Source organism: Rhipicephalus sanguineus, chromosome 3, assembly GCF_013339695.2.
Source record: "Rhipicephalus sanguineus isolate Rsan-2018 chromosome 3, BIME_Rsan_1.4, whole genome shotgun sequence".
NCBI lineage: Eukaryota > Metazoa > Arthropoda > Arachnida > Ixodida > Ixodidae > Rhipicephalus > Rhipicephalus sanguineus.
Window position 1 is genome coordinate 65,694,748 of NC_051178.1, and position 144,179 is coordinate 65,838,926.

At 46.7% G+C, this 144,179-nt stretch overlaps 1 protein-coding gene and 1 pseudogene across 2 annotated transcripts; one reads left to right on the forward strand and one right to left on the reverse strand.

Moving 5' to 3' along the window:
- Positions 1–2,345: 2,345 nt before the first annotated feature.
- On the reverse strand, positions 2,346–74,977 carry LOC119386696 (acidic mammalian chitinase). 2 transcript variants are annotated; one of them, XM_049413221.1, is made up of 10 exons: positions 74,839–74,977; positions 58,483–58,607; positions 54,593–54,869; positions 51,859–51,970; positions 38,227–38,339; positions 27,053–27,182; positions 24,745–24,915; positions 22,207–22,326; positions 14,371–14,464; positions 2,396–2,564 (listed from the first exon to the last, which is right to left on the reverse strand). In XM_049413221.1, the coding sequence occupies exons 2-9, from the start codon at positions 58,559–58,561 to the stop codon at positions 14,414–14,416; spliced, it is 1,053 nt and encodes a 350-aa protein (XP_049269178.1). In that variant the 5' UTR covers positions 58,562–58,607; positions 74,839–74,977; the 3' UTR covers positions 2,396–2,564; positions 14,371–14,413. The 2 variants fall into 2 exon arrangements, with proteins under 2 accessions (XP_037509915.1, XP_049269178.1); XM_037653987.2 differs by lacking the exon at positions 14,371–14,464 and having other exon boundaries at positions 2,346–2,564; positions 74,839–74,976.
- A 68,674-nt stretch (positions 74,978–143,651) lies between these two features.
- The window catches only part of LOC125757826 (uncharacterized), a 4,064-nt pseudogene continuing 3,536 nt past the window's right edge, over positions 143,652–144,179 (forward strand).

The window sequence follows — 144,179 nt, forward strand, 5'->3', positions numbered from 1 at the left end:
TGATGTTACACGGCACACGAAACCGCGGTTATGCCGCTAACCGCGGTTTTAAGAAACCGAGTTTGGCAACCTCGGTTAGGCAGATAACCGAGAAAATGGCGGCGCCCACCACCGATGAGTGCATGCCGGCGAGCGCGCGTGAAAAATGAACGAACTGGACGACACGGACCACGGAAAGCCTCATAAGGTTGTGGGAAAATCATTTGCGTGATCTGCGGAGCACGTCACGCGATGCAAAGGTGTGCGCGGCAATTATACGTTTGAAGAACATTATGCAAACAGAACGCCGCTCTGTTGATTAGTGCGTCAGTTTGTTCTACGCCAGATGGCGTTAGCCACCTTAACCGAGGATGCTTTCGCGCTGTGTAACATCGGCGAACCGTGGTTGGCGCTAACCGCGGTTCAACGCAGTCAACCGTGGTTGGTCGTAACCGCGCTTGCTTTGCCTCTGTAACATGGGTATAAGAGGACTGGTGACGCGCCGGAAATGGAAGCGAGAATTGTTTTTTTAACAGGAAAGTGTTTTATGCCCAGGTGCACCAAGATTTCACTGACACATTTCTGTTACGGATGTGTCATCGGTAAAATGAACACGAGCAGAAGATAGAAAAAAACGGAAGAAGCGTTTCATGGATTCGAATGACCCGGGAGTCGAACCCACGATATCTCGGTCCGCGACAATAGGTGCCGGGCTATCTACCAACTGCGCGACCGACGGAAATGTACGAGGTTTCACAAACGCACCTCATGTCTCTCACATCCCCCTCTCACAGTGCTTTTGGCTGGCGGGGGCTGGTGTCGCCGCCTAGGAGCAAGGTACTGCATTATGACACAGACGGGCGCAGACAGGGAGCGTTTAGGTAGTTGGAGCGCAACGGTGGTTTTGGTAGCATATTGTAGGAAACTCTATGGTCGGTGCATTGTAGCGCATGCCGCGGTGATACGGTTCGGTGGCGACGTAGTCACGTGTCTTGCATTTCGCGTCGTGTTAGTGTGTGATGACTTTTTGTCACTGCAGTGCAGCTTCTAACGGTATTTGTCTTCCGCCTACGGCTTCCAGTGCGATAGCATCGACTGATAAAACTTCTACAATAAGTGCCACAGAAAAGCAACGACGTCGGTGGGCGGTTGCCACGCATTGAGTGCTTTAGGGAAGCGAGGTACATATCAGCGGGAATCGGAACACTTCCCGCGTTCGCGACTGACGCAACGAACTCTGCTTCTCGCGTTCCTGAATATCTGTGTGGTATACGCATGGGCACAGGCGTATGTTACCTTGTTACTGAGGAGCACACACCTTGGCATTTCCCTCCTCAAATGACGACGCTTTGAAAGAGTGCACGTCAAGCAGAAGTGTTTATTATATGCCTGGCGATGACATTTTTGCGCAGGATTCACCATATAATGTATCGAGGCGTATGTTAAATACTTCTGCTACCGCAAAGGTTATGGACGTTACTCTTCGAGCTGGAGAAGTACCACTAGACGTCAACATGATTGCATGGACTTCAAATGGAGCTATAGCTGGCAAACACCAATAGACATTGTGCAAGTTCTCGTATATCAATGTACAATAAAGAAGCAACTACTTCCGTGAGGACATGATTTGCTTTCGTGTTACCGATTCTTCTGACGGAAGGATCAACCGTGTGTTTTAAGAATGGCTGAGGCTGTTTGGGCTGTGTAAAAAAGTAGGAGCCCATTTAGCGGCCCTTGAAGAGAAAAAAAGAGCCCGGCAGGCCACATAATGAGGGCAGTTAATCGATAATTAGTTAAAGCGACAGAATCGATACAAAGAGACAGGGAGTGTGGCCGAGGAATGGTTAGCTGGTGCGACAAAACCGAATGTTTTGCTGGTATAAAATGGAATCAGCTCGCACAGGATCGCATGGGTTGCAGATCACTGGGAGTGGTCTTCGTTCTGCAGTGGACACAAGATAAGTTGCAACGACGACGATGGCATTCCAAGCACCATTTCCTGAGTATTCGACAAATAATCGTTCTGTGTTTTTGAATATAGTGAGACCTTTTGTTTGATATGATTTGGCTTTGATAAGAACAAACTTGCGCACCTTTAATATGCTGGAGAGGCTTGTCAAACATTGGTAGAACCAACAGTGAGGAAAGACTTGATGCATTGTCGCTCCTGCAACGTTTCACTCAGCACTCAGTATTGCTCTTATACCGAACAAAGTGCAGACGGATAAAATGGCCGAATAATTATCGTAATTATGAACAGCTCCTGCAATGTTTAGCATATCCAATACAGAATAAAAAACGTGAATATCGACTCCTCTGCTGTTAGAGGAGTCACCATGCACAGCAGTGAATAACAACAAGACAGCTTCAAGAAGACACACCTTTATTTCACGTGCGCGAGCAGGTCTATATAGCGAAACCTCTCACTTTTCAGCTTTGTTAATATATTCACGTCTGCGATATCTGTGGCTATATATGGTCCTTTGGAGAGGAAACGTTATATTCGTACATTTTCCCGACCAGTCATCGAAGTTCAGGTTGTACGTCATCGTGCCTCCGTATCCATTGAGGAAGATCCATTCCGTCTGCGAAAGGAAATGAAAGTATTCTTGGAATAACATCCGCAACGTGCACTCAATCCAGGCGTGTGCATGAAAACATCAATGTGAAGACAGAGGTGAGCGAGTTTTTCTAATTCAGGAACATCATCAGTAAATTTCTCATATCTATACTGTGCAATATGAAGATACGCCGCCACTTACGATGAGAAAACGCTGTGTCTTAGCAGGGCACTATGGAGAGGAAAGCATGGGCGAACCATATTTGGTAGAACAGCATGTTCATGGTAATCCATTTCATGTTTGTCGCTATGTATACTTAGAGTATTATACTAAGAAGGAGCACTGTAACGTAGTCTGCATTGTAAGTAAGGCATGGGGCCTTGTAACTAACGTATTTCTAAAGCAAATAGTGTATTCTTCAAAATGCATAAAGGGTTTAAAAGCTACCTTGAACTTTGCAGTAGATGCTGCGAACATTACTATAAAAAGTAGATATCAAATAAAGACGAATTGTCGTGCATTTAGAAACATAAATACTGCTTTTTAAGTTCAGGCACAGTCTGCACAAGTGTTCAGTTAAACCTGATGCGCCGTAATCAAGAACTTTAATTTATATTAGTGCGCTTAGGCAGTGTAGCTAGCTTTCTGACGCAGTTCCAACGTAACTTATTTTTAAGCGATACGTGTGGAATATTTCAGTGAAACCAGCTGTAATGTTGAATTCTGCGCGCTTTGTGTTAGTGTCAGTATGTCAGGCAGCGGTCTTTATTGTTCTACTGTTTTTAGCTATCTTATCCGTCATACTAAATCTGGAAAAGGCTCAATTAATCATTCCTGAGCGCGCCACTCTGTATATAATCTACGTTATCCAATCTCACTTGATATTCACACTTTGCAAGCTTCACAAATCTCAGCAAAATTTTGAAAATTCCTGGTCCTTTGGCTGCATCAATACTTTCCCGCTTTCTTAAACCCATGAAACGTGTCAAACTAAATTTTCCAACGACATAACTTGCTGGTGCTTGAAGAGGTTATAGTTTAACCGCCAGGGGCACTTATCACGACAGGTGTTTGGGGAACTTTTATTTCAAAGCGTATAACATGTAGTGACACGCGTTTGCTTTCGCTATGTGTTGACTGCAGCGCCCTTCGGTAACATTCGTGACTTCTTTTTCTGCCACAACAACTTTACTATGCGCCGCACCGTAGAAACGACACTGTCATGACCACAGTGTGCGTCATCATTTATATGTTCGACTAGCTGAGCTACTTCTGAGCGAGTTGTTGTCCGAACCTCTCGCGCTAAATTAAAATACTGCGCCCTCAATGGCGCATCAAATAAAAAAAAAGATATTGCGAAACAGCAAGGTGTACTAAACCTTTTACATGCATCTAAAACAAATAATTTCTTCAAGTTCCATTGTGTTTGCACTTCAAAAAACTCAATTGTCGCGCAATATGATATGTATTATTTATCCTAATATTAACGCTCACGTCCTGCAAATATATTTTGCCCACTTGTAGTGGCCCAAGCTTGTGCAAAATGAAATAAAAAAACAAATTCCTGTAACGTTCTATGACTGGCTGTTGCCGAAGACTGCGCTAAAATGTATGATTCGTTGCTACGCGTGTATATGTTTATCGCCATATTATTTAGTGGTAGTTTCAACGCAGTCACATTTATGTGTATATTTTCTTGCGGTGGCTTTTCTTTTCTACTCACTTGCATTCCTCGCCTTTTTATTGCGATAGCAATTATATGGACAGTCTCGGCTGGATTTTGCCGTCGCCGTCGCCGTCATGCACCGTATATGTATAAGTATGTATATATATATAAAAGCCCCAAATAATTCAGAAAAATGCTTCCGAAGCGCGGAATTGAACGAGGGACCTCTTGTTCCGCAGCGAGTGGCGCTATCCACTACGCCACGAAACGCAGATCCTCCACGTAGCTAACGGCGAGCGTTATATACATACCCTTTACCGCTGGACGGACTCACAGACGGCAGGCGATAATAAGCTTTCTTCATTACCAGCGAGATGGCGCTAGCAGCGCGACGGGCGCATTTAAAAGTCGTCGTCGAGCTCGCTCGCTTCTTATATTTGCGCAGCGAGAACATTGCCCTTCCGTTGTCTGCTCGCGCGGTTTTCTCGCGGTGAGGGGAAGAGGAATGTTTCACGCTTTCACCGTGATGTCCGCGCTCATGTTACCGAGCGTACGAAAGTCACTCGAGCTGAAGGGACGCCGCTAAACGAACAAACAGAAGATGAGCGCGAACTATCAAGTGTCACAGCTCGACAGTTGAAGCACGTTATAGTTTCCTTCGCTGCTTCGGCCGCCTTTGCAACAGGAACGCTGTTCAAACTGAGAGTATCCATGGGCGAGCCTCACTTCGTATAGCATTAATTTCTTGCTATCGCATTCATTGCTTCGCCCTTGCGGCGAAACTGTGACTTTTTTTTTTAAATGGCGTATGAGTTCTTGTATATTTCCATTTTTGTTAAGCAGGTTACTTCATACAAAAAAAGGTTCTGCGGTGCCCATTCCGGTGTATTTACCGATATTTCAGAAGCTCTCCTTGTGCATGCAACCGCATTCCGTGAGTGTTACAACACTATCGAAATGTCTATCGCTTTCAACCCCCTATTCCCCAACCCCAGTGCAGGGTAGCATACCGGATACAAACTTCTGGCTAACCTCCCTGCTTTATTCTGCTCTTTCTCTCTCTACTTTCTTCCTACCAATACATCAGAGGTGCACAAATAAATTAATAGGTAAATAAATAAACAAATAAATATGGTAACTGCGTCGTTGTATGGTGCAAATTTCCATGATTGACACGAAGTTACGCATGACTCGGCGAATAAAAAACATCAGCTTATAAAATACGCAGTGCTCCACCTATGACCGACCGCGAGAACACGGCGTCCCAATACGCCCTGTATACGGTAAGTGCGCCTTGATTCCCACTGCGAACGGACAACCATAGTTTATTTTAAAGGGGAGGGAAGCACCTCCAGGTAGCGCTCGGCTTCAATAAGTACTAATCTCGAAATGTAGCTGTCCTTTCCTTCTAGACCCCCCCCCCTTCTTTCCTTCTAGCGTCCGTGTAATAGACCCTATTCTCCTCAACTTCGCCGAGAGTGCGATTTAGGTATCTCACCCGCACCTGCCGACGACCAGTGTTGCGCACAGGGTGCACGGTGCGTGGTAGGGGACGCACGCGCAGTACTCGAGCTATTTGGAGTGGCACGGAAGCACCCTGCGTTTCCTGAGGAGCCGGGAAAGCTGGGTGACCCAGGCGGGTGAGTAACTGTCTTCCTGTTGGGGTGAGATGGCGTAGTTTAACTAATTCCCTGGGCCTCGAGAACTTTATCGAGGGTATTGTACACTCCTAACGACAAAAGGCGCTGCGTAGACGTGTAGTTCGGAACCCCCAACGCGACTTTGATGGCTTTACGGATAAGCGTGTCCACTCATTCACGTTTTCCTTGCGTTTACCGGTGAAAGGGAAGGTGATAACTAAAGCGGCTTAGAATGCACGCGTCTACTAGTCAAAAAATATCCCGCTCCACAAGTCCCGAGCGTCGACTGCTTACCCGTCGGAGCATGGCGATGAACTGTTCCGTCTGGCGTGAGAGTAGAGGGATGGTGTGTCTAGCCCTGCCATTTGCTTGAACGTAGCGTCCAAGGATGCGCGCTCACTCTATCAGAGGAAAAGTGTCTCTCTGACGAGTGCTTTCATATGGGGTGGGGGATTCTTTCTGCGGCGGCGGAAGACAAGGAGCTCAGACTTGTTCGGGGCACAAGTGAGGCCGCCCCGTCGAACATAGTCTGACACGACCTCTACGGCTCGTTGAATGTGACCTTCAATGGCACCTTCAGAACCCCGGAACGTCCACAAAGTGATATCGTCGGCATAGATGGCATGATGCAGATACTCACCTTGATCAAGTTGTTTGGGGAGACCTGACATAGCAGTGTTAAAAAGTGCTAGCGAGATCACCGCTCTTTGAGGGGTACCTCTGCCCGGTAGTTGGATTATACTGGAGCGATGATAGCCTATAATATATGTTGTGGTGTGGTCGCAAAGAAAGACACGGACGTAGTTATAAACTCAAACGCCGCAGCGTGATTCTGCGAGGTTGCTGAAAATGAGGTCGTGCTAAAGATTGTCGAAGGCCGACTTAAGGTGCAGCGCAAGCAGAGCGTGGGTTTTGGCCCCTCGCAGCTGATCCTCACGTCGCGTCACTGCAGCTGATCCTCGCGTCACGTCACGATCAGATACCGCCCTAGTTCTGACCATAAACGACGCCAACTAGCGATCCGCCTGAGTTACTCAAATGACTCGGCGGGCAGCTTACGGGAAACCAATGTATTTGGATTCCGGGGGAAGTATGGTTGCAAAGCTGAAACTTAAAGGAAGTGACGGAAGGGCACCACCAGAAGTGGGGCCTGCGGCTTAATGCAAAGCTGTCAAGGCCTGGGGTGCAGCCTCACTGGCGACCACAGCCAGCAATGCACTCCCTCACCAGAGCAGGATTGGCCACCCTAGTGTAGCACTTGGCCACTACCTGCCACATGAATACACCAATTATCCCTCGGCCCTCAGTCCCCAGCGGCTGCGAAGCAACTGACCAAGGCGGCGGTCAAACCTGCGACGCAGCAGAGGGTGCTAAGAATCTCTGGGTCTGGACAAGCCGCCATTGGAACTTGGCAACGTATAACGCTAGAACTTTATCTAGTGAGGCGAGTCTAGCTGTACTGACATTATGAAACCGTTAAGCGCACAAAGACGGGAACAAGAAGACGACACACAGAGCGCTTTTTTTTATGCTGGCCAGCATTTGTAATAAAAAAAAGCGCTCTGTGTGTCGTCTTCTTGTTCCCGTCTTTGTGCGCTTAACGGTTTCATAATGTCAGTGTACCAACTAGTTCGGACCCAGCCTCTTACTCTAGCTGTACTATTCGAGGAATTAGAGGGTGTTAAATGGGATGTAATAGGGCTCAGTGAGGTTAGGAGGCCACAGGAGGCTTATACAGTGCTGAAGAACGGACAAGTCCTACGCTATCGTAGCTTAGCTGACAGAAGAGAACTAGGAGTGGGGTTCCTTATTCATAAACATATAGCTGGCAATATAGAGGAGTACTATAGCATTAATGAGAGGGTGATATGTATCGTAATTCAGTTTAATAAGAGATACAAGATGAAGGTGGTACAGGCATACGCGCCTACATCCAGCCATGATGATCAACTGATTGAATACTTGTACGCAGACGTATAATCAGCAATGAGTAAGGTAAAGACACAGTATACTGTACTGATGGGCGACTTTAATGCAAAGGTAGGCAAGTAGCAGGCTGGAGATCATGCAGTTGGGGAATATGGCATCGGCTCTAGAAATGCCAGAGGGGAGTTACTAGTAGAGTTCGCAGAACGCAACAATTTACGGATCCTGAATACCTTCTACAGAAAACGAGCTACTCGTAAGCGGACGTGGATGAGTCCTAATGGCGAAACTAAAAATGAAATACGCGCACACTTCATAATGTGTGTCCAGCCGGGCATTGTACAGGATGTGGAAGCAGTTAACAAGATCCGATGCAGTGATCATAGAATGGTAATATCTAGAATTCAACTAGACTTGAGGAAGGAACGGTAGAAACTGATACGCAAGAAGGCGATTAATGAACTAGCTGTGAGAGGGAAGTACAGGAATTCAGTTTCACTTCATAATAGCTACGCGGCATTAACCGAGGAAACCGACCCCATTCATTGCGTTGACGCAATGAATGATAATCTGACTAGTATCATTAAGGAGTGTGCAGTGGAAGTAGACAGGACACTGGTAAGGAATATCAAGAGACGAAAAACCTCATTAAGAAAGGTCAAGCCATGAAAGCCTCAAATGCAACAGACAAAATAGAGCTGGCGGAGCTTTCGAAGTCAATCAATAGGCGTAAAGTAGCCGACATAACAAAGTATAATATGGAGAGGATTGAGCATGCTCTAAAAAACGGAAGAAGCCTCAAAGCTATGAAGACAAAACTGTGCATAGGCAAAAATCAGATGTATGCATTAAGGGACAAGGAAGGCAAGGTCACAACCAATGGGGATAAGAATAATTGAGGTAGCGGAAGAGTTCTACAGAGATCTGTACAGCAGCCGAGACAGTCAGGGTGATAACGTAAGAAGCAGTAATAGCCCAGAGGAATCTGACATCCCACCAGTATTGACAGGAGAAATAAAGGAAGCCCTAAAGGGAATGCAAAGAGGCAAAGCCGCTGGTGAGGATCAGATAACATCAGACCTGTTGAAAGACGGTGGAGAGATTATGCTACAAAAACTGGCCACCCTGGATACGAAGTGTCTCTCGACGGGGAGGATACCATAATCTTGGAAGAATGCCAACATTATATTGATCCATAAGAAAGTTGACGTCAAGGACCTGAAACATTACAGGCCCATCAGCTTACTATCCGTTGTCTACAAACCATTTACAAAAGTAATTGCTAACAGAATTAGTAAGACATTAGAGTTCAATCAACCAAACAATCAGGCAGGATTTCGTACAGGCTTCTCAAGAATAGAACGTATTCATACTATCAATCAGGTGATAGAGGATTGCGCGGAATACAACCAACCCCTATACATAGCGTCCATAGATTACGAGAAGGCATTTGATTCGGTGGAGATATCAGAAGCATGCAGGCACTGCGGAATCAGGGCATCCACGAAGCCTATACAAACATAATAGAAGAAATATACAGCGGATCCACAGCCACTATAGTCCTCCATAAAAAAAGCGCCAGAATTCCAATAAAGAAGGGCGCACGGCAGGGAGATATGATCTCTCCAATGCTATTTAACGCGAGTTTACAGGAGGTTTTCAGGGCCCTAGATTGGGAAGAATTAGGAATAAGAGTTAATGGAGAGTATCCCAGTAACCTGCCATTCGCTGATGACATTGCATTGATGAGTAACGCGGGAGACGAATTACAGCTCATGATTACTGAACTGGATACGAAAAGTAGAAGAGTAGGTCTGAAAATTAATATGCATAAAACTAAAGTAATGTCCCAGGCAGCACGCCGCCATTACACCGATCTTGGCCCAACGTCGGCAAATGACGGCAGTAATATTGGACCCACGTCGGCAAATCACGCTCGCGCTACTTTCACCCGCATCAGCCCGACGTCGGCTAGCCGCCGTTGGGCCGATGCGGGCTTGCCGGCTTAGGGCCGACGTGGGCTAGCCAGCGTCGGTCCGAGACGGGCCTGCCGTTATTCAGCCGATGATGGCAAGCCGTCATTGGCCCTATGTATGCTAGCCGATGCTGGCGTGCTGTAGCTGCCGGCATGACCGTTTACACCCGTTATTATGTTTTAGCAGTGGTGGCTGACCGTGCGTTAAGTACGGTAGTACTGTACCGTCGTGGTCTGCACGTAGCTAACTTATATGGGGACACCGGCGGTAGTTGCTCGATGCGTAAAGTAACTTGATTAGGCAGGCTGATACACGTGTTATAAAGTAAAATGGCTGCGTGCCGACCACGGCAGTTCGGTATTACTGTGGTTACTGTAGTGTAAGTCAGCAGCGCTACAATAGACTATTCGTGGCCCAACGGCATTCATCGACTACCATCGGTGCCATATTGGAAAAATGCTTCCTAATTAGAACGACTGCTCCACTGATGTCTTAGTGTGCGATTAAGACCCATAATTCTGTCGAACCGTGCAGCGCCGAAAACGAAAGTCAATATTGTCTCCAACACAACTAAATTGATGAAAGGCCTGCTGCACCAACTACGCATGTGTCTGAAAAATTAAGGAGCAACACGTTTGCAACGTGATAAACACAAATTTATTCACAGATATGAACACACGCCAGCAGTTCCGGAATAATTATGCCATGAAGGAATATCTAAACATCTATAGATACTGTAGCCAACATCTAAAACGACCCCACAGCCATGGCAGTTCGGTATTACTGCGGTTACTGTAGTGTAAGTCAGCAGCGCTAAAATAGACTATTCGCAGCCCAACGGCATTCATCGACTACCATTGGTGCCATATTGGAAAAATGCTTCCTAATTAGAACGACTGCTCCACTGATGTCTTAGTGTGCGATTAAGACCCATAATTCTGTCGAACCGTGCAGCGCCGAGAACGAAAGTCAATATTGTCTCCAACACAACTAAATTGATGAAAGGCTTGCTGCACCAACTACGCATGCGTCTGAAAAATTAAGGAGCAACACGTTTGCAACGTGATAAACACAAATTTATTCAAAGATATGAACACACGCCAGCAGTTCCAGAATAATTATGCCATGAAGGAATATCTAAACATCTATAGATACTGTAGCCAACATCTAAAACGACCCCACAGCCACCGCATTCCTCAAGAAAAGCGGGACAATCCTAATCGAGAATGGGGTCAGGCGCGGAATCATAGGCGTGAGCAGGGTTCCCCTGCTCCCACGTTTGGTATGCGACATAGGCTTTCCCACGTTTGGTATGCGACAAATATCGCCGCGTCGCCATGCCTGGCGCAGTATGCCGTTACGCCAATGCTCGGTAAACGTATTCACCAAGCCCGCAAGATCTGGGTCATTGAGGTTTCGAAGTGTCGTGTGTCGGATGTCGTCAACCCGGCGGTGAATTCTTGCGGACCATCCCCAGGATATCAGGACATGTACATGTCGCGCCATCTCTCGGAGGCGGCCGGGCGTCTCACCGTAACAGAATAGGAAGCCCACAAAAAAACATTGCTAATCCCTCCGTCCATATGAATCGATATAGCACGAAAGTGAAACGTGTCTTCACAGGCGTAGTTGACTGCTTATTGTGCATTAATCCATGAGCGCTTGTACAATGTCTATTGGTGTTTGGCAGCTATAGCACCGCTTAACGTAGATGCACACACGTTGACGTCTAGTGGCACATCTGCACCGCGACGTCCAGCGCTCATGACCATGATTTAACCGTTGTAGTAGCTGAAGTTGTTAACAAATACCTCGACACACGATATCGTGAATGCCGCGCTAAGATGGCATCAACATGCTCATAATAAACACTGGAACTCGATATGCATTTCTCCAAAGCCTCGCTAATTGAGGAGGGACACGGCACAATGCGCGCTCCCTTGTAGTGAGCACCGTGCATACATTAGGAGCCGCCACAGTCGCGCGCTGCCTCCAGCGCCAAAGCAGCCACGGCAGCAGATTTGGCGGGATAAGGGAGCAGACGACGCAGGCGGCGGCAAGCCATTGCGCCGTGCTTTGGTGCTTCGCTTGAGGCGTTTTCCTTCCCGTTTACTTCCAAAAGACGTCAAACTGTTAGCAGCTATCAAAGCACTAGCGTTAGCGCGGGTGCTTCTTTTCGCCAGACCTCGTGTATCCTCAGGCGAACGCGGCAACATAAAATTCATGAGCTGGGGGAAGACAATGGAGGTGACGAGCGCGTTTCGCTCACTAAACAATCACAGCTTATCACCCTCGGCCTAACGCGGCAGCCTGAAACTGGCGATACCAGCAATTGCACTGTCACGGCCGCTGAATGAAAAAACGCTTTCCATCGAACGGCCATGGCACTGCATTCGCTGCGCCGACTTAGCCACTGCAGCCGAGTTCATCGTCGCGGCTCGTGTTTTGCTGCCATAGCACTGCAAAGCGTGTCAATTATTATTACGTTTGGATTCAGAGAGCTACGTGATATAGATAGTTTCTTCCGAGGAGCTAACCTGAAGAAGAGAAGGGACCTCCTCGATGCGGGCACGTTCACGGCGTTGTGGAAGAGGTGTTGCTCGGCAGATCAACAATCACATGCAAATGCACTCCCCAGAAAACAAAAAAATACCCTATCTATTCACAAAACTCACTTTTGTCGTCGAACAAGTGCGATCCACCGTTCACACCGATTCTGTTCATATTCTCTAAATAGAAACTGGTAAAAACGCGTGCCCGGATAGTTCCTGTAGGTGTTACTGCACCCAACAACGCAGCAATTATTCCGGAGTTCGCCATTCCTACGAACAGCGCAACCGACGCAAAACGAACTACCCGTGAAAATACCTCGTGCCGTCACAGCGGGAGCGTGGAGCAATCGCGGAGCGATGTTTTATGCTATATTATTCTTATCGTCCGCCACCTGCGGCTGACTAATCGCGTTCATAACGCGGGCGGACCGTCGCTCTGGTCCCTGGCCAAGCGCGAAAAGCACGAAAAGTATAGTCATCGTAAAAGGCGTCGTTCCTCGATTTCACCCCATTGCGAGCGCGTGAGAGCATGCCGCCAAATCTGCGCTTCTTGCCGCTAGGGACGCCTTCGCTGGGGCAACGGAGTTACGTCTGCACGGAGCCTATAGGGTGACATATGCCTGTGCTTATGCAAACATCACCACACTGTGCTTCAGCAACAGTGGAGGCAGAGATTCGTAGCTTGAGCCGCGAATGTGCTCCACGTCCCGCTGGCCCCTGTCTTGCACCACGAAGTCACGACAGGCGCTCGTCGATCTCGTTGCCTTTCTGCGGAGCTTATTGCAGCAGTTTTATTAGCCGGTGCTATCGCACTATAAGCAGTAGGCAGCGGAGAAACACCGTTGGTACATGTGGAAGCTGCGCTACTCCGGCAACGAGCCGTCACACGTCGACATGAAGCAAAATGCAAATAGCGTAACTGCGCTTTAGGCTACTCCTCGATTCAAGCTCGGCCAGCGCTCCTCGCTGGCATCTAGACGCTCTAACAGCGTCGTCACCAAATCGCTCTCTATAGGTGCCCATTAGTGTCATAACGCCATACTTCACTTCACCGCTCACAGATGGCGGCAACGCTCCACCCCACCCAGCCCCGTTACAGAGAGCACCATGCGAGCTTGTAGACAGCGGACAGTAAGCTTATAAGCCTGTAATTTTTCAGGTCCTTGACGTCCCCTTTCTTATGGATCAAGATGATGTTGGTATTATTCCAAGATTCTGGTATTCTCCCCGTCGAGAGACACCTATTTACAGCTATTTACAAAAGTAATTGCTAACAGAATTAATACGACATTAGAGTTCAATCAACCAAAGGACCAGGCAGGATTTCGTACAGGCTTTTAAAAATGGACCATATTCATACTATCAATCAGGTGATAGAGAATTGCGCGGAATACAAGCAACCCCTATACATAGCGTTCATAGATTACGAGAAGGCATTTGATTCGGTGGAGACATCAAAAGCATGCAGGCACTGCGGAATCAGGGCATCCACGAAGCCTATACAAACATAATAGAAGAAATCTACAGCGGATCCACAGCCACTATAGTCCTCCATAAAGAAAGCGACAAAATTCCAATAAAGAAGGGCGCATGGCAGGGAGACACGATCTCTCCAATGCTATTCAACGCGTGTTTACAGGAGGTTTTCAGGGCCCTAGATTGGGAAGAATTAGGGATAAGAGTTAATGGAGAGTATCCCAGTAACCTGCCATTCGCTGATGACATTGCATTGATGAGTAACGCGGGAGACGAATTACAGCTCATGATTACTGAACTGGATACAAAAAGTAGAAGAGTAGGTCTGAAAATTAATATGCATAAAACTAAAGTAATGTGGAACAATCTTGGCAGAGAACAGCGCTTTGCGATAGGGGGCGAGACACTGGAAGTTGTAAAGGAGTACGTCTACTTAGGACAGGTAGTATTCGCGGAGCCGAACCATGAGAGTGAAATAACTAGAATAAGGGTGGAGCGGGGCTCATTCGGCAAGCATTATCAAATCATGAATGGCAGTCTACCACTATCCCTCAAGAGGAAGGTATATAAAAGCTGCATCTTACCGGTACTTACCTACGGAGCAGAAAATCCTGGAGTCTTACAAAGAGGGATCAACTTAAATTGAGGACGACGCAGCGAGCGATGGAAAAAAATGGTAGGTGTAACCCTAAGAGACAGGAAGACAGCAGAGTGGGTCAGGGAACAAACGGGGGTTAAGGATATCATAGTTGAAATGAAGAAGAAGAAATTGATATGGGTCGCGGGCACGTTGCACGTCGGCAGGATAACCGGTGGTCATTAAGGGTAACTGACTGGATTCCAAATGATGGCAAACGCGTGAGGGGGAGACCGAAAATTATGTGGGTAGATGAGATTAAGAAGTTTGTAGGTATAATGTGGCGGCAGAAAGCACAGGACGGTTTGATTGGCGGAACATGGGAGAGGCCTTTGCCCTGCACTGGGCGTAGACAAGCTGATGATAATAAACGTGTTTGTGGAATCTATTGCATGTACCTCGGGGGCGTGCTCGAAAGAGCGCCGGGCGCCTGTCGCCGCTGACCGAGTGGTCGTGGGCTATGTTCCCAGCAACGCAACTTTTTCTTCTAGTTTTTTTTTCTCATCCGTTAGTGTGCATTTTACCAACGTCATGTCCGTGACGGACATACGTCAGTGAAGTCTTGGTGCACCCCGGCAGAGAACACTTTCATGTTAAAAAGTCATATCTGATGAGCGAAACGACTCGTTTTCAGATAGAAGAGAACCACTAGAACATTTTAAGCGTAATTTTAATAACGCGCCACAAAGCGCCTGCCTTCCGCGGCCATTTCAAGATTTACCACACAGCCTATGAGAGCTGCCTCAATTTCGACCCATTTTGTCCACTATGAGCTTCTATTGTAAAGGGCAGAGAAGGGGTTCCACAAACGACTCTCGGTTTTAGATTGCCTGAGAAGTGCTCTTTCACTTGATATGCAACTTTATTTTGTGGCTAAAGCCATGTAACTTCCTGGGTCGTTCTTGTCGGCCGTATTCTTGATGTTTCCAAGGCCCACATCTGCTCCTACATCTAATCGGGGTGTGTCGGAACAGCTCGCGGTTCTGGCAAAGTTTTTGAATACAATGCTCGGGAGAGTGTACAGGAGAGCGATACGAAAAGGGTGTTTCAATGCCTTAATGAGCCCGCCTCGCCACAAGTGCCTCAAATTTAGCTTCTGCAGTGGCATCTGGTCGCAGCTTTTTCAACTACTTGAATGTCCCCACTTGACCTTGAATAGTGCTTTCGGCGTCTAAAGCGTCAGACACATCCCTGACGTCCGGGTACGGATGGTAGTGGGGACTCGCTCCCGAAGGTATATTGGGGCCGAGGAGTTACGGAGTCGCCCTCTATCGGACGCGCCTCGGTTGCGTGCTAGGTAGGATGCCTACGGCGCGCTCCCCCATAGGTTTTGCTGTCGGCGCTCTACAAAATCACTTCGCGGAAGCCCTCCGATACTTTCGCAGGTACTTTCGAAACTAAATATGTCCTTTCCAGTGAAAAGAATAATTTTCGACGAACAGAAAGCACAAGATAGTTTACAGTCGCTGTATCTTTGCAGAAAACGGAGCGCACGCTTCACACGATCACCGCAATAGACTCCTAAGCCGGCTTCTTGCGTAAAAGATGTAGTCAGTCGCTGAGTGCAAATTGCGTGAAATTTTTCGCTAGAGAAAACTGCCTGTATAACCAAGCGCAGCATTACAGAAAGAAGCCTCAAGTCAGCGATCGCACGTGTTCGCGGCGTTTAATGGTGTTTCTGCATGTATGAGCGTCTGCATGTATGTCCTTACTCATGGGTTCGCTTTTGCTATGATTGCGTATTGGCACCGTGCTGTGAACTTTGGGTGCAAAATATGAGAATTTGTGAGTACAAAAGCAACTATTGTTACGCGGACGCTATCAGAGCAGTTCAAAACAATTTCGTTACAACTACGACTTCGGTGCGCCTATGGCACTTTGTGATGTGCCGTTCCGACGATTAAATGTTTTTTTTTCGGTATATATTCGTGTACGTTTCAATGTAATTTGACAAGTTGTCTCGCACTCCATATTGATCGGTGTTCTCAGGGAGCAAATGCCGCTGGTTCTGTTTCTTAATAGAGTGCATTTGTTTCGCTTGGTGCTCACCCAAAGTCTCAGCAAATGCGATGTCTTTTTAATCTGCTCCTTAAATATCATTCCGTTTGCATTTCAGTGAACTTGCTGCTCTCTGCCATCAACAAATTCATAGGCTAAAGCTGCACCACTTCGAGATTGCTGGTGGAAGGAGAAGCGGTCTACGAGGCCAAGCATGCAGTAGCATGCAACGCCAAGGAAAAGAAAGAAAACAGTAACATTCGCAGGACTTGTTCTGCAGACATCGGCTGTGCAAAAGGCCCCACATGTACTTTAAATAGCGATGACAGAAAGAGAAGTTATTGCAGCAAACAGCAGCTGGAAAGCAGGGTAACAACAACGCGTAAAGAGTAAAATGCAAAATTTTAATGCGCAGTATTATTTGGCGAGTGCCTCGGCAATTTTGGCAGCAGTGTTGTGTCTAATGTAAACAGCGCGGCATCTTTCCCACATAAAAATATAAGGCTTCAAGAAAATACATGGGGCTGAAGAGGCCCAACTTCAGTTTGAGAGTGGCACAAAAAAATTTGGACTTCTTAGCACATAGTGCTTGTGTCAGGAGAAAGCAAGCTTGACTGACACAAACACTGCCAACATAATGCCAACATAAATGCAGCAAACATCAGTCGCGGCATTTCATTCGCTCGCTATGTACATCCACCAGCAAACGTTGTGCAGCTTATGGAGGTGAAAGCCTTAAATGCCTCATCAAACGGGAATAGTGATCGTCGGCGCCGGCATCCCGCATCAGCGGCGTCAACACGATTGATGAAAAAAATAATCGTCACGTGATGACATCATCCGACGTCATCATGACTTCACAGATCGCCAGAATTTGTAACGTCATTATGAAATCATCATGACGTCACATAACGTGACGTCAAATGGTGACGCATTCACACGACATGGTCACTTTGTATTGCCTCCGTGATTGGTGGGTCGATCACGGATGCTGTGCAAAACAGCTTTAGGTGCAGAACGCTTTTGAAGGGGGGCAGAGGAGAATCAATACATCGACTGACAAGAAGAAGATGGCTTTCGCCTTCCAGTTATCTTTGGTAAGGGACCCTGTAAGTTTTTTAATTCAACGTATCTAAACGTTGACTTGTGTATCTGCAGCCGATTTTGTGGACGCTGAGCACGGGGCGACGATCAGGAGGTCGCATAGGAAAGTTCTGAGATGGTATCGCAGGTGGTAAAAAGCAGCGCCTTTTCCATGCTGCGGTATAAGCTTCATTAGTCGGCGAGAACGTGCGTGGGTCATCGTCTCAGTACGCGCTGTCTGCTAGTCAGAGAACATCGCAGCCCCGTCGCAGTAGCGAAAGTCTTCGTCGCGGAAGTGCTTATTGCACACACGACTTAGCCGATGGCTGCTTGCCGGTTCTTAGCTTCACAACCCAGGCTTCACGCAGTTTCTTGTCCCGCGGTTACCGGCGCAGGCTGACAATAGGCGCCGTTGCGCAAGTCCGGCACTGCGGCACCGAGCAGTAGAACACCATGTTCGTCGCCTTCGGAGGCAGCCACTTTTATTGCAATGGCTGCAGTTGTGTTCAAAATGCGAGAAAACCTCCGCATTTGAAGAGACCGCAACGCAGGTGGAACTTGTAACTCGTTTTCAAAGCACGCGGCAGCGCTCCACAAACAGACGACGCGGGCGCTGAGACCACGTGATCCTGCCAAGCACGTCACGCCCATGGTGGCGCCGGCGTTTCCAGTGGCGGGCCTCCCGCCCAATAGCGCGCCTTCAGTTCCTGCAGGAGTCGGTCGGTAGAGTGCCGAAATGAGTGGGTAAGGACATGGAACCACTTTTGTGTGTGCGTCTTCGTGCCCAGGAGTCTATAAGTGCATAGAGAATGATCCATGTCCTAGCAATACTCATGGTACCGGAGAGACTGTTACAGAATCCCCTCCAGTTCTTTCTCGTGAGAGTCTGGGCGTATTCCTCAGCTTCTCGCGTGATACGAGCAACCAGAAGTTTCAGTCTGCTATCCAGGCGCTGCCGCATCGAACGCTTCGTCTGTCTTCTTCTAGCGTCACACAAGTGGTACAGGTGCGGGTCGATGTCTGGATTGGTAGGCGTAGTGGTGATAGACCGTGTGGTGGCTTCGAGGATCGCCGTAAGGGCCGCGAGGCAGTCATCATTGCCGTCTACTCTGGACTGGCAGTTCGAAGTTGTCGAAATTTAGCCCAATTCGTTATACGAATTCTACGTTAAGGAGGCCCGAGATGCTGAGATGAATGATGGTTGCGACGATGTAGTGGTCGCTATCAAGACTCTCGTCTAAGAGCCCACTAGAGATGACCGTTCCAGTACCGCGAGTCATCGCGAGATTGGGACACATATGCCGCGAGACGCTGTTCCCAACGCGGGTCGGTTGCGCGGGCTCATAAAATAATGTGAAGCGCATATTACACATGCTGTCCCACAGTTTCGTTCCTTTTCCTGTGATCTTCAGATATCCCGAAACCGAGTGGCGGCGTTGAAGTCCCCGCAGACTAACAACTTATCCCCGAGCTTGCTAAATTCTGTAAAGATATAATGAAAATTTGGTGTATAGCACGAGAGAAACCGTAAATATTATGAATGAAGAGGCTGTCGCTGCGATTGATGTCCGTGATTACTTCTATAACTTGATAAGGGATGTCAGCGGCTACCGAATGTATGCACGCCGTTAAGCGGCTAGACATAACTGCTCCTATGAGACAAGAATCACTGCCGTACGCTTCGAATATTGTAAGGGAAGGGGTGCAGTTGGGCTCCTGAAGAAGCATGACGTCGTGAGCCGTTAGGGTTATGGCTATGTACTGCTGCAGGGGGCCCCGCTTGCGGCGGAACCCCCTACAGTTCTAATGCCAGACCACTAGATGATCCGAGTTAAGCGTCCCCATCTTCATTCCTGAGAGGAACAGGGCGTGCGCATGGGTGGGAACGCTTTGTGTTCGGTGCCAATGTCAGTGCAGGGGCAAACGCCTCGCGCATTTGCAGCTTGTTTCGCTCAGGTTGCTGCTGCATATAGGTGGATAGGGTGGAGCTCTGCTACTAATTAGGGTGTGGAATGGCAGCACTGTGTTGTTGGGCGTAGCCCTGAGCGCAGACACCACCTGATTGAGCATATCGCGGAATTCATGCCGGAGAGTAGCGCACGCGGCCTCTATTTCGCGTCGAAGTCCAGCATCCAGGGCACGCAGTTTGACCTCCATTTCCGCACGCAACGGATAAGCGCATTCGCGTCGGAATTCCGCCTCGTCTGTGGAGTTGACGCTAAGGTTGGGGACGGGGTGAGGGAGGAGGCCGAGAGCAGAAGAGGTCCCTTCGCCCAGCTTATCTCCAGATGTTCCGCCGGGCGTTGCTCGGCTCTTTGAATCTTGTTTGGCTGGTTGCAGACTTTCAAAGGGAGGGAAGGCTGTTTCGTCGCTAGTGGTCGCGAGGCTTCCGAAGTGGTCGCCCGCTTTACAGGCGGCGGTTGAGACCCCGTCCTTGGGTGGGTACGAGAGCGCGCCTTGCTTTGCGATCTCTGTCTAGACCGGGATCGTGATCTTGATGTCCTACCGGAGTGGGACCTGCTGCTTGCAACTCACCCTGAGATGACGGCGAGGGTGTGGGTTGATGTTCTATGTCTCGTTGTTGTTCTTGCTGAAGTGCCTTCCCCACTCGTTCCTTGTTCAGGGGAGGCCGGACGCGAGCTGGACAGCCCGTGTCTGGGGTGGGGAGATCACGTCCGCATAAATGGCACTTCGGCGTGCACGAATGCCCTGGTGTCGGGTTATCAACGCCGCATATCTCGCATGTGACTCAATTCGGTGTGAGGCATTTGTCGGAACGATGTCCCAACCAGAGGAAAATCGTGCAAGCTTGCTTACGGGGACTATGCGCGTAGCACAGGTAGTCGGCGCCGTAATAACGTATGTAATGGGCAACCTGCAGACTTTCGAAGGTAATGAGCGCCGTGCTCGTTTTACACATTATTCGAGCCTGTAGAACGGTGTGGCAAGGCATCGAGAGATGATCCATAAGTCCGGAGGCGCTCTTACCCTGGTCGACACCATAGGTACTGCCTTTACATCAACTGTCTGGAGCAGCAAAGTAAATGCACACAGGTTTGGTATGCTCGCCTAAGCGGAGGTGTTGGACACTCTAGAGACTCAAGCCGATGTGCTCATGTGGCGTGCTTACAACAGTGAAGTTATGTTCACGGCGCCGACGCAAAACTGGCCGGTCGAATTTAGCAGCAGGTAGGCTTGCGGCTGCTCCTATAGCCCGCGTCAGTGTGGGGCGGGTCCACTGGTCCAAGTGTACATCCCCTCCCCTCCTCCCAGTGGGCGTAGGGATGGCTCTGTAGTCGTGAAGACGCAGAGGCGGCGCCCGCAATGTCGTTGGCTTACGTTGAGTGGCCTTGCCTTGAAGTCTGCTCACCTTGAAGTCCGCCGCGGTGGTATAGCGGTTACGGTGCTCGGCTGCTGACCCGAAGGTCGCGGGTTCGATCCCGGCCGCGGCGGTCACATTTCGATGGAGGCGAAATGGTAGAGGCCCGTGTACTTAGATTTAGGTGCACGTTAAAGAACACCAGATGGTCGAAATTTCCGGAGCCCTCCACTACGGCGTCTCTCATAATCATATCGTGGTTTTGGGACGTTAAACCCCAGATATTATTATTATTATTATGCTCACCTTCATGCCTTGCTTCGGCTGAGAGACCAACAGGTCGGCTTGCGCGCATCTTTTCTTCTACACCAGCACCCAAGCAGAGCCCTCTTCGTTGGAGGGGGTCATTAAGTCATAATTGATAGGCGCAGATGGATTCATGTTCATAGCTGTTGCCACACTCATATTTACAGCACCCTCCTTAAATTTCTCTGGCGGATTGATTGCGTTTTCCATGGCGAAAAAGTGCGTGCCATCGGCGTGTATGAAGACAGGCGGTTAAATAATGACCAGGTGTGGAGGAAGAGGAAGAACAAGAAAGCGCGAAATAAATGCAAAAGAACAGGGAGCAGAGCCACGATGAAAGGATCACAGCGGGGTTAGGTGAGTGTGCGCGACGATCATCACTTGGTAAGGACGATATAAAGGGCAAATAACGTTGATTGTTTGATCGGTTTTCTAAAGTTCGGATTTCGCTCAGTCGATTGGCGAGAAGCCAGCTTCACTTTGACGACGACATCCGGCTTCTAGTCAACTCATGAGTAGAAGCAGAACTTGAAGTCCTAACAGAGTCGGGAGGCGTGCAAGATTCGTCCCGAAGTCTGCTGAGATGAATCCTGGCCACATCGATGATATTGCATATACGGCACGTGCATATCCAAAAAACGCCATCATAAGGAAAACGTAAGTGGTCGCCCAAATTGAACACGTGTGAGTGCGGTGAACAGACGAGGAATTTACCTTTTCCTGCCAACAAAACGTTTTTTATGAAAGCAGATCAGTGAAGATATTACAACATTGGAAAGTAGTGCACGATTACCGCACGGGATGAGACGTCAGACAATCGACATCGTAATCCTTTTTTAACTGTGTTTAAACATTCTGCACAGACGCAGCGATTCTATTGTCAATGATCACTTTCACTTCGACGGAAGAGGTTGTATCTAATATTACCATTCTTGGTGTGATGATCACTCAGAAACACATTAGTTTGAGTTCAGACCATCGCACCCTTGTTTCACTTGCGCAAGGAACTCTTATAAGGCACAAGAACAAGGAAGATTTAGGGCTGTTTGTAGCAGAGATGGCACCAGGCAGGAAAATGACAACTCACCTTTAATGCCACGCTATGGTGGTCATCATAGCTAACCCATAGCTTGCCTTTGTGCATGTATGGTACCATGGCCTTGTCATCGTACTCCTTTTGTGTGCCGTTTTTTAATAATGAGCACACCTGAAATGTTGGTGAGTCGCTGCCATAAATATAGTGCCTTGTGCTATATAATGGCTGCCGATAAAGTTATTTCGCCTTTTTGGGGGCTCCTATAATAAAGTTTCTGCGTCTCCGCTCCGTGTTTTTACACCTGGTTATATAATATGGCAATTGGAAATAAATGAATCGAAATTATTTGTTTTGTGTCACTAACATGACAAAAATGCTGAAAATAAAGTAAAAAAGCTTGTTTTCATTCCTTAACTTTTTTATAGTTTCGACAGCGTAAGTAATTCCCATATTTGAAATGCTGCACAACCGAATATATAACTAGTCTGTATTCTTACAGCGGTATAGACGGTTGAATTCACCGAAACGTGTCTTCCACTGTTTTTTGGATTGACCATCATTAGTGGGCATCACAAAACAATATTTTTTTAATACACTACGTGTTGTATGATTTTGAACCTATGGAATGATACTTTCAGGCCGAACGTTCGTGGTCTTGTTTTTCCTAAAACCACAACCTTATAAGCAGGAACACTCGTCATAAATAACGCAGAATAGTTCAGACAGAATAGTTTGGGCACACGTAGCCTATACGAACCCAATTTTCTGCTTTAAAAAGTATTTGACGCCAGTTAATTCAGACCCCTCAATCTCGGCCATGTACGTTTGCTGTTTTTTTTAAGAAGGGGTACCGATGGCACGGAAGCAGTGACCGAGGTGAAAAAATGACGGAGATAGAAGTATGGGATACACGGTTCTTAGAGCAGATGCAAGCACACAGCCACTCACAAAGCGGAAAGGCTGGATTAGATAAAAACAACGAACAAAACGAAAAACAAGCGCACAAAGCGTACGCCGTTTCTATAACTTCCATCATCATCATCCGCATCTTCTCTCCACTCTCTATACTACCACTCTCCCCTTTCCTACTGCTGAGTAGCAGGCCAGAACATTGATTCAGGCCGACCTCTCAGCTTTTCTGCCATAATAAAACTTTTCTCTCTCTCTCCTACATTTAAGTAACCCATGGCCTCATGAGTGTCTGGTCATCTTGAGCTTGCGTTGTCCGTTTGTATCAATGCAATTTATACGTTTTGCGTGTGGCTTTCCTCAACTTTGTCTTGATGCATCTGTGAAATAAAGGTTACACAAGTAATAGCCGTTGTGTGCGAGTTTACCCCTTTTCGTTTTTAATAATGAAACAAGGAGAACAACAATTATTCCCAAGTAGATTTCAAGTCCACTCCCGCCGCATCGGTAGTGTCTGTGCGAGGCCGTCAACTGGCGCCACCAGAAAGCGCATGCACATGCTGCGGAGGCACATGCTACGCAAGCAAAACAATCTAGGTGCGGATGTTGCCGAATGCTCGTTTACGAGATTGCCAATTTATTGGTTTAAACGACTGAGCCGCGTGTCTAGTCATAACAAAAACGCAGCGGGGTTTGCTCCTCTTTTGGTATGCCGCTCTTCTGGATATATTTTTTTCAGACGCTCTGTTTTTCAGAAGTCTCTTATTATTGGAAGGAGAGGTCAAACCGTAATTTGGATTATATTTCTTGATAAATCGAAAAAGCCTCGCATTGTCATTAAGATACAACTCTCGATTTCGGAGTCCAGAAAATTTGGCTAGCTCATATCGACTGAGCATGATATATTGTAATGCGATAAGTGTAGCCCTCGGTGCAGTACTCTTACTTCGTCTTGTGCTACGCCTACCTGCTACTGTCTATCATGCTTCGTCAGCTTCTATTCTCTGTTGCCTCACTGGTTCTGCGGCCATTACACTTTTCTGTAAGTTTATTATCTTTCATGTCAGCACCCTATCGATGAACGAATGGAGGGAAATTTTATTCGAGGGCCTTATTTCTTTGTTAGACGCAATCAATTGAATCCAACAAACAATTATGTCAAGAGAAAGCATAGGGGACCATAATCGTTGTCTTTAACTGTTGTCTAGTAATTATGACATAACTTGAAATAAATTCATGAATGAATTCATTTCGGTTTGCGACGTAATTACCACACTTAAATTAAAGACAACAATTACTGTTCTTGAGAAGCGTGTGAACTTGAGCTTGTTGGTACACATTCATAGAAAAAAACAGCGCGAAAACACGAGGACGAGACACATGAAACAGGACCAGCGCACCTTTTTTCCCATTTGCTTCAGCGCTGGTCCTGTTTCATCTGTCTCGTCCTCGTGTTTTCGCGCTGTTTTTTACTACAATTAATGTTCCCTGTGCTTTCTTTGACCTAATTGTCTGTTGCATTCGTTTGGTTGTTTCACCCTACAGATGGCCATTGGCAAAATGCGCATTCCTTAATTATTATTTGGATACCCCTCAATGCTTCACAATGCATCGCGCGCATACACTCAGGAACCGGTTTATTCATATTCCATAGGCCTTTTACTCACTCTCTATACTTACATCCGCAAAACTGACGTAGCCACCGTTGCGCATGTCTCGTCCTGTGGCAGGGGACCCGATCTGCCAGGAATCGGGGTTACGCAGCACCCACGAAAGACCAAAGGTTGGAATGCCCACCATGATCTTGGACTTAGGCAAGCCCATTTTCACCCAAAGTTGCGCGCTGAATTCCTGAGCAGGAATAGAGAGAAACGCGAGAAAATTTATTACCGGCATCAGCTCACCTGTTGGCAATTGTATAGAAACACTAAAAAGTGAAAAGATGGAATCAGATTATCAAACAATTTGGTACGGTCGCTGATCACTTATACGTTTGCGAATGCGTACCAGTTAGCAAATGCCGTGCGGTTTACGTAGTTTAGAGTGCTGTGATTACAAGGCTGCCGATTCAATGCAAGTAATAAAGAAAAGCCTGCTTGCTTATCAAGGTTTTCCACCACCACGGTAACCCGCAACTACTACCTTCTTCCCATTTGCTTCCTGTGAAATACCATTATTTATTTGCAATTTTAAATAGTTAGTTATCCAACAGTACTGATAATAACTGTTCGGCTTTAACATCCCAAAACCCCGATATGATTGTAAGAGACGCCGTACAGGATGGCTCCGGAAATTTTAACCATCTGGCGTTCTTTAATATGTACCTAGATATAAGTAGACGGACCTCAAGCATTTTCGCCTCCATCGCTAATGCGGCAGCCGCGGCCGGAATTCGATCCCGCGACCAGTAGGGCAGCAGTCGAGCACCATAACCCCTAGACAACCGGGGCGGGTGATCCAACACCGGAGGGTTATTCAACAAGTTCCCGTCAGACACTGTCCAATAGGCAGTTCACGAGGGAGCTCCAGGACCGCGCTCGTGGGCTTTCGGTCATAGTTCACATGTAGCACTATGTAGTGCGCCTCACGGTTTTCTGAGAGCACCGCAGCTGCCTGAAGATCTTAATGTTTCCGAGCTCTCATCCCATCAGCGAAGCATTCATCAGCCATACAGCTTACATCAAGCCGACGTGGTTACGCTGCTCGGCTGCTGACACAAAAGACGCGGGTTTGACGACAGTCGCAGCAATCGCGTTTAAATTCAGGCGATATGCTAGAGGCTCGCATACCCAGGTTTAGGTGCACGTTGAACAACCCTACGTGGTCGAAATTGACGGACCTCTTTACTAAATCGTCCCTCATAATCATATCATGGTTTTGCCGCAGAAAATCCCAGGAATTATTATTATTATTATTATTATTATTATTATTATTATTATTATTATTATTATTATTATTATTATTATTATTATTAATATTATTAGTAGTATTATTATTATGAATATTACATCAGGCCGACAGCCGTTGTGTGCATCATTTGGAGGGCCGCAATATGCCTAATATATTGGCCACTGGTCGGTTGGCCGGAGCGAGCGTTTGGTGAAACTGTGTTACATTGCTTGGGATCCGGCAGTTTTGTAGTGTTGTTTTGTTGAGCTGTGACTGAAGCTGCTGTGTTCCTTTTGTTCCTAAATATCATAAAATGTTTTATACCAGCACTACCAGAAACAATGAAATATATGGAACATTTTGGAAATGGAGCATTTTGTGTGTGTGTGTGTGTGTGTGTGTGTGTGTGTGTGTGTGTGTGTGTGTGTGTGTGTGAAAGTGAGGGGAGGGGGCAATTAGCTTGCAAAAAAGTTGCGCACATCGTTGTTTTACTTAAAGACTTTCTTGTCAGGAAAGATCTTCAGCTTAGCTCTAAAACCACCTTCGTGAGCAATTATCAACATCAGCTGCGCAGCGTGGCACAATTAAACTGTATTACTTAAAGGATAATTTAAAAGTGTTCATTTAGTAGTTTTCATTCCATTTCTTGTGAAATTCACATTGTTACCTCTTCCTAAGCACACGAACTCTTCTTCAACCATTTATTCTTAATACACCACCGTAAATTTTTGGTTAGATGAAAGCTAGAGCTTACCCTAAATGTTTGTGCAATTATTGCACATCTCTCACTGAGTGTCATCGTTATAGTTCTGCGGGCCGCCTTAACGCCCTATTGCAAGTTGGGAGCCGTATTGTTTTTTCTACACTCTCGGTGTCAGCATGATGTATGATGACGAATGTTGTGCTTGACATGATATCGTAGCTGACATGCCAGGGTAACCTATTCTTTGTGCCTCTAACTCGTAAGTGCAATATTCGGGTTAAACATGCCAATTGCTGTTTTGTACTAGGTTTCACGCTTTCGCATCGACATTAAAGCCCTTCTGAATGAAAAAATCTTGCCTCATTCAGAGCAGCTCAGCATAACTGAGGTACGTACCACGTTGAGCCTGCGAAAATACGGAAGTGCGGGAGACCTAGGATATAATGGGCTGTTGTGATTCACCCAGGGCTTGAGCCGGTGATACGTGTTAAATTCGTACGTCATCAGGTTCACGAAATCGGCCCACCTGCGCAAAAAGACATCAAAACAAAGGACGCGCGCACTCAATTGGCAGCTGTTGAATTAAAGGTAATATCATGATTGGTCCTACGAGCAAGAGCTAAACAGCGAAGCAGGCGTAATTTGTTAAGATATATCCGCATTTTTCTAAGAAGCATACATTACTCGGAGAGGCGATATCAAATACGCAGGGAAATAATTTTTGACGTTTTGGATACTGGCGTCCAAGCGAATGAAAGCCTAATGTCAACGCAACTAAAAATTTTTGCTTCGCAGAGGCACAGAAAAGCGCCAGGCCTGCGCGGAACACAAAGTTGGAGGAGCGACCGTCATAATGCTTTTCGTAAACTTTGTTAGGACGCCTACTGCAAGTACAGGCGCAAGGTAGCCTCTGTGCCATAAGCTGTCATTATTTTGCGTAAGTGGTGGAGGACACACCACGAGTATCTAAAGCATACGGTGGGCGCGCCACCGTATGGAACAGGGTCATGCAACTGCGATTGTTTCTGCAGGACACTCCTCTGTGGGCCACCGCCCCTTCGTCCGACTGCTTTGAGCATGCCGAGGTAGCCTGGATGTCTCATTCCAACCGACCATCACAACCGGAATACCTACCCATCCAGCCCGAAACCAGTCATCCTCCTGCCAACCCGCCCTTCCTCGACACGAGCGCATTTCTCGCCTGGCAACCAGACTGTACTATCAGCACGGCCGACACGCCCCAGCTGCCACTATTTAGTCCAGCATTGCGTCGCGGCCAATCAGGGCGCGCCACCGTATGGAACAAGGTCATGCAACTGCCATTTTTTCTGCAGGTCAGTTACCTTGCCAACGCAAGTTGTACTCGTTCTAATGATCCATTTTTAATTGCGGTGTCGTGCCCCCCCCCCTAAGTTGATTGCCAGTTGTCGCAATCTGCTATGCAAGCTGTTTTGCTATCGCTACCTTACGTTTCATATTGAATCACTTCTGCTTGTTCAAGCAGGCGACGCAGAATTGAACCCCGGTCCTGCATCCGGCTCTGCTACATCGCTCGAGTTAATTTCAAAAGCGCTATCTCGTTTAAAATTATCCCAAAGTACCATGCTCAACGAACTTTCACTAATCTGTTGTTCCCAAACTAACATTGAAGCTTCGTTGAGTACACTTTCTGCTCGAATTGAAATCCTAGAGAAAAGAGTTGATGAAGTTCAGTCACTGCACTCGCAACCTTCTTCTGGCGCAAGGGATTGTGTCGCTAATTTTGCTTCCCAATTAAACGTCCTCGCAGAAAAATGTGACGATGCAGAAATCCATCAAAGACGTTCTAACCTACTGTTCTTGGGAATTCCAGACGCAAAGAATGAAAGCGTGGCGCCAGTCTGAATTGCGTGTAACCTCATTCTTGTCAGAGAAGCTAGACATTTCGATTGCAGCGACTGATTTAGAACGCGCACAGAGATTAGGTGGGTTCCATGAACACAAAAATTGACCGATTATCGTTACGTTCACGCGGTTTAAAGATAAGACCGCTATCCTTCAAGCTGCTTGCAAACTTAAGGGCTCCTCTTTCGCTGTTCGAGAAGATTACTCTTCGCGCGTGCGCGCAACCCGTAAGAAGCTACACACGTTTGGTGTGCAAACGGGTTCTCAATTCAAGATCCGTTTTGACAAGCTTCTCATTGACGACAAGCAGTTCGTCTATGACGCGGATTCTGATTCTGTCATACAACTAACAAAGTAGACATCAACTCGTACCACTGGTCTTCCACTTTCCCATCGTACCCCTCCCAGGCACCCGCTGTCAAGAAGCCCAACGCTTCACAAGATGAGGGTAATGCTAACTAATGCTCGAAGTTTCTTGCCCAAAAAAGAAATGTTGGAATCAGTCATCACAGATGATGACACTGACCTTGTCATTATCACTGAATCATGGCTGAACTCGGATATTGAGGATGACGAGCTTTTGAACAACACGTTGTATACAGTTTTTAGGCGGGACAGGCTCGATCGTAAAGGCGATGGGGTCTTGGTTTTTGCTAAACGTTGTCTGATCTCTTCCCTCGTACCTGTTGTAAGCTAGCCCGAGATTCTCTGCCTCAAGATTTCGCTACCGGCAAGCACGAACATACTGATTGCTTGTTACCGTGCCCCTGATTCCGACATTTCAGTTACAAACGAAATTCATTCCGTCATATCCGATATAATATCCCGCTTTCCTCGTGCAAATCATGTGTTATGCGGCGACTTCAACATTCCGGATATTAATTGGGATAATTGCGTCGCATCGGCCCGCGCATCGAAAGATTTCCTTGAAGTCGTCTTCATGTACAGCTTAAGCCAAGTTGTTACCACACCTACTCGTGGTAGCAACATCCTCGATTTAGTTCTAACCACCGATAGTGAACAAATTAATTCCTTACAGTGTGTTCAAGGTGTTAGCGACCATAACATCTTGCTTCATACCATAACCATTGAGCTCCCTGACCGTCAGCCGTCAACCAAGTACATTCGAGATTATAACAAAGCAAAATTTTCCGAAAATAACAATCAGCTGGAATCTTTCTTCGAATACTTCCAGCGGTAAGCCTCTCTCCGTACAGTTGAGCAAAACTGGACGCTCTATAAGGGCAAACTTTTGACTCTTATTGATGCCTATGTTCCTCTCGTGCGCATTCGCGGAGATGCCGGGAGGCCCTGGTATACCAATAACCTCAGAAACCTATCTAGAAAAAAAGCGCATTTTTCGTGAACTCAAGCGAAGTAGCAATCCGCAAAAATGGGACAGATACTTTACGGTGCTGCATGAATACACCGGCTTACTGAGGCACTCTAAGCGTAACTATTTTCACCTGGACCTTCTGAGCATTCTGCGAGACAACCCCGCAAATTATGGAAGTCGTTGTCACCAAAACGCACCTCATGTCATAGTATAGCGCTTATTAAGTCTGACGGGTCATCTGTTCCAGGGGATGAGCATCCTGATGTCATGAACTCCTATTTTTGCTGAGCTTTCACTAATGAACCTATTGCCAATAATCCTACGTTGCCATCTCGTAATTTTTTGACAATATCGGAGGTAATTATAACTATTCAAGGGATCGCGAACTTAATCGACAACCTCAAACTTTCCAGTGCATCAGGCCCGGATGACATAACGGCTAAAGCCTTAAAGGGCACCAAATCGCAATCTAGCCGCTTTTTGCAAATGATTTTCACTCAGTCCGTTGCCTCTTCCACTATTCCGAATGACCGGAAAATCAGCCATGTTGTGCCCATACACAAATCTGGTAGCAGTTCCAATCCATGTAATTACCGCCCAATTCCTCTAACCTGCATGCCTTGTAAACTCCTAGAGCATATTCTCTATTCCAGCATCGCATCTCATCTAGACAAGCGCTCTTTTTTCTTTCCCAAGCGCTCTTTTTTCTTTCAAACAGGGCTACTCGTGTGAAACACAACTCTTTGAGTTTACCACAGACCTTCACCTTAACCATGATTCCCGTTTTCAAACTGAAGTTATCTATCTTGACTTCTCAAAGGCGTTCGATCGGGTCGCCCATCATCGTCTAACTTCAAAACTTGCTTGCCTCAACCTTGATACCCATGTACTATCCTGGATTGGGTGCTTTATCACGGACAGCTCACAACACACTGTCATCGATAACATTCAGCCACCAAGTAGGTCTGTCTTGTCAGGTGTACCACAAGGCTCAGTGCTCGGACCTCTCCTGTTCCTGATCTTTATAAATGACATCCCTGCCAACATTTCTTCATCCATTCGATTATTCGCTGATGACTGCGTCCTCTATCGGCGCATATCCTCCACCAATGACCAGCTTATCCTCCAGGAAGACTTAAATAAAATTGTAAATTGGTGTCCTGTCTGGCTTATGTCCCTCAACGTTTCCAAATGCAAGTACATGTGTGTTACCCGCAAGCACACAACCTTGAATTACCAGTACTCTCTCAAATCTTCGGCGCTCACCCAAGTCGACTGTTACCGTTACCTCGGAGTTACAATCACCGATCAACTCACATGGACTGCGCACATAAATAACCTTATAAACGGCTGCTCCAAATCGCTTGGCCTCCTCAAGCGATCACTCTTTCTATCCCCAATCCCTGTCCGCAAACTCGCTTACGAAACGTTCATTCGGACAAAACTTGAGTATGCCTCAGCGATTTGCAACCCTCACCAGACTTGTCTTATTGACTCACTCGTAGCAGTACAGAATCGCGCGGTACATTTTATTGCTTCAAACTATGACTAGCACACTAGTATCACTTTCATGAAATCTTCCCTCAGCATACCTAGTCTATCTCTTCGCCGTAAGATTTCACAACCTTCCCTTTTCCACAAACTGTATTATAAATTACCTCACCTCAGAGACACCATTTTCCTTCCGCCCAACCGCACCTCACACCGTCTGTTTAATAACCTCAGTGTTCAACGCTTACATGGTACCACTGAAGCATTCAACAAATCCTTCCTACCAACTGCTTTGAGCTATGGAAAGCGTTGCCCGAACAAATAGTAAATGAGCAAGACTCCAATAAATTTAGGCACATACTTTCATGTTTTCTCCACCCGTGATCTGCCACCATTACAGTGTTTTTTCATGTACTATTCTTTTTGTAACGGGATTTATACCACTTGTTCTGCCTATTGCACTGTCTTTGCTTCGCTTTTGAAATTGAAATCATGTATTTTGTATTTTGCAGAAATTTTTAAAATTTTTATTTATTTTCTAGCATTGCATAATAATGATCATGCTGTTATTGATGCTTTTGTCACCCCTTATGTGATAATGACCATGCTGTTATTGATGCTCTTGTGTCCCCCCCCCCCTTATGTAATACCCTGAAAAGGGCCTTTAAGGGTAAATAAATGATGATGAATACCCGCACCGTCAGTGTTCCGCTACAGAAATAATGTCTATGATCTCAATTGCAACTGGCCATAACAACCATACAAAGCTACAGCAATGGTTCCTTAGTGTCAATGTACAGACGTAAAAGCGTGCCACTAATACAGGCAGTCATTCAGCATTTAGAAAGCTCTTCTTTAAGTCCAAAGCCGTATTATTAGGGGCGAAGCTCCTTATGCCGTGGGCCTGTCCATCCTCCCTTTGTTTGTTTGTAGTAGACACCTCTCGTTCGTGAAGTGCTCACTAATAATAATAATAATAATATCTGGGGTTTTACGTCCCAAAACAACGATATGATTATGAGAGACGCCGAAGTGCTCACTAGATGGCGTTGGTGGCGCTCGCTGCATGGTAAGCGGCGTGAAGCATCACGGCGTGAAGCATCACGGAATCATAGAAGGGCAAAAAAGGACAAGCGACCGCAGGACGAAGTCAACGTAATATGGGAAATATATCTAGAGAAAAAATCCATTGTACAGAAATTGGTCGAGGCAAAAATTAAAGGCGAAAGTGAACGCTGGGTGACAGAGATTCACGAAAAAAAGGAAGCCGCACCTAGGATATTTTAGAGCCACATAAAGGCGCTAGGTAGGAAGTCTGTCACAACGCAACAACATATTCTCGATGAAGGAGGAAATCAATTGGAAGGGTACGAAGCGCTAGGTTACATTCGAAAGGTAACAGTCGATTCGTTTAAAAAGAGCGTCCAGGGGATTTCCCCGGTGAGTAAAAGTGTGGCGGAGAGAGCAACCGAGGAAGAGCTAGTGCTGGAGAATTTCAATTGGAAAAAGGCTGAAGGAAGAATTCCAAAGCGCACTGCCGCGGGTTTAGATGGGATTCCCGTTAGCCTCATTAACGAACTAGGAAATAGCGCTAAAGAAGCACTGCTGAAAGCTGTAGAAAAATGCTTAAAGGACAGGCAAATACCGGATAGTTGGCGAAAAGGTAGAATGAACTTAATCTATAAAGGCAAGGGAGAAAAGGATAACATTCGCTCGTATAGACCACTAACCATTACATCGGTACTATACAGGCTGGCGATGCAAGCAGTAAAAATGAAAATAGAAAAGTGGGCAGAACACAACTATATTTTGGGACAACTCGAGAATGGATTTCGAGTCGACAGGCGGGTGGACGATAACCTGTTTGTTCTCACTCAGTGTATGGAAATACCTAGAATAGAAAAAAGGCCCTTGTACGTGGCTTTTCTAGACATCACTGGGGCGTACGACAACGTTAATCAGGAAATTTTGTGGGATATATTGAAAGGAATGGGCATAGGCGACGACTGTATACAGCTTTTGAGGGAGATATACCGAGAAAATACAGTTTGCATAGAATGGGAAGGAATGAGTAGCAAAGAGAACGTTGAGATTAGGAAGGGGCTGAGACAGGAATGTCCTTTGTCCCCGCTGTTATTCATGCTGTACATGGTGAATATGGAAAAAGCGCTAGAAGGTAGCAACTTTGGTTTTAATCTGTCACACCAACAGGGCGGTGTGATGATTGAGCAGAAGCATCCAGGATTATTTTATGCTGACGATATTGTCTTATTTGCTGACAGTCGAGAGGATATACAGCAGCTGGCGGATATATGCGGAAGGGAAGGGGAAGCTCTAGGACTAGGATTTAGTGTAACAAAATGTGGATTGATGGTATTCAATGACCCTTGTGATCAGGCGGTGTCAATACAGGGCCAAGAAATACCGAGGGTGAGCGAATACAAGTACCTCGGAGTAAGGATAAATGAGGGTGACAGGTACATGGAGGTACAGGAAAAAGCCTCAGCAGCAAAAGGAAAGAGGAATGCTGCAATAATGAAGCACAGAGCATTGTGGGGATACAATAGGTACGAGGTGCTTCGAGGTCTGTGGAAAGGTGTAATGGCTCCGGGGCTTACTTTTGGGAACTCAGTGGTGTGCATGAGGGCAGAGGTGCAATCGGGAATGGATATAAATCAAATGACTGTGGGACGCCTCACGTTGGGTGCTCACGGGAAGACGACAAATGAGGCTGTAAAGGGCGATATGGGATGGGCAGGTTTTGAGGCGAGGGAGGCTCAGAGCAAAATAAGGTTCGAAGAAAGGCTAAGGAATATGAAGGAGATTAGATGGGCAGAGAAGGTGTTCCGTTACTTATATAGGAAGAGCGTGGACACACAGTGGAGAAGAAGAACTAGGAGGCTCACTAGTAAATATACGGCTGGTAGTGTAAGCAGTATGTCAACAAAGAGCGTTAAGCGAAAAGTCAGAGAGGCGGAGAGGATTAACTGGATGGCAGCTATGGAGAAAAAACCGGCTGTGAGTAACTACCGAAAGGGCAAAAATGAAATAAGGAGGGAGGCATTTTACGACAATTCAATGGGAAGCGCTTTACTGTTTGAAGCGAGATCGGGTTGCCTTAGAACGGGTAGTTATAAAGCGAGACTCAGTAAAGAAGAAGAACAATGCACGCGCTGTGGGGAAGATAAGGAAACGGCGGAGCATGTTCTGATTGAATGTGGAGACATCCACCCAGGTGTACGTTTGGGCACGAGCCTACATGACGCCTTGGGTTTTAGAGACAATGGAAAGCTGAACACACCCGCGATTGAAATAAGTAAGAGACGGTTAGAGTATTGGTGGCAGAAAACTATAGAGAAAGGACAAAAATAAATAATGGGAAAAAAATAAGGACATTCTGCCGTAAAGGGCACAGAACGGAGCTGAAAACTTAAGGGTTTTTTTTTCTTCTGGAGTAAAATAGTTTTAATTGAAGTAAAGACACTAGGCCAACGCTAAAAAAAAGAGTAAAGGTATTTTTTTTTTCGAGCCTGGTGGCACACTTGTCACCGCCCCGTTATAAAGGGGACGCTCATAGCATCCATCCATCCATCCATTATATATATATATATATATATATATATATATATATATATATATATATATATATATATATATATATATATATATATGTATATATATGCATATAATATCGCTAGATGGTGCTAGTTTTAGTCTAGTTCCAAAGGAACCAAAGGAGTTGGTTGGAGAAGGCGGAAAAGAAGAGGCTAGAAGAAGAGGTAGAAGAAGCCAGAAGGAATGTCAATAAAATGGCTGAAAGCAAACTGCTTTCGTTGGAACTTTGCATGCCCACGTAGACGATGTGGAATGGGACCCCATACTTACTGCGGTGGACGTTCTCTGTCTTACCGAGACGTGGAACACGAAAATACCGTATATCAAAGGATACGTTCCAGTCGTGTGCATCGATGATGCAGAACGTCCTGCAGTAGGTGTGGCCGTATACGTCAAACAAACAGAAAAGGCACAAGATCTGAAACTACTACCACGGCCGCTCGATGAAAAACACACGGTGCGGCCTGCCGCGTGGAGCGGATACTGCGTCGGGCGCCTAGTGCTCCTGGCAGCCGCCGCGGCGCCACCAGTGGGGGAGCCTCTGGGGAGACCGAAAGCGAGAGCGCCGGGATTATTGCGGCGGATCGCGGCTTGACAGCGCAGCTGCTATGCGCTTGTTAGTTTTTAAAGGGTTACAATAAACTTGCTATGACGTTAACTATATTGGTAATCGTCCTACCGAATGTGCGCCGGCGATGCTTCAACCTAAATATAGCAAGTGTTAGTTTTATCTGAAGTAGTTGCTCGTGCGAGTTGCGATTTTTCGCGTCATGTTTTCTCTCTTTTGTTGCCGTTGCGCTGTTCACCCTCGATATTGTATGTTTGTGCTACAGATATTTTATCAACAGGAGAGTCGCTCATTGACAGGTGCGATTGTATTTCCGGAATGACTGTTGCTCACACCTTAGAAACAAAGGCATTGTGAACATCAGGGGAGTCATAATTGCTTTATTGCACGTGCGGAATCACAGGCGCAGCACTTTCCTGGCCAGAGGTTTTTGCGCCAAGCGTACGAGACGCTCAACAGACATATTAACATTTCCTTCCCAGTTGGCAAGAAGCGTTCGTAAGAGCTTTCTGATGAAAACTTTGCAGACTTCCATGGCGTGGTAGTCTGCCCCGCAAGTCCACTTTCAGCACTTCCATGGTCATAGAGAACAGCTGGTCACCTTTCACACATCTCGTGAAAAAATATCCGACAAGAATAATATATGATGTTGACAAGCCTCTTATTACAAAACATAGTAATCGGTTTGCCACTTGGGGTACCGCTGTTGAGTGCTCTTCTTCACCACGGTCAACGAAACCAAAAACTTTGTCGACTTGTCGGTCGTATATGACCCTCTGCTGTATGGCCATCTCGTCAACGATCAGGGAGAAGAACGCTGCCTGCTCTACAGTGAGATTCTTGAATTCGATGCACAGCCGCACCTTTATCAACGAAGTGACGCCGATTCCACCTGTTCAATGGCCTACATATTTCTGGAGCGTTGAGCGACAAGGGAGCTGAAAGATATTTCTGGACCTTGCATGCTCATAACTTTTGTTGAAGCATGCATGCCTTCCAAATTACACATTTCCTTAGAATTACGTCACTGTAGTGGGGCTTCTTCGTCGAGAAACTGCGGACTTGGTTTCCAACGAACTCGGCAGTCTTGTCACCTTGCGCAGCACCATTGAGCGCCTTCATAAAACAGGCAATGTCCGTGTTATTTTCATAAATCTGCGCGCGCTCCTCAGCCTCATCCACTTTTTCTTGAAGGGCCTGCGTAGTGCTCCTTTCATACGAGCGATCTTCGCTTAGAAGCAGCGCGTATTTTTTTAGCTTCTTTTGTCAGTTTAACGAGGTCGAATGTAGTGTGACATGATGCATCTGAAAAGGATGCCATTTCCACACACGTTTCATCCATAGTTCAAAGTTGTTGGGCGTCGTGGCTACAGTGATGTCACTTGACGAGCCGTTTTGGCTAATGACAAAACGGCTATTTTGAAGCAGCATTGCCCGAGCACTTGGCACGCGACTGCGCATTATCGGCTTCTATTTCGGAGCGTGGCCGCTTCTTCCTCGGAGCAGGCGTGCTCCTCGTGCTCATGTAGCTTGGATAACCGGGGAACACTGTCGGTACAGCCGTTCGCAAAAGTATCCTAAACTTTTCGGTCTTCTTGTAGTCCTGCTCCGTAAAATGCAAGGCGCACACCAGGGACCTGTCATTAGGCTGCCATACTTTTCCCTTCCCGCCGGGTCCTTCACGGGAAATGTTCCGCAGCCATGCTGCCCTGCGTTCTGCGTTACTGGGAAACTCGGGGTAGCGTATTTGCGGGTCCTTCGATGCATTCGTGGAACACAACGGTACACAACAGTTACGCGGCGTTTTGCCTAACGTATAAAATATCAATCATGCGCAAACTGTCTTGAGTGACACTCAGTACGAGCGAATAATGTGGAGAAAAACAACCGCTACCTCGACCTACCCGCTGAACGCGCGCTTCTTCCCGCCCGCGCGTCGCGTGGAGCCCTCCCCTACTACTGGCGCTCTCCTAGCGAAATGCGGCGACAACTGTCAACTCCGCTTCCCCGCTCTTGCCCATTGCCTGCACCGCGACGCGGCAGGCCGCACCGTGTGTTTCTTCATCGAGCGGCCGTGCTACTACCAACGACGCAGAGCCACAACGGTGAATACGCTGCCATCGATTTTGATGGATGCATCATCATGACCATGTACCTTACACCCAATTTATCGAGTGGGAATATCAAGACATTCATTGACACGGCATTGTGTAATTATGACAACTACAAGAATAGACCATTTGTTTTAGTTGGTGACCTGAATGTCGATATTACCGAAAAGAACAATGAGTGTTTAATACAACATATGGCAGCCAAACATGCTCTCACGTGCGCCTCCTTTGACCATATGAAACGAACGACCATCCGAGGGACGTGTATAGACCTGGTATTTTCAAATTTCCAATTGCAACCCGTACAGGAACCGATATCCCTTCATTTCACGAACTATAAAGCCGTGGTAATGAAGGGACAACGCAATCCAAGCATCATCTAATTAAGAAAAATAAAACTTTGATGTTTGTAATATACACACAGTGTTTCTCACTCTCTATACGATGATTGATGGGGCGTTACACGGAATGTTCACGGTTTACCGATGATTCCCTCCGGAGCTTCGCCCCACTCATCATCATTCACCGCGTGGATATGATGTGATTTTTTTTCTTTCTTACTCACCGCTTGAGAGAGCGGACACGGTATATTTCCCCTAGGAGCCATACTTTCGCTGGCAAAGCAACTGAGAGCAGAAGAGGCTGCTTGGGGTCTTTCTTCAACTCCATATGTAATTCCTGCGTTCGTTAGGATAACAGCGAAAATGTCATTGCTTTGCATAACTGTTTCAGCGCGCTCGCAGCAATCACAGTACATAAAGCTGAATCAAATAGCGAAAAACGCCATGCCACTTCTAGAGTAAAGAGCACCAAACGGAAGCCTTTATAAGTCTAAGTGTTGAAACCTCGTACTTCTTAACCCTTGACACACAACACAGGCCGTGATATTATTTCCACAAATGTTATTCATTTACACGCTTTTGTAAAGCCAGGTGCTGGCGAAATTTTGTCTACTCATGCCAAGGATTACTGTTCGACCCACTTGTAACAACTGAAATTAAAACTTTGACTAAAAGGTCGTAGCTTGTAGAAGCACGCAGTTTAACGAAGTGTACACAATTGATGTTAGCGATTGTCGGTTAACGTGGTGTGGCAGTGCAGCCTGAAAGATAAATCCAGTCATCGAGTAACAGCTCACGAAGATGGGCTTTGGAGGTTTATTCAAGTTTAGTCAATATACACAACCATTTCAATCGACCGTGGTCGATGTAACACGTTGATTTAAAAAACTGATATTTTCATGCAAGGTGTGTCATTATAGAAGTATGCTTAAAGGGATATGCAGCTTTACTCGACCACCTAATGCGTTAAATGCAGCCGTAATCATTAGTAAAGCACTGTCGAAAATCAAACTGTCGTTTGATTTGACAGGCAGAAAGATTATGTGAACCGCTAAATTAAGCGCTGAGCTATTTTAAACATAGACGAACCTTTTCAGGGTTACATTCACTCTCACGTGTGGTAATTTAAAGTGCTTTCTCATAATCCGTTGGATTTTTCCGATAAAGGGATTCGCGCAACAATGAAACCACCGTTTATCGTTCAAAATCTAACGCAACACCTTATATATAAATAGCGTGGTATAAATGTATCGAAAGACGCTAGCAAAATTTAGGTGACCGTAATACCACTTAGCAAGAATTGCCTTTGACCATTACGAACTATATTCTACTGTTGCTTTGTGTGCCAGCTTCAGCAAGCCTTTTGGTGCTAAATACCGATTTGGTGATGCAGTTTCGTCATTCGCAAACACAACTTGATACTCACAAAAATTGTGCTGCGAACTTACAGTGGGTAAAACAACAAAAATATACGCCAATGCACCGATGGTACTCACTCCATAGAACTTCAACGTCGTCGAGAAAAGAAGTCTGTTGGACTACGCCATCGACCTTCCACACAAGATAACCATTTTCTAAGTAAATATGTTGAAAAAGTATGAAGAGCGAACACAGCGAATCGCTAGAGGTAACAGCGGCTGCAGTAGAGACAGGTGATGCGACAGAAGTAGACGCTGCAGAAGCAACGCTGCGCACCCATCGCTGGTCCGCACACAAACATGAAAAGACGTCGACATCTCGAAACAATTGACTGTCGACCAGCGACTCCAGGTTGAAGCAATCCTGATCACCTACGATAACATATTTTCCGACCTGCCTGGGAAGACGGATGTGCTGAAATGCAGTTTCAAACGGACCGCTACTGCACCCATACAAGTACGGCAGTGTCTGATGCCATTGGCCATGAAGAATGCCGTAGAACAAGAGGTGCAGGACATGCTGAAGTTAAGGCATAATAGAAAAGTCGACGTCACCATACCATGCCCCTATTGTCGTTGTAAAAAAGAAAGACGGTACAATGCGCCTCTGTATCGACTTCCGCCAGTTAAATCAGCTAGTGATACCCGACAGTGAGCCTTTCCCTCGAGCAGACATAATGTTTGCTAGGCTAACTGGAAGCCATTATTTCTCTAAATTTGACTTCACAAAAGGATATTGGCAAGTCCCCATGGCCACTGAGTCCAAAGAAGTAACTGCATTTGTATTCGACACGTTGTTATAACTATTCAAGTACATGCCTTGTGGCATTAAGACAGCCCCTGCCGTCATCAAAAGATTGAAGAGGGCACGTCGACTATTACTTAGATGACGTTCTCGTGGCCACAAAAACATGGGAAGAGCACTTGAAGACGCTGGACTATCTGTTTCAGAAAGTGCGAGCGGCCAAGCTTACAGTAAAGCCGAAGAAAAGTTAAATTGGCTCTTCGACAACATGTTTGTTGGGCCACGTGGTTGGACAAAGCGCCTTGCAACCTTTAAAGGATACAGCCGAGACGGTTCGAAATGCTCAGCGGCCGGAAGCGAAAAAAGAGCTCAGGGCTTTCCTCGGCCTCACGGGCTATTACCGCGATTTCGTCCCAAATTATGTGGAGCTTGCCCACCCTCTCACCGAGCTTACAAAGAAAGGGTGTCCGAACCGGCTAAATTGGTAGACAGATCACGAAGCGGCATTTATGCAACTTAGGGAGCTGTTGTCGCGACAGCCAGTAATAAAGGCTCCTGACCTGGCGAAACGGTTCGTGTTACGCACGGACACCTCTTCGAGAAGCCTCGGAGCAGTGCTGCTACAAGAAAACGACGGACGATTACACCCAGTGTTCTACGCCAGCAGAAAGCTTCTTCCAAATGAAGCTGCCTACTCTACAATTGAGAGAGAGTTCCTCGCCATTGTGTGGGCGATACAAAGATTTCATGTCTACCTTTACGGTCATCTGTTCATTCTGCAGTCCGACCACCAGCCACTGCAGTACATCGACTCCGCGAAGCACGTGAGTAGTCGTGTATTACGCTGGAGCTTACTTCTTATGAATTATGACTTTGGTGTCGAGTACATTCGTGGTAGCGACAACGTTGGAGCGGACTATTTAGGTAGAATAGTTACGGACTCGGACTCCCGACATGACCAATTGTAGAGAGCATGAACTGTATTTGGAAGACCTACTGCTTGTCCTTGATCCCTTGTGCATTACTTTTGCTCTACCTGTGGCTTCAGCAACCACCGCCGCCTCGACTTCTTGAAATTGGGGGAAAATGTAGTAGGAACTGACTTATTTGAAGTGCGCGGCCGATTGCGCGCGTGTGTCGTTTGATCGCGAGAGAAGAGGAAGATGGGCATCTCTCGCGTGAGTGAGTCGCCCATAGCGCAAGTCTGAGCTGCCAGGGCGGTACCCGCGTTCTCGACCAAGTGTGCGGCAACCGAAGACTTGTGCCCTGGGTCCTGTGCGCAACGGGCGTCGGCGTGTTCCGGTGCGGCGGAGCCGTGTCCTGGGCCGCGGCTGGGCTGGGCGACGTTCCAGACTACCCGGCGCCGGGCCTTCGTCCCGACGCACGCCTGGACCTTCGGTGACAGCATCCCCGCGCGGTCGACGTGGCGTGAGTGTGTGAGTGCCGTCGCCGCGCCGCTAGACACTACTAACTACCCTTACAAAAATCTATTTAGACAGTCTATAGACTGTCTAAAAATGGGTTTAGGCAGTATATAGACGGTCTAAACACATTTTTATAAGGGTAGACTCACACTGAAGTGCGTGTTATGCGTATGTGCTTGTGCAACGTGCTCGTCAGTTCTGTCCCGCGTGCACATTAAAGACTCTATGTTTCTGTGAGACCTTATTTGTGTGCAAGAGGCCTGAACCCCCTAAAAAAATAACACGTGGTAACTTTAGGGATTTTCAACTCTCATATTATATACTTCGTCTATCTCGTGCGTTAATACTATACGAGGCTGTACCCGCCACGGTGGTCTAGTGGTTATGGTGCTCGACTGCTGACCCGGTGGGCACGGGAGCGAATCGCGGCCGCGGCGGCCGCATTTTCGATGGAGGCGAAAATGCTTGAGGCCTGTGTACTTAGATTTAGGTGCACGTTATTGAACACGAGGTGATAGAAATTTCCGGAGCCCTCCGATACGGCGTCTCTCATAATCAAATCGTGGTTTTCGGACGTTAAACCCCAACAATTATTACATAGACGAGGCTGTCTTGCATACTTTACCAACCACGCATCTGTGATACATCAAGCGCTCTCCATTATTATGGCAGCACGTGAGCTGCGCTTCTATGCAGCAAAGCTGATGCAGATGAATAGTAAAACTGTGGCGGCTTCTAGCTATGGCTAGGTTAATGTACCAAAGCGACCCGTAATGAAATGAAACTTAGAGTGACAGAAAGCTGACCTAGTTGGTAGAGATTCATTATAGAAGTGTTTGTGCTGTTCTGAACTCTCTGTTACGTCTGTGTTTGCGTGCCTGCCATGTTTTGTCAATGATGAAATGAAAGTAGAACAACACACCGAAGTTTCACATGTAACTACAGATGAAGCTAGAAATTCCATAAGAGGCATGCGCCGCAGCAATGTGGCCGGGGAACTCGGCACATCAGTCGATTTAACCAAAGATCGAGAGAATTACATATTACAGAAACCTGCCGCGTTCTGTACTCAATGTCCTAAAACATCAAATGATTCAGAGAGCCAGAAAAGTACCAGCAGTATAAAAATACAAAAGAAATATGCCAAAGATTTGATGAATTACATACCTGTGAGCTTACTTTCAGTGTTATAGAAAATGAATACGAAGGTAATTTTTGACAAGATAAGAGAAACACTAGACTTCAACCAACCTTCGCAGCAGGCTGGCCTCATAAAGGGGTTCTCAACAATTGACCATGGCCGCATGAACAATCACGTATTAGAGAAATTAGTTGGGTGCAAATCTCTTTATGCATCCTTCATAAACAACGAAAATGCATTCGGCATCAATGGAGATAACAGTCTTTAGGGCGTTACCTGATGAAGCTGTGCTTGAAACAAATATGAACACGAAAGTTAGCATCTACAAAGACTCGACAGCTTCTCCACAAGAAAGGCAACAAAACCGCTAGAAAGAAGCGCGTCACGCAAGGAAATGCAGTCTCGGCAATGCAATTCCCTGCATGCTGGACTTAGAAGAAACAGTAATGAAGATTAACAGGGAATGTCTCAGAAGCATAAAAGTTGCGGATTACATCATGAATTGCAAAGAATGACTTGTGAGCACAATATTCACAGCACTCGTCCATCATATTCTTCGCCTATGTATAGCGTCTTCTTCGTTCGAAGGGTTGGTCAGGCGACTCTGCCGAATCAACGTGGTTGAGGGCTCAACAATTCTGCTGTCTTGCAGAGCGGTGGAGGTTGCTTTCGATTCCCAGGTCCTCTACGACGTCGCATTCCCCAGGAGCTCCGTTCGGGTCGCCGCTTGCTCCGCCTATCCGCTGCCATGGCCCAAGAAACGCTACGCGAACCATCCGCCATGCCCACCCAACTACCCCACCCCCCATGGACCGTCACCGCCCGGCAGCAAGTCCGGAGGATTTTCGGGACACCAAACATCCACTCTGAAGTCTCGAAACGACAGCTTGACGGGCGTGTCGAACACTCAGGGGAGGCGTACACTTCGTACATGGAAGACGTCCTTGCCTTTTGCCAACGCGTTGACTCGGCAATGCCAGAAGGTGATCGTGTTCCACACATCCACAATTGGATAGGCCACGTCGCCTTCAACGCTCTGGCCATCAAAAACCCCACCACCGTCGTGGATGTCATCACGAAATGTCAACATCTTGATGAACTACAAGCCATCCGGTTGCACCCAGACACCTGTGATATCCGGCCTTCCTCGTACTCTGATTCGCGAAGAGCTTCAAGCGCAAGAACTATCATGTGCGCCCACCCCTCGGCGTCACTCCTCGTCCACTGGTCTCCGCGAAATCATCAAAGAGGAGCTTTCATCCATGGATTGCGCTCTCACATTTGACACTCCCCCGCCACCATCTCAGCGCACGACCTATGCGCAAATCGCTGCCATGCAACCTGCCTTGGTCTACACCACTTACCGCTGGCGGTACCCAAATCTCGGAAGAGCTTGAGCGTGTTATCTATCACGCAATGCGTCTACATTTTCTTTCAAATTGAAAACTGCCCTTGAGACGCGCAAGAAAAGGTGAGCCTTTTCTGTACCCACTCCCGATGGGGACAAAAAAAGGAACGCTGGGCATACTTTGCGGCAGACGCCACCCCGTGGTAGGCGACACAGAGGGGTCACTCAAGGCACCGTGGTTTAAAAGAAAAAGAAAAATCTAAGAGCGTCGGGTTCTGCATAGTCCACACTTGCAGTGCGCTGGTCAAACACAAAGACGTAACAACTGTGACGGTTGTTAGTTCGCGCTTGTCCTGTGTATATCTGTCCGTTCTTTTCCAGCGCCCATGTGCTTAGGAGCGCGCTGCAAGTTACGAGCAGCTTGTAGTTCTTCGTGTGACATCCTAATTTCTTGCTATCACATTCATTGCTTCTCCCTCGCGGCGACACTGTTATTTCTTGCATAAAAAAACGTTACAAACTTTTACGGAACTTTTTTTTCGTTCCGGATCTGAAACGGAACGAAACATTTTGCGGCGGAATGAAACTAAAACCGAAACAAAAAGCATTTTGTTGCGACACCCTGCTCCAAAGAAAGCTTTTGACAACTTCAGTATCGAGGTACATGCGTATTACTGTCGAAAACAGCCGACTAATCATCGCAAGTCCTCAACATATCCGTCGGCTTATCGCAGTCCTCCTGAAGTTCACTAATATATAAAGAAGGGCGTAACACCCATTGTACCTATTGAATTTATACTTAATATACCTTGAAATCATTACATAATCGGTTGCACCTCACTACACAGTGGCGGCCTATCCTCTTTGATGACACCGGACGTGTTGCTATGGAACACAGAGAGACAGCGAGTAAAGACACCGTCTTTGTTTTTTCTCACTTTCACCCATGCAGTGCATCCGTCCCACTCTCAAAGTTGTGCCTTCGGCCAGACAGCCACTCTCACCGACATAATCTGCACAGCACAAATGCTATGTTCACTGCCGCCGCTTTCGACGGCCAACACCTGCAGCTGGCGTCCAGCAAAGTTTCAATCGGCGAACCAAAGCGCTCTATATGCACTACGGACCGTGCGGCCCCTGCGTGAGCGGAATTTTTGGACATCTCGACCACTTTACCAGAAAAAGACACAGTTTCGCCGCAAGGGCGAAGCAATGAATGCGATAGCAAGAAACTAATGCTATACGACGTGAGGCTCGCCAATAGATACTCTCAGTTTGAAGAGCGCTCCTGTTGCAAAGGCGGCCGAAGCAGCGAAGGAAACTAGCGTGCTTCAAGTGTCGAGCTGTGACACTTGACAGTTCGGGCTCATCTTCTGTTTGTTCGTTTAGCGGCGTCCCCTGAGCTCGAGTGACTTTGGTACGCTCCGTAACATCAGCGCGGACATCACGGTGAAAGCTCGAAACATCCCTCTTCCCCTCACCACGAGAAAACCGCGCGAGCAGACAGCGGAAGGGCAAGGTTCTCCCTGCGCGAATATAAGAAGTAAGCGAGCTCGCCGATGATTTTTAAATGCGCCCGTCGCACTCCTAGCGCCATCTCGCTGGTAATGAAGAAACGCTTATAAGCGTCTGCCGTCTCTGAGTCCGTTCAGCGGTAAAGGGTGTGTATATAACGCTCGCCGTTAGCTCCGTGGAGGATCTGCATTTCGTGGCGTAGCGGTTAGCGCCACTCGCTGCGGAGCAAGAGGTCCGTGGTTCGATTCCGCGCTTCGGAAGCATTTTAAATGCGAAGCATTTCTTAGCGAACCCTAGGCACTTTGAGCGTTTCTGTCTACGTATCTATCTATCTCTCTATTTATCTATCTACCTAGCCGCCTACGTCTGGGTGCTCTCGTGATCGCCTCCTTAACTTGGTGTATACCAAAATTGGCATAGGGGGGCACGAGGGTATTACGAATATGACTGTCTGGTCAAGACATCAATCACGTGAAAATCCTGTCGCGTACGTCGTCAAATCTGTCCTCCAGACACGTGTGGCACATACCCGTTTACCACGGGCCGCGGTGTACGGGGCCTCAGGTGATTGACAGTTTATATCTACCCAGGAACGGCGAGAACAGACATTGGTAATTTAAGTGGGAGAGCGTCAAGAAAAACCGGCATCGGCAGCGTTGACACGACGAATGCAAAGATTGAAAACTAGGATCCCAGCTGGAATCGAACCCAAGCGTTCTGCGTGGCAGACAGGTATTCTACCACAGTGCCAGGCCAGGTCTAGAAACTGCCTTGGAAAAACAGCCTATGTATGCAGGCGTAATGTCGGTGCAACGTCAACAATTGTTGTGGCGCTGGCTGTCTAATAGCATGCCGAAGCAAAAAAAAATCACAGTTTTGCCGCAAGGGCGAAGCAATGAATGCGATAGCAAGAAACTAATGCTATACGAAGTGAGGCTCGCCAATGGATACTCTCAGTTTGAACAGCACTCCTGTTGCAAAGGCGGCCGAAGCAGCGAAGGAAACTACCGTGATTCAAGTGTCGAGCTGTGACACTTGATAGTTCGCGCTCCTCTTCTGTTTGTTCGTTTAGCGGTGTCTCTTGATCTCGAGTTACTTTCGTACGCTCCGTAACATGAGCGCGGACATCACGGTGAAAGCTTGAAACATCCCTCTTGCCCTCACCATGAGAAAACCGCGCGAGCAGACAGCGGAAGGCCAAGGTTCTCCCTGCGCAAATATAAGAAGCGAGCGAGCTCGCCGACGACCTTTAAATGCGCCCGTCGCGCTCCTAGCGCCATCTCGCTGGCAATGAAGAAACGCATATAAGCGCCGGCCGTCTCTGAGTCTGTCCAGCGGTAAAGGTGTGTATATAACGCACGCCGTTAGCTACGTGGAGGACCTTCGTTCCGTGGCGTAGTGGTTAGCGCCACTCGCAGCGGAGCAAGAGGTCCCTGGTTCGGTTCCGTGCTTCGGAAGCATTTTTCGGAACTATTTTTCTTTGGTGCTTATATATATATATATATATATATATATATATATATATATATATATATATACATACTTATACATATACGGTGCATGACGGCGACGGCAAAATCCAGCCGAGACTGTCCATATAATTGCTATCGCAATAAAACATAGCGCAATGAGCCATCTGCAATGACTCACTTGTAGCACTAAATGACATCGATAATCCCAATACGTAAGATGATAGGGCCTTATGCATCCACCAGGTACTCATGTACCAACATAAAAACGGCATCGAAGCTAGGGTCACCTGAACGCCGGGGCACTCGGAGACCCAATGAAGCAGTGGCATTCAGTGCTCCCTTTTGCGAATAAATGAATCATCTATCTATATGTGTTCGTAAGGCAAGGTCACTGTAAAAAGATGGTTGATCCCTCCGTCATAGAGATGGGAATAACACGAAAATAATGCGTGCCCTTACAGAAGTAACTGAATGTTTACTGTACATTGATTTAAGGGAGTTTGCACAATGTATATTGATCTCTGGCAGCTATAGCACCGTTTAACGTGTATGCACTTGCTTTGATCATTGGTGGTACATCTCCGTCCCGACGACTAACGTTCGTGTTAAACGATTAAACAAACCCTTGCCGTAGCTGCAGCAGTTAACGGTGAAAGCGTACTCAGAGAACGAGACGTGATAGCCAGAAGAGCATCGCATATTGGACGCAGAACTCGGTCGCCATCCCGCGGCATGTTAAAATGTGATTGAACACGACGGCCGGGCTAGAGGGAAACGCAAAGCGCGTCGTGCCGCGATTTTAGGGGCGAAGCTCCTTATAGCATCACCTGGTCGGTCGTCGCTCCGTCCGGCGTTCCCCCGCCGTCGCGTCTCCCGTATCATTCAATAGATGGCGCTGTCCCATAGAGATGCATGGAAACTGCAGTTGGGTGACGATACACTAGATGGCGCTGTCCCATAGAGATGTGTGCAATATGGCGGTTGGGTGAATGCACGCTAGATGGCGTTATAGGTGCCGCTGCTCTCAGATTGGCTACTGCGCCCGTCATCTCTCGTTCTCCTTGATCGTCGCCGTACGTGGAGGAGTGCGCTTGCCGGATCGTGCTGCTTGGCAGACCATGGACGACGAGGAGCGCCGGGTGCGGAAGGCCGCTGCATCTCGTGCTCGTCGGCAGGATCCCGAGGTGCGAGCTCGAGAGGCTGCCGCCGGGCGCCGCGCGCGCTTGGCGGCGGCTTCGCGGGGGCGCACCGCCTCGAGATCCGCCTGGCGCCGCGCTCGCTCAACGAGAACCGGATCCCGAGACCATGATTGCTTCAGGAGCTTCGCCCAAGCTCGTCATCATTCACCTGTGGATATGCTGTGATTTTTTCTCGGGGCGAGTGGTGAGCGGGGAACGCGGTGTCACAGCCAGGTGAGACAGGCGCGCGTCGTAGAGCTATTTTTGGTTTGGATTAGCGTGACGCTGTGAGCGGGGCCGACGCTTTTACGACGCTTGGGCTAAGATCGCCACCTCGCAGTGTGTTAAGACATTGACAAAATTGAATTTCTATTGAAAACGCGCCGAATAGGACGGACGTGTAACGCATTGCAGGTGCTAATCGCGGAGGCCACAGTAATAACGAATTACTTTACTTTACCGCTCCCAGAGGGCAACACCACCCCGCCGACCGGTAAAGTGGTCGATATAAAAAGCGCGTTTGTAAAGCCTCTGGAGTCTGTGACCGTGGCGCAGTGGATAGCGTGCCCAGCATCTGTCGTTGCGGACGGAGTGGTCGTGGGTTCGATGCCCGTCTACCGAACTTTTTTTCTTCGCCATCTATTCGTGTAAATTTTTCGACGTCATTTCCGTGACGGAAATACGTCACTGAAGTCTTGGTGGACTCCGGCATAAAACACTTTCGTGTTAAAAAGTCACAGTTTCACCGCAAGGGCGAAGCAATGAATGCGATAGCAACAAATTGTAGTGTTACACGAAGCGAGGCTGGCAGCTAACTGTCTTTTATCCGATCTCGCGTAACTACAAAATGCTGGTGTAAGAGAATACGGCCGCTCCAGGGAGAGATGCTCTCAGCATAGTCACTTCGCGTCGTTGAGAGCACAGCACGTAGAAGGGTACACGAGCCGGCCGCTGTGATGGTTTTCGAGATCGCGACCACGCCCTTAGATCCAAAGTTCAAAGTAGTGGCTGCTCGCGCGACAACCTTCCCCCTCCCCCCCCACCTCGCTCCCCACCTCGCGTCTTTTTTCATGGTCGTTAAAGACAGTCGGGGCGTTTCCTGTCTGCTTCGAAGGCAGGCCTCCCGAGCAGGAAGATGTTATCGCATGCAGCCTCCGAGCGACGGAAACGGGCCGGCTCGTTTGATCTCTTCTTCGGCCGTGTTCATCGCCCCCGCTCGCACCCTTTTACCCACGGTAGTACATCAGTGCGCGTGGGGATCTTATCAATTTCGACTTCATACCGGAAGGACGTGGCGGTGACGGCGATGGCAACGGCGACAGCAAAAACCCGTCGAGGCTGTCCATATAATTGCTATAGCAATATCATATTCCTAGTGCATTTATCGCATAGGTAAATATTGAACTTGTTGGTCGGGCAGGCAGCAAGCGGTAGGACAAATATACTGGAAAACTATGGTTATCAGTGCCTTACACCGCTGGTATGCTATCATCTACCTTTTGTGTAGTTACTGACTAGCTGTACATTTTTCTATGCAATTTTACATTAATAAATAGGAAGGGGCGCTTTTGTCTCTGGATCACAGTTCCCAAAATGGCATGCTTTGCTGCGATTGTCTGACATCGGTGCAGGGAGCAAGAAACATTTAGCAGGTGCAACTACCCTGCTTGAGGCGACCACGTAACGTCACATTGCCGGAGAGCCACTTCATGCTAGCAGCGTCTGGCGAGAGGCAAAGGAATTGCCGCCGTTTCGGTTTCCCAGAGAACCGGTAACGCGCGTTGCTCCCGCTCCGCCGCAGTCACGGAGCGTGGACGCGGAGCGCTTTAGTACGCGTTCGTTACTCGCTCCACCATTCACCTGGAAGACTTGCGCCCGCTTTTGCAGGTTTCAGCAATATACCTGCGCCCCATCTTAGGCTAGCAAATGTGGAAGAAGAGCACGCTGTGCGTAGCAGCGTTATTACAGCCCTCTAGCAGACGCTGATCTGAGCTGTTACGACTGCGTGTTACTAAGAAGCCAATCCACGCACAAAAAAATTGGTAGCGAAATCCGGCTTCTAGTGCGCACTTCAACCACTAAGTGCACACTTATTAATGTGTATTGTTAGACACACACGCGCGCGCGCGAACGGTACAAGTTTTTTATCTAAAGCAAGAGTCGCATGGCCTCCAAGATGCACCCCGCGCGCCTGCCATCTCGGAGGCCATAAAGGGTCGAGACATATTTCTCACGATGCCTCACAGATGGCAGCACATTATCTAGCGTTTGCTGTTTCCTTGATCAACGCTATAGTAAACTAGAAGCTGGTTCTAGTTCACTATAATCAACGCCTCCTTAGAAAACTGGTGTAGGCTTGAAATGTTTTCCGCTAGATGGACATAGTTGTCCATTTTTAGAGCTGTTTGAAAGTTCGTGCGTGTTTTTAGCGGCGATGGCTGCACTATCTCGGCCTTTTTCGACGTAGTTTGATGGCCTCGCCTATGCGCCTACAAATCGCCGAATGGGCTCGTTTTCGTCGTGACACCTGCCGAACAAAATGCGTTAAGGAGGCTCCTTCCACTACATGGCATTTGTGTAGTGTTTTTTTTCCGCAGCAGCTGCAAGTTACATGGTGGCTTTGTGGTGGGACACCTGCTTGCCACGCGAACGCCCCGGGTTCGATCCTCAATGGAACCGAAGATTTTTGTTGTTTGTTTTATTTGCTTCTTTCTCGATTTTTCGGTCACGGACGATTTTTCGCTCACAACCAACGGTGCAGATGCCGACACCGGAATTTCTGCGACACGAGCTCTCTAACGCTATCGCGTTAAAATTAACGCGCCCGTTCAAACGAACGCCGCTGTCCTCTGCTCACGAACGCTGCTAAAGAGAACGCGCGCGGGCGTGCTCGCCCGGTCGGTAGCGCTTTCTTTTTTTTTTTTCGTGGTTGCGGTTTCGCGCCGCAAGGCACCGCCAATTGAAGTGCCTCCATCGGCGCATGTTATTTTTGTATTTTTTGTGACGTTATCTGAACGCCTGCCGACGCCTGCTCTAATGGGAGTTTCACCTCCTAAATATTTTTTCCTCCGTGCTTCGGTGTAGCAGCGTTACATAACTTTAGCCGCTCTATGTGGAGTTCCACTGCAAAGTTAGCTGCATCTAAGGTGCACTCCACCTCGGAAGCAGTACGCATCCAAGGTCCACCTGATAATGTCATACAAGTTGATGTCCTTTACTAAAATAGTTTAAAGAATACACGCTAAGAACCACTAATCTTTTATACCTTCTATGGCTTCTGAAATATAGAATACATTGAAGGCTCATCTTGACGTGATATTACTTAACCTGGTTAGAGGGAGCATTGGTTTACAATCCCCAATTTTGAATGAACGCTAAAAAAACCTTGCTATCAGAACAAGCTTCCCTGATTGGCCAAAGGAGCCAAGCGAATAGGAAAGCAGAACTTCATGCTTCCAGCTCTGTTGTTTGAACTCTGCCCTTCCACTGCGTTTTCAGATGCCTTTTCTGAAAATGTTTTCTCACGCATTCTTGTTCGTTCCTGAACCTAGAAAACTATGAAACAGATAACAGCCTCTGTAAGACTGCCGTTGTCGCACTGAGGTGTCCTCTTACCTCCAGCAACTTTACGTATTTAAAGGCGTAGAGGATGTTTGGTAGCTTCAGATCCAAGTCCACCCCGCTTAGATTTGCCGCTCTCAGCGTCGACGCAACAGACTGAACGAACCTGAAAACATAAAAACAAACGTTGCACTCCAATGTGCTTGTCGAGGAGCTTTTGGCATCGAAATGTTCCACGGCCATGTTTTTGAATATGTAAATGAGTGGCTACATTGTCCTGAGAGTCTTCCTAGGTACAACAAATGGAAAGATTTACACTAGCAGAACGCTGCGAGGTTTGGCCTCGCAGCTTTCAACCACTGCTCAGCGAAGCAACGATAGAACATGTTCTTTGTCGCTCTCCTCAATACAGCGCGTACACGGTGCCGCTAGCGGCAGTGTTGGCCCGCCTTGACGACAGGCGCCTGTTGGAACGGTCAATGCTAGAATGCCGACCCGAACTGTCGTCGCACCGGAAGTCTATTAAGGCTTTATTGAACTCTTTGCGTGACACTGGTCTGTTGGATAGGCTCTAGTACTCCCGGTCCGCAGCTTCATGTCGTTTATTTCTTTGTTTTTGTGAGCCTGCTGTTATCTCCGCTCTTCTTTCCCTTTCCCTCTCCTCCTTGTGTAGGGTAGCAAACCGGATGATACATTTGTGGTCCATCTCCTTGCCTTTCCCTCTTTTCGTTCTCTCTCTCTCTCTCTCTTTGTTTCTTTAACCTCGCAGACTCCTTGAAAACAGTACGAAAACCATTACTGCTTTTCTCCCACATCCCATACTCACAAGAGACATAGGCACCGACTGCAGATGACTTCAAAGCAATGCGTTCACTCACAGCATCCTATTGCACAGCATGAAACCGACGTCATACGGCTACACCTGCCCACACTGTAATGCCGAAAACACTGTAGCACACTTTCTACTGCAATGTAAAGGAAGCAACCCAGCTGTACAAGCAGCAGCAACAGATGCAGACACAAATGTCATCAGTAAAGCGTGGGAGGCTGCGATCTCAAGCCAGACCTGATCGACCAGACAGAACTCATGGAGCGGACCTGGTGGGCGGTCCAGGCCAGAGGGTTCCTTCAATAAGGGCTCCTCTCACCTTCGCTAGCTACCAACTTATCAATAAACATTTTTTTCTCTCTATCTCTCTCTTCGTTGCCTGCAGGTTATCTCCTAGTCGTCATGATCGAAACAATACCGTCTTCTCAAGCATTGAAAAATATGTTCCATCGCGTCAAGCGAGCTGAGCCGGTTTTGAAAAGACAGCTTACCTGCCAAAAAAAAAAAGAAACATGCGCTGGACGATGTGAAGAGTGCAAAAGCGCCTTTCCCTCCCGCATACAACACGTTTTGTCCGACCATACAACAGTTCGTGAGTGAAGACGCGAGGCATAATGCAACGCACTAGGCAGCAGCTGTCGTAATGGTATGAAGGCCGCCATAATTTTCCAATTGTTACCTGCTCTCTCGGGTTCGACAGTGAAAAACAGGCATTTGCAGACCCTATTTAAGCGTTCCGCATGCCAAACTAGGGAAACTCCTTCTAATGGGATCGCAGCCGCTTGTGTTGGCACTGACCGGCGCTTACGTTCAGTTAGCTTTTGCCAGCGCCGGTGATTTTCGGTCAGTTTCATGAAGTGTACAAGCGAGGTGTCAATTATCCTTCGTCAATATATGTAGGGCGGTCAACACGTTATTGTTCTAAGACGCGTCACACCTCCTCAGGGCTCGGGACTCCTTGCGTGCATGTTGTAGCCGCGGATATTTAGAACGCGAGCAGTGGACCTCAAGCATGATGCTCAACGTTGCTGCCAATGAGACTTTGCTCTTTTTTTTAGGGGCCGTGAGTTTTCTCGGTATACCAGCTAATTCGTCGTAAACTGCGTTGACAGTTTTTGGAGCTCATGCTCTGTCCGGCACTTTTATGGAGCTTTTAAAAGTTGAAATATGTTTCGGTAGCTCTTTGATAGATGAGTATCACTTAATTCCGCTCTTTCTTACCTTTGGGGCACACTATAGGGCTAGATTTAAATAGAATGAGCAATGCTGTTGAAACTACGATCGCTTGCGGTTTTGTTTGTGGACGATTTTTTGAGCCACTGAGGTGACACGCGCGAAACGCCAGTGACGTTGTTCCTCTAGAAGCCGTCTGCTAGCCTTTATGCAGTGTGAGCTTATATTACCCTGAGTGTTGTATACTACAATCGTATTAATTGTTTTTCTCCTATTTCGAACCAAAAGTGCTACTTTATTTACCCGACTCTCCACTAGCTTTTGGCTACACGATTAAGTTCATGATAGCAGCATTCTGATGCACTATAAGCTTGCCTAGATAGTTTCTGCTATCACAGCAGATGTTCCAATGCTAAGATCTATGCGCTATGTAGTTCAATACCATGCACTCGGGCGCCATAGCTGCGCTCTTTCAGCTGTCTTCCTTTTCTTAAGGCGCTCAATCATTTTGCATGAACGCAGTAGCTACTAGGGCATGTGTTGGTGCGTAGAATAGTTACGCCGCCCCACCATGCTGCGACGAGTTATCAAGCCACCTTCAAATTATTTAGTACAAAATACCGTTTGAAAAAACATGAGCCAGAACTCCAAACCTTGCTGTCATTTTCAATGCTTCGCTCTTCGATGAAAAAAAAATCCAAGGTGTGCATTATTTTTTAAACAAAATCAGCTAAATGTATGTACGGATGACTGCACGTTGATATGTTGAAGATCTTTGTATCGTACCTTTGCCTCCTGGAAGCACCCCACAGCATTTCCTTAATGTTACTATCACCTTTTACAGAGATCATCAGCTTCAGCGTGGACTTGCGCTCGCGGAGAGCTGCAAACGTTGCAAGATCCTTGTAGCCACCGAGGGGATTCAAGTTCACAGTGGAGTTTCTGTTCAATGTGGCGAATCCCATGATAATGTGACTGCAGAGGTCCACATCCACCTCGTTTATAGACAACGTATCCGGCGAAGTTGACGGTGCATTCATGTAGCACACATGACTGAAGGAATCTATGTGAAGAAAGAGAAGCAGTGAACTCCTTAAACCTATGCTACATCGACATCTTTAGCCACGGTCAAAACAACAAAAAATGGCGTGCTAAGGCCACCAATTTGGCATTGAGGCGTGGAATAAGCATTAATATCATTATTGCTACATTGCTTATTTTTTGCAATAGTATTAAATGTTGCAGTAGTATAGTATTAAGAGTATGACAGAGATTGATTGCATGCTACATATTTTTTGCTTAGGTAAACATCTTATTCCACAAATAAAAAACGCTTTTATTTGGCTATATTCAGATTGTAATGGTATCGGGAATGAATTCCAGTATATATGACGAGAATTTTTATGTTGGCTGCCTTAAAGGGACCCGAAAGTGAAGCGATGGGTCACTCTAAAGTGATTAATTATGGCTCGAAAATTATATTGCTGCTAATTGCACCATCGCACGTTTATTATTAGAAGAGGAAATGATATGTTAAGTTTCATCGGTAAATACTGCGCCGCAATCTCCGCAGGTGAGTGTTGTGAATGTCGGAGTCACGTTTCGGAGGCGCCTCGGGACGCCGATGCTGACAGTCTATTTTCAAGCTTGATGAGGCATCTAAGGCTTTCGCCTTAGAAATCCCGCTCGCATATTATGAGGTACTCGGAAAATTCGCACACCGGATGGCTTTTACTTTCGTTTCGTCTTAGGCGAATGCATAAGGGACCTTGTGAGTTTTTGTGATTTATCTGCTTTTCTTTTTGTTCCTCACGCTGGCTTTTCGGCAGGTGATTTTTCTGATAAAGCATGCTTGGCCTTCGCCTTAGTAATTTGAATTTTTTTACCTGAGAGCTTACGTTGGATTATTATATGTTGCAATATATAACTGAAGTAAACCGCAACAAATTTACGAAAATGCACTGCACCTCTTCAAATTTTCATTATTTAAGCGTCAATGATGTGCACAAAAAAATAACTTAATATTATCATGCACTGTTCCTAATAAATTGTCAGCTCTCATAAGTGCGCAAAAATATTTATGGATGCCTTTTCTTTCTTTTATTTCTCCCTCTTATCTTTAACAAAGTATTCGTACGAACGAGAATGTGCGCAGGTTTCGTCGGTCATATGCATTGCAGTAAACCTTGCCCAACCGTGTGTGCCTTGCACAAGGCTACATAAAAAGATGAAAAGGCCACACTCAGATACCCCGAAAGGAACACCCACCGAGTTCCCGTCAGAATCGTATTTGAGCTCGTCTTTGGACGTCGTCAGTCCTGTCTACACGTCTCCTCCTCTCAATATTGTTGCTTTGCGCTTATTAAGATGCACAAGATCAGTCGGTCCTTAATTGGAGCCAACCCCGCGTCTGGCCAGTAACGTGCGCCGGCGGTCCCGTCACCACTGTGGCAAATTATGCTTGGGAGCTCCGACTTCCTTTTGTGCGCACTTCATGCCTTCTCGCTTTCGTGATCTTTATATGTCTCGGCCTTCCGTCTCGCAGGCTCCGCCACGAAAAGATGCCTTATTCGTGCACTCGGTGAACAGTTTTCTTGCACGTCAATGAAACTGCGTTGCTATTTGCCGTGTAACTGTGAAGACAACTTCTTTCCTCTTTCGGCAATCAACTGCCAACAGTACGTGGCACAGGACAACTGCGCTTTTTCCAGCCATAGCTATGCTCGACATTGATATTACTCCTCTTGACAAAGTGGACACCATAAGCAAGCCTCCTGCCATATCGGCACGCTCCATCATGGGCCCAACTATTGACCCATGAACCTCTCATTTGGGTTTACGCAAGTAGAGGCCGCTCATCTTTTAGAACTCTTAGCACTTACAAAGGCAAGGACAAAGTTTTAGAACGGTGCAGGGCGTGCGATGACTCACAATTATATTTTTATTAGGAGAGTATTCGCGTTTATAAGTGCCTAGAACAACATTAGCAAAGAAGCAAGAAGATGTGACAAGGAAACATTGTAGATTAGTACTTGCATAATATCATGGTTATGACGTTTTACACGTGCTACTAAGACACGTAAGTTCAACATCACTGAGTCTATATACCCGTCAACTTTCCGTCTGATATGCGAAGCCTGTCTTGCGAGCTGTTGTCTATGGCGTGAAGTGGTCATTGCGTCCTGAAAGACAGGTGAAGAGCCCCTATCCCGACAATGAGCGACAAAATACAAATGATTCGTCTGGGATAATGACCGGTCTTATTCTCTAATTCGAACGTTTATTCATCTTCTGCTCCACCAAATATATGTTTCAACACAGGATAGCGGCATCTGTAACATTATAGCATCCTTCCAATCAACAAATATGAAAATGTGTTTCGCACTGCAATCTGCATAATCACTACGACAGCCCTTGACCTCTTTGTCGATGCTTTTCCGTACATTTTCGCATATTCAGTTAGGAGCGCAAGCATCTATACATTGTTTAGTAGCAGATTCTCGCATCTTCCCCTCAAGCCCACTTATAGTTCATCTACTGAGAAATGAGCCGGAGGATTAATACATCAGTTTTCCTTCCAAAAAGAATTGTCTTCTCTAAATCACACTGTGCAGATGTTCAACAGCACGCATAAAATGCTAGGTTGTGTGCAACCTACCCAGCGTTTGGCCCATCTAAAATATTTCCTTTCTCGGTACATGCGTACAGCGCGGTTTTGTGGAACAGGTAAAAAAAAAGTCTCTATGTTGCCCGAAGCAGACCACGCGGACAGAATTAAACCCTTATTGGACAACTTCAGAAACAAAACCACGTAGTTGTGTGGATTACTCTAAATACTCGCTTAATCATTAAACTGACAAATATGATGTGACGCAACGGCAAAACACGAGCATATGAACTCCATGACCACAAACTCTCTATGTCGCACTGCTGGCGTGATCAGCAGCGCTCAAAAAGGTGAGCAGACTAATCGTGTCTCCTATCGCTTCAAATCGTGTGGAAAATTAGAGATAGCGCCATCTCCAACACGAGGCGCACGAAAATACGACGCAGACAACATCACCTGCCACCTCGTCTCACCCAGCCTGCGCATCAGTGGCTGACTACGTGCAAACGAACGTGTAAGCTAGGCTGCAAGCTGCATTTAGCCGCGCGATTAAACCGAACAGCCCGCACAGGCAGATTCACAAGATTACTTGAGCTGTGCTTTCAGTGCCCCATGACGAAGGCCTGCGAACTTTTTTCTCTTCACCCTGTCCCCCCTCACATCCCCTAGACTGTGTTCTTCTGAACTGACCCTCCCATACCCTCTCCCTCCACACATAGACAGGGCGCCCTTCACGCCTTCATCTTACTTGACCGAAATCCAGTTGCCAGCATCTTGCGGCAGGAGGAGCGTGATAAGATCTGGTCGCAAAGGTTGTTGATGCTAAACTTCACGGCAACGGCGATGACGAACTGTCATCTGTTACGACCCTGCTTTACCTGTTGCACTAAAACACTTGTTTACTCGGAAATTCTTCATCTAAACACACATGTCGTGTCAGAAATTGTCAAACTTCTTTCAGGCCAACATTTCAGACAACGAATAAGATTACTTAGGACTAACAACTCCATGAACACGTTGCAGTGCACAAGCGCTTTTTCATAAAAAAAGGAAAGCTGGAATAACTCACGTGCGGCAGCCATAAGGCATTGTAATGCAAGTCCTATTAACCAGATATTTGATATCAGAAAAATCTTGTCTCGCAACATTGCGGGAGAGTACTTCTGGACTGAGTTTGACGAAACTCGTTGGAGCCTGTGTCAAGGAAAAGCGTCTGAGGTCCTCTCCCAACTCAATCAAATATTGTTCGTGTATAGCCCACAAGAACCTTGATCATGAAACAGGTGGTGAAAGTATAATAAAAACTACATTTTATAGTATTATTTGATAAAAACAACAATGATAACACATAAGATTTTTTATGAAATTGTTATGACACGTCACTCTAAAGCGAGGTGAGGTCAGTGCATTTCCTTAAAGGCCCCTTATCAGGGGTGAATGAAAGACGAACATTTTGAGGGCTCGTTTCTTTGACACACCTTAATCATAACCAGCAGATAATAAATCCAACGAAGGTGTCGGGTACGCTAATTGTACTGTTTTGAGTGTATTGTAGTAATTGTGATGTGAAGAAAAAACGCCAGGCCTGCGCTGAAACGGCAGCACAGTCACAGCGAAAGCTGGAAGAGCGGCGTTTCTAGTGCCCATTGTAAGCTCTCTTGGGGCTACTATTAGAAGTACACTAGCAAGGTACCCACTATGCAGTGCTGGGCAGTATCGAAGATACATGTATCTTAGATACTATCTTAGATACTCTATGGGTATCTTGTATTTGTAACGCGATACGTCTCGAAAGACGAGTATCTGTATCTGTATTTCCGATACATTCGATAATGTATCGTGTATCTTAAGATACAAGATACTTCTATCGCAACACAACCATGCGAAACAATACTCGCGGGCCAATCTCCGCTTCTCAAGCTGGTACTGGTGCCACTAAGCCATCTGAATAAGTCTTAGGGCAGTGACGCAATTTTATTTTTCCGCCAGAGTCATCCAGTGAGGGCAGAAGATAAGGACGATAAGCGCGCCGGCGTCCACGCCCAGCCCACGCACCTTTTCTCTCGATCCCTTTTCTCTTTAGTTGCGCCAATGCTGCGACACTTGTTCTTAGCAACTGTCCTGCGCCACGTACTCCACTGCGTGCGGCGTCTATCGTGCAAATTCTGATGCTGCTACAGAGTCGTTATTGAAGATTCTCTTGCGTCTTGCGTCTTGCTCCATTACGAAATGTGATGCGGCAAGAATTAGGTTGGTTTGCGTCGCGTGTATTTTACATACCAGCGATTGGAAGGATCTCGTGGATGTAAGTTTGACTTGCATGCAATGAATTAAATTATATGCAAATAATATTCTAAAAACTTTAGCGCCACTGATACTGAAGCTGGATCTAAAAGAGCAAGCGTTTACCTAAGAGAAAACATGTTGGCGTACCGTATTTTTCACTTTCTGGTACATTTGTTCAAAGCATTTATAAAGTCATGTCATTATTAGCACAAGTGTTTTCTTAGCTGTCATTTTGCATCCCACACATTGCTAAGTCTCTGCACTGTTTGTACGGTCTGGTCACTGCAGTAGGTCTTTTCTAACGCGCTCCCAAAATAAGATCTCTGCTTTATTCTTCTGTCTGCTTTATTTCTACTACTGTTAACAAATTTATACGCTGCCAAGGTGATTTTGAAAACAAATATATAATTATGTGGGCGTGCTTGAGTATACAGTACAAAACATTCTGCTTACCGCTTAGGAAAATAGCGAAATTGAGTTTGCATTATAATACTGGAAATCATTACGAGCCATCTTAAAGATGTTAGGAAGGGGATTCGAGAAACATTGTTTTACTGAATGCTCCCTTTTACTCATGAGCGTCCCAACGAGCCGTTTCAGGCAATTTTCCATAGGCACTGAATTTTCTATTGTCTCAACAGGTAAGTTGACGATACTTCATGCTCATAGCTATTAAGGGCGCCCTCTGTGTTGTGTTTCTGTACTCATTCAATGTGAACGTTTGACACACAACCACCTCTCTATTTTGCTTATATTTGTTTTCTTGTTTTAGGCCTTATTACATATTTTTCGTATTACTAATCGCTACGTAATGTGAGCTAAAAGCGGCAAAAGCGCCAATAGCGGCGGTGTCCTACGACGCTCTGTGCAACTATACAATACGTCTGAGATGTTTCTGTGTTGCAATGTTCTCTCGTTGAAGAAAAACTGCTAAAAGATTGCACGTTAGTCAGTCTATCAACAAAGAATCCTTTACGCAAGCAGGTAAGTAGAATATGAAAATTCATTGCAGTTTTACGTCATCCGCCGTCGCGAAATTTAGTTCCAAGGGCCGGGACAGTGAAGATGGTGGGAGAGAGTTTGCACAAAATTACGATTGAAAGGAAGCCTTTCCCATATGTCATATATAGGTCATTTCTGAAGGTGATTTGGAATCGGGATTCGAGAAACATCGATACCGATGTACATAACGAGTGAAATTCGTAGATTCTGAAATATAGAGTTTTTGTTCCACGGTTATGTTTCAGCACATGGTGACCACATGGTCCTCAGGAAAGGAATGCTTGAGACCAGTCATGTCTGTGCAGCCCATGAACATACTTTTTTTAGGAAATAAAAAGAAAATGGGATGGAGACGGTCATGTGTGTGGCCCGGGCCGCTTGCGAAAGGTCTCATACCCCTAGTATACACCATGCGTTCCAGCCCCTCCCCCCCCCCCCCGAAAAAAAAGAAAATGTCGCTACCAGCGCTGCTGCTGCTGTACACCTGTCCGGATATATGGTATTGTGCAAACTGTCTTTTACGGACAGGGTAAAAGTCCACACCGGTATTTGCGCCGTCGTAAGAAGGCTTCGTATTGAAGTTTTTGTGATTATACGGCAACCTTCTAGCTGGTCGGCAAGCTGAGCAGCGACTCCCATCAATTGCAAAAATAACAAGCAAGAACAGCTGTCAGTGAAGTGTATAAAGAGTTATTGTGTGAATAAGCTAAAACTAACCCTAATAAGTTGTTTTGGAAGGAAACTAATGTACTTTGAGCAAGAAGGGCAATACTTTCGAGATACTAAGAGACATTTCATTCAAGTGAAGCAAAATAGGTCACAGTTAAGAAATTTTCAAGCAGACCTTTTCGTGCATTGGCGTTTGCTGCTACATTATATGGATCTATAATAACAAATTTGATAATGTATCGAAGTATCTTAAGATACAATTGCCAAGTATCGTATCGGATACAATTATTGCGGCAGTATCTTGTATCTGTATCTCCAGTACTTCTTGCCTGAGTATCTGGTATCGTATCGCGATACAATTTCAAAGTATCTTTGCCCAGCCCTGCCACTATGCCATAAATCGCATTTTTTGTGAAGTTCGGAAGCACCTACTAAGCCATTATTCTTCATTCTGCGGAGAAGCGAGGCACCAGCTACACGTCTGTAAGGCATTATGTGAACTTTGTTGACGCGACGACTGATGACGATGAAGAATTATGGCTCAGCCCTTTGTAATGGGCTGGAAGCTATAAACGGCCCACCAGTTATGCAGTTTGCATTGGGTGACGCCAGGTCGCTATTTCCCTCTCCCGCCATGCTGTATAACATACGTTGACGTGTGAGAGAGAGAGGGGGGGGGGGCGAATAACTTTACTGAGACCCCGAGGAAATGGATCATGCGCTTATGGGCTTCCTAGGAAACCAATACAAATGCACTTGCGAGGCACTACGCTATAAATCATTGTAATGTTTTAGAAGTAGGGAAGCAGGCACTGTGCCATTTTTCGTCATTCTGCGGAGAGCCGTGGTAGCCTGCTAAACGCATGTAAGGCATTATGCGCTTTGTTGATGCTGTGCCTGATGACGATAAAAAATTATGGTGGTGCCCTTTGTAATGGCTTCGAAGCATTCAACAACCTACTCGTTCCGCAATTCGCATTGTGTAACGCCTGGTTACAGAATTCGCGTTGTGCGACGCTTGGTGCCTATTTTACTCTTCTACCCCGCTATATTACATATGTCAATGTGGCTTCTTCCCGACATGAAGCCTGCAGAGGACCTTTTTGCGAAGCAGTTTCAAGCACCGCCATGGCTCAAAACAAAACGGGTTACGCTTTCTTTGAAGTATTGACCCGTTTTGTTTTGAGCCATGGCGGTGCTTGAAACTGCTTCGCAAAAAGGTAAACTTCTTGAGGATGTTTCTGATTGGTTAGATCGTGTAGAGCTTCTTTTGCAAATGAAGGAGGTTTAGAGCGTCCTCATTAGTCCCAGTATGGCCTTTCCTTTTTTTTTCCTGTCGATCCCTCTCCCTTTTTACGCAACCAGTGTTTGTATTGTAAATAGCGTTTCTTCTTGTTTTTTGTTTGTTTCTTGTCAAAAGCAGGCAATAAAGAAAAAAAAAACCGCCATGGCTTAAAGGTTCAATACTGGGCTCCCACGCAGAGGACCCAGGTTCGAACCTCGTTCCAACCTGGCATTTTTTTTTCTTATTTCGTTTTTTAGATGCGAAGCATCATATGGCAGAGTTCAATCCGGTGGTGGTGGTGTGCGGCTTCACCACCCTTACTGCGCATGCGCAAACCCTCTCCACACACCTCTTCTCCATTTCCCCTCTCCCCATTTCCCCCCTTCCCATTTTCCCCCTTCCATTTCTTCCTTTTCCACTTCCCATCTCCCCCCTCTTCCTCCCCCTTTCCATTTTGCCCCTTTCCACTCCCCGTCTGAAACGCGGGCTCGACATGCCGAAACGCTGCTTCGCATCGCCTCATCGTCCCCTGTAGCGGGAGATGGTGTGATTTTTTTTCTTATTTCGAGCGATAGTGGTTACGGGCACCGGCGGCGGCGGCGTACAACTACCGCGCCGAAAACGAGCGCTCAAATGATCTCATAACAGCTTTCGCTGTAAAAGTAAAGCGGAAGTATGCGAGGGCTTATTAGCCAGCTGCCCACACGATAAAGGATCGCGTGCTACGTGACGCCAGCTGGCAAAGAAAGAGTGTTGTACACTCGCCGCCCCATGGCTATGAGCCGCGCTAACACTCCCAGGTTTGCATGCACATAAATATCCCATCGAAAGGAAGAGAGGACGACCGTCGCCGTAGCTCAATTGGTAGAGCATCGCGCGCGATATTCGAAGGTTGCAGGTTCGGTCCCTGCCAGCGGGAAGGTTTCTTTAGCCCATATTACTTTCCTCGCAACTATGTCACAATTACTACACTACACTAAAAACCGTACAATTAACGTCCCCTATACCTTCCTTGGCTTCATTACCTGCTGATTTGCATTAAGGTTTCATCAGGCGTGTTACAAAGGTAGTAATTCGTGCATATTGAACTGTTTGTTGCAGTTTCGTTAAGGTTGCACAAGGAAGAGAGCGAAACTTGCTGGTGGAGGGTCCGGTATTTCATATTCCGGTGTAATCCTTAAAGTATATACTTTTTAATATACCGGAGTATTGACATTCTGTTGATATCGACAAAGTGACGGGAAGATGCAGTTGAAGTTTAGGGGTCCCATCCCCAGCCACATTCTGTATTTTCCTGCCTTTGTGCGTTATCCAGCCTTCTCCCACAAGTGTGTTCAATTATCAATTAGAAAAGCGTAGTTTACTAGACGGAACACAAAGCAATAGAAGATGGGGACAAGGAAGGGTGACGGACACACAGCGCTGGCTCGCGCCACTTTATTCATAGGAAGTTAAGGAGGAACTGTACACATATGTCACTGACATGCGGCAAAACCAGCAAAAAATTGTAGAATCGTTTTTACTTAAAATTCTACATAGTGTAAGCAACACTGCGTACTGTACTGTTTCATTCAAAGCCTTTTAAAGTATGACATTTCACGACGTGAAAATGCTATCGTAGGGGTACTGACGCACGTGCTATTGAACTTCCTGATGAAGCCTGCCTCAATGATTTCACGTATCGACTGTGAATTTATGCTTCGCCAGCACCTCGGTTTTGTCAAAAATGTGCACACAACCGCAATCACGGCAACGCATGCCCAGGTGACCTTCGACCGTGTTGTACGCATTGTTATGCTGCTCTCTTAGACGCCCATTTAAGCACCTGTTTGTCTCATTGACATAAAAAATGGCGATAGATCAAGTATGGTTCCGAAGCTGGTGTTGCACGAGAGAGAAGAATGCAAGCGTGAGATGTCAAAAGTAGTAAAGAATACCAGAAAACATTAAATTTTTGTTTTACCGACTATGCTGATGCTTTCTATTTCGTTAACCCCTACAAGACATCTGTAAATTTGAGAGAATTCGAAATTCCTGAACATGTTATCGACATCATAAAGAGAAATTGAGTTTGATGCAAGGGCGACGCAATGTATACGATAGCAAGAAATTGGTATGTTGTACGAAGTAAGATACCAGCTAAGTCTTTATAATCCGATCTGGCGAAACTCAACAGAGCGCTGAAGTAAGGAACCGCGGCCGCTGCAGCGACCAAAGCGATCTTCATGCAAGAAGGCACAAGAAGCTTCACAGATTTTGTACGAGGCTCAAAGGAGAAAATTCAATGATATTCAAGGCCCTGTGACGCGTTTTTCAAGGACTTAAAAGCGCAATACAAATGAGGATTTTTCTTTACTATAACAATGTTTTAAATTCTTGCTAAATTTATCGCGCTTATACATATACAGTTGAAACTCAATTTAACGAAGCCATCACCACGTTCAACCTATTTGTTGAATGAGGAAGTTTGTAAAATCGAGAAAGGGGTCATTCAGTCCTTCGAAACCTAAAATTGTAACATAGAGACACCCAGTGCTGGGCAGTATCGAAGATACATGTATCTTAGATACTATCTTAGATACTCTATGAGTATCTTGTATCTGTATCGCGATACTTCTCGAAAGACGAGTATCTGTATCTGTATTTCCGATACATTCGATAATGTATCGTGTATCTTAAGATACAAGATACTTCTATCGCAACACAACCGTGCGAACAATAATCGCTGGCCAAGCTCCACTTCTCAAGCTGGTACTGGTGCCACTAAGCCATCTGAATAAGTTTTAGGGCGGTGACGCAATTTTATTTTCCCGCCAGAGTACCCCAGTGAGGGCAGAAGATGAGGAAGACAAGCGCGCGGACGTCTACGCCCAGCCCACGTACCTTTTGTTTGCTCGATTGCTTTTTAGTTGCGCCAATATGCCGCGACACTTGCTCTTAGCCACTGTCCTGCGCCGCGTCTGTTGCGCAAATTCTGATGTTGCTACAGTGTCGTTATTGAAGATTCTCTTGCGTCTTGCTCCGTAACGAAATGTGATGCGTACAAGAATGGGGTTCCTTTGCGTCGCGTGGATTTTAGATATCAGCGATTTCAAGGATCTCGTGGATGTAAGTTTGACTTGCATGCCATGAATTAACTTATATGCAAATAAGAATCTAACAACGTTAGCACCACTGCTACTGATGCTAGATCTAAAAGTGCAAGCGTTTACCTAGCAGAAACTATCTTGGCGTACCGCAGTTTTCACTTCTTCGCACATTTATTCAAAGAATTTATGAAATCATAATTTGATTTCAGACAAATTTGATGCAAAATGACAGCTTTGACAAATGACAAAATTCTTAGCTGTCATTTTGCATCCCTTAGATTACCTAAGTCTGCACTGTTTTTCCGGTCTGGTACTGCAGTGACGTCACTGCAGTATGTCTTTTGCAACGCGCACCCAAAATAAGATCTCTGCTTTATTCTTCGGTCTACTTTATTTCCACTACTGTTTACACATTTACACGTTGCCAAGGCGATTTTGAAAACAAATATATAATTATGTGGGCGTACCTTGAGTAAACAGTACAAAACATTCTGCTTACCGCTTAGGAAAATAGCGATATTGAGTTCGCATTGTAATAATGGAAATCATTAGGAGCCATCTTAAAGATGTTAGGAAGGGGATTCGAGAAACTTTGTTTCGCTGAATGCTCTGTTTTGCTCATGAGGGCCCCAACGAGCCGTTTCAGGCAATTTTCCATAAGCACTGAATTTTCCCTTGTCTCAACAGGTAAGTTGACGATACTTGATGCTTAATTGTCATAACTATCAAGGGCGCCGTCTGTATTGTGTTTCTGTACTCATTCAATGTGAATGTTTGATAAACAACCACCTTTCTATTTTACTTATATTTGTTTTCCTGTATCAGGCTTTCCTAAATATTTTTCGCATTACTAATCGCCACGTAATGGGAGCTATAAGTGCAAATAGCGCGAATAGCGGCGGTGTCCTGCGACGCTTTATGGCACTATACAATACGTCTGAGACGTTTCTGTGTTGCACATGTTCTCTCGTTGAAGAATAATTGCTAAAAAGATTGCACATTAGGGAGCATATCAACAAGGAATCCTTTACGCCAGCAGATAAGTAGAATATGACAATTCGTTGCAGTTTTACGTCATGTACGTATACACCAGGGGTCTCAAACTGAGCTTATAGCCAGCGGGCCGCAGTCGCGAAATTTAGTTGCAAGGGCCGGGACAGTGAAGATGGTGGGAGAGAGTTTGAACAAAATGACGTCTGAAAGGAAGCCTTTCCCATATCTCATATATAGGTCATTTCTGAAGGGGATTTGGAGTCAGCATTCGAGAAACATCGATAGCGATGTACAGAATGACTGATATCTGGACGCGGATTCTAAAATATAAAGTTTTTGTTCCACGGTTATGTTTTAGCACATGGTGACCACATGTTCCTCACGAAAGGAATGCTTGAGACCAGTCATGTCTGTGCAGCTCACGAACATACTTATTTAGAAAATAAAAACAAATGAGACGAAGACGGTCATGTGTGCGGGCCGGGCCGCTAGCAAAATGGCTCAGACCCCTAGTATACACCATGCGCCCCCCCCCCCCCAACAAAAAAGAAAAAAAAAATGTCGCTACCAGCGTTGTTGCTGCTGTACACCTGTCCGGATACACGGTATTGTGCAAGTTGCCTTTTACGGAAATGGTAAAATTCCACACCGGTATTTGCGCCGTCGTGAGAAGGCTTCTTATTGAAGTTATTGTGATTATATGGCAACTTGCTGGATGGTCGGCAAGCTGTGCAAAGCAAGTACCGCTGTCAGCGAAGTGTACAAAGAGTTGCCCTGGGAAGAAGCTAAACAAACCCCAATAAGTTATCCTGGAAGGAAACTAATGTACTTTGAGCAAGAAGGGCAAAACTTTTGAGATACTAACAGACATTTCATTCAAGTGAAACAAAATAGGTCACAGTTAAGAAATTTTGAAGTAGACATTTTCGTGCATAGGTGTTTGCTGCTACATTATATGGATCTGTAATCACAAATTTGAGAATGTATCGAAGTATCTTAAGATACAATTGCCAAGTATCGTATCGGATACAATTTTTGCGGCAGTATCTTGTATCTGTATCTCCAATACTTCTTGCCTCAGTATCTTGTATCGTATCGCGATACAATTTCAAAGTATCTTTGCCCAGCCCTGGAGACACCCAAAATCTAACATGGCATTGTGTTTGCCGCTAACCGACGTGTGCTGTGTGAAAGGTCTGTTCAGGTGTACCGAACATTGAGCCTCACATATGTGGTCCAGGCTATGCAGGCCAGGTAGACAGTCACGTGAAATATGACATGTAGCCAAAATACAAAGACGGGGAGAATGAATGCAGCGATTATGTGAGCAGGACAAGCAAGAAAGTTGCGAGGAGACGATCGGTGTCATCTGTCACATAAATCATGAGACAACGAAAGCACACAGTAGGGTTATTGTGGGTGGATTGTCAGGAACAATATACCTCCACCACCCGTTGCAATATCTGGTACGAAAGAGCGCAACTGTAGAGGCCACTGTTCTGTGCAAGTGGGCGTCATGTAACCTTGCAAAAATTAAGCCAGGCTCGTGACTATGGGTGACAGAGTTTCAACGCAATAGCGTTAGTGCCTGCACTTCAAGAAAAAAAAAGCCATGTAAAAAATAGAAAGAAATTAGCACTTTTTTGACTAATTTATTTAAGAAAAGCTTTGTTTAATCAGTTTTAGTTCCAAGGTAGTTTCTGTAATTCGGGTTGACAACAACGTTGAACCTTAAGAGTACCTGCCGGGGAATGCAAATTTTTGTCCTTAGATTTGGAACTGTCTAAAATCAGGTTTTTCTAGTTAGTTTTAAGTCTGTTATTAGCTACAGAATAGTTTAGCTTTGATGCCCTCTAAAGTAGTTCACAACACACAGCAAATGTTGAGTACAAGTACCAAGGCTTCTCAATAATTAGCAAGGCTTGACATCTTTACGGTGTACCAACCACATGCACTGCTCGCCTGACAGGAAAAACAGCAGCATAAAAGCAGGAGACGAGCGTGAAGTCGTAAGGAGATAAGTAGAGGCAGAGAGAAAGCGAGAAAAGATGTTTTGGCAGGTCAAGGCATGAACAAACAGAATACACATGCAAACTGTTGTTGCTGAAATGCGACAACAATTGTTGCTGAAATGCGAAGTTTGCTGCATCAATGCCAATCTACAGCAGAAATCAGGTCCCACTGTCGGCTTTAGAATGCACTGGTCCCGAACTTCAATGGTTTTCGAGGACATAATACAAATCCAGGACGTTCAAGAGCCTTGGAAATGTACTGTTCAAATTCAGGAGTTTTCAAGAATTTTCGTGTTCAACAGGAGCAGCGGAGAGAACAGAGCACGTTCGAAGGTGTGAGCCGTCTCCTAATACCTGTCAAGATATAGAGTGCGCGAACGCGCCTGGCAGGTCAAAGTACGCAGTTCCTGCCATAGCCACGCGGTGAATATCCACCCTCCCCCTGCGGGACTCCCCTCCACCCATGGTCCTTTTGCGTGGTAGACGCGGCCGGCGCATTTCTTCTCCACTCGAGCCGCGATCGGCTGCTGCATTTGAACGCTTTCACTCGCATTTAGAACATACGACGCGTGGACGATGCTATTCATTTGTTCTTTATTCGGAAACTCACGGCGACGACAGTGCCGACACCGGCGCCGACGGCGAAAACGCGCCTGAAGTTGCCGCATAATTGCTATTGCAGTAAAGGATTACTCCGGACAAGAGGCACTTGTTTAGAGAAGCGTTGGTAGCACAGACTGGACTGAGCTTCGGCGTGTCAGGCAATGTTGGATATTTCTTAAATATTTATTTATTCTACACGCTCAATGGTGTACTCAGAAGCTGTGACCTGGAAAACTGAGTTGCAGGGATAAATATATGAGGGAGGAATCCACCAACGTACGGTATGTAGACGGTACTGCAAGACGTATAACATGACTCGATATCTTTCGTTCAATCGCCGAAGAAGAAGCGAAAGGGGGGGCTTTTTTTCTAAACATATATCAAAGTAAGTTTCTGCAAGTGAATAAGAGATGGCTCAGGCGAATTGCTTTATAACCTTTCGTAGAACATTACAAAGTTTAATGTTTCGCAGAGTGCAGCTGGCATTTCAGTTGATGATTTCCTTTCTTTGTTGAAATTTTACTTAACCTCGACTTTTATACAATGGAATCATTCTGTGTTATTTCAAAAAAAGGGGTGTCTCTAAAGGCTCTTCTCTCGCCCCTGTGTGAAGTAATCTATTTTTAGCTGAACATGACAGAGGCTTGGCTTATCGTCGCGAGGGAACAAATGAATGAAAAGTTTTTCCACACGTGGCCGACTTTACCATGTTATCGAGATAGCGATTACATGGACAATCTCGCTGGTTTTTGCCGTCGCCGTCACCCTCATGTCGCATGTACACACACACACACACACACACACACACACACACACACACACACACACACACACACACACACACACACACACACACACACACACACACATATATCTATATATATATATATATATATATATATATATATATATATATATATGTAAGCCACAAAAAAAATTACAGCATATCCACGGGTGAATGATGAAGAGCTTGGGCGAAGCTCCTGAAGCAATCATGGTCTCGGGATTCACTTCTCGTTGAGTCCGTTTCGCAGCGGCGTCCTTGGCACGCACCGTCACGGGATCCACGTGGCTGCCGCCAAGCGCCGCTGCGCATCGTTCATGCTCCGCCAACGATCCCACACGTACGGCGACGATCCAGGAGAATGAGAGAGGCGCTCGCTTCCCGCGCAGCAGCCAATCGGAGAGCAGCGGCACTTCCAGCGCCATCTAGTGGCGATTCACACAAGCGCCATATTGCACACAATTCTATTGGACCAACGCCATCTAGGAAATGAGAAATGGTGATGACGACACAGATTGTGTAGAGCGCCATCTAGAATATCGTCCCTGAACTGCAGTTTGTATGTACTTCTATGAGACAGCGCCATTTATTGCATCATACGGGAGATCCGTTTACGCCGGACAACGGAGACGTGACAAGGTTAGACTAAAAGGAGCTACGCCCCTAAAAATGATTCAGACAAATTTGTTCTGAAGCGCGGAATCGAACGGACGACCTCTCGCTCCGCAGCAAGCGGCGTTAGCCTGCTGGGCCGCGAGAAGTACGTCTTGGTCACCAGCGAGATAGTGCGAAGTGCGTTAGGGGCGCGCTTTACAAATCGTCGCCCCGCGTGTTGCGATGCGCGCGCGCCTCCGGTGCACTGCGGCCTACCTGGCGTGGTCGCCTGCGCGCGCGCTTATGTTGAGGAGGGGGGGGGGTTCTATGCTCTGCGTTACCCTACCTCTCCTTCATAGCCTTCTCCTAGCCCTACATCTCTCCTCCTCACCATCACTTCCTTTTAACACCCCCCTGCTATACAATACACGGCTATGCTATTCCCTCACCTCCTCCTTTCCATCCTTCTACCATCACTTCCCTTTCCCACTCTCTTGCTATATTATTGTAATATTCTTTACCCAACTATGCTATGCGTTACCCTACCTCTTTTTGGGAGGCGGGGGTCCAACCAAACTGTATGTATGTTTGTGTGTGCGTTTGTATGTGTGCGTGTATACCGTATGTTTGGGTTGAGGGGGTCCAACGATATTTTATGTATGTTTGTGTGTGCGTTTTTATGTGTGCGTGTATACCGTATTTACTCGAATTCAGGCCGGCCCCGATTCTAAGCCGAACCCCGAAATTCGCAAGGCCAGAAAAAGAACTTAACCATTGTACTCGAGTCTAAGCCGACACCCCCCCCCCCCCACATTCGCACATCGTCTTTTCGAAAAAAACATCGGCTTAGATTCGAGTGAATACGGGTATATACACACGCAAAATTGGAAATTTTCGAGGGCGGGTAGGTTGAACCCCCCAACTCGTCCCCCCCCCCCCCCCTGGCTACGCTCCAACGTATCATTTCCAATGCCAAGGAGCGCTGCTTGCTTCTGTGCGGGAGCGTACAGCATAAATACCGCGCCTGACGACAGCTGATGCAACTTTGCGACATTTCTACACATTGCGACATTGCTTTCCTCCAAAAAGCGAGCGCTGCCACTCCCTTGAGCGGCGACACCCTTTCGCTGTGCCGTGCTTTTTTTACCGCGCCCTTAGGCCCTTGCGGGATCTTGCGGGTTAGTATACGAGCCTCTGCGACGTTAAAGCGGCCGAGAGATGCACACACCGTCAACTGTAAATGACGTCTATAAATACGAGGGGGATTGTTGCGCGAGTGAAACAACTTCATTCAGTCCACAATAGACACGAGTAAACTCAACGGCCAAAACGTTTTGCAATTTGGCTATAACTAAATACCTGATAGTGATCTTTCTCCACCTTTTGTTTATGTCATCTCTGCAGCCAAGCAAGGTCTGAATACTATCCTTCGAATTCGTTATTTGGTCTGCATCACAGTCAGTCAAACATGGCGTCCTCCCACGACTTCAAGCTCGAGTACCGGAGCGTTATGAAATTTTTTGTGCAAAGAAGAAAGTTCCACCAATGAAATCCACAGTAGGGTGGTGAATGTACACGGCAGTGAATGTCCTTCATATGCTACAGTCGCTCGGTAGTTCATTGAGTTTAAACGTGACCGCGTGTGCGTGGAAGATGATCCAAGGTTGTCAGAGAATTGAACATTTCTGATGGCGGTGCTTTCACAATCATCGAGGTTGCTTTTCGTATGTCAAAGGTCATGACGAGAAGGGTTCCACGGAGGTTGTCAGCGTAAGAGGGCAACCACAGCGTGCATTCATTAAGAAAACTTTCGCACCTCTATTCAAGCAACCCAGAAGAATTTGTCCCCGCCTTGTGATTGGGGATGGGACGTGGCTGTACCAGTGGGACCAGAAAAAAAGCAGCAGTCTATGTATTGGAGGAATTTGATGTCCCCTCCCCGATTAAATTCAGCACTTTCTGTTGAGGATGGAAAGTGACGGCGACACATTTTCCGATGTAAAGGGGATCCTGCTTATTGAGTATCTCGAAAATAGTAGGACAGCCACTGGCGAACACTATACCAAGGTTCTTGTAAAGGTACGTAAAGCAGTCGTAGGAAAACGCCGAAGAGTAGTGGCAACAGGTGTCATCCTGCTGCACGACAACGCCCCTGTTCAGAGGTCTCGCCTTGCCCAGGCTGCAATTAGAGAGTGCGGTTTCGAACAGCTTGAGCACTCGCCCTACAATCACGGTCTGGTCCCGAGTGACTTTTATTTATTTTCGAATTGAAAGGAACACCTCGAGGGAAATAGGTTTGATGACTTCAGCTTACTTCGAACTGCCGCAGCGGAGTGGCTTGGCAATCAGGAAGAAAGGTTTTCTTTTTTTAACAAAAGCCTTCTGGGAAAATAGGAGGAGTGCATTAGTGTGAGGGGAGATTGTGTTGAAAAGTTCATATTTCCCCCAAGGTCTGGCATTCGTTTTTATATCGAAGCTGCAAAACCCCTCGTAGCTCCCCGTTTGTATGCTGCAGTATACATGCCCTATTGTCGAGTCGTCTAACGTATCGCGCCGTGGAGCGAGGGGTCGCTGTGTCGATTGCGCGGTCGGACATGAGAAACATTTTCTTCGGGGCTATTGTTCTGTGTGGGTTTTATATGTATATATACGTACCTGTAGATATACAGAACATGACGGCAGCGGTGACGCAAACACTTGCCGAAAGTGTCCAGGTTATTGGCATCGCAATTAATGTTAGAGAGTTAGCTATGAAGACACGGAAACAGTTACTCCCGATGAGGATAGATGAAGGATATATGGGCTTGTGATTAACATGATGGCATGCTTCCAATTACTTCACTAACTGATTGAATAGTAGTGAGAGAGAAGAAATTCTAGAGTTAGTGTGTTCGTATCTATCCTATTTATGACCTTTAAATACACACCTTAAACTTAGGAGCATTGTATGCCGATCACACGTGCTCCAGCTAATGAAAACATCAGTGCGGAGATACATAACACTTGCACCCCTACGTCAAAAATTTGATTTCTCTCAACGTATACACATATCAGCTGCATCTAAATCATGTACTTGCCATAGTGGGAGAGTCTGTATGACTGCGGTGTAATTGCCATACTGTCACAAATAAAGCTGCTTTCCAACACCTGCAGCTCATACTACTCGATGTTAGAGCAAATCGCAAGCAGTACTAAATTGTTGCAGAGCGAAATAGAAAAATAGTTATTGAAAGGCTTCCGGCATTACCATGATAGTGTAATTTGAGAAAGAAACTGGAATATGGAAATTCGTGGCGTTGCATTACCTACCTGAATTACATTTTCCGTATTTAGCATTCTTGTCCAGTAGTAATAATAATTTGTGAGCTTTTACATGCCACAACCACGATAACATTAATAAGATTATGGGATATGCCGTAGTAGAGGGCTCCGGAAATTTTGATTATATGGTGTTTTTCAACGTCCACTGACATTGCACACTACACGGGCCTCTACGATTCCACCTCCGTCTAAATGTGACCGCCGTGGTATGGATTGAAGCCGCGATTTTTGAGCTTGCAGCCGAACACCGTAACCACTGTACCACTGCGTCGGACACCAGTAGCTGTGTTGGAGCTTTAGCTAATAGCACATCTCGTACTGCCACAATAAATTCCTGCCAATTTCGAAGCTTTCACCTCTTTAATTCAAAGATTTGCTGAGGTCCACCAATAAATCAGAGACATGACATCCATTTCATGGAAAGCACGACAGTAACGCGACACGCGTACAAGTCAGAAAAAGACTTAAAATAAAAAAAGATGGCCTTTCTTTTGCAGAAATCGTTAATAACACGAAAGTCAAACGTGTGCACACGAATGAATTTGCGGCATTGTTCTACATTAGCATACAGAATTCGACTGTATCCATGTAAAAGCTTGCCATGCTGGTTCAGTAGTGTTACACACTGTGCAAATTGTCTATATTAACGTCGAACAAGACTGCAACTATGGCCCTATGAAAACGCGTTTCACTTTGTATTAAGAACGACTCCTACAAAACAGCTATCAATAGCGTCTTTTTTCACTTTGCCCATAACAAAAGAATTTTGTAATGCCGCACTGCTTACCGTTCGTAACTAATGATCTACCTCTTGCTCATGCCGTTCTGTGAGATGCACTGCTGTTTTCTTTGTTTCGGGTCCTCTGGTCTACAACACCTTTCCGGCACGCACTGACAGCATCGACGCTCACGATGATCGGACCATGAACGTTCGTTAAATCTGACTCGCATTTATTGTCAAACCTCTTCACGCGTCATCTGCGAGAGACAGCGCAAAATGTCGGCGACTGCACAAACATTTCTGTGCTATTGCCTTCGGTTATTTTCGGGGAACATGCTTTGTGAAATTTCTGACGTCATTATCGCTGCCATTTCAGCTGCTATTTTGCTGTTTTTCCGCGACAGGCATCATTCAGTTCTGCACGTAGGTTTCAACACCGGTAACCATCAGCCATCTGGAAAGTTAGTGCAACGAGTTTTTTTTATTTGTTCGAACACGTTGCACTGTATATCCGTTTGGTATTCTACAGATAACAATGCATGCGGGTGTTCCTTCGGAGAATATGAATTTTTTTTTCAAGTTTACAAAAGAACAGCAAAAGCTGCGGTGTTCTGAAAGAACTACTTATCGAGGACAGCGGAAACCTGAACATAGGTTATGAATTGTAGTATTTTTAGATACATTGGCTCATTTGCTGGTGTAATTCACGTAGTTACGTGGTTACTTATAGTTTAGAAGTTCTACCTACTGCAAAAGTGACCCTATATTTATTTTCAGATTGCGCCAAAGATGTTTCCTCCTACAGGGCCGCCTTCACGGCAGTGTTTCTGAGTTTTTCGATGAGAAACTGAAGTCGTGCACATCAGGAACGTAGGAAACTACCCGTGCAAGGAACCGCTGCTGACATCTGTTAATGCCGCCAAGGTCACGAAGGCGAACCATCTGCAATTTGACGCAGTGTCTAAGGCTCTAGGAATGAACTTGTATCGCAGGTTGGATATATGCCAAAAATGTTCATCAGTGGCTTGGCCACGCCTGTCTGTAGATGTGCTTAGATGTGCTTAGAGCGCTTGGTACGGCAACATTTTCTTCAGTTGAAAGACTAACTTCGTCGTACCATACCCCATGCACAAACCAATGTTCACCTAATGCCGCTCGCGCAATTTGCGATCGTTTGTGTTCGCACACTGTAATCGGAGTATGCTTGATGTCCTATGATGTCAATTTAGGCTTTCGCTGGTTTGCCATGTTTGAAGGTATGCTTTCATCCACGAAAATGCACATGCACCGTCATATACAAAAATGCGTTCTTGTTGCTAGTGCTAAACACAGCTTCCACTGTGGAAACGAACCGTATGACCGTAAGCTGTTTTTCCCTGCTGTCTCATAGCGGTGAGATGTCCGCAATCATTACGTCGAAAAGTGTTGTCAAAAGGAGTCGTCCCAACTGACACCCTTCAAACGGATGACGCCCAACATTGTGCGGTGTGAGCTGTTGAAGTGAAGACAATAACATAGCCGTAAATGGCACGTCAAAATAAAGAAGATGACTTGCCTGCGTGAGCAGAACCGGATACGTTATCAGACGCCAGCAGATAACGTTGTTTGTACGTGTTATTTGCTGCTCTCCTCAACATTTCAGTTTGTTTCTCTGCCAAAAATTTACGAACATTCCCAGTCTTACATGGCCTCGGTGCAACACTTTCTGTGCCATTTTTAAACTCTCATAGAACCACCTCATTATTACTTACGCGCTTTACATTACCAAAAAAGGATTGTTGCTTTTAGAAAGTCGTGAATAATACTACGGTAAAGTAGAATGGTTGTTTGTATTGTCGGCTCCCGCTTGCCTGTGATTGCTCCAAATATGTGCATTAGCGCATTAGGTTACCAGGAAGCAAACTTAAGCACTTCTTTTTAGTCTTCTGCCCTTCGAGACAAGTCAATTCGTCAAAATATTAATTTTCTCTTAGATCATCTGTCTACGGCGTGGTATGAGTTGAACTGTGTCGTTTATATGTATAATGTGCCAGTCATGCTGTACTTGTATCATTTGTAAAATTCACACGTGCGGATATTTCTTTAGAATAGGCAGTCCTGTGCTTGCCCGTGTGTACCGCTGCTTATCGTTTCCTTTTTGGTTAATGCCGAATGCCGGATAGTGCATCTGTTCCTTATATCTTTATTTAGCTGAGAAAGTTTAATGCCACTGAGTTCTGAATGATTAGTGCAAGTCTGACATGTAGGACTGATCCCTGGCCTTATGAGAGGCCATCTCGCATTTTAAAGTTCCTGTCGGCTAAACACGTGGAACTTTAAGCTCCAATGTCCTTTCCTTTTAATTGGAAAATTTCGCTGTCAAAAGCTTGTCAGATGAAAACACTGTCATGTGCTCTTTCTGGGTAAGCTAACTGAAGTTTCCATTGAGTAATATGTCCAAAACAACCACTAAATTACTAGTCAAATTGTTAGTTCTGAATATTTTTGGTACTTATTTCAAAATTCTTTTGCGGTATAGAGAACGCTAAAGATAACAGTGAACGATGTCGTTGGCCACCATAATGAAAGACACCAGACAAGCATTTTAAAGGATCGCCAGAAACTAACACGAACCCATCGTGCACTGACGTATTTGCATGGTTTCTACCAGCATGTTTTAGCAAGTGCGCGCTTTGCATGTAAGCAGTCAGATAAATGAGGCGCACTACTGCCCTATTTATCTGACTGCTTACATGCAAAGTGCGCACTCGGTGAAACATTCTAGTACAAATCATTTATCGGAATGAGTGAGACGCATGGTTAAACTGACAAATGCACTCTTTTATGTTGTGCTGGTGCGCTCAGGTGTCCCACGTGGTACAATTAATGGCTCCTTATTATCTTAAATTTACAGCAGTGATCTAACATTTCAGTTAAAATACGTCGTTCTACTGATGAGTGTGCCGTTTATTGAAAAATGACATCGGAATCCGTAGTGATAGTGTGCATTTACAGACTGATCTTGATAGCACATATAACTGGTGCCAGGAATGCAACGTGAAATAAAAGACGTCAGATTTTAAAATAATGCAGGTCATGCACCAGCTGAGGCGCATCTCATTGGTAACGCGGTCCTTGATCGTCAACGTCATAAAACTAGTTAGGACTGCATAAAAGATCTGTCTAAATGTATAAAAACCATCGGGAAATACAAGACACAGTGTCAGACGCTGACACGCATACTATCACTCTGCCCCCCCCCCCTCCCTCCCCGAAACCACCCTAACAACGATTGATGCCAAGCTTCTACATATGTGGAAAGCCAAGCAGTCTCTTCTTAAACGATGGATGAAGCGACAGACTCAGAATTGCCAAATTAGAGCTGCAGATCCAGGAGTACACCACACAACTGGCCCGCCAGGAGTGGGGCCAGGTATGTGAAAGTATGCATGGAAACCTTGACAGCAAGCGCACATGGCAGCTATTGCCCCACTTATTAGACCCTACCACATCGCGCACCCATCACAGCCACAGCATAAACAATCTTCTACATGCACACAGAAAAGATCTAAACGGACTCTTCGACAATCTCCGGCAATCTCCGGCACACTGGAAAGACCAGCGATTTACTGAGCGCCGCTATCACGGATGCAAAGGTTCCGCATGCCATGGCCACCCTGCGCACGACATCAGCACCGAGCCCCGACCTTATTAACAACAAACTACTCCGCAATCTAGACGACAACTCCGTTACAGCCATCACGGATTATTTCAATCACTGCTTTGACACTGGCACCATTAGTTCGTGGAATGATGCCAGGGTAATTTTCATTACAAAGCTAAACAAACCATTGAACCTTTCTAATCTCCGGCCCATATCACTAACATCTTGTCTCGGTAAAACACTTGAACACGTTATTCTCAACCGTCTAGGTAAACACATGGAAGACCACAATCTTTACCCATCAGGCAGTGCTGGGCAGTATCGAAGATACATGTGTCTTAGATACCATCTTCGATACTCTTTCGGTATCTTGTATCTGTATCGCGATACGTTTCGCAAGACGTGTATCAGTATCTGTATTTCCGATACATTGAAGAATGTATCGTGTATTTTAAGATACAAGATACTGAGATCGCAGCACCACCGTGCGAAACAAGAAACGTTGGCGGAACTCTGCTTATCAAGCTGATGCTGCTGCCACTAAGTCACCAGAATAGAACTAAAGGCAGTGACACTAATTTGTCTTTCCGCCAGAGTTTTCCAGCGAGGATAGTTGGTGAGCTATGAGTGTCCCTATCGGTGGAGCAGAGTCACGTGGTGACGCTCGCGTCGTCTCGACAGACAAGCGCGCGAACCGACCTTTCCCAGCCCAGCCCAGTCCAGCCGACCTTTCGTTTTGTCGCTTTTTCTTTTTAGTTGCGTGAGTGCCGTGACACTTGGCACTTAGCAGCAGACCTGTGCCGCGTACTCCAATGCGCGCGACGTCTTTATCGCTGTCGTTATCGAAGTTTCTCTTGCGTGGTGATTCGTTACGAAGTCTGAAGAATGCAAGCTTGGGGGATTGTTTTACGTCTCGTGGTTTTCACACAACGGCAGGTTAGAAGGATCTCGTGGATGTAGGTTTGACTTACATGCAATGAGGTTGACAATATGCAAATAAGATTCTAACAGCTACAGCACCACGGTACCGATGCTGGATCTAACAGAACAAGCATTCCCCGAACAAGCGCTATCTGGGCGTACGTCTCTTTTCCTTTTATTCAAAGAATTTTTACGATCATAATTGGATTGTTAGCACAAGTATTTCCTTAGCTGTCCTTCTTTTCGATCCCATACATTACCTATGTATCTATATTGCTTTTTTTCCCGGTGTGCTTACTGCACTATTTATTTACACATACTGCAGCGCTAAGTGCGCCATGGCAGGAGTGGGTGTTACAAAGATACGCGGAATTTTACCAAACAGCAATGAAAATTATGTAAACAGGTAAAATAATACAGATGTGTGATTACACAAGGTCAAAAGTGCACAAACATGTCATGAACATGAATGAAAATAGAACAAAGAAATGATGCAACACAAGAGCTAACACCAATGGCAAATAGCCGAGGGTATATTACAGACGCATGTCATGGATGTCGGCTACAAAATTGGGCGATGGGCGTGAACGAATTGAACCAGGTAACGAATTCCAGCATTCAATAGAACGGGGAAAAAAACTGAACTGGAACATGTAAGTTCGATCATAGTAAAGCTTTAAGTTTAAGTCTTTAACGTGCTGCCAATTGCAAGCTGTCTGTTTTATTCTTACTTTTAACTGTCTGTGTCATTTCTTCTATTGTTTACATACTTATGTTCCACTTGAATTTATTGTTATGTAAAGGCGGTTATGAGAACAAATATATAATAATACGGGTGCGCCTGGAGTATCAATAACAAGGTTTCTGCTTACTACGAAGTAAAATAGCGAAATTTAGTTTGCATTATAATAACGTAAATTATTATGAGCCGTCTTAAATATCTTACCAAAAGCATCCGAGAAACATTCTTATACCAAGTGCTCCATTTTTCTCACGGGCGTACTAACGATCCGTTTTACGTTATGTTCCATAGGCACTGAATTTATTTGTCATAGCTATTAGGAGTTACCCGTCGCGGTGGTCTAGTGGTTGAGGGTCTTGACTGTTGACCCGAATGTCGCGGCGGCCGCATTTCGGTTGAGGGAAGATACTAGAGGCCCATGCGCTTATATTTAGGTTTTAGAACCCCAGGTCGTCGAAATTTACGGAGCCCTCCATTACAGCGTCTCTCATAATCATATCGTACTTTTGCGACGTAAAACGCAACAATTAATATTAGCACTAGGATCGAGGTACTGCCTGTATCGTGTTTCTATACTTATTCGCTGTGTTTTTATACGGAACCGCTTTTCTATGTTACTTAGATATAGCTGTTTTCCTTATTTAGGCTTTCCTAAATTATTTTACTGTTACTGATCACCACGCAATTTGATCTATAAGTGGGAATAGTGTGAATAGCGCCGGTGTCTTGCGGTGCATTGTGCAACTGTGCAATATGTCTGAAACGTTTCTGGGCTGCACATGTCCTTGGTAACGTTGACCTGTCCGGTGATCCGTTATCGCGAAAACCGCAATACGTTTACGGGTGACTTAGAAGTCCACAGCGGTATTTGCACCGTCGTGCGGAGGCTCCTTATTGAAGTTTTTCTGATTGGGATGGCAACCCGTTAGCTGGTCGGCAAGCAGAGCAGCGACTCCAATCAATTACAAAAGCGACAAGCAAAATCCGCTATCAGCGATGTGTGTCAAGAGCTGTCATGTTAAGCAGCCAAAGCAACGCCATTAAGTTGTTTCGGAATGAAACTAAATACCTTGAGTAAGAAGTACAAAACTTTCGAGATCTAACAGACATTCCGTTCAAATGAAGCGAAATTGGTCACAGTTAATAAACTTTGAATCCAACATTTTGTGCATAGGCGTTTAGGCATAGGCATTATATATTTATATCATAACAAATTTGCGAATGTATCGAAGTATCTTAAGATACAATTGGAATGTATCGTATCGGATACAATCAGTGTTGTAGCATCTTGTATCTGTATCTCAAATACTTCTTGCCTGAGTATCTTGTATCGTATCGCAATACAATTTCAAAGTATCTTTGCCCAGCCCTGCCATCAGACATGGTAGGTTTTTGAAAATCTCTGTCATGCCAAGATGTCATGCTTCGACTGAAGCATGACATCATTACACTCAACAGCGGCCTAGATCTGGACCTCCACGGAGCTTTCAATAACGTTTCTCATCCCGCCATCCTACGAGAGCCTAATCTCATTGCGGTTGGTGGGAAGACATACGACTATACAGCTACCTTTTTAGCCAACCGTACCGCAACCATTCACATAGGCGCAGAGCAATCACCCTTGTACGCTTTGGGAAGCTACGGCACGCCCCAATAGTCAGTGCTCTCGCCTTTTCTTTCCAATCTCTCGGTGATGCCGTTCGCGCAAGCATTGAGATCTATTCCTAGTCTCAAATTTTCGCTCTACGCCGACGACATCACTCTTTGGACAACTGGCGGCTCCGATGGACTAATTCAAGACACTCTGCAGGCCGCGTCCAATACGGTCGTGGCACTTGCAGGGGCTATAAATCTTACATGCTCCCCTCAGAAATCTTAGCTACTTCTTCTGCCATCTCACCGAGGGGCTCAAAAACACATTATCAATATACAGGTATTCCTAAATCACATCCCTGTTACTAGGGTCGATAGGCTCCTTGTGCTTTGTTTACACATTGAAAGCAACCGACTCAACACATACACACTAAAGCCACTTCAAACCACCGTTAATGAAACCTTGCGCCTTCTAGGTCGCGTCTCTAATAAACGTGGCAGACTAAAGGAAGCCGAACTCCCCCGCTTGGTCCAGACCTTCGTTATCAGTAAGATTACATTTGCAACACCCTCTTTAGATATTCTTAAATCAGAATCCGATCAGATTGACATCCTTTTACGCAAAACGTATACATTCGCTTTGGGGTACCCATGCGGACCTCCACTGAAAGACTTATGCGTACTGGCACTTTCAAAACCCTTGCTGAACTCACAGAAGCCCGTCTTGCCTCGCAGTATATCAGACTTTCTAACACCGTGACAGGCCGGCACATTCTACAAACGCTTTCTGTCACTCCGACACCCATCACCAACGCTAAGTACACCATTCCACACCAGATACACGAGAACCTCTACATTCCCCCACTTCCCAAAAACATGCACCCTGTGCACCACAAACAGCGCAGGCGGCAGCGCGCAAAGTCTCTCAAAAAACAATTCCCCTCCCCCCTCCCCAAATGATGTGCTCTATGTTGATGCCGCCGATTACGGGGACCGGAATTATTATGCAATATCAGTCATCCGCTCTCACGGCCAGGTCGCTGCGGCCGCCTCCATTCCTGCCTCTTCGTCGGAGGAGGCCGAAGAGGCGACCATAGCCCTGGCCCTCACAATCCCTAATTCAACTGTTGTAAGTGACTCCAAAACAGCCATATATAATTTCGGAGCTGGCAGGGTACCTAAGCCAGCCCTTTCCCTGCTTTTGGCCCATCCCGTCGATCAAAATGTAGCACTAATCTGGACTCCCACGCATTCGGGCCTTGCCGAAAACAAGGCGGCTCATGCCAGTGCCCGAGGATTCACAGTCCTGGCAGAAGCACCGACGTGTCGCAACTCGCTATGGAGAAGGCACCGTTTACTGCGCGGGATCGGCTTATTTCATTATACGACATCTGCACACACTACCGATTAGAACGTTTAACCTTTTCGCCACTCATTCGCACATCCCCGCGCAAGTGCAAAATTCTGTGGCGACAGCCGCAGACTTTCTTTACCCTTACCTCCTACACAGCATTTATCCCTCCAGTTACCCTTCTCCCTCTTGTAAATCCTGCGCCACTTTTACAACAGACTTAAGCCGCGCTACCCAAAGAACGTTCTTACCCCTTTTCTCGCATGCCTGATTTCTAGTGAGGAGCAGTGGGAGGCTGCCTTGCGCAGCTTGAGGCCCGACTTTCAGGAGGCCATCTTGGCGTGGGCTGAGGGGGTAGAGGAGGCCTACTTCAAGTAGGTCCTCCCCCCACCCTCTGTCCCATTGCCCCCTTCCCGTTAACCACGGACAAATAAAGTTGTGCATTCATTCTTTCAAGACACAGCGAAAAGAAAATGACGGGACAAGCTGGACGAGTCAACAAAAGGCATACTTGAAAGGCTAACTTATACCCGCCGGCAACCACCTTGCGCAACGTGACCAACCATGCATCGGAATGCTCAAAACCTTAGCTTGCTACCATGGCGTTTAGAAAACTCGCCTCTTGAACGATCGGGTGCACCGACGTGTCGCAGACGTAGTTGTTTTTTGTTTCTTTATATAAAGCGCTTTCAAAATTTCCATTTGGTCTTCGACCTCCCACGACCTAAAATACTAGTGTTGTCAAGCGCAGGAGCGCACCCGCACTTCCTCCAATCCCTTGGCCGATGAGCACCGTCATTCGCTTTAACGGATGCCTTGTGTTCCCTGAGGCGATCATTAAGACACCGGCCAGTTTGGCCGATGTATGCTTTGCCACACGATAAAGTGATGTGATGAATCACATGTGTAGCGCAAGCCACAAATTTGAAAACATGATTTGTGCTACACGAAGCCCTCTTCTGCGCATGATGGTCGAAACAACTGCGTCAGCGACACGTAGTTGCCCCTGTTTGTTAAAGAGATAAGTTTTCAAAACAGCATGGTAGAAAGCTAAGATTTTGTAGATAGCGACGCGTGGTTGGTCACGGATGCGCAAGGTGGTTGCAACTTGCCAGCTGGTATAAGTTAGCCTTTCATAGTATAAATTTTGTTCAGTTGTAAGTGCTAGCTTGTCCCGTCGTTTTTGTTTCAGTGCGTCTTGTATTTGCCGCTGGTTTTTATCCGTTTAGGCAATGTAACAACGAGCCCAGTCCGACGTCTTGATATAACCTCTGAATTAACGTCAAGTTTAAACGAACATTCAATAATCGCGAAACCCATTGCAGTCTTCGTTATATGCGAATAAACTTTTACCTTGCTCGCATGAACAACTATGGTGGTTCTCTAGCCACCATCGAACTACATTACGCGAGGCATTTGGGAGCCGCCATATGCATTCTACTAGCTCCAAGTAGCGGCTCTCGCTAGAAACATCACCGCCGCGCCATTCTGAACTAATAGGCGCGTCGCCAGCACTTTGCGACAGGGTGTCCATTCGCGGTGTTTTCACGAGTGTGTCTTGGACCTCGTGTCCAATTATTCGCGAGTTGCGAACGCATGTTCATGCTCACGAGATCTTCATCACCGATAGAAGTTGGCCGCGTTGGCTGGAATAAATAGCACCACGCAGCATGGAGCCAGCAGGCCGACCGACATCATTATAGTGTGTGCGCTGAACTAATTTCTCGCTCTCAACTTTCGCTTGGAATAAGCAGTGCATGTTCTTTATTATCTTTAGGAGAGGGCGGGATCGCGCCGGCAGCAATTAGGTGCAGGTTTGTCTATTAGTTGTACTTTAAACGGGAATGTTCGTAAAAGGTTTGAGCACCGCACGTTTGCTGCGGCGCGGACACGGCGACCACCACATCTGCCCGCGGCTCGCCATCCTTGTATCAACACTTATTGCACTCGGTGCTTTAACAACAGCGCAAAGAACGAGACCAAGAAAGGCACCTTTGCGCTGTTGTTAAAGTACGATGCATTTGAACCAACTAGCCCAGTCTGTCATGCTACTTACTGTACTGTTGCTCTGTAACCACGCTGGGTAGGACCGCTTAACGGCATAGCCTTCTTGAATACTCCGCTCTCTGTTCCTAACACATATGCAGAACGAAGAAGTTTTTGCTGATTCGCAGTAGCCGCATAGCCGTCCCAATAATGCGTCCGCGTCGCTGGCGTTACAAGAAGCCTGGTCTCGCTTGATGAATGGAAGCTATATGGGACAAAGCGATGCCCCTTCTTGGAAGATGGAACGCATGCTCCGCGGTACCCTGGTGGTTATGACGTTGTACGTTTGCGCTCCAGTATATGGAAATATTGCGTGCAGGGAGGCTTTATTAGTCCTTGCTACAGTGTGCTTGTTTTAGTTTATGGAGGATGTCTCAGGTGATGTGTCCGAAAGTTAGAAAAATAAGGAAAATGAAATACTTGCTCGCTGCCTCCATAATTACTTTTCCTGCGGTGGCAGTCATCTTAACATGACTGGAGCATAGGTCGGCAAACTTACTCATGAGTCGACTCACTCAAACTTAGGTAGTGCGCCTGAGTCTGAGTGAGTAGAGGTCAGTAATATTTTGGTGAGTTTGAGTCCAAGTGAGTACAGTTGATGAAAATTTCAATCAGTTAGTCCGATTATGAGTCCAGTTGAGGAAAATATTTATGTGTCCAAGTCCGAGGGGGCCCTAAGCGCAAGACATATTTCTTGAATGAGTTCGAGTGAGCTCTACCTTTTGTTGCCGACTTGTGGTCCGATCTACTCATATTCAGCATTACCAGAGTCCTTCAATACTCTTACTGGTCATGAAGCTTCGCCTTGACTCTATTGGGGAGCTTTGTGCGCTGCAAGCCGCGGCCGCGGTGCGGCACTGCGTCCAGTCAGTTGGCATCGGGCAGACGGCAGCGAAGGCGGCTGCCGGTGTCAGGGCAAAATATATTGGCAAGTCAGCGCGCAGTTTTTCACCTTATGTCCTGTATTATGCCTAGTGTGTTGTGCCTGAGGGACGGAAACGATGACGCGTACCCTGGATTCTGCTGCGTACCCTGAATTCGATGGGGTTACAAGAGAAATGGCGAAACGGTGTCGGTGCTCTGGCCGCCTAGAGACAGCGAACGGGGGGAAATGTGGAAGCGCGCCATACCACGACAAGAAACCGGTGGTTTCACATTTGACTCCCCGCATGTGTGTGCCTGCGAAAAGCACTTCGATGAGAGTGACACTGGTCGCGTGCGCCAATAGCTAGTCGGAGTTGGTGTTCTGGCGTCGCAGCGCGATGTTCCGAAACTTTTGCCGGACGTTGTGCCGAGAATTTCGACGGCCTCCCGGCGCATTTGTCTGGTGCAAAAACGTCCAGAGCTCACAAAAACGTAAATATACACACAAGGTATGTCGTGTGCATGTGTGAGTGAGTGAGTGAGAACTTTATTGTGGTCCAAAAGTGGCAGAAGCTGAACGCGACTGGAGGTCCCGCTAGCTCACCCAGGTGGCTCCACCCAGGAAGGTGCCGGCAGCTGTAGCCTCTCGGCGATGTCCCGGGCCCTCTGGACTGCGAGGAGTTGGTTGTTGAGTTCCATGCGGCGCATGGCAGCCTCCCAGGAGGGTTTGTCTGATAATCCTGATCCCGAATTAAAAGGGCAAAGCCAGAGCATATGTTCGAAATTGCAGTGCTCGTGACTACAGTGCTGACAGTGAGGTGAAAAGTCTGGATCCATTCTGTTTAGCATGACTGGAGTGCTGTACGTTTTTGTCTGTAGTCATAGTGTGACCGCTTGCGCTTTATTCAATTAAGGTGTGGAGGGGGGAAGAGCCTGTGCCCTAGCCTGTGAGCTGAGGTGATCTCGTGGAATCATATTAATGGATCCTTGAAGTCCATGCATCCCCGTGTCCCTCCCGTCTGAGATGGCCGGTCACCGCCGCGGGTAGCTAGTTCACGTACTATCAGAGCGAACACCTGAACCAAATAAAAGATATTTGGTTGCGAGTGCTTATATCATAGGGTTTCAATTTCGTCAAGCACTAAATAATAACTAACCGTCGTGCAAAACAAGCCTGGTTCTGACACGCTAACTGTAGATGTAATCAACACCTGATGAAGACCGAGATGCTTACGAATGCTGGAAAGAAAGAAAAATAATTTAGTACAAGTCGCAACTGAAGTGCTGCATAAACTCACAGGGTCCCTTAAGCATTCGCGTTAGACTAATCGAATTGCCAAAGGCATCTTCTTTTTCTTCGGTTGATGTATTGGACCTCCAACTCCCTCCTCCGAAAGCTGTCTGCACCTAAGCTGGTTTTGCACTGCCTCCAGGATAGGAGGCATTGCGAGGTGTCTGAACTTCGCCTGTTTTTGCACTGCCTCTGTGATCTGTCCAACGATCACGGAGGCAATGCAAAGCGACGATGTCAAGTGCTGACGTCATCGTGTGACGCCACGTTACGTGACGTCATGGTGACATCACAAATTTTGGTTATCTGTGATGTCATGATGTCAGAGGGGGACGTCATCACGTGATGATGATGTTTTGCATTACTCGTGTTGACGCCACCGGCGCCGACGGTCAATTTTCGAGTTTTATGAGGCATGTAACCTTAAACACAGTAAAGAAGTACTGCAAAAAGTAGAGAGTACTGCATGAGCGACCGAACTTTAAACGCGGGACGGCATCGTAGAGATACACCAACGAAAAAGAAAACACAATACCAGAGAAAGGCCGTATAAAGTATTCCTTGGTGCTCGTCAATTGCTAAATTCAAAGCACTGATTCATTCAAACTCAGTGTTGGTTCGATAAATATGAGGCTGTTTGAAGATATCTTCGTATATAAACACCAGGTGTATAAATTATAAGATTTGATATGCGCGCTCAAGAGTTGCAGCCACTGTACTTCCGCTAGGCATTAAGATCCGCCAGAGCCCAAGAAGGACTCTGGATCGTCTACAGATTTCCACTAGAGGCATTAAGAAAACAGAATCAACATGCTTTCATAGCGGTAGTATATTGCACAGTGGAGGCAGTATGCGTTTGTTGCCGAGGGATTTTATGCTCCAAGGCCTCATTCGACGATAAATTGCACTGTAATAGATCTTCCCCGAAAGTTCATGAAGGCAATATTGCTCTTAAGATATAATCAACGTTCACGGCTACACTTAATCACGTTTTTCAGTTCCGATCCGTGCCGTAGAACTGCAGCGCCGGCTCTGCTCCGATGCCCCCACACGCCTGTATGGATGGATGCTATGAGCGTCTCCTTTATAATGAGGTGGTGACATGTGTGCCACCTGGCTCGACAAAAAATCTCTTTCCTGTTTTCTTTTTCTTTATGTTGGCCTGATGCCTCTACTTTGATAAAATATATCTTACTGCATGAAAAAAACGTAAATTCCCAGCCCAGTTCTGTGCCCTTTACGGCAGACTGTCCTTATTTTTCCCAATATTCATTTTTGTCCTTTCTCTCGAATTTTGTGCCACCAATACTCTTACCGTCTTTTATTTGTTTCATTCGCGGGTGTGTTCAGCTTTCCATTGCTGTCCCTAAAACCCAAGGCTTCATGTAGGCTCGTGCCAAAACGTACACCTGGGCGAATATCACCACATTCAATCAGAACATGCTCCGCCGTTTTCCTATCTTCCCCGCAGCACGTGCATTGTTCTTGTTCTTTGCTGAATCTCTTGTTCTTTGCTGCTGAACGAGGCGGGAGCCTTACGCAATCCCCGGCAACTCCGGCGCTGCGTCTGACGCAACCGAAGGAAATTTCTCCCGCAACGTGCGGCAAGCCCTCTCATCCGCGGATCCGGTTTCGAGCCAGCGACCAACGGCGGTTCCTGATTGGAGGCTTCGCGCTCCTGGCTGATGCAAGCGATCGCCCAGGGCTGTAAAAGAGCCAAGCTGCGCGGAGAGAGAGAGACAGCGAGAGAGCGAACGAAGAAATCCCGGGTCGTCGTCGCACCGCTGTGCGAGCCCCATAAGCTGTCGGCCCCAGCGCCGAATATGTAACGCCTCTGTACATATATATATAAATTTACCTTAACTCCCCGTCGCCTTGATCGCTCCGTCTATCAGCTCTGCGCAGAAGCAGTCGCAAGCTGAGACACCTGTTACCCAACAGTAGTTACTCAAACCCGGTTTTTCTCCATAGCTGCCGTCCAGTAAATCCTCTCAGCCTCTCTGATATTTCGCTTAAAACTCTTTGTTGGCATAATGCTTACACTACCAGCCGTATATTTACTAGTGAGCCTCCTAGTTCTTTTTCTCCACTGTGTGTTCACGCTCTTCCTATACAAATAACGAAACACCTTCTCTGCCCATCTACTCTCCTTCATAATTCTTAGCCTTTCTTCGAACCCTATTTTGCTCTAAGCTTCCCTCGCCTCAAAACCGGCCCATCCCATATCGCCTTTTACAGCCTCATTTGTTGTCTTCCCGTGAGCACCCAACGCGAGGCGTGCCACAGTCCTTTGATTTACATCCATTCCCGATTGCACCTCTGCCTTCATGCACACCACTGAGTTCCCAAAAGTAAGCCCCGGAAACATTACACCTTTCCACAGACCTCGAAGCACCTCGTACCTATTCTATCCCCACAGCGCTCTGTGCTCCACACGGGCAAGGGCGCCCCTAGCGGCTTCTCGTGTCCCATCAGCAGTAAAAGTACTGAAGGCACCTGGTATTACTATCAGCCTTATATCGGCTTACGTTTATACACAAGCCTATTGACACATACCTGAGCGCACTAGCATTCATGCGCCACCTCAATATTTATTGATCAGAGGCGTGAGTTGGGCGAAGGGGTACCGGGACCTCCCCCCGCAAACTCTTTCATGGGAAGTTCGTGATAAAAATACCTCGTGTGAGTCGCGTATTTCATAAACATGCCCTTACTAGATCGATATATAGCAATCATGATATATGATACATGATGATAGCTCGTATTTGAAAGTACACAATCAAAAGGCGTATCTTACAGCACTGACTATATGATATATTGGGGTTAAAGAGGATTGACACCATGATGGAAAATGCGCATTTTATGCCAACGGACTTATGAGTCGATTCGCTGAGGCTCACTCAGACTCATGTGAAGCCGTGAGTCTGAGTCTGAGTGAGTCCGGCTGAGTAATACGTTGACGAGCTTGAGTGTGAGTGAGTGCGGCTGAGAAAAGGTATAGTGAGTCTGAGTTCGAGTGAGTCCGGTTCAGGAAAATTTTGGTGAGTCGGAGTCCGAGCGAGCCATCAGAGCAAAATATCTTTCTCGAGTGAGTATGAGTGAGCTCCAATTTTTTTGCCAACCTATGGACTAGAGACATCATTTACGGCAGTACTTAAAGAAATTAAATTAATTTTCTAGCCAGTAGAGACCGGCGGTTGGGTCAAAAGGGGGAAATAGAGCCCTTCTTGCGAGGAGCCTATTGCCGTTCCGATATTTCCAAAAAGCGGAAGCTGATAATTTTAGCAGCGTCCGCTTTGCGTTCAAAGAACCGTTTACTTCCCACAGGGCAGCCCCAATGGCAGGCGTTTGTGAGAAGGACGTAATCGCATCATTTTCATTTTTGCAGTATCTATTGCGGAGCTTCTTTCATTTCTCCACCAATCGGGGAGGCTGGGGGAAGCGCTGCAGTCAAACTTGCCTTTCCCATCCTCCTACTCATAATAGAGAACCCTTAGCACGCCTATTCTAGAGGCCCGTGTGCTGTGCGATGTCAGTTCACGATAGCGAACCCAAAGGGTTGAAATTATCTGGAGCCCTTAACTAAGGGCTCTGTCATCGCCTGAGTCGCTTACGGATGTTAACCGCCATAAACCAACCAACGCCCATGAGTGAAATCACTCGCTCCCTGGAACCCATGGAAAATCTGGGTGGCTGCCGAGGATGATGTGGCGGTGAAGATAATGATGTTTGTGTGGTATCGCATTTGAAATTTGGCGGATATACTGGCCATTCAACCTGTCCGATTAACGAGGTGTTTCTTCATCTTGTGCCGTCAAGCACCCAAACTATCCTTGTTTTATTTTTAAGCGGAGCATTTATGAGGTACAAATTTCGAGGGCCGCGAAGGCATACTGAAAAACCAAAAAGACGCGTACCATCAAGGAAAAAAGTAAGGACAGGACAGAAAGGGCGTCACTCGCAACTAACTTTATTCCCAGAACATCAGCATCATATATAACCACAGCGACCCTGCGCGCGCACATCGCCTCACAAGCTCGTCAAAAACCCGCGATAACAAGATTAACTAATCGAAAAATGAATTGATGAAACTAAATTCACCCCCACGCAGAGCAACAGATGTGTCACTAACACAGCATTCTTTCTTCTTTCTAATATAGTATGCTTCCATAATTTTACGCGCTAAGACATCGTTACTCTTTCGAAGAACGGAAACATAAGGTCGACATGCCATTCAGGTGCATTGTCAGCGAACGGGAATCTTGGCAACAAAATGTGAGCAAGTTCTTACTGAAGCATCTTAATGCGCTTACTGTGGATGACCCTTTTCTTGTTAAGAAGTCAAATGATGTTACACAGTTCTTGATAGGCCTAAACGAAGGTGGCAATGATTTTTCTATTGATGTTGAAGATTTGTTTTATTCGGTTCCCCACGCAGAGTTGTTTTTAGTTGTTAGAAGCTGTATTGAGCAGAACGGTGTTCTTGCCTTTGAGCGCGCCACTGGCATTTCCCTTGACAACTTCATGACGTTGCTCGAATTTTATCTATGTTCCACGTTCGTGTGTCACGATAATCAGTTTTATATTCAAAGAAAAGGAATCTGTATAGGTTCATGCGTGGCACCTGCGTTATGTAACATATTTTTAGCGGATTTTGACAGAGAAGTGGCTCAGGTTATTGACGATGCTGGAGTGAAGATATTTAGGTATGTTGATGACTTTTTAGTCATTTTTAAAGCTAACACTTCTTTGACAACCACTAACTCAGTGGATGAGGTTTCAGCTGTTTTTAGACAACACGCCAAGGGTCTTTTATTCACGCATGAGCTTCCTGTTGGTGGTGTGCTGCAATTTTTAGACCTGAGTCTCACTTTCTCGGAGACGCACATATGTTGGGCATATTGCCCACGTTCACGCAAGGCACTTCTTCCTTATGATGCCTCGCATTCGAAACTTGTCAAGAGGGCGTTGCTTCCATGTGCCTGGAAGGAGCGCTGGTGAAATCTTGTCCTCATCTAATGCAGGAAAGTTTCAATAATCAGGTCACGAAGCTGTATTCAGCCGGCTACCCTGGTTCTGTCGTTGTTGCAGTCTCGGAAACCCTCCTTCAGAAACTGAAGGGATCGAGAAGAAATCGGCAGCCGATGGAAAAAAGGCCCATGGTTATGCCATATGTGCACAAGGTTGCTCACAACCTTAAGAATGTGGCCAACAGGTACAAGGTACCCTTGGTGTTCTCGGCGCCCCGCAAGTTGGCTAGCCTGTGCCCACGCATTTCTTCTGCACCGAGGCCCTCCCCGTGTGGGAAGAGGCACGCAAGGCCTTTTGTCGCCTGCTCGGTTGGCGTGGTGTACGAGATCCCGCTTAGTTGCGGTAGGGTATATATCGGCCAAACGGGCCGGTGCATAAACGACAGGATGAGGGAGCACAAACTTTCGGTGAAAAATAAACTTTCAGCACATTTGCCTGTGCATTGTGGTTCCTGCAAGTGTGAGCCTGGTTTTGCCAGTGTTTCCGTTCTTGGAAAGAGTAACGATGTCTTAGCGCGTAAAATTATGGAAGCATACTATATTAGAAAGAAGAAAGAATGCTGTGTTAGTGACACATCTGTTGCTCTGCGTGGGGGTGAATTTAGTTTCATCGATTCATTTTTCGATTAGTTAATCTTGTTATCGCGGGTTTTTGACGAGCTTGTGAGGCGATGTGCGCGCGCAGGGTCGCTGTGGTTATATATGATGCTGATGTTCTGGGAATAATCAGTTGCGAGTGACGCCCTTTCTGTCCTGTCCTTACTTTTTTCCTTGATGGTACGCGTCTTTTTGGTTTTTCAGTAAGCATGTACCAACTAGCCCAACAAAAAGTTCTATGAAGGCATGGTTCCCGAAAAACCGGGCACTGGCGAGTGTACAGCAACGCGGGTGTGCACAAATGTGGCCTTCAGAGGTTCGCCGGTCACATGCGTATTCGTATGCGCCATCGACAAATAATCGATGATCTCTTGAAAGGAATACTGTTGATGTGTCATGCTTATTGATTTGGAAACGGCTTAGTTTTGAGCCGTTCAATAAGATATATGACACTAAAGAAAGCGTCTGAGCTTTTGTGTTGTTTCTTTAGTCTGTAGCAGTTCGTCGACCGTCTTGCCAAAATGTGGGCTCAATGATCGTAGCAAATAGATTAACACGTTAGGGAAGCTTAAAAGAGGTAAAACTCTGTCCGATGACAATCCCTGGCCTCGGCCATGCACCGGCAAGAGAAAATTGCTCGGTATCCGAGAAAATTGCCATCCTTTTTTTAAGAAGAGACGCAGCGATTTTGGCAGCTGCGTTCGCGTGGAATCTGCAGCGAACAGCATGGTGCGATGGAAGTAATCAGTACGGACCACTGCACAGAATAGACCCGACGAAACCTGCATTCACCGGCTGAGAGTCGACGTTGCCTACCCGAAATACTTCAAGCACAAGACACGCCTACATGCACCACATGCAATGCCCGGGAAGACTTAAAAAGAGTCACAGTTTCGTCGCAAGGGCGCAGCAATGAATGCGATAGCAAGAAAAGCGGCGCGTGATGGACGCGCTGGAACTACCGCGCGCCCATCACTACCTGGCAGCTACTAGACAGTTTTAATTTCACGTACGTAGGGACTTCACGTACGCAAACGTGAAAAGTGCACGTACGTTACGTGCATGACATCTGAAACGCTTTTAGCTACACGTACGCGACGCGCGGTGAGAGCTACCACGTAGCTCCATCTGCTGGGAATCATGAATACTGCAGTGGCTTGTCCGAGCGCCCGAGTGAGCAGACAGCGGAAGGGCAAGGTTCTCCCTGCGCAAATATTAGAAGAAGCAAGAGAGCTGGCCGACGCGAGAGAGCTAGCCGACGAAAGGGTTAAGTGCGCCCGTCGTGCTCCTAGCGCCATCTCGCTGGTAATTAAGAAATGCTTATAAGCGCCTGCCGTCTCGGTGGACTGCAAACGGTAAAGGGTGTGTATATAACGCTCGCCGTTAGCTAACTGAGGGATCTGCGTTTTGTGGAGTAGTGCTTAAAGCCACTTGACAAGGATCAAGGGGCTTTAGTAGCGCTTGGCGCACCGCGCTGCAAAGTAAGGGGTCGCTGGTTCGATTCCGCGCTTCGGAAGCATTTTTCTTATTTATTTTTCTTTGGGATATTGATGTATATATACATACTTATACATATACGCAGCATGACGGCGGCGACGGCAAAATGCAGCCAATACTGTACATATAATTGCTATCCCAATAAAAGACGTTCTTTGTGAATGTACTCGTTACGACGCAGAACGAAAAATGATTAAGGTAGCACCTTTTCAGCCCGTGGCAAGACAGCTGTTGTGCGACGCGCAACAGAAAAGCGCTGTTGGTGTTCTTGAGGACCACTCGACTTTACGAAACATTATGAATGACTTTTTTGTGTATATATGTATGTTTGTGAGTATACGTATTAGTTGTGTGTTTATGTGATCATTGTATACATCGTAGTCACGCGACCCCAGCAGTTGCAAGCCAGGCGATAAAGCAGGCTGACATCTCCGGGACATTTATTAAATATTGTTCTCTCTCTTTGTGCCGCTCACCCGTGCGCCTTCCGTGACAGTCTATAGTGAAGTCCCCCATGGTAGGGTGGCTAGAATGGGGAGGTGTGACGACCGGCCTTCGGAAGCTGGCCCTAAGACGCGTTCCTGCCGCGCGATGGCGCTGCTGGCGGGGGCGGCGGTGTTTTCTCGTTTCATCTGCTTACCTCCGTGCCGGCTTTGGGCGCGCTCTTTCTCGACTGCGGCGCTTGCGATGCACTTTTATTTACTATAATAGAAGTCGAGATAACCATAGAGTTTCCTAAAATTAACTAGAGGGGACTCTGTCGCTGCGATCGTTCAGCTACCATGGGAATGATGGGTAGTACACAAATTTGCCTAGTCTTCGTGCTTGCGGCTTCAAACGTACTTGTGGCTTTGTTTATTGCTGTGTTTTGGCGTTTGTTTCGGATAAAAGAATAGACCGTTGTGAACTTCGTGACCAGGTTTGATTTGGTGAGCCTAAAAAAGTTAAAGTGGTGATGTGGAACTGCGGACTTTTGCTCAACTTCGTTTTGCGACAAAGCGTATGTAGCCGACGCGGAGCCAAACGGAGCCGAAAGAACGAAGTTTAGACAAATTTGTGTACTACCCATCATTCCCATGCTAGCTGAAGCGTCATGCGTTGCAGCTCTCATAGACACTAGCGCCAGAGTTCCCTCTAGTAAGTATTGTAGGAAACTCTATGGAGATAACTTTATGAAGTCTTCCACTGCTCTCATTTCATGTCACGTGTAGTTTACAAGCGCCGACAACGCAGCTGATACAGGAGGGGTGTCAAACACGCGGCCCTTTCGCTAGCGGCCCGACCCGCAGATTACTGCCTTTCCTCATATTTTTTTTTAATTTTATTGGTAAGTATGTTCATGAGCTACACAGACATCAATAAAGTCAAGCATATTTTTCATGATGGTACCCCATTCGGTCACCGTGTATTGAAACATAACTGTGTAGCAGAAACTCTATATTTCAAAACCAGCGTTCACATTTCTGAGATTCTGGAGATCAATGTCGATGTGTTTCTGACGGCAAATCCCATTCAGAAATGACACATATGTATGATATATGAGAAAGGCCTTCTTTGAAATGGCAACGTTAGCTGACATTATGTTAACTATCCCCCCCCCCCCCACCGTTTTAATTGAGGGACACTGATTTGCGACCGAGACCCGCTGGCTGAGGTGAGTTTGAGACCCCTGCGAAAGGGTGCGGGTTTTTTCGGCCACCTCTTGCGAGAATGGCGCGCTTGTGTCCTGCGAAAATGTTTACAGGAATCGCTAACGAAGGCCAGCAGGTTCGAAAACCCTGCATGTGTCGCTTGAAGATCAATCACATATTTGCGACTGTAATAGTACTTTAATAGGGGTGTAGGCAGAAATTTTTTTCGGGGGAGGGGGGGGTCACCTCCTTGATCTGATGGGGGGGGGGGGTGTTGGGGTGCACGGGCCGGTGTGCCATCTCCTAGCTACGCCACTGTGCTTTAAAGATAGGAAGTCAACGCAGATTTTTCTGCAATGCGGTAAAAGATTGCTATAAAGTGCAAGACTGGTGCCTTGATACGAGTTTATTCAAAACAGCACATTCAATGCAGATTATTAAAATATTCCGTAGCACAGGCTTAAGCCTATTGGCTTTGTTTTCAGTAGCACGCTACTTTCGCCCTCTCAGCAGAACATGAACAGGTGTAAGGCAGAAAAACATGGCAAGCGATCCGCATACAGGAGCAGCGGCTGCTGCAGCGCGGTTGAGAGTGGAGTCCCCGCTCTGACGTCACACGCGAGAGGGCGCCACTCCAAGATCTCGAGGCCAATACTAATGAAGGTGAGGAATTACGGAGTCGCCCACTATCAGACGCGCCTCGGTTGCGTGCTAGATAGGATGCAGCCGACGCTGCCTATATCTTTTGCTGTCGGCGCTTTACAAGAATACCTCCCGCAAGCCCTCCAGGATATATCTGTAAGTACTTTCGAAACGAGAAATATGTTCTTTTCTGCTGAATAATAATTTACGACGAGCAGAAGGCACAAGATAGTTTACAGTCGCTCTCTCCTTGCAGAAAACGGAGCGCCCGCTTCACGCGCTCACTGCGATAGAGACCTCTGAACCGGCTTCTTGTGAGAAAAGTATTCACTCGCTAAATGCAAACCATTTGAAATATCTTGCTAGAGTAGACTGCCTATAAACCAAATGGAGCATAACAGAAAGAAGCCTCAAGCCAGCGATCGCATGGTTTCGTGGCGACCGACGGTGTTTCTGCATGTATGCGAGCGTCTGCATGTGTGTTCGTACTGATGGTTTCGCTTTCACAACGAGTACGTTTTGGCACCATGCTGTCAACTTTAGGCCTCAAAATATGAGAATTTGTGAGTACAGGAACAATGATTGTTGCGCGGGCGCTATCACAGTGGCTCAAAAACAATTCTGTTACAAATACGACTTCGGCGCGCCTATGTGCCATCCCGCCGATTGGCTTAGTGTTTTATGCCGGGGTCCACCATGTACATCCGTGACGGATATGATGTGGATAAAATGGACGCCAATGGGTGAGAAAGAAAAAATATTACACCATCTCCCGCTAAAGGGGACCATGAGTAGATGCGAAGCCGGAGCACTTGCACGATCGCATTCCGTTGGCGTTCGTTGGGCATGCTACCGAGCTCGCGTCGTGGAACGCGAACAGCGACGCTACGCGCGTCGTATCTTCCATCTAGCCTGGCCGTTAATTCTCACAGGGCGAGCGGGGAACGCGGTCAATAGGCGGGCGAGAGGGGAGGGGAGAAGAGAGAAGGGGAGGGGAGGTGCATGCGCTCGAGCTCATCGCGGCGTTGCGCAGGAGAGAATTTCAGCATGTCTAGCCCGCGTTTCACAGGACGAGTGGAAAGGGGGAGGGGAGAGGGGAAGTGGATAGGGGTATGGTAGAGGGGAGGGGAGAGGGAAAGTGGGAAGGGGAATGGGGAGAGGGTGAGTGAAGACGGGAAATGGGAGAGGTTAGATGACAGGGGAATGGTGAGGGGGAGTGGAAAGGAGGTGTGTGGAGAGGGTATGCGCATGCGCAGTAAGGGTGGTCACGCCGCACACCACCACCGGATTGAGCTCCGGCTTAAGATACTTCGCATCTAAAAAACCAAGAGAAAGATCCGTCGCTGGGAATCGAACCAACGGCCTTGCGGCCGTGAGGGTAAGCGCCCGACGCTCAACTGACTAAGCTACCATGGCAGATGCTGGACACTTCGCGAACGCGGCTTATATCTTTCACACATTCTCTCTATCACGGTGCTCCCTCTGTTGGCGGTGTATGTGGCGAGGCGGAGCGGGGCGGTGCCGCCATTTGTGAGAGGTGGAAAGAAGTAATGCGTCACGACACTTACTAGCGCTTACTCCGAGATTGCGCGCAATAACGGAGGTCATAGTTAAAAGCGGCTCAATACCAGCGAGGGACACTGCCGCGCTTGCGCCACCAAGGCACCCAATACGCAGTTACGTTCTTTGCCTTTCGATCCGTGTTAGCGAGCGCCGGATCATCGGAGTAGTGCAGCTTCCACATGCACGAACGGGATTTCTCCGCAGCCGACTGCTTCGACTGTGAGAGCACCGACTAACAAAACTGCTGCAATACGCGTTACAGAAAGGGCACGACTTCGACGGGCGAATGTCGTGCCTTGGTGGAGCGACACAGAGGCCAGCGGAACGCACGAGTTTGGGGCTCAAGCTACGAACCTCTGCCTCCCGTGTTGCTGAAGCGCAGTGTGGCAGTGTATGCATGAACACAAGCGTCGGTTACCAATTACTAGAAAGCGCGCACCGTGTCGTTTCTCTCCTTAATTAACGACGTTTTGAAGAACTGCATATCGGGTACTAGTGTTGATTATGAGCTTGTTGATGTCATCTTTACGCGGGATTAACGATTCGCTATGTCCAAATATATGGTCACAATTTCAGCTACCACAACGGTTTAATCACGATCATGGGCGTTAGTCGTCGCGATGGAGACATGCCACTAGGCATCAACAAGGGTGCACGCATGTCCGAGGTCTTTCCATCCGGACCCTGGAGGACCATTCACCCAAACCCGTGACAAAACCAGAAGAGGGAATCTGCACCTGTCATCAGATTGCATCCTATTACAGGAACGGCAGACGAGATTTACCTGCCCCTCACTACTCCCTTACCCCTAATCAAAGCTCTCTCTGGCGCCAGCTCCAGACGAAAACATTTATTTCGCCCTATCTGGCACATCTATTTTACCCAGGTCTCCATCACCCACATTGCACCACCTGTGGGGCTCCCCGGGCTGATCTTTTCCACTGTTTGTGGAGCTGCCCAAAGCCCCTGGTGATAGACCATATTACCAATCCTTTCCTTTCCTTGTGGGAGGCCCCTCTTCGGGTCACTGGATCGGACGACCAGCTGAGGCTGGTGAACCGGGCCTGCCTAGAGATGTCGCCCAGGGGGCTCCCGGACGTCTAGGAGCCCAAGCACACTCACTTTAATTATTTCAAATAAAATTGTATCCATCCATCCATCGATCCATCCATCCATCCATCATTCCATGTCAAACGGTGCTATAGCTGCCAAACACGAATAGACATTGTACAAGCTCTCATATATCAATACACAATAAAGACTACTTCTATGAAGACACCTGTCACTTTCGTGTTATACCGATTTCTATGACGGAGGGATCAGCCATGTGTTTTTTGGTCGAAATTCGTGTACGTTTCAATGTCATTTGACAAGGTGCCTCGCACTGCTTATTGATCAGTCTCGTCAACGAGCAGTTGCCGCTGCTTCTGTTTCTTATTTCAATGCGTTCTTTTCGTTTGGCGCTCGCACAACGCATGAGCATATGCGATCCCTTTCTAAACATGTTCCTTAATTATCGTCCCTTTTCCATTCCAGTGAACTTGGCACTCTCAGCCATCAACAAATCCATAGACCAAAGCTTCACCACTTCAAGATTGCTGGTGGAAGAGGACGCGGTCTACAAGACCAAGCATGTTATGGCATGCAACGCCAAGGAAAGGAAAGTAAGTGCAGTAACTTTTGCCGGACTTGTTTTGCAGACATCGCCTTTGAACAAGGACCAACATCAACTTGAAAGAGCGGTGAAAGAAAGAAACGTTATTGCAGCAACCTACAGCTGCAAATCAGGGTAACAACAACACGTAAGGGGTAAAATGCAAAATTTTTAATGCGCAGCAATATTCGAGGTGCCGAGCAATTTTGGCAGCACGTCGTGTCTAACGCAAACAGGGCAGCATCTTTCCCACATAAATAAATAAGGCTCCAAGAAAACGCATGGTGTTGGAGAGGCCCAACTTGAGTTTGAGAGTGGCACAAAAAAATTCGGGCTTTTTAGCACGTAGTGTTTGCCTTAGGATAACGCAAGCTTGACTGAAAGAATGTTATTGCCAACTTGTATGCAGCAGACATCAGCCGCAGCATTTGACTCGTTCGCTATGTACAGTCTCAACGGAAAAAGGTTAGCACAAGTCACCGGTGGCCGGAGCCGCAAAATCGCGACACGCGGCGCTGTTTCTCAGGAGCTGCCGATAGCGAGATTGCCAAGCACAATCCATCTTCTGAAGCTCGGGTGGCCGGCGGACTGCCGCAAAGCAGCCCATCTTGTTGTCGGGCCATCCGAAATCCCATATCTTAAGAAACGCTTGCTCATTGCTTATCGGCGGATGTGGCTATGCACATGATTTCCTGTTTTTTTTTCTCTGGAGTTGCGAGCAACCGTATCTTTATGCCCCGAAAAAGTTTTGTTGGAGTGCTTTCCACCAGCCTCCCATGCTTTGGAAAATCAATATGCTTGGCCCTCTCGATATCGGCGTGCTCGGGAGAAAGAGCGCCGCGTCTGGCAATCTTTCCGCTCCGCCAACCGGTAACTCGTGCCAGTCTTTTTCTGTTGAGACTGTACGTACATCCAACAGCAAACCTCGTGTAGCTTATGAAGGTTATGAAGGCGAAAGCCTTAGATGCCTCATCAAGCGGGAAGATTGACCGCAAGCGGCGTCAACACGAGTGATGCAAAAAAAATCTTCGTCATGTGGTGACATCATGGAATCACATATTGCCAAAATTGTTGACGTCATTGTCACGTCACTATGACGTCCCATATGTGACGTCACATGATGATGTATTCACACCACATGGTCGCTTTGCACAGGCTCCGTGATCGGTGCGCCGATCACGGAGGCAGTGCAAAACCGTCTTAGGTGCAGAAAGTTTTTGGAGGGGGGCGGGGGAAATCAGTACATCGACTGACAAAAAGAAGAAAAGCGTTTTCGCATTCAAGTCATCTTAGAGGAATGCATTAGGAACCCTGTGAGTTTTTTAAGCCAACGTATCTAAACAATTATTTAAGTATCTGCAGCCAATTTTGTGGTCGCGGAGCATGGGGCCGAGAATCAAGAGGTCGCACGGGAACGTTCTGAGATGGTATCGCACCTGGCAAAAAGGTAGCGCATTTTCCATCCTGCGAAAGATGAGCGCCATTAGCCGGCGGGAAGCGCGCGCCAAAGATCGTCTCAGTGCGCGCTTTCTGCTGCTCACCTTACATCTCAGCCCCGACGCAGCAGCGAAAGTCTTCGTGGTGGAAGTGCTTGTTGCACACACGACTGGTAGCCGATGGGTTCTTGCCGATTCTTAGCTTCCCAACCTACGCTACACACAGTTTCTTGTCCCATGGGTACCGGTGCAGGCTGACACCGGGCTCTGTTGCGTACGTCCGGCACTGCGGCACTAGCCGTAGAGCAGCATGTTCTTCGCCTTCGGAGGCAGCCACTCCTATTACAATGGGTTCAATTGCGTTCAAAGTGCGAGTCGAGTATTCTACCACAGAGCCACGCTCTTGCTTGAAACACCTTTTGAGAAGGACCATATGCAGGTGTCGTATCGGGCAAGGAATCGCGTTAACATATGTAATAAGTGTGGCAGAAGGGTAAGATAACATCCAGGGGTCACACAATGCTAAATGAACAAAAAATTATGGCTTAGTGGATACATTGCATGTGTACTTGTATAAGCTGCCCCAAGAGAGTTTAGAACGGGTGCTAGAGAGACCGTTCTTCATTCATTCGCTTTGACTGTGCTGCGCGTTCCGCGCAGGCCTGCCGTTTTTTTTTTAAGCGATAGGTTTACTGGCCTAGGCTAACCAGTTTCGCTGTGTATCGCCGCTTGGCCATGAAGCGACGACCGGATACCCCGTGACCAGCCGCTCTCCGCCGCCACTGCTGCTCCAACAGCTGCTAGGATGGCTACACCTGTCTCGCCAGCCGTGTTCACATACCAGCAAGTTTCTGTTCAGCCGTTGTGCCATGGTCATCGAAGGGAAAAAGAAGCGAGGACGCTGGCCCATCTGTGCCAAAGTTGTTTGCGCGGTCGCAGCGGCAACGGCGGCAAGCTGTGTCGAACCGTCCTCCGGATGTCGTTCGGCATGCTAATGAGCTAAAGCGGAAACGTCATACAAGCGCGTGAAGTGGCAGGCCGAAACGAGAGTAGAACGAGAACTTCGGGGAGGTAAAAGTCGGGAGAAGGATGCAGAACGACGACAGCGACGACCTCTAGGGGCGGCAATGGACGCCTCGCGTTCGACTGCGGCGACGGCGTCTGAAACTGACGCAACGACGGTGGTACTCCGTTGTTTGTGCACATCGTGACCATAAATAAAACCCCAAGCCTCGTTGTACTGCATTCTTTAGAAAAATTAGGGAGCTTCGAACAAGTGGTGCCAATCCTGAAGGAAGGGCGGAACTGGGCGGCCGGCCTTGCGTATCTTTATAAATCCGAAAGCCTTAGACGCCCCATGAAACGTGAAAATTGACCGGCGTCCCGCGTCAGCAGCGTTAACACGAGTGATGCGAAAAATCATCCTCATGAGACGACGTCACCATATGACGTCATGCGTGACGTAACTGTGACGTCACATGATAAGGTAATTACACGAAATTATCGCTTCGTAAAAGCTAGCCGATCACAGACGCACTGCAAAAACGGGCAAGGTGCATCCGATACTGGAGGCAGTGCAAAACAACCTTAGGTGCGGAAAGCTTTCGTTGGGTGGCGGGGCCGGATCAATTCATTGACTGAGAAGAAAAAGAAAATGGCCTTCGCCTTCGAGTTGTCTTACGCGAATATATTATGGACCCTGTGAATTTTCTTCCTTTTTCTTTATTCTTCCTCTTCTTTATTTCTTTCTATCTTTGTCTCCGTTTTATACGTCTTTTTATCTGTGTTTATTTTATATATTTATTTCTCTTCAAGCTACATCTTTCCCGTTCTCGCTCTCTCTATTTTCCTTTCTTTTTCTCCCTTTCTTTCTCTTTCTGTTCATTTCTCGCTCCTTATTTCTATCTCTCTCTATATATATTTCATTCTTTATCTCTTTCTCTTTCTGTCTTGCTCTCTCTCTTTTTTCTATGATGTTTCTTGGGTCTGTTTGCTTCTATAGTTCTGTCTCTCTGTTTTTTTGCCTCTCATTCCACCTTTTCTCTCTTTCCTCCCTTTCTTTCTCTCTTTCTCTCTTTCCCTTTCTTTCATCTCTTTCTCTCGCCCATCACATTTATTGCATCCTGCGGTGTACAAAGTGGCGCATGTGTTCTGGGAGCGAAGAGGACGAAGAGGGCGGGTGCCGGGTGACATTTTAAACGTTCAAATTAAGGACATGCCTTTAGTCAGTAATAGCAACAACTCTGTTAAAATACAATTTGACGACATTTTTCCAAAAAATACAAAACTAATATCGTCCCGCTTGTTAAACGCTATATTAAGTGATGACATGGTACATATGCCAATAAAGACAGTCATAGCGACTGATGCTTCACAGAGTGAAGGAAAATGTGGAATTGGGATTTTCTCTCCTACTCTTGATTGGTCATTTTCTCTTCGCGTTCGATATTTTGTGCCCGTAATTGTAGCAGAATTTTTAGCGATCATTCTAGCTCTCCGTAAATTAACAGCATCAACAAGTTCTGCAGTAATTTGGACGGATTGTCGATCAGTATGTTCCTTCGTCACTGTAAATGAGGAATCGTACGTCCTGAGTGACTTCAAATCATAAGTCCCGCCCAATATAAATTTAATGAAGTTGCTTTAGGTTCCAGGTCGTAAAGGGCTATTTATGAATGAAATGGCAGATGCGCTAGCAAAGACATCTTTGAATGGCCCGGTTATTCAGGTATTACGGGCATCAACATTCATTATATGTGCGAGATTAAGAAGAAAACTGTTGTTAGAGGAATTTTATGCACCGTCAGTAACGAACACGTTAGAAGTGCAGCATTTGAATCATTATTGGAATAGTAAAATATGTCAAACACAAGCAATTGAAGTCGCAATCATTAGACTACGTTGTCAGACTCCATACCTATATTTTTATTTACACAGAGCTGGTGTGGCAGCTTCCCCTAATTGTGCTTTTTGCGGATTACATGTGTCAACAGAACATTATCTGATTCACAGTACCAGATACTCTACCTTAAGCAAATTGACTTTAGGCACCGTCTACCGACTACTTAGATTGGATTTCAGTGCACCAAATGTACTTTCATTCAGGGCTTTGTCTCTTGAATACAGTGACGGGAAGATTGCCGATGCCCTGTAGGAGTTTCGTAAAGCTTCAAAGAGATTTAGGCTATCGAATCAATCTTTACCCTTGTTTTGCTACTTTTCCAAATTTCTTTATTATTTCTTATTCAAATTCTCCGCTTCATTGTTTATATTATTTTCTAGTATTCCATTCTTAATTTTTTTTCATTTTACTTCTTTCCTCTTAAATAGAAAAAAAAATACGCTTTACTTTAACAATTATATTTTAAAAACTATCCGGTTCTTGGCCAATCCCCAGCGTGGGTGTATGCCAGAGTTTATAGGATCTACTCTACTCTACTCATGATGCTCGCCTTCTGTCGGCTCTGCGCGGCGCAATAAAATGTTTAAGAGCTCCATTGTAAACGTAATCAGTAGTTGAATGAATGGAACGATGGAGAACTCAGTGTCTCCTCTTTATTTAAACGCTCTCGCAAAGGGGATACTTTGGTCCGCACACCAAGTCGTAAATGAAATGACAACATTCCATATCTTGGCCAAGGGTGCTCTCGGGCTTCCACAAGCAGCATCCTGCATGAACAAAAAACCAGCGGTAATATATGCACAATGATATTTCCAACTTCTGATACAATGAGAACCTTAGAGTTCCTAGATCAAAGTTCGTGAGTTCTACTGCACATTATAGTGTCTTCCCGCAAATATTAGGGTAATTTAGCTGTGCCGGCTTAGCTTACGGGGAATACAGCAACACCGTACCGTTGTGGTCAGTCAATCGCTATTATTGCGATAGCAATTATATGGACACTCTCGGCTGGTCATTGCCGTCGCCGTCATGTCCAGAATATGTATATGTATGTATATATAAATATATATAAATAAAAGCAACAAAGAAAATTAAATCAGAAGAAAAAACCCAAAATGCGCTACCGGGTTTCGAACCTTCGACCCCTACATCCTCAGCGCGCCTGCTTACACAACTTTGCCACGCGCCACCGGTTGTGGAGGATGCTAACGGCGAGCTATTTATGTACACCATTTAACGTTGGCGGTATACAGATCTCGGAAGTGCTTCCGCGTGTGCAGTATCATCCGCGAGATTGCCCGCAGGTTGCGCTTTAAAGCAATGATCCTAGATTTTGCTTCTGTTTTAAAACTTGCCTTGAGACTAAAAATGGGCACAGAAATGGGCACTAAAAAGTGGCCCATTTCTGTGCCCCCACGCGATGTGGAACGCCTGGATGTGGATGTAAAAGTAATCAGTAGCTGAATGATCGAAGGATGGAGAACTCAGTGTCTCCTCTTTATTTAAACGCTTTCGCAAAGTGGATATTTTGTTCCGCACACCAAGTCGTAAATGAAATGAGAACATTCCATATCTTGGCCAAGGGTGCTCTCGGGCTGCCACAAGCAGCATCTTGCATGAACAAAAGGCCTGCGTCAGTGTATACTAAATGATATTTCCAGCTTGTGATACAATGCGAACCCTAGAGTTCCTAGATCGGAGTTCGTGGGTTCTGCTACGCATGGCAGTATTTTCCAGCAAATCTTAGGCTAGTTTAGCTGTGGTGGCTTACCGTACGGTGAGTATGGTAATACTGCACCGTTGTGGTCGGTCGTTCGCTATTTGTAATTTGCATAAACGTTTTTAGGCACTCACCATGTTGGCATATGAGTCTAAAAACTGGAGCAGCTAAAACGCTCGCGAATAGTATTAGATTTGACATGGTGCGATAATACCGCTAAGGGTGACGTATTCCTGACATTGCCAAAGCACCATATTAAGGTGACGCTTTAAAACGTTTAAAACTATACAGCAGAGAATCATTCGATGCCGAACTGGTGCTAGAATACTGGGCAACCGCCGGCAAAAAATATACGTTTCATTAGTTTGTGCCAATTGGTACAGCTCAGGAAAATACCGTTTTGAAGAAGCGAGAATGTGGGCTCTATTAGCAGTTTATTAAGACTTGTACAGCTTCGGAAATATTTCGGTATTTTTGCAAATTTCAGTCATTAAAGATACAACTATATTCATTAAACTCTAACAAATGATGTTTCACACTTAATAGGCTACAGCTGTAGAATTTGGTTTCCTAAGAAAGTTCACGCGCTTTTGCGCGTAGGCGGTGTCGCGTAGTTGCAACTACATATGAGTAAACTTTGTGTAGATTCAATGAATAAATAGGCCCTGGTGCATTGCGATGTATAAAGTGCAAATAATTAGAATACCTCCATCGATGTAGTCGTGATGGATCACCACGCATGTGCTGCACGCCACGTATAATGAGGTAAAGTTGAAGCTCATCCCAGCCACTGTAATGGAAGATGCAAAGTGGATGTAGTCTAGGAAGCTGCCCCCGTCAGTAATTGGCCGTGCCTCCTTTCATTTCAATTGTACCCCTGCTGAATGCCATTAAATAATTTTCGCACTCCCACCACAGGCTAAAGCTAATGCTGGCCCTGAACTTCATGGCGTGGTGGTGGATCATACTTCACATGTATGCTTCCAGTTCACCGGATGACTGGACCAATTTCTCATTGCCATTATTCATCAAATATCTGACACATTTTCTGCCACAACTTCAGAAAAACCCATAAGTTAGCAACAAGTGTTATATTTCAGCACAAGTAGCTCGGCATAACAATAACATAAGACCTTAACTGGACCTGGCACATTAACTGTTTTGACGCCTGACGCTTCGAAATTTCCTGTCGAATCGTCAGCAGTACACAAACGTTAACAGTTTCTCTTCTTCCCTATCTGATGTTTTTTCAGGTGTACCACAAGGCAGCGTACTCGCGCCATTGCTTTTCCTCATATTCATCAATATTCTTCCGCAACATGTCTCTTCTTGCATCAGGGTACTCGCTGACGACTGCATTATTTACCGTCCAATCAACAACAGCGAAGTTCACCTGTCACTCGAAAACGACCTCGACGTAATTATTGGCTGGTGCAGTGCATGGATCATGACACTAAATGTCTCAAATTGCAAGGTAATGTCGTTCACACGTAAACCTATCATATCAGAATTTTCCTACAGCATTAATCATTCCATTCTATCGACTGCAACACAATATCGGTACTTGGGCGTAATACTGACACCTAATCTATCCTGGTCCAACCACCTTAGGGCAATCCCTGCCAACGCTTCCAAATCACTAGTTTTCTTGAGACGTAACTTGAAACCTGCAGTATCAAGCATTCGCAAATTATCTTACTTAACACTGGTTCGCCCTCAACTAGAATATGCCTGTTCGATTTGGCCTCCCCATCAAAGATATATAATTGATTTATTGGAAAGGATTCAGAATACAGAAAGCCGCTTTATTGCCCGTAACTACAGTCTCCATTTCAGTATATCATAAATAAAACAGGAACATTCACTTCCACTCTTGAACATTCGTCACGACATTCCCTTGCTGTCATTCTTTCATAAAATTACCCATTTCTCCCGAATCACCGTTACCGCTCTGCAAAAACCATATATATCACTTCACGTAGACTACAAAATCATCTTAGCTATTCCGGTGTATATGGCTCAACAAACGCCTTCAATAAGTCCGCACTTCCACGAGCTATCCGTCTCTGGAACAGTTTGTCTGACCACATTGCTTCCCAGACAAACTATGACACATTCCGTCATATCTTATCAAGCCATTTCACAAACATCAGATCGTAGCTAAAAGATGAATTTTGGCAACGTTCATAGCATATCACATTTGCTGATATGTTACGTTATATATAACGTCAGTTGAACTCGTTCTGTCCGGCAGTTATGCCACTCCTTGTCTCTTCTTCTTCGCGCAGGAAATGAGCCCTGCTGTACTGCTGCCATGAAGTGTATCGTTTTCTTTTTTTCTCTTGCATGCTAGTATTTTTCATTCGTGTAATTTTTCTAGCTCCATTGCAAACATATTTTATATAAGAATTCATTTTTAAGGTTGTCACAGCTACGGACGGGAAGATTGTGCCTTGTAGCCGCTCTATTCCTTGTCCCAAGAAACGCACCGTTTCGTTCACTGTTCCAATGCGTGTATCTTATGTACATGTTGAACTGTAATGTTTTCTCTTTAACGTACTATTTTGCAATTGTTTCTTTTGTATGTTTTCCAATTTGATATGTATATGTACATATATTTTCTGTTTTGCCCCATTTACTCAACGCCCGCCATGGGGCCTGTAAGATACCTTGAAATAAATAAATAAACAATGCCACTTCTAGTGCATTACAAAGAACTCTTTCTTTATTTTTTTTCAAAGGTGTCGGCGATTGCCTCAACTGACGCCAAGCTTTTGGCTTATACGACATTTATTAGAACAGTTTTTGAATATGCTAACGTCGGATGGCTTTCGCACACTAAGACTAATATATGTAAAGTTGAAAGCACTCAGAGAAAGGAGCTTAGATTTAACCACGAAAAAATACCGCTGGACTGACTCACCTATTTTTCTACTGACAAAGTCAGGGCTTTCAAACTCAGCTATTCTAGCTAAAAGATCTGGTCTGAAATTTCTTTACCACATAATACACAAACGAATAAAATTATATGCTTCAAAATATTTTACCTTTCATGAATGCCGCATTGTTCTCCGGGGGGAGCGGGGGGATGTTCAGCCAGCCTTTATGTATGTTCGCGCTTGTATTTTTATGTGTGCATGTATATATACACGTGCAAAACTGAAAAAAAGCTTTGAGGGCGCTCGAGCTTCGCCTTCAAGAGTCAAACGCCACAGCGTAATCGGGCCCCGTGCGCATCGCCTCCTCAATTGCTAGCCTGCCTTCTGTTCTCGGTACATGTCTCAACCGTGCGGTGAGAAAACGAACGACCGTGCGCGTAATGTTGGCCATTTCAAACTATCCTAGAATGCCTACAGCAAGTACAGCTGCTAAGTGCGCACTATGCCATAATTCTTCCTTTTGCGAGTCAGCGAAGGTCCCACTGCGCATCGTAAGGCAACACGCGAACCGATGCAGCTGTTCACTTTGTTCATATTTTGGCAGTTGATGATTAAATATGTCTGACCGCTTTGTAAAGGGTGGGCCTTTAAAACACCCACTTGTTGCGCATTTTAACCGTTTTGACGCCTGACGCGATTCTACGTTTCTGCCACGCAGTATTATATAAGGTAAGGAGCCTCCTTCCCCTGCATGACATTCATGTAGTGTTTTTTTCTGAAGCAGATTCATGCGATAGCGTGGTTCTGTGGAAGAACACCTGCTTGCCTCGCAAACGCCCTGGGTTGGATTCTCACTCTAAAAGAAGATTCTATTGTTTAATTTATTTGCATCTTTCTCTATTTTCTGGTCGCGGACAAGATGATGATTTTCCTCTCAAAACCAACGACGCCGACACCGGGATTTCTACGAAACGAACTCTTTATGCTATCGCGTTAAAATTACTTCCCCCCTCCCCCCCCACTGGTTACGCCAATACCATACATGCGTTAAGCCCTCATGGCTCATGGTGCAATTGCGAATATCACTACACGAGAGATTCTTGAACGTCCTGATCGCGACCGAATAGGCCCTTCAAGTACCCGCACGGGCGAGCTACTAAGACATTGCACTCCCAAACATACCATCAGTTCCATCGATGTGGACGACGTTCTTGACGGTGTATCCAGGAGATGACATGAGTGTCCCTTGCAGGTTTCTATTGTCGTTTCATTCAGTGGTAATAAATGTCCGAGGAAGCATGAAGAAAATGCATTATTGCAACAATTAGTAATGTCTATGACCTACTGTTTACATGAAAGACTGCTACGAACTCAAGAAAAGTATCTCTGCTAAGCTGGCTGTTGTTGAAAAGCCAATACCAATTACCAGACACAGAGCTCGAACGCGCGCAAGCGGTAGCCTTTCGCATGCTACAAACGAGATCGTACGCATTACGGGGCTGACTCAGCCATTACAACTCAGACATCACTCCACAATGCCATAATGCGCAGACCTCGGTTGTTCACTCTCACACATGCTCTGGCATTGCCCCTCGTTACCTCAGGGACCTCTCACCAGTGAGACCAGCTGGGAAGAGGTGCTCAGGAGCTCCAAGCTCCGCCACCAACTCAAGGCAGTCCAGAGGGCCCAAGAACTGGCAGAACGTCACCACGTTCCCGCCCCGGCTCAGGTGACGCCTACGGTAGCGGCTGCTAGGGAGACCCTCGTGGATCCCCGGCAGCTTAAACTCATGAGGACCTTTCAATAAAGGTCTTAACTGACTGACTAAGCCGTCTGTGCTACTGTCTCCACACTTTTCCTGCTAAGAAATCCCACGCCCTATACAAACTAATTTAGATACGAGCTTAAATTGTTCTAGGCAGAAGACAGTGTATGGTTTTTTAATCTATTCATTTGCAGGCTGGTATAGCAGAATTTTTTCTTCTTTTCCCAAACAGAACACTTCGTATTATTGACATCACAGTAAAGATATCCCTGGTTCGCCTTGTATTTCGTTTTACGTTGGTTTGGCTGCTGCCTTGCTTGTTTGTTGAAACGGTCGTTCGCTTGCTTGATTGTTGCGACCTTTCCTCGAGGTAAGTTAAAAAACGCCAGGCCTGCACGGAACGCGCAGTACAGTCACATCGAAAGCAGGAAGAGCGGCCTTCTTAGACCCAGTTATATACAATCTTGAGGCAGCTAATACAAGTACACCTTCAAGGCATCCACTACGCCATGAATCGTATTCTTATGAAGTAGTGAAGCACCCAATAGGCAATTATATATTATTCTGCGGATAAGCGAGGTACCCGCTTCACATCTGTAAAGCATTATGTGCACTTTGTTGATGCTGTGGCTGACGACGATGAAGAACTATGGCTTAGAACATTGTAGTGGATGGGAAGCTTTAAACCACACATTCGTTGTGCAATTAGCATTGTGTGAGGCCTGGTTGTTGTTTTACTCTTCTATCACGCTATATTGGATGTTAACGTGATTTCTTACCCAACATGATGCCAGTATAGGTTCTTTTTGCAAAGGAATTTAAAGCAGCAGCGTAGCTTTTTTAATCAGGAAATAAAGACCGAAAGAAACCAGCGAAGCACTGTGGTAGAATACTCGCCTGGCCCAGGGAGGGGCCGGGTTCAAATCCTATCCGATCGTGCACAATTTTTATATGCGAAGCATTCCTTAGCGAATCTTTAGCATTTAGAGCGTATGCATATAACTATCTATCTATCTATCTATCTATCTAGCCGCCTACGTCTGGCTGCTCTCATGATCGCCTCCTTAACTTGGTGTAGACCAAAATTGGCATGGCAGGGTAAGAGGATTTGACGAATATGACTGTCAGGTCGGGACATGAATAACGTGAAAATGCTGTCGTGTACGTCGTCAAATCCTTCGCTCCAGACAAGTGTGGAACAAATCCGTTTGCCACGGACCACGGTGTACTGGTATGAGCTAGGTGACTCACAGTTCTTATTCATCCCGGAACGGCAAGAACAGACATTGGGAATTTCTATGCAACAGTGTTAAGAAAAACCGTCATCGGTAGCGCTGACCCGCCGAATGGAAAGAATAACAATTAGGATCCCAGCAGCAATCGAACCCAAGCATTCTGCGTGGCAATAAGGTATTCGACCAGAGAGCCACGCCAGGTCTATAAACTGGTTTGGAAAAACAACCTATTCAGGCGTGATGTCGGTGCAGCGTCGATTGTGGCTATGGTGCTAGCTATCTAATTTTACGAGAAAGCAATAAACACTATATATGTACACCAACAATACAGGCGTCATATCAGAATAACATCAGTGGTTCCAGTGTTGGCTACGCTTTTATAGCAGTATAATAAACATTGCATTTGTATTTCTATGACTCAGCAAGCTATACTGAAGCATTGCTTGACCCCGGAGGAATACGCTAACGAAAGTCACTAATGATATTCGCAACATCGCACCGTAAAGTGCACTTAGTTACAACAATACTGACGTATGTACTCTATCGTGAGGGCTGACGTTATGTCGTCCCATAAGTTAACCTTTAAAGGCCAGTGTTGTCGTTGTCGACGAGCCTGGTAAGCCCACGATGTCCACACCGCTTCTGCACTTACAAAAACGCGTCGATCCAGCTCGTAGCGCTTTGCTCAAAGCCATAAAATACAGCTTAGAAGTACTCGCTGACTGCTTCGTATCAAGACGATTTCCACAACGCGTCGAATATGCAGAAGGTTCTTCTCATTTCGTTTTTTTTTTCTCATTTTGCACAATATTATTGACGGACATTGGCGGGGGCGGTTGACAACTACGGCACTGTTGTGATATCATAAGAGCTTTCGCTGTAAAATGAATATTACTTAAGGTATTGCCACGACTGAGAGCTCCATAGTAGTTCAGGGGTCCTTAAAATATTTGCGCGTGCAATCACGTGCGTAGGAACCCTTGGCGTGCTTTTCACAAAGCCGACGGTTTCCGGTCGGCTTGTTCCACGATCTAATTTCGTGCGCCATGAAGGTGCGTCATTTGTCTTCTCGCTGGCGGCGCTGTTAAGCACACCAGCTTTCCAGGGCATTTAGTAGCTGCTAGGGCGCTCGTAGGATATGCATTACGTGCTAATTCACGCACGACATGTCAAAACGCTTGTGTTATGCACTCCGCCTGAGGCAACGCCTTTTAGGCCGTCTCGTTGTCCGAAAACGCCAAGCGGAATACTAAAGCATGCTATCGCTCTCAACGATTCGCCCTTTGTGCATAACTGCCGTTGTTTTCGCATAACTGAAAGTTCTTAAAACTGAGTTACTGCTAATTCAGCACACTACAAGTGATCTTATAGCGCAGCTCTTAGGCGCCCGTTCCTGAGTTTAGCGCACGATATTGTTCACCGTAAGCGAGCGAACGAGGGCAGCGAAAGATTTTCTAACTCTCGAGCCACGCGACGCTTTTCTTCGTCTGCCCTGTAGTTAATCGGGAGAACGGGTGAAAAATAAATAAAATAAATGTAAACTGTAATGAGAGAAACAGAGACAGCACCCTTGATGCAGGCCGGCTGTTCTATTCCGACTTCTTCTGTCTCGTCTTCCAGTAGCCGAGCGCGCGCTCGCGCCCCTGCTGCGCTGTCGTCCTTACACTCGGCCACGACTGCGACGTAGCATGACGAACTGCCGAATTGTCTCTGGTGGGCGAAACTGACTGCACCTTAGCGGTCTTTGTAGATATCCATTCAGCTGCGACTTGGCCCGATCAGGTGCCAACGATGCCTCTGGCGGTCGGCATTGGCTGTGTCGTAAGGGTTGCTGGTCTTGGCCACGGTGGCATCTGGCATGGAGAGCTGCAGATGGCGACTCAGAAGGGCGCCATAGGCTTTGCTGTTGTGGTCGTAACGGCGTAGGCGGTTTGCTCTGAGGAGGCTGCCGGAACAGCATCTGAGGAACCATAGGGGCTGGCACGGCTTTTCGGTCTGTCATTCCCACGTCTTTCTGGAAGCCGGTTGAATATAAGTCGTGGTCACCACTGGGAGGGCAGTGAGGACCATCGTCAGAGAAAATCTTCCATGACTGTGGGGAGACCGAGAAATCATTTTCTTCAGCCGCATTCTCCACGTTAATGACGGGGATTCCAACTTTCTCGCTTTCGGTGTTGTCCAACAGCTCCGGAGGTGGTCCTTCTGGTACACCGGGTGCCTTGAGTGGGAGGTCCAGCGAAGACGTCTTCGGAACAGATGGCACGTCACTAGGCGGATGGAGTAGCGGCGCCGCAACATTTTTGCGCTTGTCCGGAAGGACCTTCTCTCTCGGTGGAAGGCGATCGCGTGACGAAGACTGCTGTGGAATCTGGGGAAGCTGCTCCGGTGCGTCTACGAGCACGTTTATGGGTGCCATGGGCTCTTCCGATGCCCGTTGCGTGTCAGGCACGGCAGGAGCTGGCATCACCACGTGCACCTGTAGCAAAGGTGAAACTTGGGGCCAAACGGGCGTTATCTCTTGTTTCTCTGTTTCTTCTTCACAATGGCGCAGCCTACGACGCGAATCGAACCTTGAAGATGAAGCCACCTGCCCTAGAGGGTCGTCGGCAGCACGGGTCAACCTGCCAGCGTACGACCTGCCAGGACCCATGCTACCACCATCGTCTGTGAATCCGCACGGGCTCCTGTCTTCTGGGAACGTCGCATACGCTTCCCATGACATGCACCCCGCGCCCAGGACTGTCCCAACGCGGGAGCATCCAAGGGACGCCGTTCAGGCTTCTTTGGACGTGGAAGTTGCCGTCGGACGTATTGCTACCGCCGCATACTCCGCGGACGTGAGTCCTCGCGCTTTCTGCGCCTCATCGGACAGCGCCGCGGAGCTGTTCTGTGCCATCGCACACCTCCGCGACGAGATTAACGGCTGGATAGCGCGGTGCTCCGAGATGTGTCCGGCCGCTATACCTTCATTGTGCACAATGGATGCCCTTTTAGCTGAGGCTGCCTCACAAGACCAGGAAGAGACCTCACCCGAGAGCCGCAGAAAGCTCCTGAATGCCCTCACGGAGCTCTCATACCAACTAGGCTGCTTGGCGTCCTCATGCCCCGGAGTTTCGGCTGCCGTATCACCATCACCGGCTGCCTGCGAACTGCCGGAGTTCCGAGGCTTCCAGGACGACGCCGAGCATTGGGTAGCCACCGTCAACGCTCTTGGAGCTCGCCAAGCGTGGACGGACCAACGGAAATGGCGCGTGGTCATTGACCGCCTTCGGCATGCTGCCGCGGCGTGGCATAGACTCGAAGGCGTGCGGCAGCAGTCCTGGGCGGAGTGGAGCTTCAAGCTCATTGCTGCTTTTCGCCGGACACCCTCCAACTTCTATGCGACCACCGAGGCCAATCTGACCGTTACCGAGGATGGAGCTCCGGAGGGGTTGCATGATAATTGATGGTAGCGCAGGCCAAAGACACGGACAAAAGAAGGCACATGAGACACCACAGCGCTGTGGTGTCTCATGTGCCTTCTTTTGTCCGTGTGTTTGGCCTGCGCTACCATCAATTATCATGCAACCATACCAACAAGCCCAAATCGCCACGCTCAGGAGGGGTTCCACCTCGAGGTTGCAGCTCAGGCGTTCAACAACCTGCCCTCCAGCGGACATAGAGCTCGCGAGGCGCAGCGCCCCCCTGGTACCGCTGTGCCCTGTAGCTGCTCCACGGACAGCTTTACGGAGTGCCCTGCGGCAGTCGTCCACACTAGCCGCAAGGTGTCCTCCTCCCCACAGGTGTCAGACTCCGCGTCGATACCTGCCCCACAACGACCCTTGACACAGACCAAGACAGTCTCCGAGCCGCAGCAGTCGGCGAGCCGGCCTCCAAGTTGGCCAGTGCTAGAGTGCCTGGAGGCGTCGGCCTACTGTGTGACGACTTCACCTCCCTCGCTAAAAGCCGGAGACGATGCACTAGCCACCACTCTCGGTTTGGCCAACAGCCAGGAGTCACATAATCCCCGGACGCCGCCGCAGACATTGCCCGAGTGGGATGACTCGCCAATTGCCAATTGCCGTCTCAGTAAAAGAACCTGAAATGCCTGTGCCCATGCCGCCTGGGGACGATGTCATCGAGAGCCTACCGGTGCAACCCATGTTTGCACCTGATTACAATGGGTTTGACCAGGATGGCTTGACCGCACGTCGCACATTGTCAAGAACCACCAGCTCGTTCGCCAGTACGATATCAGCGATACCGCAAGAGCACGACTTGCCTCACAAGCCAGTACGTGAACTCTGCTCTGCAATGCCACAGATGTCTAGTGGAACACCCCGTCGCCCCTTCACGCACAGTGAACGGCGCAGACGTCCCCGCTCAGTGTGGACTGTCGTGGCACTGCAGCCCAGATTCGCTGCCTTGTCTTCCCAACTGCGACGGGATAGTCATGATCATCTGCAACCGATGCGACAACTCCACATCAGCCAGTACCACCTGCTAGCTCCATATTTTACAGGTGACCACATGCATTCACAGCGTGGAAGAGACCTGCAACGACCACCCCGGTACAGCCAGTGTCGTCCACCAGAATGTTTGGCAGCTCAGCAGGACAAGTCACGGCGTATACAACACCGACCACCGCGACACAGTCAATGCCGCCCGCCTGAACTACGTTTGGCACCTCATGAAACCAAGCCACTGCGTGGCCGAGATCGGCCACCTCAATGCAGCCAGTGCCGCCCACCAGAGACACTGTCGGCAGCTACGGCCGCTCGCAGTCGTGGCCGAGTGTAATGACGAAGAACTACAACGTGGCTCTGGCGCGAGATCAGGATGCGCGAAGAAGAGAAGAACGAGGTTCAGAATAAGAACAGCCGGCCCACAAACGGGCGTTGTCTCTTGTTTCTCTGTTTCTTCTTCACAAAACACAATAGAAATGAAACCAAAATGAGTAAAACAAATAAAAGGACATTAACTAAGAAATTACTAAAAATTGTGTGCGCCTGACCAACTTTTTTCTCTTTTCTTTCTTTCTATCGCAATACGCAATTCTCTCTTAACTTCTTTCCTTTTCCCATGCCGGGAATTGGGCCTTCGCCCAGGCGCTTAGCAGCGGAGCACTTCTGTTGCTAAGGCAACGACGACGATCATGCGCGAACCAATTAAATGCTATCATGAAAGACATCATTGAAATGTGGCAACGGGAAATGACGAGTGGCCTTATTTAAAAATCAGACTACCATATCAGAAACGGCTGATCGTCGGCAACCCCACGATAGAGAATATTAATTACTAGAAAACAGCGCATACAAATACGCATGCTACCGACGTACCGTAGATGGGCCTATTTATATACACCCGCATTTTCGTGTACTGGTTGGCGCCGGGTTTTTAGCGAGCAGTGCCGCCGCCTCCGAAATCTGCAACTCACAGAAGCTTCGCTCAATTTGTGCCGACCCTAATCCTTGACTTCGGTGTCGCACGGCGACGTTCCTGTGCCCTTCTGTATGCCTTGTCTTGAAAGAGTGTTTCGTCGCACTGCCGAAGCGTATCTCAGGGTTCACGTAAAAAGAAGTGTGCCAATAGGTGCCGCAACGCCCACAGCTGCTCCCAAGAAAGGGGCCTGCTCTTTTCATGAACTCATTCAATCGATTTTCATATATTGCGGCAACAGGTCATTGGCCCTTCCCTCAAGTAGACGCATGCTCTGACATTTTATGTATCCAATGTAACCCTCAACTTGAACTGAAACCATCGATTTCGTACCAGCTTATTTTTTGCAATTCTTTTTCTGAATATTCTGAAAGCCCTAAGTGCTTCACCCTATTTGTTTCGAATGGAAACAAGCGTGTCGCTCGGCGCTCGCGCCACAAATAACCAGTTTCCCTTAAAGGTGCCTACGTTCATGTGTCCTTTAAGTTATTTGCCTCAATATATCGCCACATGTAAACTCGCGTACAGCCGCGCTCACGTTTCGCACTCGGGACTATTGCTTTCGTGAGTAATTTTGCCAATGAGTTTACAGTTTTCAATTATATCAAACAATTTAGCGGGAACTGTTTCGCGGAACAGCGAAAAAGACGTAGCGTTTGAAACAGAGAGCAAATGTGCTGTGACAATCAACTGGACGAATAGATAGCACAAAAATAATCTTCAGATACGTACATTGAACTTTTCTTCGTTGCGTGAACTCGTCATACGCGAACTAAAATAGATATCATTTTTCGATTTTTTCCCCACGTTGCGCATTTCGAATTCTCCGTGTCAGCCTGGAATAACATATACTTTAAATGTTCCGTAGATCGGTTTTGTTATTTCCAGAAATGGCTTCATTAACTACAACTTACACGTTCTGGTCCCCGCCAACGACCACTTCAAAAAGGCCGGATTTGTCCTCGAAAGGGCCATTCGCCGTGATCTCGATGCATTTTCCAATCCCTCCGAAATACGGGTCCTCTTTATAGTTCCTGTATATAGCATACCATTTTTCTTGCAAGGGGAAGCACCGCAATAGAACAGCACAGTAAGTGGAGCTGTATTTGCATCAAGTTTTCGGTAGTTCAAATATATTACAGAATCAACGACAGAAACATCCCCATTGCGCATGCTAATTATGCGCTGGAAGTCGGGGCCCACTGTATCGAGCATCCTTGAATGCAGTTTCGTAAATTTTGGAAGTCATGCGATTGAATAGCTTAACTAGCTTTGGCAGGATGGCGCATATAACAGGTTAAAAATACCAGCCGCACTGATAATAGCACCACGAGTCTTTCTTAAAACTTAACTTGAAAAACCAGGTTTCTTTGTTCCGCAATTATTGGTACGACAACATTTGAGTACAAGTGTGGTCAATGCTATTTAAACACTCCTACCATTGCGACCAACATATAAGCAAAAGAAATACGTTTCGGATGACCCGTTCTCAAGATATATGTCACTCAATGTAAATGCGACTAACAAGAAAATAACGAGGCAACACACTGTTTCTCCTTTTCTTCTACTTCTCTGTGTCCGACTTTATCCTTTATCGTTGTCATCATCTTGGCTAACTGAGTTTCTCAACTTTCTTCCTGTGTTTTTGCAGCAAGGATAGCTCGTGTCCGCTATGAGGGACTCTCCAAGAGTCGGATGTAAAAAAGAAACACATCGTTTCTTATAAAAACAAATGAAGAACAAAAAGTCTGATATTGAACAAGACAAAAGCAAATCAAGTACCGCAAATTTAGCTCCAAATTCTTAGGAAGGCACTCTGAATTAGTTTATGGAGGAGGAGGCATACATGTTTCAGTACGCGAGTGAAGTGTCTGCTAGGGAAGAAATACCCGAAACTCGAAAAAATTACGGCAGCTTCGCACATGTGGTGCCAAGCCTAAAGGAACAGCGGATCTGGGCGGCTTTCCTTAGCCGTTTAGCCAAGCCTAGCCTTGAGATAGCCACTTAAACGTAGATACAGCCACATGAGCATGGAGAGGGGCAGTTAAGCCTAGGAAAGCCAAGTAGAGCTTTCTCTTTCTTTTTCTTTCTCTTTCTTTCTATTGCGTTCTTCCTGCCTTTTTATCTTTCTTTCTCTTTTGCTTTCTTTTTGTCTTTGTATTTCTCTCGTTATCTCGCCCATAGCAACGCAATGATATGGTTCCCATAAATGCTTGTTCTGCTAGCGTGCCTAGATAGCCGAGTGTTTGCGACGCTTGCCTTCGGATCGTGGGTACCCGGGTTCGAATCCATACTCGCCATGACATTTTATTTCAGTTGATTTATTTTTTTTGTTCTGCCCCTCTCCGCTTCTCATCTCCTCATCCTTTCCTCTCTCTTCTCCACTTCGCCGAGCAGAGCTCTCGTTTAACACTCGCCTCTCTCCTCATTCCTTGCCTCAGCACTCCTCGTTTTACTAGGCTTTGCTCTCTCCCACCCCAGGGTCCAACCTGCTTCCCCGCCCCTCTCCATCACTCTCCTTGGCTCCGCTCTATCCCTCCACTGTATCCGCTGTCCCTTGCACCTGCTGTACTTGGTAGTGTGGCTTGCCCAATTCCTGTGGCTCATACCAGCCCGAGTTCTCGTGGATGCCGCCGAACTTACCTCGAGCTTAAACAGCTCCGCGGTTAACAACAGATGACTCTTATCCAACTCTCCTTTTAGAATTCCAATTTTATATTCGAAACCGGTGTCGGAAACCGAAAAGATCGATTGGCTTGTTATCGACACAACAGCTGAGAAGGAATCATATCAGCCCTGTATTAACAAAAGTTTTAGGAAGACATACCAAGATGCGAAGGTGTAAGAATGACCTTAAGTTTCAATTTTAAAGTAACTATCTGAACAACAAAAAACAGCGCTAGTCCTGTGCGCATTCTTGTCACTGTCTACTTAGCGCTGGTACTAACTCCGGATACGTACCAACTGATTCGCATTCAGTCACATTTAAAAAAAGAGGGCATCGGCACGTGCAAATGAAGTAAGCTTTTGGCGCAATAAGGCTGTCATAACTGCTTGCGATCAGGGTGCAGGTGCGGTTACTTAGGGAGTACTGAAAGAATGGCCGCCTTTAGTCGGTTTCTCTTTTTCTTTTCTTTTGACCTACTTAGGCTTCAGGCACCGAACCAGTGAAACACACACATTCTGGAGGAGTGGCACTATGTCATACGCCGTGTTGATCCTACCCAGACATACATGCATTCCGTTGGCCAGCATGCGAATGCCAAAACGGATTGCTGCTTGAAGGTTGACTAAGTTGTCACGCGCCCAATGACACCGACGTGAAAGCTCTGGGCTTGTGGCGAGGCGGCATAGGCTGTGAGTGGTTGCTCAAGAGCCGAGTAACAAAAGCAGAAATGTTTCAAGTTTGGTGATTCCCGAATGACGGATAAACGCTTCGTTTACGTTTCAAATACACCAAGTTTTCAAACTGCTCGAAGAAGACAGGACGAAAATCTATGAATGCATGAACGAACTAGCCCAACAACATGCCTTGCTTTATTTGAAATAAGTTGATCAAGGAATACGCGTACAGCGAACTCCGAACTAACATGCTAAAACCCTGAAACATCAGGGGTATCCAGAAAATTTCGGCCTAAGGAGGCCCTTTAACGTGCACTAGTTCTAGTTACGCAGGCATTTTTGCATCTAGCCCCCATCCAAATATGGCGACTGAGGCCCGTAGTCGAACTCGTACCCTGGTGCCTTACTGTGGAACGCCGTACCCGCTAAGCTGCATACCAGAATGGCATGGCCAATGGCTTGTACCAAAATGTAATATACATCACCTCAAGTTCAACTATTTAGCAACATACCCTGCAGAACATATCTGCTTGGGCATACTAAATGGCCCATGTTGCCTATCCATACAATGCTTATCCGCATTTGTCTTGGTCCATTCATGCAGGGTTGTTGCCTATGATTAGCACATGTTTTGACAGAATCATAGCAGGATTTCCAGGGATAAGAGCTAAGGATGCTTGCCTGTCTGTATGTATATGTTGGATATGTATACGTGGACGAATATTTGATAGATGTAAGACCATAGCCTTATATGGTTCAGTAAACAATAAGCTGGGCGCCTACGAGCGCGACGCTTCAGCGACACCATCCCACTCGTGAGTCAAAATTCCTGCCACGTGCGTTTCACTTCCATGTGCTCGCGTCGTAACCTTCTAGAACCCGTCACACTGTCCTGAGCAGAAAATGGCCCGAATAAATATTTCAATGAAGCATATTTTCCTCTTTGTCGATGAGAGATGTCTTAGCTACAACACATTTATATTTTAACGTCTTCTTACTTGTAACTTATTTAAGCCTTCTGACAGCACCACTGCAGCCTGACTGAGGCTAACAGGCTCAGGTGCTTGTGAGGACTACGAAAAATTAACATGAACTCGGGCGCAACACATATTTAACATGAAAGGCGCAACACATGTTTATAATATGCCGTGACTCCAACAACCGACAGAGCCATTTGTTATAACCATCATCATCATCAGTCTGTCCACTGCAGGACTAAGGCCTCTCCAAATGACCTCAAGTGCAGCCTGTCCTGTGCGAACTGATTCCATTTTATCTTTCCCGATTTCTTGATTTTGCTGCTCTACGTAATTCTTTGCCGCCCTCAGCCGCGATTCCTGTCTCTTGGTATCCATTCTGCCGTTCTAACTGACCCTCCTTTACCAGTTCTTCTCATGATAGGGCCTACCCATGTTCATTTCTTTAATATCTCCTAGGATATTGGCTACCCCTGTTCTGTGATCCACTGTGCTGCCTTCCTAACTGTTAGAAATACGTCCATCACATTTGGTTCCATTGCATGCTATCCCTAGTTTCTTCTCGTGTTTCATCGTTAGTCTCCAATTTTCTATCTATACGTTTGAACTGACAAAATAGAGTGGTTGCACAGTTTTCGCTTCAGTGATCATTGTAAGTTTCCGCTCAGGTGATGAGATGCCTGCCGCATGCGCACCAGCCTATCTCTATTCTTCGGTGAATGTCCTTTGTATCAGTAGGCTTTCTTTTGGGGCGTAAAACCCAGAAATATTTTATAGGAGTAGGTTTTTAACAGCAAACTTCATGTGCCACAGATATTGAAAAATCCCACTACTCACCACTGGTTCACCAAAAATGACGAAGAAAGTTATCGCCATCACACGAGTATGAGCGACTCTGTGGCCAATCAGAAAACTATCACAATAATAAAGCGGTATGTACCATAGAAATTGGGTAAATCCCATTACTCACCACTCGTCCACTAAAATAAAGAAGGCAACAGTTATCTCAACAAATGGCTGCGAAGCGACGGCGGTGAGCCGAAGATCCCGAGTACGTACTACGAGAGAATACTAGGGAACAGGAAAGGCGACGGCGGCTGCGCGAAGACCCCGAAAAGGTGGAAGATCTATGACGTGCCCGTAGATCTGAGAGGTGCGAACGCTTGGTTTCAGTGCGAGGTTCTGTCTCTGGAGTGTCGTTTATATGACTGTCTGTGGTTCAAATCGAACCTTCCTGCGCTGAGAATCAACATAGAAACAACCTACTATTACCCAGCTAAAGCCTAGCAACGATATAGAAGCAACCTAGAAATAACCTGCATCGCCTAGCTAATGCCTAGAAACAACCTAGAAGCAACCAAATCAGTCTTCAGAATCGACCAGTTTCGTTGTTTCAAGCCTTGGGCGGCCTAGTGCAAGCTTGGCCGCTTTTTTATTGATGTTTGTTTTAATATTCAGCCCAGATAGACATCATGTTTTACTGATTCAAGGGTCAAGTTGTCTATCACAATTTCTCGCTCTTTCACCGGACCATCAGGCATTATCTTTATGTCCTGCGTATTCATGTTCAACCGTACTTTGACGCTTTATGGGTTTGAGTCTGCAATCCTTTTACTTTTTGCTTGCCGTCATTGAAGAAGATTGCAATGTCGTCTTCAACTCGTAAATTGCGAAGACATTTTTCGCTAACCTTTATTCCTATTGCTTACCAATCTAGTCGTTTGCGAACTTATTCAAGGTAATCTCGAGAAAAAGTGCAAATAAAGTCAGAGTCATACTTACTGCCTCCTCGTTTTGATAGATACTCAGAGCAGGGTTGCTATAGGGCATGTCTGCGCTTCCGCTGACTAGCAGGGGTAAAGTGACGAAAGCGAATATTGCTACGCATGCAAGTTCCAGCCGTCTCATTATTACCGACTTCTCCTGCTTTCGTTATGAATTCGAGAGTCTGCTTTCTGGCTTTTATGTCAGGCGCTCTCGTTTCAATTGAATAGTTCCATTTGAATATTTTATATCGCCGTGTCGTACCATATGCAAAACAGCTGAACCGGGTTACTGGCATGAGCACGTGGGGGGAATCAGATGTGCGGCGCCATAGCGATATCGAAAAGAAATATATGGTCTGCATTCTGTCGAAAATGTTATTCACTTTACATGTCGGTATATATTGCGGGCACGTGCCGCAGTGTTAACGACATGGATGGCGACCCGTTCAGAACAATTGCCATATGTTACAGCGGAAGGGGTTGTTTGTTTCTTTTTGGAAACTGTTCAAGAGATCAAAGCCTATCGGAGGAGGAACGCCTATCCTTAGCCGAAAAATACCTTTTACAGCGACGCTGTATGTGGCAAGCCGAATCCAGGGTTTGTCCGTCCGTCTGTGCGCAAGAACTCCTTTCGAGTATGTGGCACAGAAATTGGGCAAGCCCCACTGCATACCACTGATTCTCTATAAATGAAGAAGTCGTCGCCGGGCAAAAACGTATGCGCTAAAGATGATGATGATGATTAAATAAACTTTTTATGTGCCGAAACAGTGTTCGCGAGCTCGTAAGCTCGGGGTCACCCTAGGTGGGAGGGTCCGTCAGTCCAGGAATCCTCTGGCCGCGATCCCCTCCCGGGCCCTGGCGACGAGAAATTGGACAAATTACACTACTCATCCCTGGCCAATAAAATGAATGGAACACACGGAGGGTAAAAAGAAATTAAATTTCTGGACAGACATAAGCAATAATTAAGGAAGACTGCAATGGACCGTCGGGATTAACCCAGTAATAAATACTGGGGCCGCACGGTTGAGCTACGCGGGTTGACCATACGTGCGGAGCGCTTCAGCGGTAATTTCCGTTAAACTCTGTCATGCTAAACGTGACGGATATTGTTCATAGGTCGACAAAGCAGAAAACACATAAACGGCAATTTCGAAACGAGAAAACTTTCAAAATTCACATGGCCTATCGTAACGCGGCGGGAACTGAGAAGAAGAACACGCATAGGCCGCGAGAACTTGCAACTTATACACAGACACATACACAACGCCATTTGCAAGTTAGCGCTGTGTATGTGTCTTCTTCTCTATCGCTGCTGTGTTGTGCTGCCCCGTGTGAATTACGAATGCTGACAAACTAGCCCTGCAACATAGCGAAACCTCTTTGTAGTACAGTTACTGTACTGCATATACAACTTTGCTTACGGTTTTTCTTAAACACCTCTTTGGTATACTGCGTGAAGAGACAATCCTTAATCCCACAGGGATTCCGCGGCGCCGGCGTTTTCGGTGGAGGCGAGAATGCTTGAGGCCCGTGCGCTTAGTTTTAGGTACACGCTAAAAAACCCAAGGTGGTCAAAATTTCCGGTGGTCTAATGCGGCTTAAATGGAATCGATCAGTGTGTATTGGCTCGTCTGAGCTTAATTAGGCCGGTTAATACGGGCTTAACTAGGTTTTTGCTAAGCTTAACTTGGCTTTATCCGGCGGCTTAATTGATATCGATTCGTATTGATTGGCTTTATTAAGCATTAGCCTGAGCTACAGAGGCCTAGCCTTGGGGGGGTCTCGGGGGTACAAGCCATCCCCCACAAAAAAAAATTTCAGTTTTGCATGTGTTTACCTACACGCACGCGTACACACGCACGCACGAACATACCTCAAGTATTGTCGAATACCCCCCCCCCCCTTAAGAAACATTCTGGCTACATTACTTATGATTAACTTGCCTTAACTACGCTAATGTAAGCTTACAATGGCTTAAGTAGGCACAGGCAAGCTGGGCCGAGTTATGTTCCCTACACACGGCTTAACGAAAAGCTTAGCAGCTCCTCTGTTATAGCGTCATCACACAATGATAATATTTTTAAATGCGAAGCATTTCTTAGCAAACTTGTGCGGCAATGAACGTATCTATCTATCTATCTATCTATCTATCTATCTATCTATCTATCTATCTATCTATCTATCTATCTATCTATCTATCTATCTATCTATCTATCTATCTATCTATCTATCTATCTATCTATCTATCTATCTATCTATCTATCTATCTATCTATCTATCTATCTATCTATCTATCTATCTGTCTGTCTGTCTGTCTGTCTGTCTGTCTGTCTGTCTGTCTGTCTGTCTGTCTGTCTGTCTGTCTGGCCGCCTACCACTTTGTGCTCTGTTGGCCGTTTCGTTAATGGTATGTATACCAAAACTGGTATACGTTTGAGCATCTCGGTGTACCGAAAACCTACACACACCGGACGATACCTGCATTCAGCTCTAACCACCCGACCGCCCACAAAACATCAGTGGTCAACACACTCCTGAATCGCGCAGAGGCCGTCTGCAGCTCCAAAGAAATACAGAGAAAAGAAGAAAAAGCGATCACCACCGACCTCCTGGACAATGGATACCCGAAGAGCTTTATTCGCCGAGTGCGCCAGCGACGCCGGGAAAGTGTCCCCCATCCGCATTCTTCTGCAATTGGTGACACTAATAATGAGGATTCCCCCAAACGTTTCTACCGCATCTCGGTCCCATACGTTCCGGGAATCAGCGAGCAACTGTCCAGGGTGCTGGGAAGAGAAGGCATCCAGGTAGCGCACAAGCCCGTGTCAACAATCGGGCGTCTCCTGCCACGGCCAAAAGACCGATTGCCAAAAGAAAGATGCCCCGCGTTGGTCTACGATGTTCCATGCACGGACTGTGACGCCACTTACATCGGTGAAACAAAAAACTTCCCCGAAAGGATACGGCAACATCAAAACGACGTGCGTAGCTTCAACGCTGCGCGAAACGCCCTCGCTGAACACAGCGAAAAGATGGACCACCGCATCAATTTTAACGACGCCCGGGTCATCGACACGGAGGGCAACCACACAAAAAGGCAGTTCTTGGAATCTTGGCGTATCCAAACAACACCAGGAAATGTCAACCGCTCAACTGGAACCTTGCCGAGTGTGTACGTGCACGGTCTATGGAACCAGTGGAAGAACAAGAACGGCGGGAAGAAGGACAATGGAGAGGGGGACACCTCCAAAGAAACTCGCTAGCTTCGGAGCCGGCCGAACAGTCACCCCTGAGGAAGGGACCGAATCGGTCCCGAAACGTCGAGTCAGTTTTATAGCTTCTAAAGTTTAACTTTAGCAAAGTGGCTGGAGAGTTTATTATTTTTCGTATAAATTTTTCACCCAGCCAGACAGATCTCTGTCGAATATGTTCACATTTAAATGACTGTATTATGAACATAAGTAATAGGTCATAACATGAAAATTATGAAATGCATGTCATGAGCGGCATGATTCACACGTCACGGCCTTGGCGCTCTTGCGGCCGTCTCGTTAACTTGATATATACCAAAATTGGTATGGCGTGGCAAGATTGTCTGAAAAACATGTGGCAGATCCTATCGTGCAAGTTATGACACGCATGTCATGTACAGCATGATTTACATGACGTGGTCTTGGTGTTCGCGGCCGTTTAATTATATGGATATATCGCAAAATTGGCACGACGAAGCACTTCTGTATGGTGAACATAAATGACAGGTGGTAACATGAAATCATGGCATGCGTGTCATGTACGGTATGACGAACATGCCCCGCTCATGGTGCGCTCGCGGCCGTTTCGCTGGCTTGATAAACACCAAAATTGGTATTGCATGACGTGACTACGATGGCTATAAATGACAGGTGGTAACATGACAGTTAATATATGCATTTCATGCGCAGCACGATTTACATGCCGCGCTAATGGTGCGGTCGCGATCAATTTGCTGGCTTAGTATGCCCCAAAACTGGTGTTTGGTGACGTGACTGTATGATGCATGTAAATGGCAGGCGGTAACATGAAAATCATTTCTTGCATGTCGCGTACGTCTCGATTTACATGTCATGACTATGGTGCGCTCGTGGCCCTTTCGTTGGATTGATATACACCAAAATTTGTATTACACGACGTGACCGTACGATGGACATAAATGACAGGTGCTAACATGACAATCATCATATACGTGTCGTCTAGGGCATGATTAAATGCCCCGCTTATGGGCGGTTCGCGGCCGTTTCACTAGCTAGACATACACCAAGATTGGTATGACATGACATGACTGCATGAGGAACGTAACTGACAGGTGCTACCATGACAGTCATGACGTGCATGCCGTGTAGGCCATTATTTACATGCCACGCTCCTGGGCTCCTCGCGGCTGTTTCGCTAGCTTGACATACACCAAAACTGTTATTGCGTGAGGTGACCGTATGACGAGCATAAATGACAGGTGGTAACATGACAATCATGACATGCATTATATGCATCGAGGCGCCCTACTCATGAACACTGACGGCAGAAATGGAGAGGCGCACAGGCGTTTCTCCAGTCGGCCGTGGATCACTGTTTTGGCTGTCAGACTGGCTCTCTAAGCGTTGGTTGTGGTGGTGCAAAATTTGACTCGGTGTTTTGGAATGGCGCGTCTCCGTTCGGGAAGCTATACGCGCTATGAATTTTGACGCAACTCTGCGACGCTGCTGCATACGCTGGCTTTAGAATGTGCCACACGAGCGTGGTTACGCGGCGGCGGTATCGCTTCGAGCGAGTAAGGAAGCAATACGAAGCAAAAAATCTCACGTACGCATGATAAAGCGGAGAGAGGGCGAGTCTACCGCATCTCCATGGGAACGCGCTGAGACGCACGTGTGACGTAAGCAGTCATGCCCTTGAGGTGGCGTCGCACCACGAAAACTCCCTCAACTAAGTGGGACCAACGGTACCCATTGAGGATCGAGCGATTGCACTAGCATCGAAAAAATAGAGGAGGCTTTGGCTTCACCAAGGCGTGACATTCGACGGTAGACGTCATTGCTTTTCTGCGGCGCTTATAGCAGCAGTTTTACTGGCCGGTGCAATCGCACTCGAAGCAGTAGGCGGCGGAGAAACACCGTTCGTGCATGTGGAAGCTGAAATACTCTGACAACGAGCTGTGGCACGCTAACGCAACGCCAAAGGCAAATCTTATAGCTTAGAAGCACGTAACCGAAAAGGCGCCCTAACCTACGCTAACGGCGTCGTCACCGAATCGCTCCCTATCGGCGCTCCTTAGTATCTGACGCAGTACTCCATTTTGCCGCTCTCAGAGGTTGACACCACTTCGCCAACCAAGACCACAGTGCGAGAGAGAATGTGTGAGAGATATAAGGAGCGCTTGTGGCGCCACATATATGTCTGTTGGTAGCGCTGTGGGTAGAGCGCACGGCCTCTGTCGTCGCGGACCGACAGGTAGTGGGTTCGACGTCCAGGTGATTCGCGTGAACGAAATTTTTCATATAGTTCTGCTTGGTCATCCGTTAGTTTGTATACGTATTTGTATTTGTATACAAAAATACGTTACTGGAGTCCTGGTGGGCCCGGTATAGAACACTTTCGTGTTAAAACGTATTTGTTTCTCAGTGGTGAGATATATTTAGGATTTGCCGATTATATCACGGTACTCCGCAGAACACTGGCTTCTCGTTACGTTTTTCTCTGAAATAAGTTGAGCTGTTTCCAAGGGGGAAAGGAAGACGTCTTTGTGCTAAGTGAAGCAAAGGCGCGTCACCGGTCGCCGACCCAGGGAGCGCGGCTAAAGGTTCCCCACACGCACAGTGGTAAAACGCCTGACTCTGCGGAGTGTCGGCCTCTGCCAACGAAAGTCGCTTTCTCTCAAGGCCTGTGCCGCAACCCTAATTATTTTTGGGGCCGCCAGCCATATCAAGAGTTCCCGAGTCTTGTGTTGAGGCCCAAGCGACGCTATCTAAAAGATAGCCTATTTGAACAGCTGCTTTCACTTAGGTGCAACCGGAACAACCTTATCAGGAAAACAGATCTTATGTGTACACTCTAAAAAGTAAAGGAGGAAAGGGGAGTCGAGGTTACTCCTTTAGGGGAGTAAATAACCTGCCACACCCATTACTCCTTTTTGGGGGTAACTGCGACGGGACGAACCGTTACTCCCCGTAGAACTTGCTCCTTCAGGGAGTAACTGACTGGAGCAACAGATGCTCTTTGCGAAAACTCCCACGGGAGCAACGGTTACTCTTTCTCGATACTCCTCAGAGGAGGAACGGATAGTCTTTTTCGATACTCCCACGGGAGGGACGGTTACTCTTTCCCAATACTCCTGAAGGGACGAACAGATAGTCTTCTTCAATACCCCCAAGGGAGCGACAGTTACTCTTTTCCATTACTCCTCTAAAGAGCAGCCGTTGCTCCTTTCCTAAACTCCTAAAGGAAGGAACGGATGCTCTTGGTCTATACTCCTATGGGAGTGACACTTGCTCCTTACAAATACTCCCGAGGGAGGAAGAGATAGTCTTTTTCAATACTCCCAGGGGAGCGACGGTTTCTCTTTACAAGGAGGAATAGATGCTCTCTGTCAATACTCCCACGGGAGCAATGCTTGCTCTTTCTGGACACCTAAATGGAGTAACAATTACTCTTTCCCATTAGTCCCGCAGGGAGAAATGGACATTATCTCTCAATACCCTCATGGGAGCGACAGTTACTCTTTCACAACATTCCTCATCGGAGCAGCATGCAGTTAATCATCCTCAATGCCTCTCGATGGAGTAACGTTTGCTTGTATTGAGTGCTCCTCAAGAAACCAGCAGTCCAGCTCTCCCATCGGCAAATGAAAAAAAGTTTTGAGGAACATGATTTTCATCGGGTTGCGCCAAGTCTGACACAAATGCTCCAGGAGAGGGCAGAAATCCACATCTATTTGTGAGAAAAAAACTTTATTGAAATCAGTCTGGCTGTTCACTGGCTCAAGATGGTTAGAGCCACACGGACGAGTGACGTCGGCCACAAGATACTCTGAACTTTCAGAACTTGACACAGGAGATCGAAGGTCCGCTGAGCTTTCTTGCTGAAAACAATGTTCAGCGCCCAGAATAGCGCGATTTGTGTGGCAGTGGCTGCCAAAAGGCTAGTCTCCTTAATAGCAAGGCCCTCCAGGCGCACAATAAATTCCCTTGAAGTCAACAAGCTTCCATTGTATGTCACTGTCGGCACATGATGCGTCTTGGTGGGGTCCTACAAAACAAAAGGCACATTTTAACACAAGGCTTGTTGCTTCATTATTACAGCAGCTGCTTCATGTAGCAACAGATAAAACCTAATGCTTTACGACACACTGACAAATAAATGAAATTGCAACTTATTTGCAAAACATGGTTCGACACTGGTAAGAACATTCTTAACAAGTCAAAGCACTTGCAGTAAGGCTACAGGTTTATCCGCAGGTTAGAGACTGGTCTCGTTTACACGGAAGCCAATTAATTGGTTCTGAAAAAAAAAAAAACAGGGGCATTTGCTGTTTGCAGGCAGCACGTCATACTAGCATACTTTATAAAGTAGAACCCTGCTGATACATTTTTCAAGGCCATGTGCAAAAAGAATGTAGGAGCCAGGAAATGGGGAAAAAAGTAAAAGTGAGAGTCGTAGTGAAATCGACAATCATATCTCAGTGGTTATTGATGAAAAACAAAAAAAAATGTGCAGCGTTGGCTGCTGTACCTTTTTTCCATCTGATCAGCACAATGCGAGCAAATTCGTTGTGGTAGGTGGGAGTTGAGCTGTTAGAATGAATTATCGACTTGAGAGACTTACTTTTCTGCACTAATTAGATACCCATTGTGCCACGTGGATCCTACCATGATAACTTGAGTGTACATTTTTTCCGAATAAACCCAGTGTCTTTGGGTGGCCAGCACTAACCGTCGTGATCCTTTCACAACCATAAACAAGATTATCGCTGGATGCACCGGCGGTAATGCAACGAGCAATGACGTTCTCAGCTCACTTGCTCAGCATTTTCGGCATAGTGCCAGGTTGGTGTGGCTTGTAAATGGCCGCATGTCTCGCAACAGTGTGTCTCGCAACCAAAAACACAGCCCTTTCTCCCAAACTTCACCACCACTGCACGCATTGGCACACTCGGCCATGATCTCATCAATCGACAGAATTGTGGAGTTAAGAGCTGCATTATCGACGAAAACATTATTGTAAGTGATTCCACTGGATGCATAAAAGAGCCGAGCATACACAGCATGCTAGCATGACTACAGCAATGACTTGCAAGTAAACAGAGTGCGAGAAGACCATGCCGTCTCTGGTCTTGGTGGCCTTAATTTTGCCAACACCTCGCACAAAAAACATTTTAGAACTATGTGACCTTACAGATGGCTGTAAATTGCAAAAGATGATTGAATAAATGTTTAGGGGTAAAATAGACTTCAAATATTCCCGAAAAAAATTGGGGAAGTTAGAGAAAATAAGCGATTTGTCGCATGTTTGACCGTATTTTTCATACTGATGCGTTCCAAGTAAAAATCCTCGTCATGCGGCGTTTGATAGAAGACTTCGTCGTTAAGTAATGAGGAAAGTCTAATGAAATAATTTTTTTGTTTTAAGGAAGAAAATAATTTTTGAATTTGGCCCTCCGAACGCGGCCTGCATTTCATTTTGTTGCCACTTCGCCGCAAAGCACGTGGTCGCCCTTCCAGCTGACACTCGTCACAGGCAGCGGCAAGATGCGAGATGTATGTCAGTGGCTCGTGAGTGCTCGAAAGTCTTGTCGCGTTGATCTCAGGGCGACGAGTAATCAATTCGCGTTACAATGTGAGCTTGCTTGGCGGGCCCAATGGGAAGTATGGACGCCCGAGAGCAGCCTATGGCGTCGTTGGCACAATGTGCTAGAGGCCGTCTGCACAACTAGCATACACATACTGAAAGAAATAATGCACATTGTATACACGTTTTTTCGGGGTATACGTGTTGTGCAGACAGCCTCTAGCACATTGTGCCAACGACGCCATAGGCTGCTCTCGGGCGTCCATACTTCCCATTGGGCCCGCAAAGCTCACATTGTAACGCGAATTGATTACTCGTCGCCCTGAGATCAACGCGACAAGACTTTCGAGCACTCACAAGCCACTGACATACATGTCGCATCTTGCCGCTGACTGTGACGAGTTTTAGCTGCAAGGGCGACCACGTGCTTTGCGGCGAAGTGGCAACAAAAAGAATGCCGGGCACCCATGGAGCGCCAAATTCAAAAATTATTTTCTTCCTTAAAACAAAAAATGATTTCATTAGACTTTCTTCATTACTTAACGACAAGTCTTCTATCAAAGGCCGCATGACGAGTATTTTTACTTGGACCGCATCAGTATCAAAAATACGGTCAAACATGCGACAAATCGCATATGTTCACAATTTTTTATGGGAAGATTTGAAGTCTCTTTTACCCCTAAACATTTTTGTACTATAACACACTTTCCTGAAAATCATACTACTATTAAGATTGGTTAGAGGGAGTTCGAGATAGCACAAGAAAAAATCAGGAACATTGAAGAGTTTTGTAGCTTTTGAAGATACGTAGCTGGTAGTGAAACACAAAAATTTCGGAATTAGCGAATAGGACATCTAAACAGAACCTCTGCGATAGCGCCAGCGTGGTTTCAAAGCTGAACACAGAAAAATAGATTTTATATGCATTTTTCTATTAGGCGCGGTTTAACAAATACAAGCGAACTTCGAGGGGGCGCCATGATCGTCAAAATTTTTATCGAGCAAGAATGTTTTGCCACAATACTCTATGTGGCACAGGAAAAAGGCACAAATTTTATTAGCAAAATCTGCGATGTGCGAGCGCCACGTCTGGGACACTTGGCATGGAATGACCCAATAATAATATCTGGGGTTTAACGTCCCAAAACCACGATATGATTATGAGAGACACCGTAGTGAAGGGCTCCGGAAATTTCGACCACCTGGGGTTTAACGTGCACCTAAATCTAAGTGCACGGGCCTCAAACATTTTCGCCTCCATCGAAAATGCAGCCGCTGCAGTCGAGATTCTATCCCGCGACCCGAAGGTCGCGAGATCGAATGACAGGGTCAGCAGTTGAGTGCCATCCATAACCACTATACCACCGTGGCGGGGCTTATCCACTGAAGTTGCAACTAGCAACTGAGCAAAGAGGCTTATCCATTTGAGAGGCCTGTTTTATAAAGAAACTGACTACGAGCAAGACTTCGATTTGGGCGAGTTGGTACATGCTTAGCTGGGGAAAATCACGCAAAAAAGGACGAGGACGCAGGAACACAATACACTGCACGAGCGTTGAACTTACAACTGACATCTTTATTGCACCAACCACTCGTTTTTACAGCGCATCAAGCCGAGCACGCCATTCCAATCAAACCGCCAATCAAAATCATCAGGTATGCAAACTACATTGTCACTGAAAGCTATCACATGTACATGAATTACACCGTGCGCATGCATCTTCCACACTCAGATAAAATGAACAAACCAGCACTGTCGGATTTTTATAGAGTATGGACGAAGCTCAAAAATGTAACCCAACGCTGCAGTAATCGATGACAAACGCTGCTGCAACCGCTACAACATGAAGATCAAGCACTCACCGTTAAACCGATGGTGGAGACGTCAACTTCAGAGAACATGTCCAACTCCTTTATATGTTCCATTGAATCCCGCCCCGTCCACGGCTCGTCGAAAGTGACGACGGCATTTCTGTCGTCGCCGTATGTAACGAGGCACTTCGATGACATTGGGCGACAACGGCGCAAGACAAAGAACAGTTCTCAAGCCTGCCGTGGTACATGCATTCGCTCACACATACACGGTGTAGTGTCTCTACGACTCGATTGCTCTAGTCCTGAAACACCCAAAAAGTGAAACGAAGCCAGTGATTAAAACAAAACGAACTTATTTACTGATACACCAAAATAGGAAACGTCCACGCAGCTCAAAAGGCTCGCTGGCGACTGATGTTTTCCCGGTCCGTTGGGCCTGGATTCTCCTCCTTGCACCACAAACACACGCACACAAAAACAACCACCGACACTGGCATGGGCGTCAACAGGATTTTGCCTTGGGGGGTGCAAACCCGTGTTACATCGCGTCTGGGGAAGGAGGGGAGAGAGAGAGAGAGAGCTGGCATAGCTTGGGGTGGGGGGGGGGGCAAGTGCCGGTGTGGCTTGAGGGGGGCAAGTGCCCCTTTTGCACACCCTTGCCTACGCCCACGGACACTGGGGCACGTGTCCCCCGTTTTATGGCCCACTTCGGAGGGGAGAAGAGTAGCGGTTTCAGTCAGGCGCGCTTTCAATGTTCCAAGGCCACGGTCGCGGGGGCCGTATGCTAGACGCGTGGCTTCCCGCACTCCGAAACAAACTGTCCGCGCCACACGGCACGTATCCACGTGGGGTCCTCGCTGCCATGACCGCTGATTTATCAGTAGCTCTACTGATGTTTGTAAATTCTGCTAATTCTGTGAAAAGGCGACGTAATCTACTGCTTTTTGGTCTTTTTACAAAAATGAAAGGAACGTCTACGTTTTTTTAGTAAAGTTTACATTAATGTGATATCACCAGACAAACAAGAAATTTCCTTCTTTGCAAAGTTCTCAAACGCAGCACTACTTTTGACTGACGAGCCATAGACACCATAGAGTTTCATAGAGTAAGTATTACAGGAAGCTCTGTGTTATGAGCAAATACCAGCAAGTCGTGAGACAGAAATGTGAATGCACAACGCGCCCCACAGCACAGGGCCTACCTTTACCGTTCAGTAAAGGTCATCCTGTCATCTCTCTTAACAATTGTATTTTAGTTATTTATTCATCCACTTATTGCTTACAGGAAACGAACGAGCATTGTTACGGCCACTAATATACATTTTCCAGGAACTGACACTTCGCAATGCACTTAACGTGAAAATATGCTCAGTACTGAAAGGAGATCTATCTGCTCACCCCCTCACCCCCTCGTCCCTCCCTCTCCTTCTCGAGGCATGCGGGAGTAAGTGTTGCCATTCGTCCTCCCGTTCCTCTCATTTTGACGAAGGACCAAGCAGTTACCCTCCGAACTTTGCGCACGGCACGCATGCTTCTGCAGTTCGTCCTTCGAGGGAGTAAAGCGCCCTTTTTCGGATGAACTGGCCAGTTGCTCCCGAAAACTTTTTAGAGTGTATATGCATACTTTTTCTTAAAGGGGCACTGACACAAAATTTCGCGGCCGAGATTGCCTGCTGGATCGATTCCCGTGTACGTGCGTGTACCACCTGCAAAATATCGACAGCGAATAAAGCTTGGAAGGTATTTTATATGAATTTTGAAGTTCGCGAGCGCGATCCAGCATTATAGGCCGCACCTATTGCATTGACACCCTCGGAGGTGACCCGAGGTGACCCCTCCACTTCCCCTACGTAACCGTTGCAGCCGGTACCAGTTATGATGACGTCGTAGCCGCCATTTCTGTTTTGACGCGCTTCCCGACGAATCGCTCCTCGCCAGCGGGTCAAACCTGAAGTGAATCGCCACGTCGAAAATTCCTTCCATCCCCGCCGCAAAAAAATCGTCGCCATCGGACGACAAGAGCCCGGCGACGACAGACCGCGCGGAAATGCGTAACTGTTCTGTGTGCTCACGTGACCGAGCGTTTCACTCGCTAGGTGGTGATAGTTGCACCCGGCGGCTTGTCGTTTTTGGAGCTCTGTCGAACCGAAACTGAGGCTGTGTCGGTAATGAGGAGCTTGTAATTAATTATCTGTCGCGCGCTGCAGCAAACGATGTGCCGTGTTATGACTAACAGGCCCCCAGCAACACATTGCAGCAAAAAAACACGGGGCGAAAACTTTTGTGTCAGGGCTCCTTTATTCTCTGATGTTTGTTAGTCAATCGAGCGGGATGCTTGACTTGAGAGTGTCAATTAGCTGCAAATGTATTGAAATATTACGCTGCACTTAATAAACGTCTTTCCGGAGCATCAGCATCTCCGAAATAAAAACAACGCCAGGCCTGCGCGGAAAGTGCAGCACAGTCACAGCAAAAGCTGGAAGAGCGGCATTTCTAGAGCCCGTTATAAACTCTCTTGTGGCTGCTAATACAAGTACATTAGCAACGTACCCACTACGCCAAAAATCATATTTTTTGGGAAGTTGGGAAGCACCCACCACGACATTATTCGTTATTCTGCGGAGAAGCGAGGTACCATCTGTGAGGCATTATGTGCACTTTGTGATTGCGGTGGTTGATGACAATGAAGAATTATGGCTGAGCCCTTTGTAATGGGTTGGAAGCTTTAAACGACCCACTAGTTACGTAATTCATATTGTGTGACGCCCGGTCATTATTTAACTGTCCCACCACGCTTTATATCATACGCAAATCGGAGAAATGGAGAGCGAGAGAGAGAAGGAAATAACTTTATTGAGAGCCTGAGGAAATGGATCATGGGAGCCTTATGGGCTTCCTTGGCAACCAATAGAAGTGCACTTGCCAGGAACCCACTACGCTATAAATCATCTTAATGGGTTCGAAACAGCGCGTAAAGTACGAGTACACAGAAAGTAAGACAGGACCAGGCGTGTCCTCGTACTTTACGCGCTGTTTCGAACCCATGAAGCCATACCAACAAGCTCAAGCCCATACCCTTTTAAAAATCATCCTAATTTTTGTGAAGTAGGGAAGCAGCCACTATGCAATTTTTTGTCATTCTGCGGAGAACCGTGGTACTCGCTGAGCACCTGTAAGGCATTATGTGCACTTTGTTGATGCTGTGGCTGATGACGATGAAGAATTATCGTAGAGGCCTATGTAATGCGTTGGAAGCACTCAACTACCCACTCGTTGCGCAATTGCATTGTGTGACGCCCGGTTACAGAATTCGCGTTTGTGTGACGCCTGGTTGTTATTTTACTCTTCTGCCACACTACATTACATATGTTAATGTGGTTCCTGCCCGACATGAAGCCTGTACAGGGTCTTTTTGCAACGCAGTTTCATGCGCCGGCATGGCCCAGAGGTAGAGCACCGGGCTCCCACGCATAGGGCCCGGGTTCTAACCTCGTTCCATCCTGGAATGTTTTTCTTATTTCCTTTTTTTTCTTATTTCGTGCGATAGTGGTTACGGCCACTGGCGGCGGCGGCGCCGGCGGACAACTACGGCGCCAAAAACGGCCGTTGAAATGATCTCATAACAGATTTCGCTGTAAAAGGTATTGCAGCACCTGTAGCTGTGTTCCAGTCGGGCTCCTGAATTCTTTAATTCAGCACTACCATTTCTTTTTACAGCGAAGGCTGTTATGAGATCATTTCAACAGCCGTTGTTGGCGCCGTAGTTGTCCGCCACCGCCGTCGGTGTCCGTAACCACTATCGCACGAAATAAGAAAAAAAGGAAATAAGAAAAAATTTCCAGGATGGACTGAGGTTCGAACCTGGGCCCCTCTGCGTGAGAGCCCAGTGTTCTACCTCATGGCCATGCCGGTGCTAGAGCCTGCGTTGCAAAAAGACCCTATACAGGCTTCATGTCGGGAAGGAACCACATTAACATATGTAATGTAGTGTGGTAGAAGAGTAAAATAACAACCAGGCGTCACACAAACGCGAATTCTGTAACCGGGCGTCACACAATACAAATTGCGCAACGAGTGGGTTGTTGAGTGCTTCCAACCCATTACAAAGGCCTCTACGATAATTCTTCATCGTCATCAGCCACAGCATCAACAAAGTGCACAAAATGCCTTACAGGTGTTTAGCGAGTACCACGGTTCTCCGCAGAATGACAAAAAATTGCATAGTGGCTGCTTCTCTACTTCACAAAAATTGAGATGATTTATAGCGTAGTGGGTTCCCGGCAAGTGCACTTCTATTGGTTACCAAGGAAGCCCATAAGGCTCCCATGATCCATTCCCTCAGGCTCTCAATAAAGTTAATTCCTTCTCTCTCTCGCTCTCCGTTTCTCCGGTTAACGTATGTTTTAAAGCGTGGTGCGACAGTTAAATATTGTCCGGGCGTCACACAATATGAATTACGTAACTAGTGGGCCGTTTAAAGCTTCCAACCCATTACAAAGGACTCAGCCATAATTCTTCATCGTCATGAACCACCGCAATCACAAAGTGCACATAATGCCTCACAGATGGTACCTTGCTTCTCCGCAGAATAACGAATAATGTCGTGGTGGGTGCTTCCCAACTTCCCAAAAATTATGCTTTGTGGCGTAGTGGGTACGTTGTAATGTACTTGTATTAGTAGCCACAAGAGAGCTTATAACGGGCTCTAGAATTGCCGCTCTTCCAGCTTTCGCTGTGACTGTGCTCCACTTTCCGCACAGGCCTGGCGTTTTTACAGCGAAAGCTGTTATGAGATCATTTCAACGGTCGTTTTTGGCGCCGTAGTTGTCCGCCGCCGCCGCCTGCGCCGCCAGGCCTGCGCGGAAAGCGCAGGACAGTCACAGCGAAAGCTGGAAGAGCGGCATTTCTAGAGCCCGTTGTAAACTCTCCCTTGGGCTACTAATACAAACACACTAGCAAGGTACCCACTGCGCAATAAATCACAATATGTGTGAAGTTGGGAAGCACCTACAACGCCATTATTCATCATTGTGCGCTGAAGCGAGGTTCCAGATACACATATGTAAGGCATTATGTGCACTTTGTTTACGTGACGACTGATGACGATGAAGAATTGTGGCTCAGCCCTTGTAATGGGTTGGAAGCTTTAAACGGCTTACCAGTTACGTAATTCGCATTATGTGACGCCTGGTCGCTATTTCACTCTCCCACCATGCAATATAACATACGTTGACGTGAGAAAGAGAGAGGAGGGAAGAACTTTATTGAGACCCTGAGGAAATGGATGATGGGCTTATGGGCTTCCTTGGCAATCAATGCAAGTGCACTTGCGAGGAACCCACTACGCTATAACTCATCATAATTTCTGTGAAGTAGGGAACAGCCACTATGCCACGGAGAGCCGTGGTACCCGCTAAAAACATGTAAGGCATTATGCGCACTTTGTTGGTGTTGTACCTGATGACGATGAAGAATTATTGCAGAACCCCTTGTAATGGGTGTGGAAGCATCCAACAGCCCACTCGTTGCGCAGTTCGCATTGTGTGACGCCTGGTTACAGAATTCGCGTTGTGTGGTGCGTGGTTGTTATTTCACGCTTCTACCACAATAAAATGCATATGTTAATGTGGTTCCTTCTGGACATGAAGTCTGTATAGCGTCTTCTTGCAAGGCAGTTCCAAGCACCGGCATGGCTCTGGCGTACAACACTGGGGTCCCACGCAGAGGGCCCAGGATCGAAACCCGTTCCATCCTGGAAATCGTTAGGGGCGAAGCTCCTTATGCCGTGGGTCTGTCCATCCTCCGTTTGTTTGTTTGTTTTTTTGTAGTAGCCACCGCTATAGTCGGTGACAAGCTAAGAATAAAAAGTAAACTGTACCGCTGTCCATTTGTATTATGCGCGTCCAACTGCGGCCGCTCCTTACCATGACGTAACGGTTAAGACGAACCAATGAAAAATGGAACATGGCGCCGTTCGCGACGAGAGGCGAGGTACCGCTGCACCGAGACCGAGATCCGTCAATTCCAATTTCCTGCGGTGTTTGCTTCTTCCAGAAGAACCTCTTTCCTACTGTTTTCCGCACGTACCCAGCATTGTCCTCGCCGGTCGTCATCCGATGCAGTAGAAGCTTGTGAATGTACCGCGTTTGAAGTGCACCGAAGCGGCAGCAGCTCGGAGTATACAACGCTTTAGCGCGTTCCGTCGTTTCGGCAGCGTCAAGTTGCAGCACGGTGTGTGTTCCCTCCCTCCATCGCTCGGATACACCAAGCATATCGCCTGAGGTTCACCACATCGGCGATTGTCGTCGCGTTCATTCGTGTGCAGTGAAGTGAAAGTGAAGTCGGAATATGCGCGTCTGTGTACGATTTACCGCCCGCGAAAGCCATGACATTTGCGTTGCCACATGTCCGCGTGTGTGTGTGTTACTTGGAACTCGTAACGTCGCAATCTTGGTGATATATTGTGATATGCGCCGTGCTGTGTGCCTATATGAGAGACGTATGTGCGGACGAAGCGTGAGAAAAAGAAGGCGACCAACATAACCCGTTAGCGCACCACAATGCGAATGTAAACAAACCAGGTGTGAAGAATATGCAGTGGTGTGTGTATTATAAGAAGATAATTGTGGTCAGCCGGTGCGCGTGTGGTTATGTGACGTGTGCCTATTGGCGCAGTTGCGTCGTCTTAACGGAATTCAGTTCCACCAGCCCAGAATGATGTGCTACCTTGAAGTGCCCGTCGCGAAAGTCTCGCGCTCGATGCACGAACGTCTTGCAATGAGAAACGCCATGCGAGGTAATTGTTGACTACAAACCGTGAAATGATGCGCTCGCTGTGACACGTCGATTGCATGGATTGTGATCGTAACTGAAATGACGCCGCTAAAACTATTATTGAGTGAAAAAAAATAAAGCTTTTGTTCTTCATGGCGTTGCATCATACTTCACGATATCATATTTGGAATTGTTGTTTTTGTCTAACGTGCGTTTTTTAGCATTTCGCGTGTAGTGTGTGCATATATTACGCAGTGATACTTTGTTTATATTAAACTCGTGAAGCTTATAGTGCACAGACCCCTTTTTCAAGCGCTTATCCCTTCTTGTGAAGCCTCAGCCGCTCGCTATGCTTCGCGAACAAATGAGGAGGGGGGAGCCGGAGAGGTGGGGCTTGACAATGTACGAAAGGAATGTACTTACTGATTGTGTCCACCAAAATTATCTATATAGACATCTATATGTTTTCCTTTTTTTTTCTTCGAGGATGCACATGTTTTAGATGTGAAGCATCTTGTAGCGCAGTTCAATCCGGTGGTGGTGGTGGTGCTGGTGGTGTGCGTCGTGACCACCCTTACTGCGCATGCGCAAACCTTCTCCACTTCCCCTCTCCACTCCCTCTCTCCACATCACCTATCCCCTTTCCCTTCCCCCTCTACACTTCCCCTATCCGCTCCTCCCCTCCCCTCTCCTCTCCCCCCCTTTCCCCCTCTCCACATCACCTCACCCCTTCCGTTTCCCCTTTCCCTTTCCCCTCCCTCTTCCCCTTCCTTTTTCCATCCGTCCTCTCTATTCCCCCTCTCCACTTCCCCTCTCCCCTTTCCCCCTCACCACTACACCTCTGAAACGCGGGCTGTACATGCAGAAACACTGCTTCGCATCGCCTCATGGTCCCCTTTAGCGGGAGATGGTGTGATTTTTTCTATGTCTGAGTGTATAGCTGTGGTCCTTTGGCTACTGATTTTTTTTTCATTTCTACATATTTTATTGTTTATTTTTTTTTCTCGCTCTACCTGCACTGAGGACGCTGCTATAAAAGTGCATCGAAATCTCTTAAATTTTGCCTTGATAAAGATCGGTCTCCGATCGAAACGTTGACAAATAAACTATCTTTTGAGACGCGTCTATCCTTTTCCTGTTTGTCTTACGTCAACCGATGACAGCCTCCTCACAATCTACGTAAATCAGGCCCGTAGCCAGGAATTTTTTTCGGGGAGGCGGGGGGGCACTTGCTGAAAGCCTTGACTATTTAAGAAAAACGCCTATTTTTATTCTTTATTTTCGATAAAACACCATGTATCATAAAAATTTCGGGGGGGGCGGGCTCCCCGGCCCCTCCCCCCTGGCTACGGGCCTGACGTAAATATATATGTAGCTTCGCACAGACACTAACATATATAGAAGGTAGGGGCCCCTCTTCTCGCAAAAGTGGGCCCCCTGCTGTAATGCCCACTGGGTCGACGCAGGTATGTAATAAATAAATAATAAATTAATTAGAAACTTCAACGTTCAAGTGCTTAAGGGGTAATGGCAGTACCAGTTCAAGTTGCCGAAGCGAGAAACAATCCCACGTAAAGTTTTTAGTCAATGCCAATTTAGCCGCGTACATCTCCTTGGCGTGAACGTAACGGCAACGCATGCAATGGCCCCCACAGTTAAACGCCATGTGTGCTACAGGCTTTTATTTCGTTGAAACAAGACGTCAAATGAAGCCTTGACGTTTTCCTCAAACACGATGACAAGCACGGCGACTAGAGACGCAAATGCGGTATTTACGGCAACACAAGAGTCGAAATTCACAAAGACAATCTCAGACCACTTCGCCATACTTCGGTTTGAGTCACAGTTGGCATAGTTACAGCAGACAGTGAAGAAAACTGGCGGCGAGAGTTTCGCAGAGAAATTACAAACGACTTTATTAAATCTGATTAATGTTGTTCTGTGAAACCACAAAATAACGATTCCCTTGTTTAGGTTTTATGTTAAATTTAGGTTTTATGTGTCATTCTTGTTTCAATACCATATTAGGTACTGCGCAGAAACATCACCTTTGAGATGTACATTACTTCTTCGTATAGACTCCGAGATGAACGCGGCCGGAGGTGCTATTTAAACAACACATATATTGTTATGCTAACGCTGAACTCCGTGTCTTCACAATTTATTTGATATCCCTACTGAAACGTTCCGTATGCCAGTCCAATATTTCCGTATCTTTCCGTAAGAGTCTTACGGAAATATATGGAAAACGCATAGAAAATATACGGAAAACATATGGATTCCGTATGAAAACATATGGAATTATTGGACTGGCATACGGAACGTTTCAGTAGGGTAGCTTTGCTTTCTTTATTTCAATATCAATGCAGTATTGCAAGATAATGCTTATACGCGTGAAAATTATTGCTATTGTTTAGGAACTACTTCGTTTGTAGCGCGGAGCCATGCAAAATATGAGCAATGCGGCCTCGTGGGCGGAGCTTACATTTATTATTGGCTGTCACCGACTGTACGGATTTCAGGATGCAGCTATGGGCAGCCCAACGGGCCCACGACGTGGCGGACAGGTTAGGCCTATCTGTCCCGACGTGGGAGCGGCCCGCTACGTGCCAGTTCACGCCCCGACCGACCTAAATAAAGTTTTTCCATACCATACCATGCCGACTGTAGTTCGTGACAAGCGCGCGTTCTAGTATGCAGTAGAAGACGACGTTGACGAATGAGTCTCTCGTGCCTGTTCGCCTGTGTGATGTTCTTTCTTCTTTACTGCGCGCGTTCTGGTATGCAGTAGAAGAAGAAGACGACGTTGACGAGTGAGACTCTCGTGCGTGTTTGCCTGTGTGGCGTTCTTTCTTGTTTACTACGTCTCGTGTTTTCAACGACGCCCGAAGACAACATTTCAGAAGTAACGCGCCCTGAGGCTCCCTCTTGGCGTGCTTTGTCTTTCGCTCGGATTCGCCGGATGGAAGACAAGGCTGCGGAACCGAGGGCACGGAAGGCGGCGGCAGCGCGCGCTCGCAGACAGAATCCTGAGGTGAGAGCCCGCGAGGCCGAAGCTGCACGTCGACGCCGAGAAGCAGATCCCGCCGTTCGAGCCCGCGAGGCCGAAGCCGCTTGACAAGGTGCACGGCTGTGGCGAGAAGACCCCGCCGTTCGAGCCCGCGAGGCCGAAGCTGCTCGACAAGCTGCACGGCTGCGGCGCGAAGACCCCGCCGTTCGAACCCGCAAGGCCGAAGCTGCACGGCTGCGGCGCGAATCGGATCTTCAAAATGTGAAGGACCGTGAAGCGGCGAGAAAGCGTGCGTACCGGCAGGCAGAGCCCGAGGCTGTGAGAGCACGTGAAGTGGCTGCAAAACGCATCAGGCGGGCTCTGCCCGAAGGCGCCGACGCGCGCTTCCAGGGAAACTTCCTTGACATCAGTTTCGGCCATAGTTGTGGTGTGTGCGACAGATTGTGGTTCTCAAACAATCGAGTCACAATATCTTCCATC

Bases quoted from the DNA above. Each gene is read 5' to 3' on its own strand.
- LOC119386696 (XM_037653987.2), bottom strand. From the start codon at position 58,561: ATGTTGCGAGACAAGATTTTTCTGATATCAAATATCTGGTTAATAGGA. The intron at 54,870-58,482 runs GTGAGTTATTCC...TTCTTCACATAG, and splicing joins ATGCCTTATGGCTGCCGCAC to ATTCCTTCAGTCATGTGTGC. The intron at 27,183-38,226 runs GTGAGTAAGAAA...CTTTTTGCGCAG, and splicing joins CGTGTCCGCTCTCTCAAGCG to GTGGGCCGATTTCGTGAACC.